This window comes from Canis lupus, chromosome 21 (genome assembly GCF_011100685.1).
Source record: "Canis lupus familiaris isolate Mischka breed German Shepherd chromosome 21, alternate assembly UU_Cfam_GSD_1.0, whole genome shotgun sequence".
NCBI lineage: Eukaryota > Metazoa > Chordata > Mammalia > Carnivora > Canidae > Canis > Canis lupus.
The window spans coordinates 28,853,586-28,997,764 of NC_049242.1; the positions used below are offsets into that span (position 1 = coordinate 28,853,586).

At 41.3% G+C, this 144,179-nt stretch overlaps 14 protein-coding genes and 1 pseudogene across 15 annotated transcripts; 13 read left to right on the forward strand and 2 right to left on the reverse strand.

Moving 5' to 3' along the window:
• Positions 1-965: 965 nt before the first annotated feature.
• Positions 966-1,922, forward strand: LOC119864888 (olfactory receptor 52H1). Its single transcript, XM_038568170.1, has one exon. The coding sequence runs from the start codon at positions 966-968 to the stop codon at positions 1,920-1,922; it is 957 nt and encodes a 318-aa protein (XP_038424098.1).
• A 12,247-nt stretch (positions 1,923-14,169) lies between these two features.
• Positions 14,170-15,111, forward strand: LOC119864889 (olfactory receptor 52H1-like). The gene has a single exon (XM_038568171.1). It carries the CDS (start codon positions 14,170-14,172, stop codon positions 15,109-15,111), a length of 942 nt encoding a protein of 313 aa, XP_038424099.1.
• A 12,729-nt stretch (positions 15,112-27,840) lies between these two features.
• OR52H1 (olfactory receptor family 52 subfamily H member 1) lies at positions 27,841-28,797 on the forward strand. The gene is given in 1 exon segment (NM_001388704.1): positions 27,841-28,797. A coding segment is annotated over 1 exon segment (957 nt).
• A 5,297-nt stretch (positions 28,798-34,094) lies between these two features.
• OR52H1B (olfactory receptor family 52 subfamily H member 1B) lies at positions 34,095-35,051 on the forward strand. Its single transcript, NM_001388981.1, is given in 1 exon segment — positions 34,095-35,051. A coding segment is annotated over 1 exon segment (957 nt).
• Positions 35,052-39,013: 3,962 nt separating this feature from the next.
• Positions 39,014-42,476, forward strand: COR52H8 (cOR52H8 olfactory receptor family 52 subfamily H-like). The gene is given in 6 exon segments (XM_038568850.1): positions 39,014-39,220; positions 39,319-39,343; positions 39,346-39,455; positions 39,458-39,579; positions 39,747-40,305; positions 40,618-42,476. Coding segments are annotated over 6 exon segments (2,304 nt in total). The 3' UTR covers positions 41,899-42,476.
• A 6,653-nt stretch (positions 42,477-49,129) lies between these two features.
• OR52V2 (olfactory receptor family 52 subfamily V member 2) lies at positions 49,130-50,149 on the forward strand. Its single transcript, XM_038569361.1, has one exon. It carries the CDS (start codon positions 49,130-49,132, stop codon positions 50,147-50,149), a length of 1,020 nt encoding a protein of 339 aa, XP_038425289.1.
• A 2,394-nt stretch (positions 50,150-52,543) lies between these two features.
• LOC119864860 (olfactomedin-4-like) lies at positions 52,544-58,303 on the forward strand. Its single transcript, XM_038568111.1, has 7 exons — positions 52,544-52,612; positions 53,439-53,501; positions 53,754-53,906; positions 54,832-54,954; positions 55,144-55,297; positions 55,682-55,841; positions 57,592-58,303. Exons 1-7 carry the CDS (start codon positions 52,544-52,546, stop codon positions 58,301-58,303), a joined length of 1,434 nt encoding a protein of 477 aa, XP_038424039.1.
• Positions 58,304-60,228: 1,925 nt separating this feature from the next.
• On the forward strand, positions 60,229-62,558 carry UBQLNL (ubiquilin like). Its single transcript, XM_038568852.1, has one exon. It carries the CDS (start codon positions 60,512-60,514, stop codon positions 62,354-62,356), a length of 1,845 nt encoding a protein of 614 aa, XP_038424780.1. The 5' UTR covers positions 60,229-60,511; the 3' UTR covers positions 62,357-62,558.
• A 3,657-nt stretch (positions 62,559-66,215) lies between these two features.
• Positions 66,216-68,992, forward strand: UBQLN3 (ubiquilin 3). The gene is made up of 2 exons (XM_038568851.1): positions 66,216-66,370; positions 66,698-68,992. The coding sequence occupies exon 2, from the start codon at positions 66,735-66,737 to the stop codon at positions 68,700-68,702; it is 1,968 nt and encodes a 655-aa protein (XP_038424779.1). The 5' UTR covers positions 66,216-66,370; positions 66,698-66,734; the 3' UTR covers positions 68,703-68,992.
• Positions 68,993-77,129: 8,137 nt separating this feature from the next.
• Positions 77,130-79,068, forward strand: LOC102152113 (ubiquilin-2-like). Of its 2 annotated transcripts, XM_038568173.1 has the most exons (2): positions 77,130-78,592; positions 78,755-78,993. In XM_038568173.1, the coding sequence occupies exons 1-2, from the start codon at positions 77,335-77,337 to the stop codon at positions 78,976-78,978; spliced, it is 1,482 nt and encodes a 493-aa protein (XP_038424101.1). In that variant the 5' UTR covers positions 77,130-77,334; the 3' UTR covers positions 78,979-78,993. The 2 variants fall into 2 exon arrangements, with proteins under 2 accessions (XP_038424101.1, XP_038424100.1); XM_038568172.1 differs by having other exon boundaries at positions 77,130-79,068.
• A 3,584-nt stretch (positions 79,069-82,652) lies between these two features.
• Positions 82,653-84,471, reverse strand: LOC485275 (olfactory receptor 52D1). Its single transcript, XM_038568854.1, has one exon. The coding sequence runs from the start codon at positions 84,469-84,471 to the stop codon at positions 83,515-83,517; it is 957 nt and encodes a 318-aa protein (XP_038424782.1). The 3' UTR covers positions 82,653-83,514.
• An 11,350-nt stretch (positions 84,472-95,821) lies between these two features.
• LOC476827 (olfactory receptor 52D1) lies at positions 95,822-97,995 on the reverse strand. Its single transcript, XM_038568853.1, has 2 exons — positions 97,006-97,995; positions 95,822-96,003 (listed from the first exon to the last, which is right to left on the reverse strand). The coding sequence occupies exon 1, from the start codon at positions 97,993-97,995 to the stop codon at positions 97,039-97,041; it is 957 nt and encodes a 318-aa protein (XP_038424781.1). The 3' UTR covers positions 95,822-96,003; positions 97,006-97,038.
• Positions 97,996-110,172: 12,177 nt separating this feature from the next.
• Positions 110,173-111,120, forward strand: OR51A24 (olfactory receptor family 51 subfamily A member 24). Its single transcript, NM_001388705.1, has one exon. It carries the CDS (start codon positions 110,173-110,175, stop codon positions 111,118-111,120), a length of 948 nt encoding a protein of 315 aa, NP_001375634.1.
• On the forward strand, positions 121,456-122,402 carry OR51A42P (olfactory receptor family 51 subfamily A member 42, pseudogene; annotated as a pseudogene).
• On the forward strand, positions 132,578-133,522 carry OR51A10 (olfactory receptor family 51 subfamily A member 10). The gene is given in 1 exon segment (NM_001388956.1): positions 132,578-133,522. A coding segment is annotated over 1 exon segment (945 nt).
• Positions 133,523-144,179: the final 10,657 nt, after the last annotated feature.

Consider the following 144,179-nt stretch of genomic DNA (forward strand, 5'->3'; position numbering starts at 1 on the left):
TTGGTGAATCTATTGTGGTAAAATGCATATTAGATTGTAAACACAGATCAGAGAATGTTTGAGATTGTGTGTCTGAGAGAATAACTGTTGTAACATCTGTGCATCTATCCAATAGAATATGGATTTGCAAGGAAACAATCCTTTTGGAAAGAAATTTTGACTAAATGTGTTACTAAGTCAACATAATAGAATGTTATGCAGCTGTTTAGTGTAGAGGGTCTTGAAAATTATTTTTTGGGCGGGAGGGTGTGTAGAGCAGACACTCATCTGCTCTCTCATGAACCTCATCTATATGGAACTTTTCTAAATTTTATTTAAGTTCTACATGTTGTTCAGCATAGGCAAAGAACCTACTGGTTCGGCCTCTGTTTGTTCAATTGACTAAATTTTTGGATTTTTACCTCCTCCAAAAGAATGGTTAGCACACAAATGTAAGAGCCATAGCCATCCAGCAGCATTAAAAGAGCAAGTATTTATGGTGAGGCAAATTTTGGTATTCCAAATGACAGGATAAGCAAATCTCGTCAAGATCTTGTCAAGACTAAACATCCAAAAGTGTCTATAAAGACACAGAAATTATTACCACCATAAAAAAGTAGATACTATAATTTTTAACTGTTATCAGAGGTATGTCATAGCATAAGAGAGGAATTGCAGCCAGTCTGGAAGGCTGCCTGGGAGAGTCGTGTAAAGTAGCCGAGATTGCTAGAAGAAGGAACATCTTCTCTTGAGGTAGAATGACTATAAGTCTCAATATATCTGAGGCAATGCTAGTTTATGCAAACTACCTGCTGTTGTATCAACACAAAACTTTATTTATTTCAAAAGTATTCTTCTTAACTGATATGGTCTTGTTGTGTTTAGGAGTCAAAAATGATGAATGGTTGGAAATGAGAGTGACTCAAGTGACCCTAACTCTCCTCTACTGCCCTCTGTCTGTCCCCAGGACCTGTATTTAGGTCATCATGTCTGCCATGATCATTTTCAACCTGAGCAATTACAACCCAGGACCCTTCATTCTGGTGGGAATCCCCGGCCTGGAGCATTGCCATGTGTGGATTGGGATTCCCTTCTGTATCATCTATGTTGTGGCCCTCGTGGGAAACTGTACCCTTCTCTACCTCATCACAGTGGAACGTAGCCTTCATGAACCCATGTTTTTCTTTCTCTCCATGCTGGCCATGACTGATCTCATCCTGTCCACAGCTGGTGTTCCCAAAACACTCAGTATCTTTTGGCTTGGGGCTCGAGAAATCACATTCCCAGGGTGTCTTACACAAATGTTCTTCCTCCACTATAGCTTTGTCCTAGATTCAGCCATCTTGATGGCCATGGCATTTGATCGCTATGTGGCCATCTGCTCCCCCCTGAGATATACCACTATTCTGACCCCCAGGACCATCACCAAGATTGCAGTAGGCATCTCCTCTCGAAGCTTCTGCATCATTCTGCCAGTTATATTCTTGCTTACACGTTTGCCTTTCTGCAGGACACACATCATACCACACACATACTGTGAGCACATAGGTGTGGCCCGGCTCGCCTGTGCTGACATCTCCATCAACATCTGGTATGGCTTTTGTGTTCCCATCATGACAGTCATCTCAGATGTGATTCTCATTGCCGTTTCTTATACCCTCATCCTCTGTGCGGTCTTCCGCCTGCCCTCCCGAGATGCCCGCCAGAAGGCCCTTGGCACCTGTGGTTCCCATGTCTGTGTCATCCTCATGTTTTATACACCTGCTTTTTTCTCCATCCTTGCTCATCGTTTTGGACACAATGTCTCCCGCACTTTCCACATCATGTTTGCCAATCTCTACATTGTTATTCCTCCTGCACTCAACCCCATTGTCTATGGAGTGAAGACCAAGCAGATCAGAGATAAGGTCATCCTTTTGTTTTCTACCAAGGGTTCAGAATGATGTTTAAATATGCTATGCAAAGCTAATATCCTTTTTTAGTGGATATTACTGTAGCAAGAAGGAAAAAGTAAGCTAAAAATATTCAAAGTGAGAACTACATACAGGTGCTTTTACATACCTGGGAAATGGTGTGATCTTAATGAAGGAAATTATTCTATGTATAAAAAATTCCCTGATGATCTGTTTACCTGTGGAATATGAGTTGCACTGAATATGAAAAGGAAGAAAGGTCAAAACAGAGAACTGACTTACTTTAAAAGGACAACACATAAATTCGGAAATAGAGATTTGCAACTATAGTTGAAGACTGTGTTAAGTAAGGCAGAAACATGAAGAGAGAGACTAAAAGTGAAAATATCAACAAAAAATTATTATTAAGGGGATCTTTAGAGGGACAGAGAGCATTTACAATAATATCCAATAGTTATTATTATTGATGAGATGCATTAGCAGATCCCATTCAGTGCTCATGCCCACCCTCCGCCCAACACATGAAATCTTTCGATACAAGTGCTATGAGCAGGGTGGTCTACCAGAAGGGTTGCAATGAGGAGGAGAGAGGATATACTCTTCACACCAGCATTGTTAGCCCCAGTGCTAGCAGACGATGGTAGCTTCTAGGCTCCAGGACACATTGAGGAAGGGAACTGCAGAGATCGTTTCAAACCATTTCACTGGGACAGTAAAGTAGACCTGGAGCCTGTGAGGCCCTTATGTACAGAGTGTGTTTCCTGGAAGGTGAGAGAGAATCAAATCTCAGACACATAAGTGTGGTACAGGAGGAATAAACAGAGGAACTCTACAGGGAAGTAGCGCATGCATGAGAAGATGCATCTAATTGCACAAGGATCACATGGCACACAACACCATGTGTCATATTCGAAGAATGATCTAGAGTTCTTATGATAAATCTTTCATTTTTTGAAAATTATCCACTGCTTTAGAATTATCTGCTGAGTACTCACTGTATTGCAATGAGCTTCAAAGCATTCGCATTATAAAGGTTAGTAATACAAAGAGACTCTGCCCTGCTCTATGGAGCTTATATTCTCAGGAGAGAGATTCACAAGAAACACGAAAACAAATAAATTCCCTACTTTCAAAGAGTAATGTAACTGAGAGAAAAATGAAGTGAATGCAGTGATGCACTACAAGTGGGCAAGGAGGACAGTGGCAGAGAGGACAGCACAGGCAAAGGTCCTGGGACTGGAAACAGTGTGACATGACTGTGGACAGAGGAGAGGTAAGTGTGGCCGGAGCACAGTGAGGTGAGGGGAGGGGGACCAGAGGAAGGAGGAGGAGGAGCATGGTCAGGTCCTGTGGGACTGGAATCATCCAAACTTCGTTCTAGGAGGAGGAAACTGAAGCCTGCAGAGTGAACATGACTTCTCTAAGGCACACGGCAAGACACTTATAAATGCAGAGCCTTGAATAGCATGTGTCAAACCCCCAGTACAGAGATTTTTCCACTCCACATAACCTCACTCCTGAGAAAATAATGCCAGAGGGATTAAAAAATAAGTAGAGATATCAGAGCCCATTTTTCTAATTTGGTGAAGTCTAATTGTCTTAAATTAAGCCCCATCGTACTACCTGAGGATTCTGCTCTATGTATTAGCTCGCTAAATCTGCTCACAAATGTCAGAAGAGATGGCCTCTTATTTTCTGAGAATATGGATTAGCTAAGGGCTGATATTTTTAAAAGTTTAATGAGGAAATCAAAATAAACACATTCTAGGAGGCCTGGGCTGCTCAGTGGTTGGGCATCTGCCTTAGGCTCAGGGCGTGACCCTGGAGTCCTGGGATCGAGTCCCACATTGGGCTCCCTGCATGGTGCCTCCTTCTCCCTCTGCCTCTGTCTGCCTCTCGCTGCGTCTCTCATGAATAAATAAATAAATAAAATCTTTGAAAAACAAAAACCAAACAGATTCTGAGCTAATTTAAAAGTATGTTCTCGTTTCATCCTGTTAGGAATTCAAAGCCATGGTTGTTCACCAACACACAGGAATGGCTCCCATGAAAGATAATGCCCTAAAAAAGCAATACAGCAAGGGAATGTCCTCTGCACTGTGTCCATTACCTTCTCCCACCCTCTATCTTTGGACCAGTTATCCGTTATTGTATTTCTACCATCGCTCTATAAAGGGGTTCATTTATTTCTGTGACTTATAGCCCCTGTGCCGGTAACTCTATATCCTAGTGTTCATATATGAGATTCCTAATAAATCCTAGTGTCTGCTTTCCTACCTAAGAGGGCCAGTGTTAGGATGAAACAAGTAATGTGGATCATGTGCTTTGCAGATTGTAAAATATTGATCTAACGCTGGCTGTTATGTTAGTATTCTACTACTTACCACTGCCATTCTCATCTGGAAAGAGAATCTCGTCACCATGTTTTACTCTGAGGTCATCCTTGTTATTTAAAATGCTCCCTCCACTTTACTATTTATGGAAATAGAAAACAGGTTAAGCCTGGTGTTTCTCTTCCCTCAGGTCAAATCTACTGCTTCAGCTGCCAATGGCTTTTTGTGGTAAGACTGGCTGCAAACATTGTGTTCCAGTGTCAGGCCATGAATGACATTACATGTTCTGGTTGGATTTAATAAAGAATACTTATACAAATATCAGCAGGTAACTTTCTCACACATGAATTGTCTTATCCTATACCTTTTTCATTTTGCAAATTCCTTATATCCCTAATATTAGATACGAGATATTAAAACCAAACCATTAGGGGAAATGAAGTGTTTTACTTTTCCATCCTCAGAATTTAGAGCTGTTTCCTACAAAAAGTAGGGATCCATGGATGTGTTTCTACGCCATGTCTTCCAGAGTTACCACATGTCAGCATTCTTTAGATGTTTGTGTTTCTATTTTTGTTGGCTCTCATATTTTAGTCCTATTCAGTCCACTGTCCATTTGCCTACACCTTAGTCAGACATTTACTATATGTCTAGATGTGTTTTACTTTATAAGCCAATGACAGCTAGATGTAGCCATTGTGTTCAGGAGAATAATGTAGGACTTATGAAAATGAGTAATGGAATAGAGTTGCAATGTCTCTCTTAGAAGAAAGGAGGCAATTGGAAATTTTATGCTTTGCCTGCCAATTTGAACCTATATTATTAAAACAAATATGCAATGATTTTTCTGTCATATTTCATTTCAGTAACATTCACAATATACATGTTGTAGGAAACAAAATGCATAGAAATTGGCAGTACTGATATGTAACAAGTACTACCATGCTGCTTATGATTGGAAAACTTCTAAATTGGCAAAAGGAGTACATCACATATATGGATACTTTGCTCAGCTAATCTTATGTGTTGCAATGAGTGGCATAGGATGTTAGGGAAACATCAAGAAAGCACATGCAACCATTCCTCAGAGGCAAGGAAAGCTTCCTAGCAAGGTTTATTTCTCTGATGGCGTAGAAGAATACAAGTTGAGCCTCATGAATAAGGGGAACAGGACATGCCAGTCAGAGGGAACTGCCTGAGCCTAGGTAAGAAACCCTGTGTTTCAAAAATCAACAAGTCTTAGGTTGTTGCAGGAATCAACCATAGTGACAATGGCATTGCTCAGGGGAGCTGTAGGTTTTGGATGTGAAATATAGGGGAAATAGTCTTCAGTAGACGTAGGAAGCTAGTTGGATATCAGTAGATGAGATTTGTAAACCTACATCCCATAGGTTGATTCTATTGTTGGCACTTGAAAGTTAAGGTTGTCACATATTCTTTATTTCCTTTTGCAAAGTAATTGAGGATAAGCATACAGGTCAGACAAGTTGATATACAAATATGAGTTTTACTTCTGGTAGTGCTAAATTCAAGAATTGGATAGGGATGTCTATTCAGTTGGTTTCTTACCTCCATGCGTAATGTTGGAAGGACATATCCAAGAGAGAGTTCAGATCCATAAAACAATCATTCTTCAGCTGAAAAAATACATTGAATCACCAACGTAGATATACTTGTAGGTGGACAAAATAAAGAGGCTTCTAGGAAAGCTCTTCAAACTGTCAATGTGGAAGAACCGTTTTTTTTTTTTTAATTTCCAACAACTGTAGATTAAGGTTTTTGTAATAAAATAAATAAAATACTGATGAATTGCTGTATGAGTTCTAGCAATCTTGGGGTGGAGTCTTTTGGGTTTTCTATGTACAGTATCATGTCATCTGCAAAGAGGGAGAGTTTGACTTCTTTGCCAATTTGCAGTGTGGCAGGATATAAAATAAATGCCCAGAAATCAGTGGCATTTCTATACACTAACAATGAGACTGAAGAAAGAGAAATTAAAGAGTCAATCCCTAGTTATTCCTAGGAATAAACCTAACCAAAGAGGTAAAGGATCTATATCCTAAAAACTACAGAACACTTCTGAAAGAAATTGAGGAAGACACAAAGAGATGGAAAAATATTCCATGCTCATGGATTGGAAGAATTAATATTGTGAAAATGTCAATGATACCCAGGGCAATCTACACGTTCAATACAATCCCTATCAAAATACCATGGAAAAATAAATTGAATCACCAAGTAGATATACTTGTATATGGACAAATGTAAAGAGGCTTCTAGAAAAGCTCTTTTCAAACTGTCAATGTGGAAGGACCGTTTTTTTTTTAAATTCCCAACAACTGTAGATTAAGTCTTTTGTAATAAAATAAATAAAATAAAAATAAAATAGAACACATAAGTCTCATTTCTAGTCTTGTATTGAAAGCATAAAATATATTACAGTAAGTATTACTAATGTAAACACAGCACACAAATGAAATACTTGCAGAAATGTATGCACTTTTTCTTGAAAGTGTGCAAATCGGTGTTTATTTTTTTTCTTTTTTTTTTAAAATCGGTGTTTAATATAGACAAATTATATTACTTTGTGAGATTTTAGCATTCTTTAATTGCAGTTACACAAGAAGTCAGCATGGAATAGTGAAAGCCTCATAGTAAAGATCTAAATATAACTTTAGAAGCAATGCCATGCTCTTGTGTATCATATTTATAAAATTTAATGTATCAAAGGAGCTTGCATCTTTCTTGTTAATTTATCTAACATATGCTGGCTTGAGATCAATGCTACTTGTAAGCAATAATTTATGTTTATTTTTTGTGTGTGTCGGGTAACATTTTGTCATGCTAGAAACAAGGAAACCTGCCTCTAAAATTTCTATTATCAAGAATAGAAGAAATGATTTCGAAGAAATTTGATCATTTTGAGAACATTTATTTGAACTTTTTATTCAAAATTAGCTAAGCATTGCTATATTCTCATTATTCCAACAATTTATCTTCTGTGTTTACACTAAATTCAACTGATCTTTCAATGAAAGAAATAGTCTGGATCCTTGATTTTCTATCTGTGGATTTTGCGTGATGGAAGATGAAATTCAACACATTCTATTCAACGTGCATGGTGTTTAGTGATGAATTTTTATTTTTACAAATGCCTAATATAGAGTTCATCACTTATTTATTTTTTTATAAATTTATTTTTTATTGGTGTTCAATATGCCAACATATAGAAAAACACCCAGTGCTCATCCCGTCAAATGCCCACCTCAGTGCCCGTCACCCAGTCACCCCCACCCCCTGCCCACCTCCCCTTCCTTTTTTTATTGATAATTATTGGTACTTTGTGGAATATGACATAACATTCTGGAGAAATTCTGATCTTTCAAACTTCTAACTTGCATATCTACCTCTCAAACTCATCCACCAGTGATAAATACATTGCATGAAAGTAGCAAGCATATTAAGAATACCAAAGATGACAAAAAAGAAAATCTGGATGCTCCATTCATATCCTTAAGAGGTAGGAACAAAAATGTTTGTTCTTTTGCACAAACACTAAAGGTTTAGTCCATAGTTCAAACATCTCAGTGGAAGTTTTCCCCACAATAGCTATCAGTGCACATCAGAGAGTTCCTCTTGATTGTTTTTGTCAGCTTCTGGGTCATCACACAATAAACAGGGTAATCTGGAATTTAACCCATTAAACTTTATTATTCCCCGTTCTGACTACAGCACCAATCTCATTATTCAGTTTAGCTGACTTGTTTTTCCTAACAAGACTTCTGATATAAGCCCCATAATCATCTCCATTGCTGCAGTGTTGCTAGCATCATGACACAATTGTATAGGAAACTGAAAATTTAAACTATGAGGTGCCTGTGTGGTTCAGTTGGTTAAGTGTCTGACTCTGGATTTAGGCTCAGGCCATGATCTTAGGGTCCTGGGCAGATCCAGCCCCAACATTGGGCCCCATGCTCAGCTGGGAGTTTGTTTGGGAATTCTCTCCTGCCCTGCTCGCTCGCTCTCTCTCAAATAGGTGTCAGTTGGGTTTGTTATTTGAGCAGCATGAAGCAGGTCTCCATCTGAGTCTACTGTGCCCCACCCAAGGGCTCTGCAGAGACCTCCCTGCTTGGCCTCTTCCTTTCCAGGGCTGAATGTATCAGGCATGGAAACCTAGGAGAACCAGGAGATTCAGCAGAGATGACTGCAGACTGCTGCAGATCCCTCATTAACAGTGCACAACTGAGACTCACAGGTTCTCAATCCCAATAGGAATGCAGCGTCCATGGCCCCCTGATGCCCTGAGAAGAGACCCATAAATTCTTTCTGCCCACTCCTGCTCTCCCCCAGGCTTGCCTGAGAGTACCTTTGGAGTCCCCAGATCACTGATGCCCTGACTACTGAATGGACAGGGTGGAGCAACAGGGACTGGAGCATCACTGGATAGATGGAGGCTGAATGTTCTTCCTCATCTCTAATCCCACCTCCCTAGCAGAGAGGTGAGAGCTCCTGACTGATGAGCAACAGGAATTCCTCAGCCAGGCTCAGTCACAGGATCTGAGGGTTCTTGAAAACATCTTCTTTTCCCAATGCTCTACCTGGATTTATCCCATAGTGATCCAAGCACTGAAGGTCCTGCCACCATGCCAGTCATTGGATGACCTAGGAAGCTACTTTGTTCTGATGGGAATGAGTTGTTCAGATTCTTTTTCAGAGAACAACATTGGGGTGCCAAGGAGAGTGTAGGTGGAGACCAGTGTGGCTGTTTGAAAAGTGGGGTCGGGTGTCACCAGTCCCTTGTCACTGTTCCTGGAACAGTAAAACATGGAAGGTGCAGTTGGGGCCTGGGAGCAGGGATTAAAGGACAATACCACCACATTCTCTATTTTCCTTGGAAGCAATCTTATATTCAATCTGCTTCTCTTGGCTCTGTTGTCAAAGGAATTTCCTTTCTTTTTTTAAAATTTTATTATTTATTCATGAGAGTTAGAGAGAGTGTTTGTGCGTGTGTTTGAGAGAGAGAGAGAGAGAGAAAGAGGCAGAGACATAGGCAGAGGGAGAAGCAGGCTCCCTGCAAGAAGCAGCCCAATGTGGGATTCCATCCCGGACCCCAGGATCATGCCCTGAGACAAAGGCAGATGCTCAACCGCTGAGCCACCCAGGTGTCCCAAAGGAATTTCATTCTTTGGTCTGATTACTTAAAATCTTAGAGTTTAAGCTAGCCTCTTAACCACTGCTTTATCCATACTCAGGACCCTTCTGATTTCAAATATCCTTTGTTCAGTCCCCACCTGATATATTTTTGTTTTGTTTTGTTTTGTTTTGTTTAAGATATAGGATGGTTGGTCAGATTACAAAATTGAGAGCTAAGAGTGCACTGGAAAGGACTCAACAGAAATGGGCTCAACAAATTTTATGACTGCTGGAAAGATTGTCAATTCTATCTAATAGTGTTGCGTATTCACTTTCACTGTGTTTTAGGCAGAATTGCTTTTCATGAGATTTTATTTATATTTACATGATTCCTGTAGAGCAGGTGCATTTATTCTTTCCTCAGTTTAGGGAAAAGAAATAAAGGAAATAAAGACATAGAGAGGTTGAGTATCTTGTGAAAAGTCCCACAGCTGGTAGGTGGCAGAACTAGGGTCTGAACCATTTACTGTGGCCACGGAGCCCGCTCCAGATCTTAACCACTGTGCTAGAGGAGGAGTACATGGCAACAAGAAAAGTGGATCATTGTACCTGGCTTCCCTCTCACTCCTACCTCCACAGAGAGCATGAGGATCATGAATTCTGATTAAACCAACGGCCAAAGTGCTTAATCCGTTCACTCCAAATCATATGACAAAGCTGGGACTGAACACATGCTGCCAGAGTTCAGTTCCCGAACTCTTCCCCTCTGCCTTCTTTCTGTGTGACTGCTTCCAGCAGCATTTAATACATTCCTTGTTCTGCTCCTCCCTGGACGGAACACTTGTGCCCCCAGCCCCTTGGGCAGGACACAGTCTGTGAGCCACTCTGAGGAGAAGCAGGCAGCGTGAGAAGGATCATCAGCACAGGAAGAGGGAGGACACGGGCTCTGGCTTGGAACCCACGGGGGCGAGGCCACAGATGGATCAAGGTGAGTCTGAGTCTGTGTCTGGTTCATGCAGGTGTGTGTGTCCCAGTGCCCCCAGTGACTCATGCCAGCAAGACAGCATGCCTGTGTGAATGGAGTCAGAACAAGGACCCCCTCAGAGTGGGGGGATCCCAGGTCAGATGAGCTGCTGAATCTGTGTGAGTGGCAGAGTAGCTTCTCCTGCCAAGAGGAAAAGTGCTGTCTGCTGGGAACAAGGCAAAGACTTCCCAGGCAGGAAAGGGTCCTGGAATAGTGCCTGGAGACCTTATTCCTCGTCCCAGCTGTATGTGACCCGGGCCTCACTGTGCATTGGTTTCCTGATCACAGAAAGGGGCATGACCGGTGATGGCTGCGTGCATCGGCAGGTAGGAGCAGCTCCAGGGCTCCAGGCTGTGGCTCAGAGACACAGTCTCCTGCCCAGGAGTCAGGGGGAATGGCAATCCCACTGCCACCTCCATCAGCATGTCCCTTGTGAACCCCTGACCCTGAGAGGACACTGAGGTGTGGATGCCTGGAGATGAGTGAGAGACCTGGCAGAGAGCAGAGCAGGCAGGGGAAGATGAGAAGCTCTAGCTGTGCACCTCTATTGAGTTCATGATACAATGTTCTCACTGAAGTGAAAGTGAATATTGTCAAATGCTGCTGAGAAGTCCAGCAAGGACTCACACCCGAGTGGGACATGGACTTCACTGGTGATGTTAGCAAAAGCTACTTTGGTGGAAAGATGAGGATAGATCTTGGAAACTAGCCCTTTATCTGATACGTCATTTGTAAATATCTTCTCCCATTCCGTAGGTTGTCTTTTAGTTTTGTTGACTGTATCCTTTGCTGTGCAAAAGCTTCTTATCTTGATGAAGTCCCAATAGTTCATTTTTGCTTTTGTTTCTTTTGCCTTCGTGGATGTATCTTGCAAGAAGTTACTGTGGCCGAGCTCAAAATTAATAGAAATGATATTAGCATGAGTTAAAAAGGTAAGTAGGACATGAAAAGCGTGTATGTGGTATAGATAACTACACATCTAGCTATGATGAGAGAATTTAATTACTTTTTGTAATTTCTACTAGAAAATATTTGAGCCCATTTTAATTGTTTCTTTTTATTTTATTATTTTATTTTTTTACTGGAGTTCAATTTGCAAACATATAGCATAACACCCAGTGCTCATCCCATCAAGTCGCCCTTCAGTGCCCGCCACCCAGTCACCCTCACACCCCGCCCACCTCCCCTTTCACCACTCCTTGTTCATTTCCCAGAGTTAGGGGTCTCTCATGTTCTGTCTCCCTTTCTGATATTTCCCACTCATTTTTCCTCCCCTCCCCTTTATTCCCTTTCACTATCTTTCATATTCCCCAAATGAATGAGACCATATAATGTTTGTCCTTCTCCGATTGTCTTATTTCACTCAGCATAATACCCTCCAGTTCCATCCACGTCGAAGCAAATGGTGGGTATGTGTCGTTTCTAATGGCTGAGTAATATGCCATTTTAATTCTTTAAATGTTGAAAGAGTAGAAATTTTAAACGCGTTTGTTGAAGGCAAAGGCAAGAAGAGAATGAATGATTATGAAGATTGGAAAGATTTGAGAGAGAACGGGTTGGCTTTTTGGGACCAGATATGAAAGGGAGTTGTACGATTGTAACAGGAAATAAAATGTAGAGGATATGTATGTGCGTGTGTATGTGTATATACATACATATGTGATGTGATTGCTGTCTTACGTGATTGCATATCTAATGAGTTTAAATCTGTATGAAGTGAAATAAAAAAAACTGTCTGTTGAGAAGGAGATAGCTGGAGTTGGTGGATGTGCTTGGAAAAAATTAGGAAAAACTCACAGGGAGATGATGCTGAGCTAGATCATGTTGATAGTCATCAGGCAGTGTTGACAGTGAGCTTTAGTTTGATGATCATGAGATTATGGAAATAAAAACATACTTGGCTAAGGGACTTTCCGTCTTGATCTGAAGGTGTTATTAGGTTTTTGAATCTAGGAGTTGAGTTTTGCATACATACGTGATGGGAGGTCGGTGGAACAAGGGCAAGCAAAATACGTGTAAGAAAGCGGTTGATGTGATGAATCAGAATTTAACTTAGATCACCTAGGTTAAATTTAGTATCTTCTTCCATACGAATATCATATATATGCCATTTGCCATACACTCTATAGAGAATTATCTTTCTCACATGAGAGTCTAAGAAAAGACTCGCTGGTTTTATTTGTAGCTCTAACATTTGCTTACCTTGTGGCCTTTGGCAGATAAATTACCTTCTCTGTGCTCCATTTCTGCATCCTGAAAATGTAGGCAACATTATTACCTATCTCATAGAGTTTTTAAGAGCATTATAGAAGTGATTTCATGTAAAGTTGTAACTTGTGTAGTACTGTGAAAGTTTCCAAAATATTATTTTTTATGTTATGGAATTTCCTTGTTTGCTTTTATCTTAACCTGGGATTTAAATGTGTCAATTGTATATTTCCTCCACTAGAGGTCCTCTCTGTATTTACCAAGAGCAAACTTTTTTTTTTTTTTTTTTTTTTTTTTTATGTGGTTGGAACTAGAGGGTATTATGCTGAGTGAACTAAGTCAATCAAAGAAGGACAAACATTATATGGTCTCATTCATTTGGGGAATATAAAAATTAGTGAAAGGGAATAAATGGAAAGGAGAGAAAGTGAGTGAAAATATCAGGGAGGGTGACAAAACATGAGAGACACCTAACTCTGGGAAATGAACAAGGGGTGGTGAAAGGGGAGGTGGGTGAGGGGTTGGGGTGACAGGGTAATGGGCCCTGAGGGGAGCACTTGACGGGATGAGCACTGGCTGTTATGCTATATGTTAGCAAATTGAACTCCAATTAAAAACAAAAACAAAAACAAACACAAACAAACAAAAAACAAGGGCACACTTTTAAAGATTCCCCTTTCAGTGCTGAGAAGGGGCTGGAGGCTGAACTGTGTATATCCATTTCCATATCATTCTCCATGATGAGGCACCAAACCTCAGTCTCAGAGAACATTCTGGTCTGCAAATCCCAGGTGGTAGAGTGTAAGGGAAATCAGGAGAGTAATTGCAATTGGCGTAGGGTTAGTGTGCTGGACACACTGCAGATTGAGTGTTAGGTTTTCCACCACTGACTTCCCTGCATCCCAGGCCTCTTCTCAGCGCCTGGCATCTAAGAGTGTGTCACCTGAGCAATCACCTGGTTGGCACCACAGCTGTGGTGGAGTTTTAGCTGTGAACTGTACTGACCTTGGCTCTGCCAGTTATCCAAAATGAGATCTTAGGTAAAATTTTCTCTCAGAGTGTTGGATTCTAGAGCAAAACAATAAAAAACAAATGAGGAGAATGCAAATACTTACTCAGAAGATTATTCTAAATGAGATGAACTGTGTAAAGCCTGACGTCTAGTAGGAGTCTGTCATTGTTAATTATCCTGTTATTTTCCCATTGTATCCCCACTTTTCTTAGTTTCTTTCTCTGTATGTACTTAGATTGTAGTTCTCTCTGGTCAAATCAACATATCAAATAATTGCATTATTATTAATATAATTTTTATACAATAGTATACAGTGTTCGGTATTCAAATGGGAATAGCAGTTTGAAGAGATTCCAGATGCCCAAGGGTAGGACGACTACAGGGTATCAAGTCTAGGGAATCTTTCTTAAAGAGATGAGCACTGGGAGTATCTTTCTTGGCAGATAGGAAAGAGGAGAACTAACCGGAAGGAGAGAGTGCAGGAAGAATTACCATACAATATTCTCAGGTTCACTATACACATTTTGTTTTTCAGACTCAAGATCGATTCATGAGACCACCCTGGCCATGTACAACCTGAGTAGCTACAACACAGGTGACTTCACCCTCCTGGGCATCCCTGGCCTTGAGCAGTACCACGTCTGGATCAGCATCCCCTTCTGCTTTATCTATCTCGTGGCCATTGTGGGCAACAGTATCCTCCTCTACCTCATTGCCGTGGAGCGGAGTCTTCACGCACCCATGTTCTTTTTCCTTTCCATGCTAGCCATTACAGATGTGATCTTGTCTACCACATGTGTCCCCAAATCCCTTACCGTCTTCTGGCTTGGTCCCCAGAAAATCAGTTTTCCTGGTTGCCTCACCCAGTTATTCTTTCTGCATTATAGCTTTGTCCTGGACTCAGCTATACTCCTGGCCATGGCATTTGATCGCTATGTGGCCATCTGCTTCCCCTTGAGATATACTGCTATTCTGACCTCCAGGACCACTCTCAAAATTGTTGTGGGAATTTCCTTCAGAAGTTTCTGCATTTTTGCTCCATGTGTTTTTCTTGTAAATCGTCTACCTTTCTGCAGGACACGCATCATACCACACACATACTGTGAGCACATAGGTGTGGCCCGGCTCGCCTGTGCTGACATCTCCATCAACATCTGGTATGGCTTTTGTGTTCCCATCATGACAGTCATCTCAGATGTGATTCTCATTGCCGTTTCTTACACCCTCATCCTCTGTGCGGTCTTCCGCCTGCCCTCCCGAGATGCCCGCCAGAAGGCCCTTGGCACCTGTGGTTCCCATGTCTGTGTCATCCTCATGTTCTATATACCAGCATTCTTCTCCATCCTTGCCCATCGCTTTGGCCATAATGTCCCCCGGACTTTTCACATCCTCTTTGCCAACCTCTATGTAGTTATGCCACCTGCACTCAATCCTATTGTCTACGGAGTAAAGACCAAGAGTATCTGGGACAAAGTCGTTCTCTTGCTCTTCCCTCGTGGGACTCAATGATGTAGGCCTGAAATCTGGGTGGGCAGGGTAAGTTCTTAGTGTATATTAGCTTAGAAACCTAATCTGTAGCCCTAGGTCCAGAGAAGGGACACAGATGAAAAAATTATTTGGTAATCAGAGCTGTGGTTTTGCCTGTAATTTTATTTTTTTTAATTTTTTTAATTTTATTTTTTTTGCCTGTAATTCTGGTCAGATTTTTACTTACTCATTCAGTTTACAAAAAAGTGTAATCTGTGTCTGGGCAACTGTGTATATATATTTTGCAATTTCTTCTTATTGCTATGAGGTAATTACAAAACTCTTAATGAAAATAATAAAATTGCATCTCCTTTTCATGACAAATATTTTTCTACAGAATCTGAATAATCTTTATCCAGCTCCATAGATCTTAGCTGTTTACACATCACTGAAGATCAAGAAACTTCTATTGTGATGACGCTGAGGTTTGGGACTTTTACTTTGGTTACTCCAATCCATTTCTAGACAGCTTCAAGCACAGGTTGTGGCACGTAATAGGTGCATAGGGAATGTTTATCATACAAATGAGTGGCAAATAATCATGAAATCAAAGTTAAGACTGCAGGCATTTATTGTGGACAAAGGAAGAAGGCAATCGGGAACCTAAAGCTCATTTTTCACTCAATCTTGGAAAAGTCGAATGAGATATGAGTGGTCAGAGGCCCCTAAGAATAAACGTAAAGGTGATGCTAACTTCCTATGGCCAATTAGAAGGAAAAGTACATACAGTATAAGATGTGGGTTTGAAACCCAGGCAGTTGGAAGAACCGGTGGCCCAAGTCTCTTCTTCCTTTTCATACCTCAAAGAGATGTCGTCCAATGCTAAACATGTCTCTTTATTTGTATGATTCTCTTTTCAAATCCAGCATGTCTATAATTGGGTCAGAGGGAGTCACTCAGTCTATGTTAAAGAATAGCTATTTTTGGTGTTTGCCAGGTGTCAAGGGTAGTTGATGTCTGCTTTTCTCCCAGATCCAAGGTGTCCTCAATGCCTGTTGCTTCTTTCTATACAATCTCTTCAAGTCCCCAGGGAGTGTGAGGACCTCCTCTCTCCCCATAGTGATCCCCACACTTGTCACTTTCCTCTGCAATGGAAATGCCAGAGTTCTACATGGTTTCTCTACTTCTACTGCTTTCCCATCCTTTTCACATGGGATTAGATTCATCATTCTACAGTAACTCTCAACATATAATTGTAATAAGTAAGACTGCTTTTGTGGACACAGACACTATAGTTTGAGTGTATGTTCTTTTCCTATGTGACAACAGTCACATATTTTCCTCCAGAATTATTGGGTATATTTTGAACACCATACATAGAGATGCTATGAAGTAAGTACAGGAGGTAGTGGAGGCAGAGAAAAAAAAAAGCAGTGATGAAGATTTTTTTTTAATAAGAAAAGGATTAATATACTTTCCCTCTACCAAGTGTTCCTATGCTTTTATTACATGAGGGTAAAGAATTAAGCTGTAGTCTACGTGAGAGATAATCATGATTCAGTTTCATAATCCGTAGTGAATATAAACTAGAAGACAGTGAGATGTTCAGAGAAGAGCGACCTCTCCTGCTATGAGAACAGAAGGGAGTATCATCAGAGAGCTCGTAGAGAGAAGGCCCCGGTAATTATTCATACTCTTGCAGAATATAGTTTCAAGCAACTCTTTCGTCTCTCATCCCAGTATAGAGCTGTTAGAACATCCTAAATTTCTAATCAGTAAAAGCAAAAAAAAAAAAAAAAAAAAAGATATTTTTCCTAACAAAGTTGGGAATCATAAGAAGAAGCCAGTCAAATTGGGTTGGGAAGAGTGCATGGTTCAGGAAGAGGACCTGATGTGGCTACAAAGGCAGAAGGAAATGTAGACAAAATAAAATATCCTTATAACCTGCAGCCCGTTGACAAATACTTGAGGCAGGCTGAGTATGCTGATTCCCAGGAAGCTCCCAAGAGTCTGAATGTTACTGCCTTTCTAGAGGGAGAAACATCCTTAGTTTTACAGTAGCAAAGCCTCCAGAATGCTCTGGAGTCTTCCTTAGCAAATGAAAGTCCTTTTGGAACTTCCCTCATTTTTACTCCTCTCCCCTCCCCCTTTACGATCCTGGGGCAACAGTTCTTTCCGCACAGGACTGCTGTCCCTGTGCTTTATAATAGCACCTTGGCATTGAAGGTGTTTCAAGAATTCTTTTTTGGCCATCTGCTCTGGACCCCAAACATTACTATTCAAGTCACATCAAAATCACATCAACCACCTTACGTGTCCTCGACCCGTGGTGCAAACTTGTTGAGTACTTTCCTCTCCAGGGGTTTTTCAGGGGTATGATCTTAATGGAACACTTTCATGTGGATTGCTTGGGCTGCAATCTTCCAGGCTGGGGCTACTCTATGGGGAGGAGAAAGCTTGGCTTGGCTGGAAGTTATAGTACAATAGCCAGAATGATAACGATGAGGTAGCAGAAGGCATGCTGAGGACGAAGCACAAGCTGATACCCTGCAACCCTCCCCAACCAGGTGGGGTATGTGTGCCGTTCCTAGGCACTCCTGGCTGCCCTAAAGTTAAAGGAAGGAACAACGAATACATAATAGAGATGACAGCCCAGCCAGACACGAATCTTCCTCAGTTTACAGATGTCTTAGTGATTTGCAAGGAAAAATATATTACCAATAACCTCACTTTCAGAAGGAAACTCTCAACTTGTCTTCATGTTAATGATTTGTTAGAGGGAAAAACAACCTTAACTTGACAATGGTAAGATCATGTAGGATCTTGTAGGTCCTCTTTAGGATGTACAAGTTCTTTTGAACTTATCCCCTTTTTCCTTATCTCCAACTCCCAAGTCCTGGGAGTTATTGTAATCTCCAACTGATGATATAAATCAGTCACCCCTCACAACCCTGGTGCAGCAGCTCTTTCTGCCCACAGGTCCTGTCCCTGTACTTTAGTAAAACCATCATTTTGTACAAAAGATATCTCAAGATTTCTTTCTTGGCCATGGGCTCCAGAACTCACCTCACCTACATTCTGAAACTACATCAGTAATAAGACCCAGAAACTTGATGCCCTCTCTTTATTCCTGTCTTTATACAAAGTTGCCTGTCTTGGGCACAGGACAGCCTCCTAAGTGACTAACATGGCTGCCAATCTTCAGAGTCCTGTGTGGGGTTTCCTCCTCATTGGGCTAATGTGATCCCCTCCCCATCCCTGTTCTAGCTGCTTCTGGCAGAGAGACCTCCCCTAGAAACCGGCCTAAACAGTACCTGATTGAATTAAAACCCAACCAGGGACTATTTCCTAGGGAAGTTGGCTGAAAAGACTTCATATGTTGGAATGTTGCTTAGAGCCATGATGGATTTAAATCTTTACTGTTTTCTGTCAATATCCTCCACTAACTACTTAAGTTACACAACTGGGTGATTTCTTTGATCTTGTAAAACTTTTCTAGTGTTTCCATGGGTTTAGAACGTGCGGTTCAACATGGCCTTCATGGCAGGGCCTTTGCAGCAAGGCATCCTCGGTCCATATGCTGGCATACATCACAGTCTAGAATGCAAAGGGGAAGCAGGAGAGGGCAAGCCTCCCTCCTCCAAGGCCTTCAGGGCAGGCGATGATCAGAGCAATCTTGTTGAGGGATGGCTCCGGTCACTTTGACATCAAGAACCTCTAACATATCCTGCAGGCGGGAGACCACACAGGTAATGGGAGTTGGAGGGGCAGATTTTCTTGGTAATAGACTTCTCTCTTCAGTCCCTAAAGACTCTGCCTTGGGATGCTCTTTAACCCACTGGAAACAATTCAGATTGCAGGATTTATGAAAAAAAAATGGTGACTGGTCATCTCTGAGGTTGAAGCAGGAGAGCTAGGTTCTTATCTCACCTAGTAGAAGAATGAATCTTGCGGGCAAAAGAGAGCGAATAAAGTGATAGAAGTTTATTAAGCAAAGATACAGAGAAAGCTCTCAGGGGTGAGAGGGGGTCCTGACTGTTGCCAATGTGGGTCTCTTCTGATAGTCTTTGATTTAGAACTGACCAGAGAGCTTATGGCCTTAGCATTCTGTGACGTCTTGGTTCGAGTAAGGACTGGTGATACCATCTTTAATGGCTTCTCTTTTGGGGGGTCTGGTTATTCTTTGTTGTCACAGATGACTATCAAAAAAAGACCTAGGGCAGAGTGGTCTGGTTTGTTCCCTTATCTCTGGTTTCCTTACATCTCAGCATTTTGGGGATTTCTGTGAGCCTGATCCCATAGCCCCCTACCTATTTCTCCCTTCCTAGCTCCACCTGTCCCTTACTCCAGGTGATGAAGTTTTGAACCGGGAACCCTTTTTCTCTGTCTTCTGGCAGCACCTCACCTTTTCTGCCTTCTTTTCCTCTTGTGTCTGTATCACCATGGGTGTGGCCTTCATAATTGGCTTCTAAATCATCCTTGGTGCCTCTCCCACCAGTGGCTTCTCCTCCTCCTCCCCTTGCTCTCCTGGAAGAAAGAACACTCCTGGACTTATCACCTCCCATGTCCCCACCAGTGCCCCAGGTAAAAACTGGCAGTGGGGAACATACTGATTGATTTTTTAAATGTTTTATTTTATTTAAATTCAATTTCCCAACATAGTATAACACCCAGTGCTCTTCTCATCACGTGTCCTCTTTAATGCCCATCACCCTGTTACCCCATCCTCCCACCCACCTCCCACTCTGCAACCCTTTGTTTGTTTCCCAGAGTTAAGAGTCTCTCATGGGTTGTTTTCCTCTCTAATTTTTCCCCTCTCAGTTTCCCCCTTCCCAATTGATTTTTCAGTGGACCCAGGTGGAACATAATTCAGTATTTAAACTAATTGAAACTTTTTATTCTATAAGCTTTACTAAAGGTCAAATAGCTGGTGTTATCTCTGTTGCAAGTTGTTAGCAAAAGGATGATTTACAATGATAATCTTCAGTCTCAACATTTCCATGGGTAATTGTTAAGATAGCTTTGCAAAGTCTTTGGTCATCTGAAACTGTATAAAAAGTTTTGCTTGGGTGATAAATTTGGATTGAATTAATTGGATATCTAGGTCTTTCCCAAAGAGAATGGAATACTAAAGCAATGATTACCGAAGTAGGTTTGAAGTTTTGACTTATTGCAGAGAAGTAAGGATATTTGAGTCTGTTGGAAAACATGTTTTGTGCTGAAATGGTTGATAAATTTGCCATCTAAGGAATTCTGGTGTAAGAGTTCACACTTGGTTACTACTTAGTTTTCACTGGACACTAAGGTTTCTAAGAGTTAAAATTCTGCTAAATGTAATTAAGACTGATGGAAATAAGGGAAACAACTCTGAACAAAAAAGTTGTAAAATGCTTATGAAGGGAAATCGTTAGAAAGGAATTTTATATGTGACCAGGACTTAGGTTGACATGAATGGATTTTAAAAGTACTTTGGGGAAAGATTGAAATTCTACTTTTCTCAGTTCAAAGGAAAAAGTTTTCTTAAATCGTTTGCACTTGATAAGAAAAGGTAAACAGAGATTTTTTCCTTCTCTTTTATCTGCCCAGAAAACCAGGTTCTAGGTTTTATCTTTATCAGTTCTCTGTTTTCTTGGTTAAAACGTCTCAATATTAAAGGAGCTCAGTTTTGCTAACAACTATATAGCTATACATTGCCTTTGAAATGTCTTATTGCCACCTTGGTTAAATAAATAAGTTCAATTTTGCAATGATCTGTAACCCTATTTATTTACTCATGTGCTTTCAAAACGTTCTGAGGTTTTTGAACAAACTTCCCCAAGATTTGAATTGTAAAGAAAGTCACATTGACTCATAAGGTCTTTTTATTTGGTATGTCAAGTTGCTCTGGAAGCACTTATTGTTGCTTAATAAGTCTTAGATTATGCTTGGGTAAATGCCATTTTAGAGGTGATATGCAATTTATAAAGTTTTAATATGTTCTAGTATAAGGCCATTATTTGATCTTCTTTTTTTTTTCATTACTTGATGTTCTAATTATTGAAGTGTTATGTGTCACAGAAATAATGATTTCCTTGCCAGCTATATTGTAACCTCTCATCAGATATTTAACCATGTCCATTTTTGAGTCTTTTTGTCATTTGTAGTTATAGTTCTTATTCTCTTGCAACACAGGTTTCATCTTAGGAGATTCATCAAAAGGGCTTTTGACAAATGCAGGCTTTTGATACCTTTAAAGTCCTAAAGCTAAAATTGGTATTTCCACAACTTCCTAAAAAGCTGCATTCAGACTAAATACGAATTAGTAACATGGAACTAAATGAGCTTAAAAAGATGAGTATAGTTTGTGACTCTTGTTTGAATCTCATTACAGGACACGATTGGAAACACTAGTTATTTTACCCAGGCTTTGACTGGAATGTTATATTTGAGAGAAATGCATAGACTCAGATACAGCTAAACAGCTCTAAGGAGCTAAAGTTGACTTTATGAAGCATGAAGACAATAGAGCCTTTTGGAAAGGTTGGCCAGATGCCTTCTTAAGAGCTGCCAGCACCTTACCAGGTGAGTAAAGAATGTCACTTCCTGGCAAGTGCAAGAACCTTAGGATACTTTGGGGACCTCTTGAAGAAGAATTTGCCCAAATCTATAGGTATTGCAGGAATGTGAGATGGCAAGTACTTGGCATGGCTTCTGGCATGGAGAGACTACCAAAAGGTCAATCTGATTCCTTATAAAAAATATCAGCAAAACAGAGTCTAAAAGACCTATATGACTAGTCACTATTCTTACCAAGTTTATATAAATCATTAGGCCAAGTTTGTTAGAATTAGACTTGCTTTACAAATGAATTAGTACTGATTTGGTTATCTCTGATTTAAATGGAGGGTTATTATAGACAGAAAATGTGTCAATAACACATCTTTCTGGATACTATATTCTAAGCACTGAGACTCAAGAAAACTGGATTACTACTCTTTTACTATTAGGGCTTCTCAGAAGTGAGATTGCCTCCAAACCACCAATATGATTCTGTCCCTTTGAATTACTCTATGAAAAGCCCTTTCTCACTGTAGACCTGTCAATATATGGAGATTATAATGGTCTGTTAAATTATTCCCTTGAGGCCAGGTGAATTCATAAATCTCTAAATGCACACACAAAACATATCCTCCCTAAAACTAATCTGATGGTCACTAGCAACCACCATAAATGACTGGAAGTCTAATACAGCAGGGGTTTTAACTTTAAAATGGAAGGGCCCCTACTGGGTCATAATATGTACTCTCACTGCAAAAGAGTTAGAGGGACACTCTTCATGGGCTCATATATAGAGAATGAAACCTTATCTCCTTCACATGAAACCAATGAGCAAACTAATGTGCCTTCTTATTCCTGTGAACCTGTGGAAGACCTCAAATTTCTCTTCAAACAACAATAAAGGACTGGAGGACAATTTTAGTCAACTATCAGGTCTTTTTATTCAGACTTCTATTTCTTACTATAATACTAAACCTTCTTTTGTTGTCTTTTCTGGTGCCTTCCTGCCTGGTGCCAAACTTCTAGCTACAGATGATCTTTTCTACTCAAGGAGGTTCATATATGATGTCTACCTTGCATTGGCTGTCACTGCCTTTGGGAACTCCTATATGAATCGCCCATTTGATCAGTGTTGACCCATAGGTAGGGATATCTCTATGCCTCTATTAAGTAGGAAGAACTTATGGAGAATAAGACCTTCCACCCTCATCAACCTTAAAGATTTAAGGTTGTCAAAATTGTTCATAGGGGATTGATATATGAGAAACACAGGCAGAAGGAAATGTAGGGAAATTAAATGTCTTTATAACCTCAGCCCATGGAAAAATACTTGAGGCAGGCAGAGTATAATGTTCCTCCAGGAAATTCCCAACCGTCTTAATGTTAATGCCTTGTGAAAGGGAAAAACAACCTTAGTTTGAGAACAGCAAGACATATGGTATTCTGCGAGTCTGTGTTAGAGCATGAAAATCCTTTTGGAACTTCCCTGTCATTACTACCCCCCACCCCGACCAACACCCACTCTCCCGAGAACTATATAATCAGTAACTCCTCACCATCCCAGGGCAGCAGCTCTTTTTGCCCACAGGTTCTGTCCCTATGCTTTAAGAAAACCACATTTCTGCACAGAAGACATCTCAAGATCTCCTTCTTTCTTCACCCTCAGCTCCGGAACTCAACACCACTTCAAACCACATCAAGGTGGCTGCTAAGCAGGAGGATAAGAGCTTCTTAGGTACAAACTGAGACCTGTCCTCCAAGCTCCTAACATTGTCAGTGGGCACATTTAACAGACCTCCCGCAGGAAGATACTTTATTATTCATATTTGTTTTATCAGTAAAAGTGGTATTAGTGTTTCATTTGGGTTGAGTCCATTAAGGAAAACATGAAAAAGTTGCCAATGAAGATTAGTTAAGCTACCAAAAGGCAGCAGGAGCCAGGACTCAGAGATGAGAACAAAATGGGATATAGCATTCTGGGTGTGACCAGATATACATGGTAGGAAGAGCAGTGTGTAGAGGGGACACTGTGGGGGAGGGGCACAAGAGAAATAAGCTGATCCTTTAGGAAGCCATAGAGTGATGTAGATAAGAAGTGATGTAGGTAGGAGCCATGTGTGATGTAGTTAAGACATGAAGGTAGCTAGACAATGAGAGAATTTGAGGAGATATTCAGAGGGAACAGCAATACATTTTTATAAAAAGACCCTGAATTCCTCCTGAGTAGTGAGGTGACATTTGCTGAGCCTAGGAACATTGAGAATGGGCACAGGGGTGGGTAGTGGATGCATTTTGGAGACTGACGGATTTCAAGTAAAAAAAGGAGGCTCAGACAAAGCTATTACAGAATGGTAACCACTGGATTTTCCAATGAGAACATACTGACTAAGGCATCAAAGGAAAGAGCGTCCAGGGTCTGCTTCACTCCTACCCAATTATAGAGATGGTGACAATCAACTATCCTGTTTTCTAGTATTAATGCTCACAGCCACATACCTACCACTCTCCCAGGACAGGGAGGCAGGGAGGTATGAATATCCATTGCAGAGCCTACGAAGGCCCCACTTTGAAGAGCAATAGAACATCTTGACATGGGCCATGTGATCATTCTAAGAAACGTCTGGTGAGTCTCTATTGTGTTAGACATTTTCAATAGCACTCGTCAACCTAGTTTGTCAACCCTTCTATAATCGCAAGAGGTAGGTACTATATTATCACCTTCTTACAGATACTAGTGCTTTGTCTGAGCCCTTTATCCAAGGAGTGGGGTCAGGGGGCAAGAGCTTGAAGCTAGATGATGTGACAAGTGGACAACTGCAGGGCCATATTCCCACAGGCTTGCGGGCTCATGTGCAATGCAAAATAATAAATATCCAGAGGCAGTATCAACTCCCAGGCTTGGGCATGGTTAACATAACTTCTTCACACTTTCCCCTTGAGAGTAAGAGGATGCCAGGGTCCCTCAGGCCCTATCTATTTACTTCTTCCCCAAATTGAATATTGGCCAGAAATAATAAATGAGCAGGGAATCCATCTTTCGACCATCCCTTGCTTTCTCCTTCACTTATTTCTTTGCTTGCTGCCTGCCCTTCTTGCAGAGTTTCTAGCTGGCTGTCGGCACTACTTTTCTTCTTCCCGTGTGGCCCAAATCTCACGATTTAGGTGAGTGTTAGCTGTTTGAGGGGTGTGGCCTGAACCAGGTATTGGACAGAAAAAAAAAGGTGGGTGAGCACTTAGGGCTCAGTTTCCAGGAGCCATGCACTGAGACAGTCTCTTCCTTTCTGGGGTGATTCCCACATAGAATCCCAGGTCATGGTTACCAGAATTGCACAGATGCTCCGTCAAATGGATGACAAAGATCCAGACAGATCGACAGCTATACACCTGATTTGAGCATGGCCAAGCTAACTCTTGTCTCCAAAATTCTGGGTCAGACGTGTGACAAAGACCCACCACTCTGACCTAAAGGATGGGACTAAGTCTGCAGTTGTGTGTGTGTGTGTGTGTGTGCGTGTGTATATGCACATACATGCATGCATCAGAGGCTTCTGTAGGTTTGGATGCATCTATCTGCTCTGTTCTCTTCTTCACCGAGTGATCTGACAGTGAAGGATGATACAGATGATAGCAAATGCGGTCTATAGAGAGACGTACAACAGTCCGTGCTTGCTATGGGCTAGACACTGCACTAGGGAGTGGTTTGGGGGCATGCCTTTTATGTCCTAATAATAACTAAGAATTAGAGCTATTAGACCCTTTTCAAAAATGTGGGAACCAAGGAATTATACAGTTCAAATAATCTCACCTATGTTCACACATTTCGTAAATCGAGGAGCTGGAATTTAAATGCTCAGCAAACTAATCTGGCTCCACAGCATACCCATGTGCCAATATTTCCTTGTGTTACTATGTGCATCTGTGTCGTGTGTGTGTTTCACCATAATATCCACATAAATATTCACGCATTTAATAAAGTGAATACTAATAATTTATATCATCCAATACCTATTCATATTTAAATTCCCACAATTATGCATTATCTCGCATTCCTTGTTATTTTTGTAAGCAATTCGATAAAGAATTGCTTTGTTGGTTCATTCTCTTAAATTTCTTTAGTCTAGAGGAGTATTTTTCTCATCTAAGCACCTTCCACTCTGTTAATAGCATTGACTTATTGAGCAGACCAGACTGTTTCATAGATTGCCCTGACTTCTAGATTTGCCTGGCATAAACGACAAACCTCAGAGATGACACAGACTGTGTGTGCCCATGTGTGTGTCGTAAAGGCTTTGGGTGACTGTGAACATCTATTGTGTCTGAGTGCATGACACATAAAAAGTAGACAAGACCCCTCCTCACATGGGTATGAATGAAGGATGCCTGCAGACAAGCTGAAGAGCTGGGACTGACAGCACTGGGTTTAGGGTCCTGATGCTGGGTGCTGTTTCAGGCTGTGAGCAGCACATAGATGGGTGGGTTTTCACATGAAAGCTGAACAACCAAATCATATCTCTACTATTGGCGAAGGGTGAGTCTTAGGCCCCCCTGAATGCATAAGAAGGAGATGAAGGTCACTCAGCCAGAGAACAGGCATACTGAGCAGATGGGGGTTGGACTGTGGCCACTGTGTGAACTTGGGGTGTGCTCCCGAGTCTAGAACCTAAAATAACAGAGACACTTTAGAAGAGGGTTTCTGAGGCTTCCAGAAAAGTGTTTTTCTGTATAGATAAGGGACAATCAGAGAGGAAAGAAGAGATCATTCTACTTCTGTTTTACCAAAAACAGATGGGTGGAGACCAGAAGTGTTGGTTTGACAGATGCTGGTCTGGTGAGCTGGGCCTAAGAATGAATGAAAATGGGGGCTTGGCAGGAGGCTGAATGTGAGCTTTGTCCATCAGGACTCAGAGGTGGAGGAACAGCACGAGCTTCCTGGCACTGCTGCTCCTGGTTGAGTGGCAGGATGTATGGTGGGTTATGTGTAGAATATAAATAATGTTTCATGCAAGACATTGCTGGAGATGAAAGGAGGTACAGGAAGCTAGTATTTAAAAGACCAATTCTCCAACTAAACGTTCTGGGAATTCACTCAAGAAATAGCGGTTCCAAAATCCAATTGTGAAATAGGTTGTTTGTATTTTCATTGGTATGTGTGCATGTTTGTATGATGCGTGCAATGTGTGTAGGGTGAACATGTGCAGGTATGGTGTGTGTGTGTGGTGCAAACATGCGTGTAAGATGTATCTGTGATACATAAAGGGTGCTGGGGGGTGTGTTTTGCAGGAGTATGGGTTGGTGAATCTACTGTGGTAAATTGCATAATAGATTGTAAATATAGACCAGAGAATGTTTGAGATTGTGTGTCTGAGAGAATAACTGTTGTAACATCTGTGCATCTATCCAATAGAATATGGATTTGCAAGGAAACAATCCTTCTTTTGGAAAGAAACATTGACAAAGTGTATTACTAAGTCAACATAATAGAATGTTATGCAGCTGTTTAGTGTAGAGGGTCTTGAAAATTATTTTTTGGGTGGGGGGGGTAGAGCAGAGACTCATGAACCTCATCTCTATGGAACTTTTCTAAATTTTATTTAAGTTCTACATGTGGTTCAGCATAGGCTAAGAACTCGGCCTCTGTTTTTTGAATTAACTAAATTTTTGGATTTTTACCTCATCCAAAAGAATGTTGATCACACATATGTAAGAGCCATAGCCATCCAGCAGATTTAAAAGAGCAAATATTTATGGTGAGGCAAATTTTGGTATTCCACATGACGGGACAAGCAAATCATGTCAAGATCTTGTCAAGACTAACCATCCAATAGTGTCTACAAAAGACACAGAAATTATTTCCACCATAAAAAAGTATACACTATAATTTTTAACTTTTATCAGAGGTATGTTATATCATGAGAGAGGAATTGCAGCCAGTCTGGAAGGCTGCCTGGAAGAGTCGTGTAAAGTAGCCGAGATGGCTAGAAGAAGGAACATCTTCTCTTGAGGTAGAAGGACTGTAAGTCTCAGTATATCTTAGGCAATGCTAGTTTATGCAAACTACCTGCTGTTGTTTCAACACAAAACTTTATTTATTTCAAAAGTATTCTACTTAACTGATATGGTCTTGTCGTATTTAGGGTCAAAAATGATGAATGGTTGGAAATGAGAGTGACTCAAGTGACCCTAACTCTCCTCTACTGCCCTCTGTCTGTCCCCAGGACCTGTATTTAGGTCATCATGTCTGCCATGATCATTTTCAACCTGAGCAATTACAACCCAGGACCCTTCATTCTGGTGGGAATCCCCGGCCTGGAGCATTGCCATGTGTGGATTGGGATTCCCTTCTGTATCATCTATGTTGTGGCCCTCGTGGGAAACTGTACCCTTCTCTACCTCATCACAGTGGAACGTAGCCTTCATGAACCCATGTTTTTCTTTCTCTCCATGCTGGCCATGACTGATCTCATCCTGTCCACAGCTGGTGTTCCCAAATCACTCAGTATCTTTTGGCTTGGGGCTCGAGAAATCACATTCCCAGGGTGTCTTACACAAATGTTCTTCCACCACTGTAGCTTTGTCCTAGATTCAGCCATCTTGATGGCCATGGCATTTGATCGCTATGTGGCCATCTGCTCCCCCCTGAGATATGCCACTATTCTGACCCCCAGGACCATCACCAAGATTGCAGTGGGCATCTCCTGTCGAAGCTTCTGCATCATTCTGCCAGTTGTATTTTTGCTTACACGTTTGCCTTTCTGCAGGACACGCATCATACCACACACATACTGTGAGCACATAGGTGTGGCCCGGCTCGCCTGTGCTGACATCTCCATCAACATCTGGTATGGCTTTTGTGTTCCCATCATGACAGTCATCTCAGATGTGATTCTCATTGCCGTTTCTTACACCCTCATCCTCTGTGCGGTCTTCCGCCTGCCCTCCCGAGATGCCCGCCAGAAGGCCCTTGGCACCTGTGGTTCCCATGTCTGTGTCATCCTCATGTTCTATATACCAGCATTCTTCTCCATCCTTGCCCATCGTTTTGGGCATAATGTCCCTCGTACATTTCACATCCTCTTTGCCAACCTCTATGTAGTTATCCCACCTGCACTCAACCCCATTGTCTATGGAGTGAAAACCAAGCAAATAAGAGAAAGGGTCATCCTTTTATTTTCTACCAAGAGTTCAGAATGATGTTTAAATATGCTATGGGAAAGCTAAACCTTTTATAGAGGATATTAATGTAAGAAGAAAGAAAAAGTAAGCTAATAATATTCAAAGTGAGAACTATATACAGGTGCTTTTACATACCTGGGAAATGGTGTGATTTTTATGAAGGAGATTATTCTATGTATAAAAAATTCCCTGATGATCTGTTTACTTGTGGAATATGAGTTCACTGAATATGAATAGGAAGAAGAGGTCAAAACAGAGAACTGACTTACTTTAAAAGGAAAACACGAAAATTCTGAAATAGAGATTTGCAACTATAGAGAGAAAAATGTGTTAAGTAAGGCAGAAACATGAAGAGAGAGACTAAAAGTGAAAATATCAAAAAATAAATAACACTGAAAATATCACTCACTCTCCCGAGAACTATATAATCAGTAACTCCTCACCATCCCAGGGCTGCAACTCTTTTTGCCCACAGGTTCTGTCCCTATGCTTTAAGAAAACCACATTTCTGCACAGAAGACATCTCAAGATCTCCTTCTTTCTTCGCCCTCAGCTCCGGAACTCAACACCACTTCAAACCACATCAAGGTGGCTGCTAAGCGGGAGGATAAGAGCTTCTTAGGTACAAACTGAGACCTGTCCTCCAAGCTCCTAACATTGTCAGTGGGCAAATCTAACAGACCTCCCGCAGGAAGATACTTTATTATTCATATTTGTTTTATCAGTAAAAGTGGTATTAGTGTTTCATTTGGGTTGAATCCATTAAGGAAAACATGAAAGAGATGCCGATGAAGATTAGTCAAGCTACCAAAAAGCAGCAAGAGCCAGGACTCAGAGATGAGAACAAAATGGGATATAGCAAATGGTGGGTGTGACCAGATATACATGGTAGGAAGAGCAGTGTGTAGAGGGGACACTGTGGGGGAGGGGCACAAGAGAAATAAGCTGATCCTTTAGGAAGCCATAGAGTGATGTAGATAAGAAGTGATGTAGGTAGGAGCCATGTGTGATGAAGTTAAGACATGAAGGTAGCTAGACAATGAGAGAATTTGAGGAGATATTCAGAGGGAACAGCAATACATTTTTATAAAAAGACCCTGAATTCCTCCTGAGTAGTGAGGTGACATTTGCTGAGCCTAGGAACATTGAGAACGGGCACAGGGGTGGGTAGTGGATGCATTTTGGAGATTGATGGGTTTCAAGTAAAAAAGGGAGGCTCAGAAAAAGATATTACAGAATGGTAACCACTGGATTTACCAATGAGAACATACTGACTTAGGCCATGAAAGGAAAGAGCGTCCAGGATCTGCTTCACTCCTGCCCAATTATAGAGATGGTGACACCCAACTATCCTGTTTTCTAGTATTAATGCTCACAGCCACATACCTACTACTCTCCCAGGACAGGGAGGCAGGGAGGTACGAATATCCATTGTAGAGCCATGAAGGCCCCACTCTGAAAAGCAATAGAACATCTTGACATGGGCCATGTGATCATTCTAAGAAATGTCTGGTGAGTCTCCGCTGTGTTAGACATTTTCACAGCCACTCGTCTACCTAGTTTGTCAACCCTTTTATAATTGCAAGAGGTAGGTACTATATTATCACCTTCTTACAGATACTAAGTGTTTTGTCTGAGCCTTTATCCAAGGAATGGGGTCAGGGGGCAAGAGTTTGAAGCTAGATGATGTGACAAGTGGACAACTGCAGGGCCATATTCCCACAGGCATGCAGGCTCATGTGCAATGCAAAATAATAAATATCCAGAGGCAGTATCAACTCCCAGGCTTGGGCATGGTTAACATAACTTCTTCACACTTTCCTCTTGAGAGTAAGAGGATGCCAGGATCCCTCAGGCCCTATCTATTTACTTCTTCCCCAAATTGAATATTGGCCAGAAATAATAAATGAGCAGGGAATCCATCTTTCAACCATCCCTTGCTTTCTCCTTCACTTATTTCTTTGTTTGCTTCTTTCTCTTCTTGCAGAGTTTCTAGCTGGCTGTTGATACAACTTTTCTTCTTGTTGTGTGGCCCAAAACTCACCATTTAAGTGAGTGTTAGTTGTTTGAGGGGTGTGGCCTGAAGTAGGAATTGAACAGAACGCAGAGGTGGGTGGGCACTTAGGGCTCAGTTTTCAGGAGCTATGCACTGAGACTGTCATTTCCTTTGTGGGGTGCTTCCCACATAGAATCGCTAGTCATGGTTACCAGAATTGCACAGATGCTCCATCAAATGAATGACAAAGATCCAGACAGATCCACAACTATACACCTAGTTTGAGCATGGCCAAGCTAATGTTGTCTGCAAAATTCTGGGTCAGACGTGTGAGGAGGACCCACCACTCTGATCTAAAGAATGGGGTTAAGTCTGCAGGTGTGTGTGTTTGTGTGTGTGTATATGTATATGTATATGTATATGCACGTATGCCTGAGAAGCTTCCTTTGGTTTGGATGCATGTATGCTCTGTTCTCTTCTTCACCGAGTGGTCTGACAGTGAAGGATGGTACAGATTATATCAAATGCGGTCTATAGGGAGACATACAACAGTCCATGCTTGCTATGGGCTAGACTGCAGCAGGGAGTGGTTTGGGGGCATGTCTTTTCTGTCCTAATAATAACTAAGAATTAGAGCTTTTAGACCCTTTTAAACACGTGGGAACCAATGAATTATACAGTTCAAATAATCTCATCTATGCTCATTTACATTTGGTAAATCGTGGAGCTGGAATTTAAGTGCTCAGTGAACTGATTGGCTCCACAGCATACCCATGTGCCAATATTTCCTTGAGTTACTATGAGCTTCTGTGTCATGTGTGTGTGTTTCACCATAATACCATAGACACATTTAATAAAATGAATACTAACACTTTATATCATCCAATACCTATTCATATTTAAATTCCCACAATTACGCATCAGCTCCCAATCCTTTTTATTTTTGTAAACAATTCATAAGAATTGCTTTGGTGGTTCATTCTCTTAAAGTTCTTTAGTCTAGAAAAGTATTTTCCCCATCTAATCACCTTCCACTCTGTTAATAGCATTGACTTATTGGGAAGACCAGGCTGTTTCATAGATTTCCCTGACTTCTAGATTTGTCTGGCACAAACGACAAGCCTCAGAGATGACATTGACCATGTGTGCCCATGTGTGTGTGTTGTAAAGGCTTTGGGTGATTGTGTGAACATCTGTTGTGTCTGAGTATATGACACATAAAAAGTAGACAAGACCCCCCCTCACATTTTTATGAATCAAGGATGCCTGCAGACAAGCTGAAGAGCTGGGATTGACAGCGCTGGGTTTAGGGTCCTGATGCTGGGTGCTGTTTCAGGCTGTGAGCAGCACACAGATGGGTGGGTTTTCACATGAAAGCTGAACAACCAAATCATATCTCTACTATTGGCGAAGGGAGAGTCTTAGGCCCCCCTGAATACATAAGAAGGAGATGAAGGTCACTCAGCCAGAGAGCAGGCATACGGAGCAGATGGGGGTTGGACTGTGGCCACTGTGTGAACTTGGGGTGTGCTCCTGAGTCTAGAACCTAAAATAACAGACACTTTAGAAGAGGGTTTCTGAGGCTTCCAGGAAAGCGTTTTTCTGTATAGATAAGGGAAGGTCAGAGAGGAAAGAAGAGATCATCCTGCTTCTGTTTTACCAAAAGCAGACTGGTGGAGACCGGAAGTGTTGGTCTGGCAGATGTTGGTCTGGTAAGCTGGGCCTAAGAATGAATGAAATGTGGGGCTTGGCAGGAGGCTGAATGTGAGCTTTTTCTGTCAGGACTCAGAGGTGCATGAATAGCAGAAGCTTCCTGGCATTGCTGCTCCTGGTAGTGAGTGGCTGGCTGTATGGTGGGTTATGTGTAGAACATGAATAATGTTTCATGCAAACACATTGCTGGAGATGAAAGGAGGTATAGGAACCTAGTCTTTAAAAAAGCAATTCTCCAAGTAAAAGTTCTGGGAATTTACCCAAGAAATAGCAGTTTCAAAATCCAATTGTGAAATAGGATTTTTATATTTTCAGGTATGTATGCATGTGTTTGTATGATGTGTGCAATGTGTGTAGGGTGTACATGTACATGTATGGCATGTGTGTGGTGTGTATGTGTGTGTGGTGCACACATGTATAAGATGTATCTGTGATACATACAGGGTGCTGGGGGTGTGTTTTGCAGGAGTATGGGTTGGTGAATCTATTGTGGTAAAATGCATATTAGATTGTAAAGATAGATCAGAGAATGTTTGAGATTGTCTGAGAGAATAACTGTTGTAACATCTGTGTATTTATCCAATAGAATATGGATTTGCAAGGAAACAATCCTTCTTTTGGAAATAAACTTTGACAAAGTGTGTTACTAAGTCAACATAATAGAATGTTATGCAGCTGTTTAGTGTAGAGGGTCTTGAAAATTATTTTTAGGCAGGGGGGTAGAGCAAAGACTCAAGAACCTCATCTCTATGGAACTTTTCTAAATTTTATTTAAGTTCTACATATTGTTCAGCATAGGCTAAGAACTCGGCCACTGTTGTTGAGTTGACTAAATTTTTGGATTTTTACCTCCTCCAAAAGAATGGTTAGCACACATATGTAAGAGCCTTAGCCATCCAGGAGCATTAAAAAGCAAGTATTTATGGTGAGGCAAATTTTGATATTCCACATGACAGGACAAGCAAATCTTGTCAAGATCATGTCTAGACTAAGCAACCAATAATGTCTATAAAGACCTAGAAATTATTTTCAGGGACTCCTGGGTGGCTCAGCAGTTGGGCGCCTGCCTTTGGCTCAGGTTGTGATCCCTGGATCCGGGATCGAGTCCCGCATCGGGCTCCCTAGGAGGAGCCTGCTTCTCCCTCTGCCTATGTCTCTGCCTCTCCTCTCAATCTGTGTCTCTCATTAATAAATAAATAAATCTTAAAAAAAGAAATCATTTCCACCATAAAAAAAACTACACACTATAATTTTTAACTTACATCAGAGGTATATTATATCATGAGAGAGGAATTGCAGCCAGTCTGGAAGGCTGCCTGGAAGAGTCGTGTAAAGTAGCCGAGATGGCTAGAAGAAGGAACATCTTCTCTTGAGGTAGAATGACTATAGGTCTCAACATATCTGAGACAATCCTAGTTTATGCAAACTACCTGCTGTTGTTTCAACACAAAACTTTATTTATTTCAAAAGTATTCTACTTAACTGATATGGTCTTGTCGTATTTAGGGTCAAAAATGATGAATGGTTGGAAATGAGAGTGACTCAAGTGACCCTAACTCTCCTCTACTGCCCTCTGTCTGTCCCCAGGACCTGTATTTAGGTCATCATGTCTGCCATGATCATTTTCAACCTGAGCAATTACAACCCAGGACCCTTCATTCTGGTGGGAATCCCCGGCCTGGAGCATTGCCATGTGTGGATTGGGATTCCCTTCTGTATCATCTATGTTGTGGCCCTCGTGGGAAACTGTACCCTTCTCTACCTCATCACAGTGGAACGTAGCCTTCATGAACCCATGTTTTTCTTTCTCTCCATGCTGGCCATGACTGATCTCATCCTGTCCACAGCTGGTGTTCCCAAAACACTCAGTATCTTTTGGCTTGGGGCTCGAGAAATCACATTCCCAGGGTGTCTTACACAAATGTTCTTCCTCCACTGTAGCTTTGTCCTAGATTCAGCCATCTTGATGGCCATGGCATTTGATCGCTATGTGGCCATCTGCTCCCCCCTGAGATATACCACTATTCTGACCCCCAGGACCATCACCAAGATTGCAGTGGGCATCTCCTTTCGAAGCTTCTGCATCATCCTGCCTGATGTATTCTTGCTTACACGTTTGCCTTTCTGCAGGACACGCATCATACCACACACATACTGTGAGCACATAGGTGTGGCCCGGCTCGCCTGTGCTGACATCTCCATCAACATCTGGTATGGCTTTTGTGTTCCCATCATGACAGTCATCTCAGATGTGATTCTCATTGCCGTTTCTTACACCCTCATCCTCTGTGCGGTCTTCCGCCTGCCCTCCCAAGATGCCCGCCAGAAGGCCCTTGGCACCTGTGGTTCCCATGTCTGTGTCATCCTCATGTTCTATATACCAGCATTCTTCTCCATCCTTGCCCATCGTTTTGGCCATAATGTCCCTTGTACTTTTCACATCATGTTTGCCAACCTCTATATTGTTATTCCACCTGCACTCAACCCCATTGTCTATGGAGTAAAGACCACACAGATCCGACATAAGGTCATCCTTTTGTTTTCTACCAAGGGTTCAGAATGATGTGTAAATATGCTTTGAAAAGGTAATATGTTTTTATAGGGGATATTCATGTAGCACAAATAAGAAAAAGTTAATCTATTTAAAGTGAATTGTTTGTAACTGCTTTTGTGTACCAGGAAAATGGCATGTTATATACGAAGGAAGTTGGTCTATGTATAAACATTTCCTTGATGATCTGTTTGCTTGTGGAATATGAAATTGTATAGGATATAAGTAGGAAGAAGAGGTAAAAACAGAGAGCTGACTTACTAAAAGGACAATGCAATACAACTGTGCAAATTGATATTTTCAGCTGTGGAAAGAGAAAAATGTTAATTATGCCAGAGATGATGAAGAAGTAAGACAAAAAGTGAAAATATCAATGAATAATTCTTTATTTAGGGGATCTGTAGGTGGATTGAGAATATTTACAATAATATTCAATACTCATTATTATTCATGATGTGCATTGGCAGTTCTCTTTCAGTGCCCCCAACACATGAAATATTTCAGTACAAGCACTGTGAGCAGAATAATCTACCAGCAGTGATGCAATGAAGAGGAGAGAGCATATACTTTTCAACACCAATGTTTATCACCCCAGTGCTGGCAGAGGACAGTAGCTTCTAGGTTCCAAGACACATTGAGGAAGGGAACTGCAGAGATTGGGTCAGGAGATCTCATGCCAGTTCGCTGGGACAGTAAAGTAGATATTTAAACCCACTGCCCTGGAGCCTGTGGAGCCCTTGTTTACAGAGCGTGTTTCCTGGAAGGTGAGAGAGAATCAAATATCAGACACATAAGTGTGGTACAGAAGAGATAAACAGAGGAACTCTACAGGGAAGTAGCGCATGCATGAGAAGGTGCATCTAATTACACAAGGATCACATGGCACACAACACCATGTGTCATACTCGAAGAATGATCTAGAGTTCTTATGATAAATCTTTCATTTTTTAAAAATTATCCACTGCTTTAGAATTATCTGTTGAGTACTCACTGTATTGCAATGAGCCTCTAAGCAGTCGCGATATAAAGGTTAGTAATACAAAGAGACTCTTCCCTGCTCTATGGAGCTCATATTATTAGGAGAGAGATTCACAAGAAACATGAAAACAAATAAATTCCCTACCTTCAAAGAGTAATGTAACTGAGAGAAAAATGAAGTGAATGCAGTGATGCACTACAAGTGGGCAAGGAGGACAGTGGCAAAGAAGACAGCGCATGAAAAGGTCCTGGAACTGGAAACAGTGTGACATGACTGTGGACAGAGGAGAGGCATGTGTGGCTGGAGCACAGTGAGGTGGGGGGGGGGGGGTGTCCAGAGGAAGGGGGAAGAGGAACATGGTCAGGTCCTGTGGGACTGGAATCATCCAAACTTCGTTCTAGGAGGAGGAAACTGAAGCCTGCAGAGTGAACATGACTTCTCTAAGGCACACAGCAAGGCACTTATAAATGCAGAGCTTGAATAGGGTGTCAACTGGGTGTCAAACCCCCAGTTCAGAGATTTTCCCACTGCACATAACCTCACTCCTGAGAAAACAATGCCAGAGGGAAGAAAAAATAAGTAGGGATATCAAAGCCCATTTCTCTAATTTTGGTGAAGTCTAAGTGTTTTTAATATGCCCCATCCTACTAACTGAGGATTCTGCTCTAAGTACTAGCTTGCTAAATGTGCTCACAAATATCAGGAGATGACCTCTAATTCTCTAAGAACATGGATTAGCTAAGAGCTGATATTTTTTAAAGTTTACTGAGGAAATCTAAATAAACAGATCCTGAGCTAATTTAAACATACATACCTATTTCATCCTGTTAGTAACTCAAAGCCATGGTTGTTCACCAACACACAGGAATGGCTCCCATGAATGCTTAATGACCCAGACAAAAGCAGCACAGCAAGGGTCTCCTGCACTGTGTTCCTTACCTTCTCCCACCCTCTGTCTTTGGACCAGTTATCTGTTATTATATTTCTACCCCTCTTCCCTGGAGGATTCGTTCATTTATTTTCATGACATATTATCTCTGTGTTGGTAAGTCTATATCCTAGTGTTCATATATGATCTTCTTGATAAATCTGTGTCTTTTTCCCATCTAATAGGGCCAGTATTAGCTTTAAACAAATAATGTGGATCATGTGGCTTGCAGATTGTAAAATATTAATCTAATGTTAGCTGTTAGGTTAGTATTCTACTACTTACAACTGCCTTTGTCTTTGTCATCTGGAAAGAGAATTTCATCATCATGTTTTGCTCTGAAGTCATCCTTATCATTTAAAAACCTCCTTCCACTTTACTATTTACAGGAGTAGAAAACAGGTTAAGCCTGGTGTTTCTCTTCCCTCAAGGTCAAATCTACTGCCCCATGTGCCAATGGCTTTTTGTGGTGAGACTGGCAGCAAACATTCTGTTGCAGTGTCAGGCCATGAATGACATTACATGTTCTGCTTGGATTTAATAAAGAATACTTATACAAATATCAGCAGGTAACTTTCTCACACACAAATTGACTTATCCTATATCTTTTTTCTTTTTCCAAATTCCTTATCCTTATGTTAGATATGAAATTAAAACCATACCATTTGGAGAATTGGAAGGTTTTACCTTCCCATTTTCAGAATTTAGAGCTGTGTCCTACAAATATTAGGGGTCCATGGATGTGTCTCTAAATCATCTCTTCCGGAGTTACCAGATGTCAGCATTCTTTAGATGTCTGTGTTTACATTTTTGGCACCTCTTAAATCTGAGCCCTACTCATTCCACCATTCCATTGGCCAACACCTTAGCCAGACAGTTACGTAGTGTACCTAGACCAGAGAGTGCACATATAGTTTAAATTATAAGGCAATGACGTCAAAATGTAGTTATTGTGCTTAGAAGAATAATGTAGGGGGGCACTTGGGTGACTCAACCTGTTAAACATCTGACACTGGCTCAGGCCATGGTATCTGGGTCCTGGGATCCAGCCTAGCATCAGACTCCATGCTCAGTGGGGAGTCTTCTTTTCCATCTCCTTCTCCGTGTCCCTCTGCTTCTCCCCCACTCATTCTCTCTAATATCTCTCTCAAATACATAGCTGAAATCTTTTTTAAAGATTTTATTTATGCATTTGAGAGATAGAGTATGAGTGAAATAGAAAGCATGAGCAGGGGTGTGGTAGGAGAGGAGGAGCAGAGGGAGAGGGAGAGGCCAACTTCCTGCTGAGCAGGGAGCCTGACATGGGGCTCCATCCCAAGACCTTGTAATCATAACCATAACCTAGGTCAAACACTTAACCAGGGATCCCTGGGTGGCGCAGCGGTTTGGCGCCTGCCTTTGGCCCAGGGCGTGATCCTGGAGACCCGGGATCGAATCCCATGTCGGGCTCCAGGTGCATGGAGCTTGCTTCTCCCTCTGCCTATGTCTCTGCCTCTCTCTCTCTCTCTCTCACTGTGTGCCTATCATAAAAACAAACAAACAAAAACACTTAACCATCTAAGCCACCCAGGTGCCCCTAAATAAATAAGATATATATTTTTTAAAACACAAAAAGTATGTAGGGCTTATTACAAATGAGTAATGGAATGGATTTACAAGGTCTCAGAAGTAAGGAGGAAGTTCAAAGTTTTTATGCTGTCCATCTGCCATTTTGAAACTTTTTTAAAATAAATACACAATGATTTATCTAATTTCAGTCCGGTGACATTCATGAAGTATCTGCTATAGGAAATAAATGCATACAGACTGGCAGTAAATAGAGATAGTAAGTACTACCCACATTGCTTACAATCAGAAAGCTTATGGGTTGGTAAAAAGAACGTATCACCTGTATAGATACTTTGCTCAGCTAATCTTATGCATTGCAATGAATGGCAGATGATGTTAAGGGAGCATAAAGGAGCATACTCAACCATTCCTCAGAGGCAAAGAAAGCTTTCCCGCAAAGTTCATTTCTGTGACTGCTTAGAAGAGCACAAAGCGCCCGGCGCGCCGGCCTGGGCGACGATGCCGGACTTCTGCGCTGCCCCCACCTGCACGAGGAAGAGCTCGCAGTCGGGCCTGGCCTTCTTCAGGTTCCCGCGGGATCCGGCCAGATGCCAGAAGTGGGTGGAGAATTGTAGGAGAGCATATTTAGAAGATAAAACACCTGATGGACTAAATAAACATTATCGATTATGTGCCAAACACTTTGAGACCTCTATGATCTGTAGAGCTATACATTTTGCAGAGGCATCAGAAAACTAAAGAAGGATTGGGTTATTTTATTTCTCAAAATTAACTGAAGCAGATACTTGTGAAGTCATTGGGAGAGTCCTTATAGGACAGTTCTTCGTGATATGCAATACCAACAATATTTGATCTTACCAGTCATTTGAGCAATCCACACAGGAGACACAGAAAACGAATAAAAGAATTGAGTGAAGATGAAATCCGGACACTGAAACAGAAAAAAAAATTGATGAAACTTCTGAACAGGAACCCAAACATAAAGAAATAAACAACAGCAATGCTCAGAACCCCAGTGCAGAAGAAGGGGGTGAAGAACAGGATGAAGACATTTTACCTTTGACTCTTTTTTTTTTTCTTTTTTCTTTTTATTTATTTTTTTTGCATTGTTTTCTTTTTTTTTTAATTTATTTTTTATTGGTGTTCAATTTACTAACATACAGAATAACACCCAGTGCCCGTCACCCATTCACTCCCACCCCCCGCCCTCCTCCCCTTCTACCACCCCTAGACTCTTGAACAGAAAGAAAACAAAGTACCTAAAATCTTTCTTTGAAATTTTGATTCTTATGGGAAAACAAAACATACCTCTGGATGGGCATGAAACTGATGAAATCTCAGAGGGTCTCTTTACTCCTGATAACTTTCAAGCACTGCTGGAGTGCCGGATAAATTCTGGTGAAGAGGTTCTAAGAGAGCGTTTGGAGACAACAGCAGTTAACACATTGTTCTGCTCAAAAACACAGCAGAAACAGATGCTAGAAATCTGTGAGAGCTGCATCCGGGAGGAAACCCTCAGGGAAGTGAGAGACTCTCACTTCTTTTCCATCATCACTGATGATATAGTGGACATAGTAGGGGAAGAACACTTGCCTGTGTTGGTGAGGTTTGTTGATGAATCTCATAACCTGAGAGAGGAATTTTTGGGCTTCTTGCCTTACGAAGCCGATGTGGAAATTTTGGCTGTGAAATTTCACACTACAATAACTGAGAAGTGGGGGTTAAATATGGAATATTATCGTGGTCAAGCTTACATTGTATCTAGTGGATTTTCTTCCAAGATGAAAATTGTTTTTTTAATAAATTTATTTTTTATTGGTGTTCAATTTGTCAACATATAGAATAACACCCAGCGCTCATCCCATCAAGCACCCACCTCAGTGCCTGTCACCCAGTCACCCCCACCCCCCACCCACCGCCCCTTCCACCACCCCTAGTTCGTTTCCCAGAGTTAGGAGTCTTTCATGTTCTGGCTCCCTTTCTGATATTTCCCACTTATTTTTTCTCCTTTCCCCTTTATTCCCTTTCACTATTTTTTATATTCCCCAAATGAATGAGACCATATAATTTTTGTCCTTCCCCGATTGACTTATTTCACTCAGCATAATACCAAAATGAAAATTGTTGCTTCTAGACTTTTAGAAAAATATCCCCAAGCTGTTTACACACTTTGTTCTTCCTGTGCCTTAAACATGTGGTTGGCAAAATCAGTGCCTGTTGTGGGAGTATCTGTTGCATTAAGAACAATTGAGGAAGTTTGTTCGTTCTTCCATCCATCTCCACAACTGCTTTTGGAGCTTAACAATGTAATTTCTGTCCTCTTTCAGAATATTGAGCAAAAGGGTAAAGAACTGAAGTAAATATGCCATTCTCAGTGGACAGGCAGGCATGATGCTTTTGAAATTTTAGTGGATCTTCTACAAGCACTTGTTCTATGTTTAGATGGTATAAATAGTGATACAAATATTAGATGGAATAATTATATAGCTGGTTGAGCTTTTGTACTCTGTAGTGCAGTAACAGATTTTGATTTCATCCTTACCATTGTTGCTCTTAAGAATGTTCTATCTTTTACAAGAGCCTTTGGGAAAAATCTCCAGGGGCAAACCTCTGATGTCTTCTTTGCAGCCAGTAGCTTGACTGCGGTGCTGCATTTTCTAAATGAAGTGATGGAAAATATTGAACTTTATCATGAATTTTGGTTCGAAGAAGCCACAAATTTGGCAACTAAACTTGATATTCAGATGAAACTCCCTAGAAAATTCCGCAGAGCACAGCAAGATAACCTGGAATCTCAGCTCACCTCTGAAAGTCACTATAAAGAAACTCTAAGTGTTCCAACAGTGGAACACATTATTCAGGAACTGAAAGATATATTCTCAGAACAGCACATCAAAGCTCTTAAATGCTTATCTCTTGTGCCCTCTGTCATGGGACAGCTCAAATTTAATACATCGGAGGAGCACCATGCTGACATGTACAGAAGTGACCTGCCCAATCCTGACACACTCTCAGCTGAGCTGCATTGCTGGAGAATCAAGTGGAAACACAGAGGGAAAGATATAGAGCTTCCATCCACCATTTATGAAGCCCTACATCTACCAGACATCAAGTTTTTTCTTAATGTTTATGCATTGCTCAAAGTCCTATGTATTCTTCCTGTGATGAAGGTTGGGAATGAACGCTATGAAAATGGGTGAAAGTGTCTCAAAGCATACCTGAGGAACACTTTGGCAGACCAAAGGTCAAGTAACTTGGCTCTGCTTAACATAAATTTTGATATAAAACATGATATGGATTTAATGCTAGACACATATATCAAACTCTATACAACTAAGTCAGAGCTTCCTACAGATAACTCAGAAACCATCGAAAATACCTAAGAGACTTTTAAAGTAGGCTTTCTCTTATGTTTGATATTTGGAAAACTCTGTAAGAAATTTGAAACATCTTACAGAAAGAAAAGCTGTCGGGTGTATGTAGGCCACTTAATCACCGAATATCTTGACTTATTGACCTCTCATTAAGTACATTAGCCATTGATAATCTGCCTATTTAAAACGGCCCCTGATTGAACTCCTGTGCTTTGGAGACATAACTGTTCTTCCAGAAGATAGCGTTGAAAGTGCCACATTACACTTCTACGGGATCTCTGCTACTAGCACTTGGGAATTGTTTTAGTTAAGTCATTTTAGACATAACATTTATTATCACTGGATCCAATTGTCGGGTATTGAGCTATCAGTTCTTAGGAGAAAATAGATTTTGAAGAGGTGTGGGCAGAAGGAGTACATTTTGTAAAATGTTACAAGGAAGCTCACGAGTGACCTTTGAATAGTAGGGGTGTTAGTATGTTAAAAATTTATAATGGAGTTAAGGGAGTTACCAGACAGAGAGAAAAGTGAGCTTGCCAAGCAAAGATTGCAGTGTTTGATAAAGATTTTGTCTTTATCAAACGAACTTAAAGGAACAAGTTATACTTAAAGTTTGAATGAGAGAACCTGCCATTGTTCCACATTGGGTTGTTGCTGTTTACATTCCTTTGTTGAGCCTACATCCTCATGAGCTGTTTAACAAGTATATGTTGAACACCTATGTCTTCGTAAGCTTTTTAGCAGGTGTATGTTGAACACCTCTGTTCATGGTCAAGACAGGATCAGAGGCCATGGATACTGACAACTGATTTGTCTGTTTTCCTCTGTCTTTTCCCATGACTATTATCTACTGCCTCATCTTGATTTATAACCAAAACCTGAAAAAATAAAAATAAAAAAATAAAAATAAACAAAACCTGGAAAACCTACAAAGATAAGTGTTTTGTGGTTATCTAGGAATAATACAGAAAATATTGCTGTTATTTTTGGTGAAGAAAATCAATTTTGTATAGTTTATTTCAACCTAAATAAAATGTGAATTTTGTTTAAAAAAAAGAAAGAGCACAAAACAGTTGAGCCACAAGAATAAGGCGAACAGGACCTGCCAGCCAGAGGGGATCACCTGAACCTAAGGTGAGAAACCATGTGTATCAAAAATCTGTTTGTCTAGGTTGCTGAAGAAAGCATCCATAGTGATGATGGCATTGCTCAGGGGAGTTGTAGGAGTTCAGCAGTGAGAAATAGGGGAACTCATAAACTAATCTTCAGTGAATCTAGGAAGCTGATTGGAATATCAGTAGATGAGATTTGTAAACTATCCCATAGCTTGATACTCTTTGACATTTGAACGTTAATAACTGTTCACACATTCTTTGCTTTCTCTTTTAAACTAATTAAGAGATAGTTATAGAAGTCAAACAAATGGATATATGAATATGTGCCTTATTTCTGTTAGTGTCATATTTGTGGATGAGCACTGGGTGTTATTCTGTATGTTGGCAAATTGAAGACCAATAAAAAATAAATTTATTATTAAAAAAATAAAAATAAAATTGTGAATGTGATATGAGTGTGTATTCAGGTTAACTTCCTACTATTTTATTTCCAAGTATAAACTTGGGGAGACACAACCTAGAGTAAGTCAAGATCTACTGATCTACCCTAGCTCATTCCTCTGCTGAAGAAAACGACTGAATCATGAAGGTGGATATACTTCCATGGGAACATATAGAGAGAGGCCTCTAGAAAAATTCTTCTCAAAATATCAATGAGGAAGGACCACTTTTTTTTAATGTCCCAAAACTGTAGATTAAGGTTTTTGTAAAATAAATTTCTAGAAAAATACATTTTTAAATAATCATAGAATACACAATCTCATTTCTATTATTGTATCCAAAGGCATAATATGTAAGTATTATTAGAATAAACAGAGGAAACAAAAGAAAGATTTGCAGAAATGTACATACTGTTTCTTGAAAGTGTGTATTGTGGTATTTACCGAAAATTTGTATTACATTGTGTAATTTTGTCATTCTGCAATTATAGTTAAACAAAAAGCTATGAGTGGAAGAGTGAAAGCCTCACAGTAAAATCCATTATATCCTTTAAAGCCATGTCATGCCATGCATATCATATTTAAAGTTTTAATGCATCAAATGAACTTTTATCTTTCTTCTTAATTTACCTAACATAACTTGGCTTGATGTCAATGCTACTTGTAAGCAATAATTTATGACTAAACCATTTTTTGGCGTATTGTTTGCTTAGGTTCTGCATTTCTACCCTTAGCAGTAGGCAAATGTGTCTCTAAAAGGTCTATTTTTTTAAGATTTTATTTATTTATTCATGAGAGACACAGAGAGAGGCAGAGACATAGGCAGAGGGAGAAATAGGTTCCCTACAAGGAGCCTGATGTGGGACTGGGATCATCCCCTGAGCCAAAGGCAGACGCTCAACCACTGAGCCACTCAGGCTTCCCCAATATCTGTGCATTCTTCAAGAGCAAATGAAATATACTTTTCCAGCTTTATTTGTTTTGTGAGTTGGCTTCTGTATCACTAACAAGTCCCTAAACATGTGATGTTATGTGGTCATTGTAAAATGGGCAGCCTGCTTAGGCACATACTCTGACAAACCACAGTACAGGATGGATTCCTCACTTGGAACTCCTAGGAATCAATTGTCATGTTTGCAAAGTGGACTTGCTGTTTCTGTCTCTGGACCATATCTCAGCCACTGCTCTCACATGCTCCTGCCCAGTGTATCCACACACTCTCTGCAAGGGAAAGGCCAGTCATGAGAAGAGTTTATTGGACTGTTCTAGAATATTGAAACACATGATTACTATAGTAATAAGGATGTTTTTGTTGTTTTTTGGAAACCAGTAGGTTTGTTCTGTGACAGTGTAAATACGGAACAAGTCATTCAAACTAGGTCTAAAAACAAATATAAACTGTGGGGGACATATTTTGAAATATCTGGTGTTATCACATCCTCTTCTGCCCTGATAAATGGAAGGCAGGGCATTTTTGAGAGAGGGAAGATTTGTGAAATACTGTCTACTATGAGGGTCCAGTAGCTACCCCATGTGGGTCCCGCAGGCATCTCAGATAGCCAGAGTTTGTCCTTAAGCTGACACTGTAAGCCACACACTGTAAGCTGACACTGTAAGCTGAGTAATGTGTCAGCTCTCCCAGGCTCAAACACCCTGCTGGTGCTCCGGTTTGCTGCTCTACTCTTCACACCACCTCTTGGGGAAGGTCCATGAATTGTCATTGTATAAAAGAAAAAAAAATAGCTCAAAGAATAAGACACTTGCTCTAGTCTGTTTAACAGTGGAATCTATCCCATGTTTGCCTGATTCAACAGCCCAGGCTCTTCCCCCACACTGCTTTGTCTGTATATCGGGCTAGGGGGCAGAAACAGTGCTAAGTAATGAGGACTGTCCATGTCTAGGTGGCAGCTGGGGTTGTTATTGTGCAGCAGGAAGCATGTCTCCATCTGAGTCTGCTGTGCCCCACCCAGGGCTCTACAGAGACCTCCCTGCTTGGTCTCTTCCTTTCCAGGGCTCTGAGTCCATGAGGCATGGAAACCTGGGGGGACTAAGAGAGTCAGCAGAGATGACTGCAGACTGTTGCAGATCCCTCATTAATAGTGCACAGCTGAGACTCACAGGTTCTCAATCCCACCAGGGACACAAGGTCCATGCCCCACCTGATGCCCTGAGAAGAGACCCATAAATTCTTCCTGCCCACACCTGCTCTCCCCAAGGCTTGCCTGAGAGTACCTTCAGAGTCCTCAGATCACTGATGCCCTAACTACTGAATGGACAGGCTGGAGCAGCAGGGACTGGAGCAGCACTGCATAGATGGAGGCTGGACGTCTCTTCATCATTAATCCCATCTCCCCAGCAGAGAGGTGAGAACTCCTGACCCATCAGCAGTAGGAATTCCTCAGCCAAGATCAGTGTCATGTACACAGGGTCTGAGGGCTCTTGAAAAGCTCATCTTCCTTGCCCTACCTGGATTCATCTCATAGTGAGCCAAGTACTGAAAGTCCTGATAGCAGTGCCAGCCCTCCTGTGAATCCTTCAGAAATACTTTGTCCTGATAGAAATGTGGTGTTTAGACTCATTTTCAGAGAACAGCTCTGGGGTGCCAGGGAGAGCATGGGTGGAGGCCAGTTGTGGCTGTTAAGTTTGAAAACTGGAGTGAAGTGTCATACTTGCTTGTCACTGTTTCTGGGTCAGAAATATGTGGAAGGTACAGGTTGGGAACCAAGGAAGAGAGATTAAAAGATATTCTCTATTTTATTTGGGAATTTTGTATTTAATCTACTTTTCTTGGCTCCATGATTCCTGTAAAGCAGGTGCATTTATTCTTACCTCAATATATGTAAAGGAAATAAAGGCATAGAGAGGTTGAATATCTTGTGCAAAGTCCCACAGCTGGTAGGTGGCAGACTAGGGTCTGAACCATATACTGTGGCCATGGAGCTCACTCCAAATCTTAACCACTATGCTAAAGGGGGAGTACATGGCAACAAGTGGATCGTTGTGCCTGGCTTCCCTCTCACTCCTACCTCCACAGAGAGCATGAGGATCATGAATTCTGATTAAACCAACGGCCAAAGTGCTTAATCCGTTCACTCCAAATCATATGACAAAGCTGGGACTGAACACATGCTGCCAGAGTTCAGTTCCCGAACTCTTCCCCTCTGCCTTCTTTCTGTGTGACTGCTTCCAGCTGCATTTAATACATTCCTTGTTCTGCTCCTCCCTGGACGGAACACTTGTGCCCCCAGCCCCTTAGGCAGGACACAGTCTGTGAGCCACTCTGAGGAGAAGCAGGCAGCGTGAGAAGGATCATCAGCACAGGAAGAGGGAGGACACAGGCTCTGGCTTGGAACCCACGGGGGCGAGGCCACAGATGGATCAAGGTGAGTCTGAGTCTGTGTCTGGTTCATGCAGGTGTGTGTGTCCCAGTGCCCCCAGTGACTCATGCCAGCAAGACAGCATGCCTGTGTGAATGGAGTCAGAACAAGGACCCCCTCAGAGTGGGGGGATCCCAGGTCAGATGAGCTGCTGAATCTGTGTGAGTGGCAGAGTAGCTTCTCCTGCCAAGAGGAAAAGTGCTGTCTGCTGGGAACAAGGCAAAGACTTCCCAGGCAGGAAAGGGTCCTGGACTAGGATCCAGGAGACCTTATTCCTTGTCCCAGCTGTGTGTGACCCAAGCCTCACTGTGCATTGGTTTCCTGATCACAGAAAGGGGCATGGACGGTGATGGCTGCGTGCATCGGCAGGTAGGAGCAGCTCCAGGGCTCCAGGCTGTGGCTCAGAGACACAGTCTCCTGCCCAGGAGTCAGGGGGAATGGCAATCCCACTGCCACCTCCGTCAGCATGTCCCTTGTGAACCCCTGACCCTGAGAGGACACTGAGGTGTGGAGGCCTGGAGATGAGGTGAGAGACCTGGCAGAGAGCAGAGCGGGCAGGGGAAGATGAGAAGCCGCTCCTCTGTCTACAGCCAGACACAGCAGAGCTTGAAGCTTGAGGTTGGGAGGAAGGTTCTCAGCCTCGTCCTCTTCCCCTTCACTTAGACTATGAGAGGAAGTAGAAGGAGCAGAGGTGTGAACTGTGGACATGGGCCATATGGAGCAATTTCCCTGGAATTTTGCTATTCTGAAGTATGCTGGCAGGGCCCACACCTGAGTACAGGACTTTCTTATGGGGCCCCTGCCTTCTATAGGTTATATTTGCTCTGTGGTCTTGGGAGTGACGTTCTCAGGCCTAAGGGAGTTTTCATCTTTCTTTCCTTGGAAAGGCTGGGCCTATCTTGTTAATCCTGAAAGGGTGTTCTCAGTGTTCAGAGGAGCCCAGAGGGCCTGGCCCTATTGTAAGAGAGGCAATACCAGAACCCAATAGTTGGCATAGCCTTATTCTTCAGAAGGAAGATCTGGTTTCTAAACCAATCAGATTTTTATTTGGGAAAGTCTATCCTCATTTATTACTGATTCTTCTCTGCAGGAGTCAAAACATGGGGGTGTGAGAGAAGGCCCAGGAGGAAGTGCTGCAGAGAAGCCTGGAGCAGACACAGACTGTGGGATGATTGATAGCTTTCCCTGGTGCCACCCTATTCTCTGCTCACCTGCCCTGGGTTCCTCACTCTCTGGAATAGCTCAAAATACTAAATACAATATGTCATGAGTTCGTGGACATAGCTGTGGTCTTCAGGTAGACTGTGGAAAGCACAGTATAGCTTAAACCTTTTTCTGTAGGCTGTTCCTTATTCACCTAAAGCTGAGAAGTAAAGCTATCCAAGTCCATGATTTTTACCTGCACTGCCATAGTGGCATCTGATCCCATTCCCTTCCATTGCAGCCCAGCCTCCATGCTCTGCCTTGTTCTCTGGGTAATCAGAGCTCTTCCAGACTGAATTCTTCAGAACCCAATGGGTCTGTCAATGGACAAAGAACAGAAGGAAAAAGAGCAACAAAGCTGAGTCAGGGGATGAGCGTTTACACTGGTCAAAGAAGGAATGAATGAATTTTCATGACCCAGTTACTTTGAAGTATGATGAATAGAGCTGGAGGGAGGAATGTCAAAGCCATGGGCAGCTGGGACAAGATACCAGATAAATTGGAAGGAAAAGACTGTTTGGGAGAGTAGATGAGCTAATAAAGTGGATTCTGGAGAAGGACTTTGGAAGACAAGTTTTGTCTGAGCATCTGTCAGTGAATGAAAGGAAAAATAGCCCTTCCACATCTCCAACCTTCCTACTTACAGCTTCATTGGGGTGGATGAAACATGGAGAATATTGGTGAGATTAGGCTTGGGTGACATGAGTAACTTCCTGCACAGGCTATCAGGAAAAGCATATTCCAATGCTCCTCTGTGCCTGGGCTGATTAGGAGACATTCCACCCAGAGAAGACTGTCAGAAGACTGTAGTTTTTTAGTCAGATGAGTTTTGATTCAAATCCTAGTTTTATTTACTAAATGTGTGACCTGTAGTAAGCCTGTTGACCTGTAAGAAACCAAATTCCTTCATTCATTTTATGGGAACATTAGCAAATCCACAGGTAGCTAGGGAATCCACGGGTCAGCATATGGCTCTCAGCAAATGCTGTAGCACCCAAAGTCCTGACCCTCATCACCACCTACCTAAAATCTCTGGGGAACTGGTGATTGCTTCTCACAGGCCTCATTCATACCCTGCAGGGACAGAACCAGGGTGAACGAGGAGATGGAACTGGATCCTGCACTGCCTGTTCTCAACCAGACTGTGCTCACCTCTGGGCCTGGGCCTTTTGTCCTGTTGGGGGTGCCAGGACTGCAGACCTTGCATGCCTGGCTTTCAGTGCCTGTGTGTCTGCTGTACATGGCTGCTTTGGCAGGGAATGCCCTTCTCTTGGGGCTGGTAGCCACTGACAAGACACTTCAGACACCCATGTACCAGCTGCTGGGGCTTCTGGCAGCCGCGGACTTGGTTCTGGCCACATCCACAGTGCCCAAAGCTCTGGCTGTGCTCTGGGGCCTGTCAGGGGAGATCTCCTTCGCAGCCTGCCTAGCCCAGCTCTTTGTAACCCATGTGACCTTCATTGCTGAGTCTTCAGTGCTCCTGGCCATGGCCATAGACCGCTATGTGGCCATCTGTCAGCCTCTGCGCTATGGGGCACTGCTTACCCAGCGTGTGGTGGGCATAGTGGCAGTAGCCGCAGTGACCCGTGGTGCCTGTGTCATGGCACCTCCAGTGGCCTTGCTCCAGAGACTGCCTTACTGTGGGCAGCGGGAGCTCCCCCACACCTACTGCGAACACATGGGTGTGGCTCGGCTGGCATGTGGCGACACACGCCCCAACGTTTGGTATGGCTTGGCCACCACATTGCTGTCTCCAGCCCTGGACTTAGGGCTCATTGCTGCTTCCTATGCCCTCATTCTCCGTGCTGTATGTCGCCTGCCATCCCATGGTGCCCGCTGCAAAGCCTTGGGTACCTGTGGGGCGCATGCCAGCGTCATCACTCTTTTCTACACCCCTGCCCTCTTCTCTTTCCTGGCTCACCGTTTTGGCCGCCACACAGTGCCCAGTCATATCCACATCCTCCTGGCTAACCTCTATGTGGTGGTGCCACCTGCCCTTAATCCTGTGGTCTATGGAGTACGTACCCAGCAGATTGCTCAGAGGCTCCGGTACTTGCTTCGGCTCTGGTGGGCAAGGGCAGTAAGGGATGTGGGCCCCGAGAGGGCCTCCCGTGGCAGTGAATGAGCACCTGTTTGCTGCAGGATGTGCCCTCAGATGGCTAAATGGTGCTGTGAGGCTCCTCTGCCCAGAATGCTAAAGAAGGTATCTTCATTATCTGCCAATAGGTGGCGCTCTGGTCACCCCAACCTTGTTTCATTGAATGAACAGAAGGCATACTGAACTCACCTCTTCTGGCCTGTGCCTAGTGTGGCTAGAGTTTTTCTGGTTTTTCTAACTATGTATTCATCCCCACAGTTACGTATCACACACATAGAACATGTTGGACCTGGACTGTGGCAAACAGGGAGGCCCAGGACACAACCTGGAGATCAAAATCTCATCTTTCTCCATCACTCTGCCCAGCCAGCACCAAATTAAGTGAAAGATGGCTTTGTGTAGGGCCTTCGGTGTGTGTGTGTGTGTGTGTGTGTGTGTGTGTGTGTGAGAGAGAGAGAGAGAGAGAGAGAGAGAAAGAGAGATACTAAGCAGGAACTCCATGTTTGCTGAAGGGGTGAAAACAGAAGGGGCTGAGGAAATGGTACAATATGAATAAAAGAGAACATAGCTCTGGAAACTTGACACAACTTTTTTTTGTATTTTTTTCTTTTTTTATTATTTAAAAAAATTTATTGGAGTTCAATTTGCCAACATATAGTATAACACCCAGTGCTCATCCTGCCAAGTGCCCCCCTCAGTGACCATCACCCAGTCACCCCACCCCCCCGCCCACCCACTTCCCCTTCCACTACCCCTTGTTCATTTCCCAGAGTTATGTTGACACAGCTTCTGACCTGGCTGATTCATACCTCAATCTTGGAAAAGCTGCTGGCTCTGGGAGGGAAGACAGTGGACTGCCCCATGCTACCTGCCTGAACTATTTCCCCTCTCTGCTCACAAGCCTAGCTTTTCTATGCTTTCCCAACTAGTTCCAATCACCAGGTTGAGTTGGCAAAACAGGAAGATGACCCTAGCACCAGTTGTCATGCTTCATGCTCTGTGTTCTTGCATGCTTTCTCCTCTCCATCCTTCCTTCCATAAAGTTCTAGTAACACCCACCTGTGGACAGTGATTCTGGAGATGCTTCTTGCTCCATGCAGCTTAGGGTGCCCAACTCTCATACCTCCCTAACCTCTGTGGCTCCCCTGGACCCATGGCTATGGCAAGGCTAGGCCAGAGGAGTTGATGGAGAGTGGATACCAGGCCTCAAGCAAGGAGTCAGAAGGTGAAAATCTGTAAAACAAGATGAGGGTATAATCTTTCATCAAAGATTGCCCAATGGAACTCAAGGTGTGTCTTCCTGGAGTCATATGTTCATTTAAGCTCTCCAACCCCTTCCCTAAAAGGAGAAGTAGAGACTTCATATGCTTCTCTCTACTGGGTATCATGTGTTGGGCAAAGGGCTCTAAAGGAGGGGATGCATTAGCAAATGGCCTTTATGCTAAATGCCTATGATATCTGAACTGGGGGAGCAATGACAAGTAGGAAATACCAAAGGATACAAATTGCTCAATGGAAAAATGGGGAAAATGCAGTCTTCATAGGAAATCTGACATGTCCTTAGGTATTTGGAGGGTTTAAAACTCACTGCTGCCTGGGAAGTACTCAAGAGACATAGTGGAAGAAGAAAGAACAGTTTTGAGTGTCTGGCACTAGGAACACTGAGCTATGACCCAGGAACCAGCTCTTCCTTTTCTTTGGGGTACCCTAGGCAAGAGCCCAGAGGACCAGAGGCTTAACAAGAAGATACTGGCCAGGGGGGCCTTCTTGAAGGACAGGCAGTGGAGGCTGTTGGCATCAGGAGCTGGGATTAGGAGAAACATTTGAATAGTGGGATGAGATGGAAACCTTTGGAGTGCTTAGAACAGTGAAAAAGACAGACTTCTAGGTGTGGGGAGGGCATGCGGCAGAACAAGCCAGCACAGGGCCGCACAGTCCCTCCAGGTATACAGCTTGGTCTTCCTCCAAGGGCCCTTGGTTACCAAAATGGCTTTTGTCCTAGAGATGGATCAGATGGAGTTACTAAATATCAGAGGAGTACTCTAGAGTATTCATGTTGAGAGAAAGACCGTAAACCCTCCTGAAAGGGACCCATCCCAAGGCCCCCACAGCCTGTCTCAGGTTTGCCTTATTCTGTTTGGACAGGAGAACCCAGCAGGATGAGGATATATCTCAGCTTGAGGACAGATGAGAGAGATCCTGTTCATGTAAAAAAGTCACTTCCACCTCATTTCTGGAAGCACAAGAGTGTCACAGCCTCTTCTCCCACGCCCCACCCCGTCCCCTCCCCACCCCTCTCATGCGCTCAGTCCTTTCAGGTGTTGAAATCTGTATCCCTCCTACTGAGACCATTCACTTGGACTGGAGATAAAAGGCTAGGAGGACTCAAAGGTCTTGTTCCCCTTCTATAGCAGAAACAAGATGCAGCCTGCCCTGGCCCTCACAGTACCCTTACTGCTGCTGCTCCTGGTGCTCCCAGGACAGCCTCAGGTACAGACTGGGGGTGGGGAGATCTCAATCAGGTGGGGAGGTGGTTCTGGGTTTTGGACTGGCTTCCCTCACCATTCTGATCTGTATCAAGAAGCCCCAGGTTCTGAGAGAGAGTGAAGGTGGAGAGGCCTAGGGATGTCTGGAACAAGGATGGGATACCCAGTCAACTCTGACTGTTGCTGGGCTTGGGTAAGCATTGAGTGAGAGAGGGAAAACAAGGATGAAGGTTAGAGAGGAGGATTTCTGGGCTGTCCACCCTGCTCTTCTATGAGGCCTCACTTTCTGCAGAAATCTGCCACCCTTTTCCTGTGTGAAGGATGCTGGAGCTGAGGGAGGCCAGCCTGGGCTATTATAGGCATGTGCCCTCTGCTTCATCATCCCCAGAAACTAAACCACTGGGCTGGGGTTGCAGACTGAAGACATAGCCAAATTAATTCCCAGGACCAGAGAAGCTACATGTGGGACTATTCAGAGAAGGACAGGAGTCACATATCTTGATTCTTGAAGAATCTGTAAGAACCCCAGCTGATTCTTTTTTTAAACTCTCAGTACCTCTAGTTTTTCACCTAAAAAAAAAAAAAAAAGAAGAAGAAGAAGAATTGAAGTCATATGTTGTCACATTCTTGTGAATGCTAAATATCAGTCTGGTGCCTCATGGTGCTACTAACATCCATCTCCTTTCTTTGACAATTTGGAACTCTGTTCTTGCTGTTTCGAGACAAAGTGAACTTGTGGTAATATACTATTCTCCAGAGTAGAAGTACTGTAGCCCCTAAACTGGTTCCCTAGGGACTTCTTTTCAGAGCAGCTTTCTTCTTCTCCACAGAGCCTTGAGGAAGAGTTTACTCCCAGCTCTGTGAACTGCGGCCAGAGCCAGCCAGAATATAAGGTAGAGTGAGGGAGGCCCTACTGCTAGGAGCTGGAAGGGGGCTCTGCTTCGGTTCTGGGAAGTCAAGGGAAGAGTCGCTCAAACTCATGGCAGAAAGGAACCCAGACAGTCATGAACAATCTCCTGTGCAAAGAGAGCTCTTCTCTGACACTCCAAAGGAGGGTCAGCTCTTCTGCTTCATGTTCCTAAACAGTACATTGTTGCCCCAGCATGTTTGATTATGCTTAATGTATGATGGTCTTGCTTTTGCAGCTGGTGAAAAGTGTGCCAGGTTCTGAGGATGAAGATGGCCTGTGCCACTGTATAGTTCACCTGTCCAACAATCTCATTCCACTGAAGCAGCTGGAGCAGCTACAGAGTATAGCCCAGGAACTCATGGACAAGTACAATCAGGGGCTATCCAGGGTGAGCACTGGAGCTGTGGGCCAGGGCCAGCAGTTATACAGGCACATTCTCTCCTGGATGCAGCATGAGGATGAGCCAAGGTGGAAGAGAAATTGCTGAGTGAAGCATAGCCCTCATCTTTGAGATGAATCCTGAGTATGAAGGAAAAATTAGGTACTATTCTTGGGATTCTCAGTGGCAGTCACAGTACAGAGAAGCTTGTGTAGGATGTGCTTCCTCCACTAAGAGGCCAATTCATGGGTATAGGTGCAGTGGGAGATGGGAATACGTCATAGGAAAAGAAGAAGGAAGTGGGATGACCAGTATAAGGGAGACAGAAAAGATCTGGAGTTGAGTTAAAATAGGGGCAATATCTGGAGAGACTTGTGGGTCAAGCTGGTGAGCTGTGCTTACACTGTAAGGTTGAGTGAATGGAAATATGACATTCAGCATGTGATGTGAGCAGTTGCTTTTTGGAATGGCCACTCGTGGAGCCCTGGGGAAGGTTGATGGGAGAGGGCCTGGAAACTAGGAGTCTGTCCATTCATTCACTCACCAAGACACCCCTGAGGTGTGGCTGTAACCAGGAAGGGGGAGACAGAGTCTAGGCATACCCGGGAAACAGTTATTTTCCCTGCAGTGAACAGAGGGACATGAATGTCCTCATTTGTGAGATGGAGATAACACTAATACTTACTTGAGGTTATTAATGGAATAAAAGAATGTATGGATCTGAGAGTATTTTGTTGGCTGTGTGGAACTGGAACTGGGAGACTGTGAATAGAAGAAAAGAGCTATAGGTCTTGAAGTTTGAGGGAACTGCCTGTCCATGCCCCGCACCCGGGTTGGCGAGTAGGCACACACCATTGAAGGTTAGGATAACCAGGTCCGGGAAATAAACCGTGCCCTGAAGGCCGGGAATCCCATTGCCTTTGCTTCCTCCTAGGAGACCCCAAACTACAGCCTGCTACGCCTCGAACTGGAGGGAGCACGGAAGTTGGTGGACCAACTTATGGCCAAAGGAGAAGTCTGTGAGGCTGAGAACCTCCTCTCTCAACTCCAGAGCCAAGTACGTGGATAGATTAGAGAATCCCTCTTCCCTTCATGGCATCCTCTCTTATTTAATCTCATAAATTTGATGATTTCCAAAATCACTTACTTCTGGAGAAAAGCGACACTGAGCTGAGTAATATGGGAGCCTCACTTCAGGTCTTAAGAACAGTTTGTGACTTATATCCTTGACATCTCGTTTCCATAGGTGGCTAATGCCAGCCTCACACTCAAGCTTCTGGCTGACTCTGACCAACGTAGCCTCTGTGCTTTCCGCCAGAAGGTGGATGTCCTTGAGGGCCGGCTAAGTGAGTGTGAGAGGACGAAGAGGCAAGAGGACTCTGGTCCACCCCTGCCACCTGGTGAGGCATCACTGAATTCTTAAGATCTCACCTCCCCAAAGACAGAGTTTGGGAATGTAGGATTGGCTATGGTATGCAGGGTTGGACAGTAAAGGTCTTGGTATAGAATGAATCTTTTGTTTCCTTGCATGGTACATCACTAAGGGATGCAGACTCTCACATACAGACATGCTAGTATACACAGATAGATAGAAACACACTTATAATCAGACATGTGCACTGTCCTGTATTCGCACAAAGTCACGCCTGCTTATATACCTGTACATGCCCTCAGGTAGATGGACACATGCTGAAATGCACGCATGGATATCACACTTTCATTATCCTCTCCCTGGAGGTTGTGTGTTTCACTCCGGTTTCTACCTTGGCTGCTCTCTTCTCTAGGTTCTTGTGCCCACAGAGGCCTGCAGAAAGTCAGCAGACCCTTTGTGGTGCAACTCAACTGGAGAGGCTCCTCCCACAAGGCAGGTGTCTGGGGTCGAGACTCAGGACCCAATCCAGACTCTTCCCTCTACTGGGTGGCCCCTCTGAGTTCAGATGATAGGTGAGTTCAAGATGGTTTCCATTTTGCAACCAGTTTCATTCCAAATGTTCTCCACATTACCCTAACAGGGTTCTTTATGGCCCCAGCCGAGCTTCCTCTCTCCATTTTAGGTATGCCCCTGGATAACCTTGGCCTAGGCCAGACAGGTCACTTCCTAGACCTCCTTTCAGGATTAAGGATGGCCCAGATGGCCCTGAGCTACCTCAAAAACCCACTGTCTGAAATTTCTAATCCCATCATAAACGAAACTGGTTCTATCTGTAGCCTGATCTAATCTCAAGAGCAAATTCTTCCCCGCCTGGCTTCAGAATCCTACCTTCTTCCTAAAAGATGTTTACAGGATGAGCTTGACCATACTTGAGAGATGGACTCAAACGGAGCTGAGTTTAAATCTCAGCACTTAAGCTAAATGAGTCTGGAGAAATGCATTCATGTCTCAGAACCACTCTAGCCATCTAGAAAGTAAGGATAGTTAAATTGCAAGAATATCATGTGAGATTCCATAGCAAAGTGTGAACAGCATAGTAGGTGCTGATAGATGTTTTTTAGATGAAAGAATTGCTAACTAAATCCATGAGTAGACAAATGAGCCCTTCAATAAACTGGCAGCCTGTCTAGGTAGCTAGGCTCAGTGCACAGGCAGGGTTTTTAAAGTCAGGACATGTAGGAGTATGAGAAAAATCCAGCTGAGCAGGAGATCATGGGAGGGAAGGATGAACATGGCTTGAACCTGAAGAGTCTCAGTGGAAGCTCATCTCAGACAGATTAGTGTTACTTATAATATTGATCCCAATTCCTACAGGTACTTTGTATCATATGAAGCACATTTACATGACTTTGCTTTTTAAATCCTTTCAAAATATCTCTTTATAAGGCAGGACTTGTTGTCCAATGTTAAGCTGTGACAATACTCATAATTCAGGGATAATTTAAAGTACTTTCCAAAGTGGCCTCATGAGTATAGATGTCCCCAACTTCAGCTCTCGAACTATGTTTGGTCACAGGACACTGGTGTCTCAAGAGCAGGAGGAAAGCAGTGGAGTCAAGGGTACAGAAAGTCTCCATAAAGGAGAAAAGAATAATAACTATTCCTTGATTGCTTACTTTGAGATGAATATTCTACTAATTGTTTTATTCACATTATTTTGGTCAGTCCTAACAATCAATGAGATAGATTCTTTTGGTATTCTTTTTTTTTTAAAGATTTTATTTATTTATTCATGAGAGACAGACAGAGAGAGAGAGAGATTGAGGCAGAGACACAGGCAGAGGGAGAAGCAGGCTCCATGCAGGGACTCGATCCCAGGTCTCCAGAACCAAGCCCTGGGCCGAAGGTGGCGCTAAACCGTTGAGCCACCCAGGCTGCCCTCTTTTGGTATTCTTTTTATGGATTTTAATTATGAGGTGAGAGACTTTCAACAAATTATTTAGCAAATTATTTAGGTCTCTTTTTGAGACCCGGTCTCCTAATCTGTGGGAATACAAACTACCTTCTGGTGTTTTCACTATAATTAAATGAGATAATGCATGCACAGTGTCCATGAGGCATTATTGAGTTTGATGTCACTGTTATTACTGTTACTGATTTTCTTACAGTTATTTTTTGTCACAGTATGTTGTAAGTAAAAGAAGAAAGATTACAAATCAGTTCTGTCTGATTCCAAAGCTCCCACTATTAATTAGAACACTAGTCTGTTCATTTTTATTGGCATTGTGTACCCTGATGATTCTGGTGTGGTGCTTGGCCTAGGTACTTTGACTCCTACCGGCTGTACAAGTCCTATGATGACCTGGTACTGATGAAGAACTATAAGGAGTGGACAATGGGCTATGGTGATGGCAGTGGTAATACTGTGTATGAAAACTTCATGTACTTTAATTACTATGGCACACATGACATTGCCAAGGTGAATCTTTCCTCCAACACCCTGGTGCTACAACGCCCATTGCCCAGCGCCACCCACAACAACCGCTTCTCCTATGCTGGTGTGTCCTGGAAAGACATAGATTTTGCTGGTGATGAGAAGGGGCTGTGGGTCCTTTACGCCACTGAGGAAAGCAAAGGCAACCTGGTTGTGAGTCGTCTCAATACCAGCAACTTAGAAGTGGAGAAAACCTGGCACACCAGCCAGTTTAAGCCAGCTTTGTCAGGAGCCTTCATGGCCTGTGGAGTGCTCTATGCCATACGCCCACTGAGCACCCGCCAAGAGGAGATCTTCTATGCTTTCGATACCACCACAGGGCGGGAGCACCATCTCAGCATCCTGCTGGATAAGATGCTGGAAACTCTGCATGGCATCAATTACTCTCCCTTGGATCATAAGCTTTATGTCTATAATGATGGTTACCTGGTCTATTATGACCTCAGCTTCCGGACACTGAAGCACAGGCCAGCTAGAAAGGTCTCTTGGCTTTCTACTGAACCAAATCCTGTCATTCCCAACAAAACTTCCAGGCCCTGAGACCCGGGGTGGGGGGGCAGAGTATTGGGAGAAGCATGTCTTCCTCACCCTTCAGATGAATCACCCTCCAAAAAGGCCATCAGTATACTGATTGGAAAATGTCGATTATATCTTTATAGTTGATAATTCTGTAGAATTAATAACTCAATCATCACATTAAAGTTCTTTTTAATAAAGGCCTCAGTAAATTAGATTGGGATTTCATTGGGAAACAAACACTAAAACTAACAAACACCTCTTTACTAGAATCCCAGAATTGTAGGAGCTACACTCTAATTTTTAAAACAAATCTATTCTGTGTTTTGAAAACTGTGAATCCAGCTCTGACAACTATAAAATTCCATTAACAAGGCTTAGCATAGTAAGTCTTAAGTTGAGAGCCTCTGGTCTCAGTGCAGAGACCTAGGGCAACTGGTCATTAGAATGGTCATTATCCTCAGCTTCCTGTAGGGTACCTGGGAAGACAGAGGCCAGTGTCTTGGTATGAAAATCAATGATTCACTGTCCTGAATCATCTCACTTTGAGTGAAATTCAGTGAGGGACTTAGGTCTGAGTCCCATTCTAGGAAGTGAGCAGCTATATGGCTGAGGATGAGGAGGGTCTGACATGGACTGAGCTGGTGGTCTAGATATTCTCAATAGAGAATCCTTTGGTGTGACACAGGAAGTCCCCTGGCAAGCCGTCTGTAATTTCTTTGCTCATCTTCAACACACTGAGAACATAGAGACCCAAACATTCCACATCTGTTACTTACCTATCTGTGTGATTCAACTCCCTTCCATGAAGTTGGATGGAATGTTCAAAATTTCAGACCCCAAAGTCTTCAGTCACCCAGAGGGTACCAGATTACTTCATACACATTGTCTTATGTTTACACTTCTGCATATACAAACATTCACAAATATACATCCAATCAGACATATGGGTTCTTATTCATATGTATGATATTTCCATCTACATAGACATAAGTACACATTTTAACACATCGACTAACAGAAAATTCATCTACTATGCAAATAAGATCAAGCACTATCCTCCAAATCTGCATGGAACTAAGAATCTGGTTTAGTTGCCTAAACCTGTCCTGTTAGGTATTTCACTATGAATCTCTTCCACCGTCACCTCTTGATTTATAGACCTCTCTCTTTCTAATGCTTTGACACAAAGGTGGGCACTAAAGACTGGGCTAAGACATTGAAACAAATTTTTCTAAAAGTTCTGCTAAAATGATGTGTAGAAAAGACCAAGTGATAAGTGAATAAAAAATACTTTGCCAGTAAGGGCTCACTCACCTTTAATTTGAAATGCTCCTCAGAAAGCCTCCCCAGCTAGCCTTGCTCCTGCTTTTAGGATAGAGGAAATCTTTCTCCACATGAGAGCACTCTCACTTAAGTCCAGAATCACTAAACCTAGAGTCAGAGAGGACCATGACCTCCTCTTCCACTTGTGAACTTTGTTCTTGTTCCCTTTTCCTTTGTAAGGCCTTACTTTTTTGAGATCTCTAACAAAAGTAGTAAGATCCCTCTTACAGGAGAGATTCCATTCTTCCAGGTATGCAGTTTTATCTATGGCTTCAACAAACTATATATATATAGTTATATAATGATATATATATATCATTATAACAAGCCTGCCGTCTCAACAGGGACCCACACAGCACCACAGAGAAGCACACATCTCACATAAGCAATCTGGTCTTTTTTTTTTTTTTTTTTTTTTTTTAATAGTTTCATCCTGAGAACCTGACCTCCATTTTCTGGAAAATGACCTTGTTTTATTTTATTATGAAGATCTGGTGACGCCACCCCCACACATACACAAATATGACTCCCTGACAGAGACTGTGAGACTAGAGTTGACTTCACAATATCCCTTTTTTGAAGAAGTTATGGTTTTGGTGGGTGGGGCAGAAGGGAGGGGCAGCCCTGGGTGGAGTCATCTTTACTTAGCCCACCTAGTACCAACTATGAATCAGTAGCCACGACAGGCCTCAGCTAGGCCACATCTGGAGAACTGGGGTGGGGGGTATAACATCATAAAATACCTGGCCCCAGCCTGGTCACTCATCCCTTTCTCAGCAACAAGGAAACTAGCCTTTGGCTTGAGAACACAACAACTGAGACGGGGGCCAGCAGAAACACTCCTCTGCCCTCACCCCTTCTGCCCCGGTTTCCACCTGCTCACCATCTGCCTTCCCACTGAGGTCCATGCCGCATGTCATCTCTCGAACACCCAAGATGGCCCAGAGTGGGCATTCTTCAGGTATGCCTGCAGACAAGAACATTTCTTCGAGTGTCACCCGAGTGATAGTGAAGACAGCAGGCAAGCAGGAAGATTTTATGATAGCTGATGACACCTCGGTGAGGCAGTTCAAGGAGAAGCTATCCACCCACTTTAAGTGCCAAATGGACCAATTAGTGTTGGTCTTCATGGGCCGCCTTCTCAAAGACCATGACACACTGAGCCAGAGGGGCATCCTAGATGGCCACACCATTCACTTGGTCATCAAGTCCAAACGCAGCTCCAGATCCCTAGCACATTCCTCCCGGAACCTGTCGACCAAAGAGCCCTGCCACCAGGTCAGAAACACTGAAGGAAACACCAATGGGGTATACCAACCTGCGGGTGTGAGTCACACCCCATTGGAATCAGCCCTCCTTGTGGAGCCTGATGCTCCCAAAGTGCATTCCCAGGATCTGGAAGTGAGTGGTCCAGAGTACATAGCACAGATGCTACAGAATCCTAGTATCCAGCAGCTTCTATCTAACACAGACCTCGTGAGACAGTTCATCTCAGAACACCCAGACATGCAACAACTGATGCAGCAGAGCCCAGAAGTCTCCTACATCCTTGACAATTCTGACATTCTATGGCAGACTCTGGAGCTGGCCAGAAACCTTGCCATGATTCAAGAGATAATGCAGATCCAGCAACCTGAGCAGATTCTTGAGCATCCACTGAACCCACAGTCACACCTGGGCTTAGAGACATTGCCAGGTGGGGATAATGCCTTGGGTCAGAGTTATGTTGATTGCAATGACCAAATGCTCAACAGTTCACAAGATCTTTTTGGGGGCAACCCTTTCCCAGCTCTCCTGGAAGGACAAGTTTTGCAACAACTTCAGTCCTCGCCTCCATCTCCACCACCACCCCAGGAACGGCAGGACCAGCTTCCACAGCTCCCTACAACCCGAGTCATCTATACTAGTTCTCATGGTTTATCCTCCGTCACCTCGGCCAGTGTTACCCCCAACAAGGTGAACCATACTCCCAGTACCCATACCACCACTATCTCCACCAAGGGCCCGAGTCCTACCTGTCCCATTCAGCAGCCGGCTAGGGTACCAGCCTTACCCAGCATAGAGCTCACTCAGCAGCCCCAGACAGAGGACATAGATGCCACCATCTCTCTAGATAGCTCTGACCAGAAATTAGAGGATGACCTCCAGCCTTCAGATGAGCAGACCAAATCCCAAATCACCGGAAGTATGATGCAGTTGCTTTTGAACAACCCGTACTTGGCAGCCCAGATGATGTTGTTCATAAGTATGCCCCAGCTGAGTGAACAGTATAGGCAGCAGCTGCCCACATTCCTACAGCAGACACAGCTTTCCGACATGCTTATAGCCCTAGCCAACCCTAAAGCATCACAAGCAATATTACAGATCGAACAAGGTCTGCAACTCTTAGCCACAGAAGCTCCTGTTCTTCTACCCTGGGTTGCACCCTACCTTTGGGGCCTGGGTTGGCTTCCTGCACCCAGCTGTAGCCACCCTGATACAGTGCCCTGGGCCTGGGATGTGCCAGATATTGCTGAACCCAAAGGTCCTGAATGCTGCCACAAATCTGGAACAGGCCTGCAGAGTCTACAGTCCTTAGCTGGAGACCCTTCTCATCTTCTGCAAGCCCCTGAGATTCGTTTCAGCCAGCAAATGGAATCTCTTCAGGCCATGGGATTTGGGAACCACCATGCCAATCTGCAAGCACTCATTGCTACTGAGGGGGACACCAGCGCTGCTATTCGCAAGCTCAAGAGATCCCATGGATTCTAACCACCATGCCTACTTTTTTGCTTGTTACCTGCCTGATGATCCATTTGACCACATCATCTCTCTCTTCTACCTCTTCTGCTGCTTCCAACCAGGAAAGGCCCTGGAACAGGAGAAACCAAACAATGCTTTCTTCACTGAAGAATAGACCATTGGCCATGGGTAGAAGATCTGTCAATAAAATGGCTACTCCCACATACCCCCATCTGAGGTTTGGCTTTGTTTCTTTTGCAAAAAAAAAAAAAAAAAAGGAACTATCTGTGTGTACGATTTCCCTGTCTCACCTACGGTACATACATGAGCACATACACATACCACATGCATATGTCAATTTAGAGATAGAGAATCATAGTTGCACGCATAGAACCATAAGCTCAGATACCATGCTCACATATCCAAAAACATGTATACATAGCCTCAAACAGTGTTGCACACATACACAACGTCATACAGTCAAAGATTCACATTGATAGACACAGATATTCAGCACACTGCACACACAGCTATGGACATGCATAGAAGCATACAGATGCCTAAAGATGCATAAACAGACTCATCCATGTGTAGAGGAAGATAGTCATACATACCCATACAGAAAGGGAAAATTGCTATAGATAGACACAGGTATGTAGTCATAAAGACTTCCTCAACTTTCCAAGTCCAAATTGTTCAAGTTTAAAAGTGGAAGAATGGCCTGGTGGACCAGAGTAGGAAAAGTCCACATTTCAGTTAGGTCAAGGTAAGTATTTGTCCTCTTTAGGAATCTCTTACTAACTGCCATCGTCACAATCATAGGACTTTCCTGGACTGTTACTATTCACTCTTGAGCCCAGAAAGATGGAGCTGCCGACCCTGACTGCATATTCCTGTCGCCAAAACTCAGACATCCGGGGCATGGCAGATTCCAAGAATATACATCCTTCAGCATAATTAATATCCGTAGCTTGTGTTCTCTGTAGTTAGCCAAGGCCCCATCTCTTCCTCTTCCTGCCTCCAGAGGAGTATCCCAGCCAGTTGGTGTGTAAACAATTACATAAGCTAAATATTATTTTAGGCGTTGAAGAAATAACAGTGACCAAATAAATTTCCTTTATTTATGGAGTTTACTTTCGTGGGGATAAGACTGTATTCTACCTAACTTACAAATAAGTGTTATTAGGGAAAATGAAGCAGGATAAGCTCTTCTACAAGCAGGGGTAATCCAGGAGATCTCTCTGTAAGGCAATAGTTGAGCAGAAATCAAAAGGAAATGGGAGAACTGAACATGCACTCCCTTGGGAGAAATCTATTCCAGGCATAGGAGGCTACCTAGGGGTAAAAGCATAAGGAAGGAATGAATATTCTTGAGGTATTTGAAGAATAACAAGGAGATGCTGTAGCTGGAGTGGAGTGTGAACTAAACAATGGGAGGAAAAACAGAACATCAGATAAATCAGGAAGAGCTTTGTAGGTCTGATGAGGACACTGAATTTTACTAGGAATGTAGTAGAAAATCCATGCTTAATTTCAAGCGAACAATGCAGGAGTTTCGGTGGGTGGGTCTGGCTGCAAAGTGGGGAAAGACTGTAGTAGAGGTAGAACTATAAGTGGGTGCACTAGTGAGGCAGCTTTTGCAATGGAGCAGGTGGGAGATGGTGGTGTCTGGTGCAGTGGAGGTGGTGACTGGTATTCAGATTCTGGTCTGCAAAGGGTACCCACAGAAATTTGTGTACTTCTCACAGACCACCCCTCTTCCAGCCCTGACACTGCAATCAGCAAGATTGAAGGAGAACCCACAAAACTCATATAGATCTATTGCCAGACTCCCACTCCACCCCCTCAAACTAGTAAAAAGATATGTCTCAAGAAAGAATTACATCTAAAATGGATTTTCCACCTTCCCATTAAGATGTTTCTATCCAATCAATCTTTTAAAAAAAATTTATGTATATATGTATGTATGTATGTATAGAGCTCGAGTGGGAGGGAAGAGCTGGAGGGAGATAGAATCCCAAGAAGACTCCACACCAGGCATGGAGCCTATTGTGTGGCTTAACTACCTGCTTGAAATCGGAGTCGACCTCAAAACCCTAAGACCATAAGCTGAGCCAAAACCAAGAGTTGGAGGCTTAACTGAGTAAGCCACTCAGGCTATCCAATCAATTAATATGATTGAACTTTATACCCTGTTTACCACAGTTTACATGAAAGCCCAAGCTCTTTGCATCATTTTTCTGATTCTTACCCCAATATGCTCTGAAAATCCCTCATCTGACCCAATTTTTCCATTGGTCATCAATTCTCCAAACCTTTCCACCCACCATCTAGAACTCATAATTTAGCAACAGCAAAACCTACTCTATCTAACTTTTCCTCTAAATGATCCCCACCTTTGTGCCATAACTGAAATCTGACTGTCCACTGACAGTCTGTATGCTCTGTCCTCCATCCTCTTATCATGAGTAAATTTCTTTGGACCTAAATCAAGCTCTCCACTAGGGCACAGATCTCAGTCTCTCCAATTCATCTACACAACAGTTTACTTTTGCAATTATTTTCTCTTCTTTCTGCATCATTTGTCCTTCCTCTATGTTGTTCCCATCAGAATAAAAGCATGATATAATATTGTCCGTCTAAGAAAAACATCTCTATCCCCATGTTTCTACACAGACATCGTACCCTTTCTCTTATGTATAATACTCTTATTTAATCCACTTCATTTCCAACTCACTTGCTTTTTAAAAAGATTTATTTATTCATCACACACACACACACACAGAGGCAGAGACACAGGCCAAAGGAGAAGCAGGCTCCCCACAAGGAGCCTGATGCAGGACTTGATCTCAGATCCAGGATCACGCCCTGAGCCGAAGGCAGAGGCCCAACTGCTGAGCCACCCAGGCAACCCCTCACTTGCTTTTAAATCTACTTCAGCCAGATCTCTGCCCCCTCCACTCTTCCAAACTCAGGCTCATCATTGTCCTCCATTCTCTTGCCAAATCTAATAGTTTTCAGCCTCTATCTTCCTAACCCACCAGCATCATCCAATACCATAGGTTACTCTCTTCTTTCTGAGACTCTTCATTTGCTTTTTTCCCCTTTCTCTCTTTTCTGACTATATATTTTATTTCTTCTCAATTTCCTTTGTGGAACACATCTTATATTCCAGACTTGTAAATATGTAGTTGCTCATGCCTTCGTCTTTTTACCTCTATCATGTTACTGCTACTCACGAATCTTATGATTTTAAATACCCTGCCACGGCTGATGAACTGTAGACTCACAATAGTGAACTCCCTCCCTTCATGTCCATTTGGGTATAAAATAAACTTCTCAAATGTACATAGCTTTGAATTCTGGGTTTTCTGTTTAACAACTTTATTCCTCGGTCTTTTTTTTTTTTTTTTTTGTCAAATCTCAGTAAATAGCCAATCCATTCTTTGCATTCTTTTGGGGAATAACAACAATCTTTTTAAAAAGTAAAATAAAAACTTTATGTCATTTTTGGCTCCTCTTTCATGCTCTAGATCTTGCCTATCAGTAAGTTAATGCTCTGAAAATATATTAAAAATTTATAGCTAATGTTGAATCAAAGAGAAGGCAGAAACCTAGAATGCCAGGAAGAGGAGCAATTCAAGGTGCAGCTGAATTTGGGTCTTTACAGGGACAAGGGAGGATGAGCCTTTCCTAATTGGGCAATCTGAGGTGAGTCTCCACATACCACATACAGATGTGTGGAAGTAGGACTCTTGGCCTGAAACGGAAGGGTCAGCCCGGACCGCTCACTGTGAAGAAGGCATCAAGATAAAGGTAATAAAAGAGGTAAAGGTGGGGGGGGGAAGGGTAGTTCCTGAGGATACAGAGCACCTTGGAGGAATCTCAAGAATCCATTGTGTGAGGCTGTGATGTCAGTGCTGAGGTCACAGAGGTCACCTGATGGAGTGGGTTCCGGCCCAGAAGGCTTCAGGGGTGGCTGTTAGCAAGATGAGGGCGGTTTGGAGCCCGGTATAAGAGGGAGGACGGGGCCACAGCTGATTGGTATGTATGCCCTGACCCAAACCCTTCTTCTTACCTTTGCCCTTCACTCATCAACTGTAGACCTCTTTCTCAGGGCATCCAGTGTCCCTCTTTTGACCCTGACACCTCTCAGATCCATAATCCTCCACAAGCATCCAATCCTAGGACCTCAGTTTACTTCCGTGGGGATAAGACTGTATTCTACCTAACTTACAAATAAGTGTTATGAGGGAAAATGCAGACTCCCTGTGCCCTTACCCTGAGACTCCAGGCCCTCTTCCCGCTCACCTTTCCTTCTTTCGCCACTGCCCAAAAGGATGATTCAGTACCCCCATCCCAATCCCCCAGCTGTGTCCCCACAGACCTGGGCCTCCTGCTGCCCACCATGGCCAAAAGCGGAGAGGCCCTGCCACAGGGCAACCCAGCGCCGATCCAGGACCCCCGCCTCATCAAGGTGACAGTGAAGACGCCCAAGGACAAGGAGGATTTCTCAGTTACAGACACTTGCACCATCCAGCAGCTGAAGGAAGAGATATCCCAGCGCTTTAAGGCCCACCCTGATCAGCTGATCCTAATCTTTGCTGGCAAAATCCTCAAGGACCCTGACTCACTGGCACAGTGTGGAGTCCGAGATGGCCTCACTGTCCACCTGGTCATCAAGATGCAACGCCGCACCATGGGCACTGAGTGTCCAGCTGCTTCAGTCCCTGCCCCAGCCTCCAGCCCTGGATCGTTCCCTCAATCGAGCTCCATTTACCCAGCTGATATGCCACCCACCTTTAGCTTAGGTGTTCTCACAGGCCTCAATGGGCTAGGCCTGACCTCCAGTAGCTTCCCTGACCAGCCAAGCTCACTGATGTGGCAGCATGTGTCTATGCCTGAGTTTGTGGCTCAGATCATCGATGACCCTTTCATCCAGGGTCTGCTGTCCAACACAGGCCTGATGCGCCAGCTAGTTCTCGACAACCCCCATATGCAGCAGCTGATCCAGCACAACCCCGAGATTGGGCATATTCTCAACAACCCTGAAATCATGCGGCAGACACTGGAGTTCCTGCGCAACCCGGCCATGATGCAAGAGATGATGCGTAGCCAGGACCGGGCGCTCAGTAACCTGGAGAGCATCCCTGGTGGCTACAATGTGCTTCGTACCATGTACACAGATATTATGGATCCAATGCTGAATGCAGTACAGGAGCAGTTTGGTGGCAATCCCTTTGCTACTGCCACTACTGTTAATGCCACCAGCAGCAGCAACCAACCTTCGAGGACAGAGAATTGTGACCCTCTCCCCAACCCCTGGGCTTCCACATATGGAAGCTCAGGGGGCAGGCGAGGCAGGCATCCTGGAGACCAGGATGCACCCGAAACTAGAAACAGGGTTCCCAACATTCTGGGTAATATAGGGCTCTATGACTATCTTCAGCAATTACATGAGACCCCCCAGTCCCTGGGAACCTATCTGCAAGGGATTGCATCCACCCTCAATCCCAGCCAAGAACCACCACCACCAGGAAATCGTATCCCCCCAACTTCCTCCTCCTCCCAAGAACGTGAGTCAGGCCAGCCTCTCCCCAAAGAGTCAGCAACCATCAAGGGAAAGTCTTCTTGCCCATCATTCCTAAGATACCCCCCAGAGAGCAATACTGGCCAAGATGGAAGCCAAAGTGGTGCAGGGAATGGCTCCACTAGCCACAGCACCAACATGCCTGATCTTGTCTTAGGGCTTGGGCATTCTGCTAACAGGGCACCATTTGTTCCTTCACCACTTTCCTCTGTGGCGGCTCCCCTCGGCAGCCCCGAGCATGCCTGGCTGCCACCACCAGCTTTTCCAAGATCTCTGAGGCCTACCAGCATGAGCCAGGTCCCACAGTTGCAGGATGAGATGCGCCGGCAGCTGCCACTGCTGCTGCACCTTCAGGCAGCCATGGCTAACCCTCGTGCCATGCATGCCCTGCTACAGATTGAGCAGGGTCTGCAGGTCCTGGCTACTGAAGCCCCGCGCCTCCTCCTCTGGTTCATGCCTTGCCTAGCAGGGCTGGGAAATATGGCAGGCAGTACAGAGCCTAGGGAGGGTGCCCTTATGCCTGAGGATCCCCCTCTCGCCCCAGCTCCTGAGGTTCCCCCAGCACAGGGCTCTGTGGAGCTAGGTCTCCATTCTACCCCCTTCCTCCAGATGTTGCAAGCTCTTGTTGGTGCCAATCCGCAGCAGCTGCAGCCCGAGATTCACTTCCGGGTGCAGCTAGAGCAACTGCGGGCAATGGGCTTTCTGAATCCCGAAGCCAACCTCCAGGCCCTCATAGCCACTGGGGGTGATGTGGATGCTGCTGTGGAGAAGCTGAGGCAGGCATAGGAGCCCTAGGTGGTCAGACCATATCTTTTCCTCTGTGCCTTTCCCCTGTACCCCACTACCCTAACTCCCCCGTTCTTGAATGCAGCTGCACTATGAACCAAATCCACTATGATGCCCTTTACTGTGGAGACAATGTTGTTCCAGAGTCATTGAGGAAGAATGAGAGCCAGAAACAGGGTGGGGGTGCTGGGAGTGACCCAACCACCCCTGCCACTGTACCATCTTGGGACCCCAGTCTGAGCTCTGCTTATGCCTATCTTGAGATGCAATTACATCCAATCTCCAGTGTCTGCTGCTGCCTGAGTCTGTTTTTTTGTGGGCTGGTGGGGAAGGGGACATATGGGAGAAAAGCTGGCAATAAGAGCTGTGTTTGCATGCATGGGAGGACTTGGAGGATAAGCTCAGAGGTTTGAGGTTCAAAGATTCATGGAGAACAAAGGAGGAGGAACGGAGGCCTTCAGCTCCCCTGGGGTCCTTCCAGAGGACTCCCAGATCTTGTGTCCTGGAGGAGCTGCCTCCATGTACTCTGTTCCTTGGCACGTTCCTACCACCAGCCTGCCTGCAAAGCGGGCACTGTTTCTAATTTCTAGCACCCCTGAAGACCATCCCATAGGTGGCTCTCACTTTCTGGATTTGAGGCTGATTCCTGGGTAGATAGGGAGCCCCAAGAATTCAGGCTGAGTTCTAAGATTCCCTAATCTCACCAAGGTTACAAAGTACTCTTTCTGGCAACTGCCAGCACAGAAATGGAATACTCACCCTGTGCTCAGTATTTTGTCAGCGATTAGAGAGTCAAATGAGTCAGAGACACCTTCAGAAGGTGATGGTCTGGGGGCACAGAGCATTCAAACTGTATTTGAAGACTACTCATTATACAGAATACAAACTGTGATAGGTGCTGTAAAGAGCGGGAGCTATGTGGGTAGCACATGGGCCTGAGCTTGCCTGGGGAGACGGGGAGGGCTTCCTGAGTGCCAGCTCCAAGCTGAAATCTTAAAAAGTGGTAACAATGAAGTAGCCAAAAATGGGACAGGAGAAGGGAAAGCATCCCAACCAAGACAGTGTCGTGGGGCAGATCTATTTTTAACTCTTTGAGGAACCTCCACACAGTTTTCCAGAGTGGCTACACCAGTTCACATTCCCACCAACAGTGCAAGAGGGTTCCCCTTTCTCCACATCCACTGCTGGGGATTTACCCCAAAGATAGATGCAGTGAAACGCCGGGACACCTGCACCCCGATGTTTCTAGCAGCAATGGCCACGATAGCCAAACTGTGGAAGGAGCCTCGGTGTCCATCAAAAGATGAATGGATACAGAAGATGTGGTTTATGTATACAATGGAATATTCCTCGGCCATTAGAAACGACAAATACCCACCATTTGCTTCGACGTGGATGGAACTGGAGGGTATTATGCTGAGTGAAATGAGTCAATCGGAGAAGGACAAACATTATATGGTCTCATTCATTTGGGGAATATAAATAATAGTGAAAGGGAATATAAGGGAAGGGAGAAGAAATGGGTAGGAAATATCAGAAAGGGAGACAGAACATAAAGACTCCTAACTCTGGGAAAGGAACTAGGGGTGGTGGAAGGGGAGGAGGGCGGGGGGTGGGGGTGAATGGGTGACGGGCACTGAGGGGGGCACTTGACGGGATGAGCACTGGGTGTTATTCTGTATGTTGGCAAATTGAACACCAATAAAAAATAAATTTATAAAAAAAAACCCTACAATGAACTGGAATATTCTCTGATCTGTATCTTACATATGTTTATATATGTGTATTTATGGTGTTTTTTTTTTAATTTAATTTACTACTGCCACACTTCAGTTGTTTTAACTTTGAAATAGTGACAAAATGTTCAATGGTTGACTCATTATTCATTTGCAAAATACCATTGTCTAATTTTTTCTATTTTTCTGCATACACTTATGTACATGTCAAATTTCAGAAAAGGCCAAATGACATCTTGATTGGCTTTCTACTACATTTATAAATTAGAGAGAATTGAGAATTTTAGTTTTTTAATTTTTTTAAAGATTTTTATTTTTTTGAGATTAAGTGAGTGAGAGAGAGAGCATGAGTGGGGGAAGAAGCAGAGGGAGAGGAAGGAGCAGGCTCTCCACAGAGCAAGGTGCTTGACGTGGGGCTGGATCCCAGGACCCTGGGATCATGGCCAGAGCCAAAGGCAGATACTTAGCCCACTGAGCCACCCAGGCTCTCCCAAAATTGAGAACTTTACAAATGACAATTTTTCCTTTTAGAATAAGGAATGTTTTCATTCATATTTCCTGTTTCTCTATAAAGAAGCGTAGCTTCTCCCAATTGCTGGTGAATAGAAGAGGTGGGGTTGGGAGTAGATGAAATAGATGAGGGGGATTAACAGGTGTAAACTTCCAGTCATAGAATAGCTAAATCATGGGGATGTCATATACAGCATAGGGAATATAGTTGGTCATGTTGTAATAACGTTTGGTGACATAATGTATAAAATATCAAAGCACTACAATGCACAACTGAAACTAACAGGGTATTGTATGTTGATTATACAACAACAACAACAAAAGGACTGCAGTTTCTTTATATTAGTCCTACACATGTGGGTTTATTTAAATGTTACATTTTTCTGGTTCTTTTGAGATTTTTTTTCCATTATATTTTCAGGATGGATATCGTTGTGATGAAACTGTGCTATGACCAAATACATTATAAATTCTTATTTTAGGGGTGTCCGGGTGGCTCAGTTGATTAAGTGTCTGCCTTTGGCTCAGCTCATGATCCCAGGGCCTTGGGATGGAGCTGAATCAGGTTCCCTGCTGAGCGGGGAGCCTGCCTCTCTCCCTCTGCGGCTCCTCCTGCTTGTGCTCTGTCTCTCATTTTCTGTGTCTCTGTCTCTGTCTCTGTGTCTGTCTCTGTCTCTCTGTCAAATAAAATCTTTAAAATAAAATTCTTTCGATGAACACCGAGGCTCCTCCACAGTTTGGCTATTGTGGACATTGCTGCTAGAAACATTGGGGTGCAGGTGTCCCGGCGTTTCACTGCATCTGTATCTTTGGGGTAAATCAGTGGAATTGCTGGGTCGTAGGGCAGGTCTATTTTTAACTCTTTGAGGAACCTCCACACAGTTTTCCAGAGTGGCTGCACCAGTTCACATTCCCACCAACAGTGCAAGAGGGTTCCCCTTTCTCCACATCCTCTCCAACATTTATTGTTTCCTGTTTTGTTAATTTTCCCCATTCTCCCTGGTGTGAGTTGGTATCTCATGTGGTTTTGATTTGTATTTCCCTGATGTTAAGTGATGCAAAGCATTTTCTCATGTGCGTGTTGGCCATGTCTTTGTCTTCCTCTGAGATTTCTGTTCATGTCTTTTGCCCATTACATGATTGGATTGTTGGTTTCTTTGCTGTTGAGTTTAATAAGTTCTTTATAGATCTTGGAAACTAGCCCTTTATCTGATAGGTCATTTGCAAATATCTTCTCCCATTCTGTAGGTTGTCTTTAGTTTTGTTGACTGTTTCTTTTGCTGTGAAGAAGCTTCTTATCTTGATGAAGTCCCAATAGTTCATTTTTGCTTTTGTTTCTTTTGCCTTCGTGGATGTATCTTGCAAGAAGTTACTATGGCCGAGTTCAAAAAGGGTGTTGCCTGTGTTCTCCTCTAGGATTTTGATGGACTCTTGTCTCACGTTTAGATCTTTCATCCATTTTGAGTTTATCTTTGTGTATGGTGAAAGAGAGTGGTCTAGTTTCATTCTTCTGCATGTGGATGTCCAATTTTCCCAGCACCATTTATTGAAGAGACTGTCTTTTTTCCAGTGGATGGTCTTTCCTGCTTTGTCAAATATTAGTTGACCATGAAGTTGAGGGTTCACTTCTGGATTCTTTCTCTATTCTATTCCATTGATCTATGTGTCTGTTTTTGTGCCAGTATCACACTGTCTGGATGACCACAGCTTTCTGGTACAACCTGGAATCTGGCATTGTGATGCCCCCAGCTATGGTTTTCTTTTTTTAAAATTCCCCTGGCTATTCAGGGTCTTTTCTGATTCCACACAAATCTTAGGATGATTTGTTCCAACCCTCTGAAGAAAGTCCATGGCATTTTGATAGGGATTGCATTAAATGTGTAAATTGCCCTGGGTAGCATTGACATTTTCACAATATTAATTCTGCCAATTCATGAGCATGGAATATTTTTCCATCTCTTTGTGTCTTCCTCAATTTCTTTCAGAAGTATTCTGTAGTTTTTAGAGTATAGATCCTTTACCTCTTATTTAGGTGAGCAAAACATCACAAATTGCTATGTTGGTAAATCACTGTCTGTATCTGCATGTAATTCAATCTCCCTTTCTCCTTCCTTACCAGCCTCCCTCCTACCGTTACTTTCTTTCTTCCTTCCTTTTTTTTTTTTAAGATTTTATTTATTTATTCACGAAAGACAGAGAGAGAGAGAGGCAGAGATACAGGCAGAGGGAGAAGCAGGCTCCATGCAAGGAGCCCGACATGGGTCTGGATCCCAGGTCTCCAGGATCAGGCCCTGAGCGGAAGGCAGCGCTAAACCGCTGAGCCACCCGGGCTGCCCCCTTTCTTCCTTCCTATATGTATTTTATTTAGTATTTGCTGGCAATGGGGTTACAGAGGCAAATAAGATAAAGTCCCGGTTCTCGGGATCCCTGGGTGGCTCAGCGGTTTGGCGCCTGCCTTTGGCCCAGGGGGCGATCCTGGAGACCCGGGATCGAGTCCCACGTCGGGCTCCCGGTGCATGGAGCCTGCTTCTCCCTCTGCCTGTGTCTCTGCCTCTCTCTCTCTCTGTGTGTGACTACCATAAATAAATAAAAATTTAAAAAAAAAACATTAAAAAAAAAAAAGTCCCGGTTCTCATGGAGCTTAATTCTAGTGAAGGGAGATGGAAATATAAATGAATAGAAAAGAGGAAATGATGACATAATGCATTTTATACAAATAATTAAAATCTACTGATAAGATTTGGAATGGTTGGGAAAGGCTTGGTGAAGAGATGATTTGAAAGGTAAGAAGGACAAGCCTTGTAAAAATTAAGTGGATAAGCATTAAAGCTTTAGGGATTAGCAATTACAGTGGCTCTAAGTATGGGAAGGCACTTGGCTTGTTTCAGATATAAAAGGGAGGCAAATGTGGCCAAGTTTTATAGAAAAGGAGGAAATCATCATCAGGTAGTTGAGATGAGCAGGAGTCCATGCAGGAGAGGCTTTGTGGCTAGACAAGGAGTTTGGATTTTATTGCCAAAGTAATATGGAGGTAGTCTTTGCTACTTCCATTAGAGGATCTTTTTAGGTTTAATTCAACAAATTTATAAGATTATCATAAACCAGACTTGGCTCAAACCTACTCAGTGGGTTACAGGAAGCTCACTAGTAGGACAGAATGAGGCATTTCTCTTTTAATGGGACTACTTAGAGCACTTCATGTTCAGTTAGCCTGGCCACCAGGAGCCATCTTCTCCCAGGTGATAGTTTTGGTTAAAAAGAATTAAACTCTCATTAGATATTTCTGAAACAAATTACTGACAAGGAACACTAAAACTGCATAAAATACTGAGCTTTTATGGCCACCTAGGTGGCTCAGTAAGTCAAGAGTCTGCCTTCAGTCATAATTTTAGGGTCCGGAGATTGAGTCCCATGTCTGGCTCAATACTCCATGGAGAGTCTCCTTCTCCCTCTCATTCTATCTCTGCTGCTCTGCCTTTTGTACACACACACTCTCTCTCTCTGTCAAATAAATAAATATTAAAAAATACTGAGATTTTTATATAGTTTGATCTAATAAAACTCTTAGCAGAATAGGATAACCTTAGCCAATCTCTGTGAAGAATATGGGAATGAAATATGTTTTCTGGAAATTACATCTTAATATAATAAACCTTAAATCAGGTGCATAAAGTCAGCATTTCAGTCCAGGATTAGAGTCCTGGGTCTAACAGAAGATACCACACTTTCCTCACCAGTCAGTCTGCTTGGAGCTGTCTTCACCATCTGCAGCTGAACATATCTCTGGGCATTTGGTCAGCCCTGACAGGTAGATCTGTTCTCCCTGTCTCGAATCTAGTTAACGGATGTGACCACAGGATATGCTGAAGATCGATAGTGACTGTAGTATTGACTTCATACTCAGTATTTGACAAGTATCTGCTCTGTGTCAGATACTTTGGATTGTACTTTATGTGAATTATCTCCTCAAATCTTCAAAACAAATCTGTGAAAAAATACCATTTTATAGATTATGAAAGCCAGGCTTTAAAAGAGTGAATGACTTGTTGAAGATTATTAAGTGGTAGGAGTGGGATTTAAACCAGGGTTATTTTCCTCTAGAGAGTTCTATGTTCAATTTAAGTTTTAAATTGATTAAATAAAAAGTTGATACTTTAATTTTCTAATTATAAAAGAAATATAGTTACAATATAAGATATCCCAATAATGTCAGCTTCTCAGGAAGGATGAAGGGCGATTCCTGTGTTGAAGAACTCAGTGGACAGTGTGGGCAAGGCTCCCTCACTGAGACAGAGTGTGTAAATGGACTGTCAGGGCCATCAGTGGGTGCTTGGGAAGGAGACATTCTGGGTCCTGATAATAGGGCCTGAAAGAGAGGAGAGAAGGGATGCTTCACCCCACAGGCCATGCATAGAAAAGAGGAAATCCCTGGGAGCATGAAATATGAGAAAGCAATTCTAGACAATGTCATCCAGAATGTTCAACACCTGTTACATATTATTAGCTAATGAAAATCCAGGAATGTTAGTTTGAAGATCCAGTTATGCTAGGTGAAATCCAAAAAAATTCTGCAAAGGAATTGATTTTGCTAATAATATTTGTGTGGTAGGAGTTGTTCTGAGGTCTGGGCATTCCCAAGAAAAGTACTTGCTTGATGCCAGACTGCTCAGTCTGCTTGCTGCCAGCCAGCCACAAGGCTTGCTTTATGAGGTTGCCTCAGACTGAGAAGGTCTTTTAAACTCAGGAATTACAACTTGTTAGAGTCTTGATATTGGTGGGATACAGGAGATACTCATTCAAACTAGTTCTAGTTTAAGAACATCTATCGATATCCCATAAACATCGTAGTTGTAGACGGTTCTAGATGTTCATGTTTACCAAATCCAGCAGAACCTTTTGAAGGTGGTATTATAGGCAGCCAAGTGCTCATGTTTTAGTCCTTGGAAATTCCAGAATCGGAAAAAGGGTCAATTATATAATAGCAAGGCCTAGCAGCCTATTGTATCCATCTTCACAGTAAAAAACACAATTGTTGCAGATTTGACAGACTTTACCTGGGGTCCCACCTGCTTGGAGTAATCAAAACAATCAAAACGATCCCTGGGTGGCTCAGCAGTTTAGCGCCTGCCTTTGGCCCAGGGCGCGGTCCGGGAGACCCAGGATCAAATCCCACATCGGGCTCCCTGCATGGAGCCTGCTTCTCCCTCTGCCTGTGTCTCTGCTTCTCTCTCTCTGTCTCTCTCTCTCTCTCTCTCTTTCTCTTAAATAAACAAATAAAATCTTAAAAAAAATAGCTCAGAGGATCATCATTTTCTCCTTTTGCAGCTGAAATATGTCAGCTCCCAAGTAACAATTTTCCTCTTCAAATTGTATTAAATCTAATCATTGTTGGGACGCCTGGGTGGCTTAGTCAGTTAAGTATCTGCCTTAGGTTCAGGTCATGAGTCCTAGGATCCAGTCCCACATCAGGCTCCCTGCTCAGTGGGCTCTCTCTCTGCAGCGCTCCCTCTGCAGCTCCCCCTGCTTGTGTTCGTGCTCTCTCTCTGCCTCTCTCTGTCAAATAAATAAGATCTTTTAAAAATTAATCATTGTTAAGTCATAAAGACCTAGAGTAAACTTATTACTTTCTTATCATTTCTTTTGTCTCAGCTCTAACCCTGGAGGGTTGAGATGATGGTTTATGTCTGAGTACAACTGAGTTCACAAGTTCTTGGGGAACATGATGCTATTTTTCTTAGAACCATGTCAATAAGTTAGTCAGCCTGGTGGGCCTCAGAGATGCAAGCTGCCCTCAAGCCCTGCTGAGGGTGAATGGACTAATTATATGTATCTTCATTCTGTTCATGTAGAAACAAGGGAACTTGTGGCCTTGACTGGGCCATGATCCATATACAGTAATTAAGTGAAAAATAGGTGACTAGAATCAGCACTTCCTAAGCCAGTTCTTACCTTTTCTTAGCTATATTTGCTTGCCAATCTCAGGTGGTATGATTTTCAACAGTGAAATAGCCTGATGCAAAACAGGCTTTCTAGACAGAAACATTTAATTTTTTTTTTCTATTGCTATTTAAGTCAAATTGTAAAGAGAGCCAACCTCAGACAGGTAGAAGAGACCTCTGCCCTTCCCCCATTCAAGTCTCCTTCTCAACTGTGACCTCATCACTGACATCACTGACATAACCCCTAAGGCTGGCCCTGGTGAAGGATAGCTGACACCCCTATGGGAGCCAGGTGACCTCAAGGCTACATTAGGAAGAGGTGTCCAGAGGCCGTGGGTGAGTGGACATCCCTAAACACCTACTGGTCCCTGCACCCAGGTGTGCTTAGTGCCATACCTGGGCTTCTACAGGTCTTCAGGGGCTCCTGCATCCTGCTCTTGAGATAATATGGCTCGGGCTAGGGAAGAAGCAAGGGACAGCCAGCTGGTGTCTGGTAGGGAGCCGACATCACGCATCATCAGAGTGTCAGTCAAGACCCCACAGGACTGCCAAGAATTTATGCTGGCAGAAAATAGCAGTGTCCACCACTTTAAGAAACAGATCTCCAAACGCCTTCACTATGACACTGACCGATTGGTGCTCATCTTCACTGGAAAGATCCTCCGAGACCAAGACATACTGAGCCAGCGCGGCATCTTTGATGGCACTACGGTCAACTTAGTGGTGAGAACCCGTCTGAAAGGAACTCTGCCTGGTCCTGGAACTCTTCCAGGCCCTACTGACCACTGCACGCATCACTCTGAACCCTCTACCTCGGAGAGCGCTGGGATGCTGGCCAGGCTGGGCCGGCTGGCCCAGAGCTCACCTGAGCTGACTGACTTTCTTGGCCAGCTGGCTCAACTCCTAACGGCTGCACCCGAGTCAGTGGTGCAGTTCTTGGAAAACCCTGTGATTCAAGGCCTGGTCAATGAGAAACCAGCCAAGGCCAGACAAGCTCCTGAATCCTCAAGGCAGAATCCTCAGAAACCTGAGCCAACTCTTAAGGCTCTGGAAACCTTGCAGAACCCAGCCCGGCAACAAGAGCTCCTGCAGGCAAATAAACAGGATCTAGAGGCATTGACGGCAGTGCCAGGTGGTGACAATGCTATGCGTCCAGTCTGCTCTGATATCCAGCAGTTCATGCTCTTCACTCTGGCCCCCCTGGTTGCCTCCAAAGGCCAAAACCCAGCTTCAGAGCTTTGCAAAGAGGAGGCCAATGCTCACAGCAATACTGACACTACCATCACCATCCCCACAGCCTCAGCACCTGCCAGGCCATTGACCCAGAAGGTCAGGGCAGGACAAGCTACCCAGGCCAGGAGCGTGGCCTCAAATCAGACCCATTCAGGATGTGGGCTTAGAATGCCAGATATAAACTCAGGCCACAATCTTCTCTCCCAGGAGAGCCAGCAGCCCATAGGGAAAGCCACTTTAACCAGTCAGCTGAGACCCTCGCCCTCTGCCTTGTGTAAAGCCTTGCATGTCCTACAGCAGAATCCAGCTCTGCTACACCAGTTGGCAAGTGGAAGCCCCCTACAACACCATCTGCCACTACTTCCCATCCTGACCAACCCTCGAGCGCTGCAGGCCTTGATACAGATAGAAAAGGGCCTGCAGATACTGTCCAAGGAGGTGCCTGGGCTGGGACGTTGTTTGTGGGACCCAGGTAGGGAAACTAGAGAACCCTCTGAGACTAGGGATGGAGGGCAGGGTCAGAGAGCAGGCTCTGTGCAGCCCACCTGGGCTGTTCTTCAGCTTCTCTATGCACTAGCCAAAGCCTGTTCTCAGTCCACACAATCCTCACTATCCTCATTCTCCCTCCCTGAAGGCTGCTTCCAGCAAGAACTGGAGCATCTGAAGGCCATGGGTTTTGCTAACCATGATGCCAATCTACAGACCCTCATGGCAGCGGGAGGAGACATTCAGGTTGCCATTGAGAAGCTACTAGGGCTACCAGAGGCCCAGGTGCCACCAACTGATGCCTACAGTGTACCACCTCATGGAGAGGGAGGGAAAGGAAGGGAAAGGGGAAGGGGAGGGGAGGGGAAATAGCGTATTTTGAACTCCTCTTACTCAGATCATGTGCACACTTGAACAGCCCTCCTCACTCACTGCCCAAGCCTGTTCCTCATTAAAAAGATTGCTTGGATCTCACGTGTGATGTCCAATTTGGGGGTATGTGGGCAAAAAGAATGTTGTTTGGGGGAGATATTTATAATGTTATAGGGTCTTGGATCCAGGCTGCACCTATTCTCATACCCTTAATCTCAGTGTTTTCCAAATTTGAACATGAGTTTGGGGTAGTCCTGAGTGTTTTCAGCAACCTAGGTTCCCACCAACATTGCCCTTATCATCACAAGCCACCTCTGCTCCAACTTCAGAATTACTCTGAAGGAATTCTGGCTTTTTCCCCCAGGAAGCCACTCTCTCTTTCACCAAATGTCTCCATCTTCAGGTCCAGTCTCTCCATATTATGGAAAGCCTGTCCAACTTCCCTCTCATCTCAGGCTCTATCTCTCCTACCGGCCTGACAGGATATTGCTTTGTAAAGTGAACTCCGACCACTTCTGAAGCCCCATCCTCTCCTCCTGGGTAGACTTCTTGCCATTACATTGTAAAATGGTTGACTCTACTGTACCACCAGCCATCCAACTTCTCTCTCTTTTCTCCAAAGAGAAAAGAATTTTCTCTGAATTCCTCCAAAGTTGGCTACATCTCCCCATCCTCTGCAGTCACTCCAAGGATGGTATGGAAGTTTCTCAAAATTCTCTCATTACTCATCTTCCCATTTTTTTCTTTTGTACAGATGATCTACTGACCCGTCTTTCTATAAGCTGCTTTATTGAATCTATTTTCTCATCCATTTTTTATAGAGTGATATTTCCTGAGAGTGTGCTACATGGATTCTTTATTCATCTTTCAGAGAGTTTGATCATGTCCATGGCTGTGGGTCTTACTTCTGTGTTCATGGTTCCTTCATCTCTAAGTCTGTTTGTACTTTCCATAGCCTACCAGCCTTTTCTTGGGTGTCACAGAGGAAATTCTGGCTCAGCATCTTTCCTGGGCCCCATTCCTACTCTAAGTTCTGGAGTCCCTGTGTCTTCATGAAAGTCCCCAATACTTTCCTAATCCACCCATTCTCTTCTGTAAACTCTCCTATCATAGAGGTGATTCACAGTGTAGGCACATGAAGTGTGACCCAGAGCACCAGGGGCTGTATGAAACCATGCAACAGGATACCACCTGATGAAAGAGAGGCACAGACCATATTGGAAGTGTTATTTTGGGGGAAATCAAGGAGTGCAGATTCAGAGCCAGATCCAGGGGTCAACTGACCCTAGCTTGAAAAACAAATAAATCTCATGCTTCTGGTGGCTGGGGAGGATAACATCTCTGAGCTATACACCGTGACTCAGTTGTTTTGTGACACTGCATGAACCTAGAAATGAAGGTTATGGCAGTCAGGGACTATGGATAAAATATCTTTGGGACTACATGTCCCAACAATGATCCTGATACACAGTTTACTCTTCATTTCCCCATGGTACCAGGATTTTGGTCTGAATTTCTGAGATCAGTGATGCACATTGGGTCCCAGGGAAGAATGAGAGTCTGGGGGTGAAGTGGGCATGACGGGCAGAGCAGTATCCCAGGCTCCTAGAAGTATGCTTCCTCTATCATGTGGGCTCCAGTAGCCAGACACCTGAGTGAGGTGGGAAATCTTGGCAATAATGTTAATAGTCTTCCTGGGGACTGAACCTTGCTACCTCCAGTCTTCTAGAAGCCTTACTGACTTCTACAAATCACCCTCTCCTTCTAGGAACTATTGCATTTTAGTGTCAGGATGATAAAAAGAGCCAAAACCAGAACTTTAGGGAGTGGAGCTTGCTGCCAGAGATGCAGAATCCTTCATCTGTTATCTATGGTATGTGAAACTTGGATTTGGTCAGTAAAGGGAAGCCATGGGGTGGAACCACCCTGTGCTGTATCCACAGAGTATCAATCCAGAGCATAGGTGGCAGCAAGACTCCTGCACCAAGGTGTTAGCAGCTGTGCGATCCTGCACCCCTCCTCCTCTTCTAGTCTCCAATCTACCCCCTTTGACCTTTCTCCTCAGAGCTCTTCTCAGGCCACACATATATCTAGAAGAGAAGGATAGCCCAAGAGTTATTTTTTAAAGATTTTATTTATTTATTCATGAGAGACACACACACAGAGGCAGAGACATAGGCAGAGGGAGAGCCAGGCTCCATGCACGGAGCCCAATGTGGGACTCTGGGATCATGCCCTGACCCAACGGCAAATACTTAACTGCTGAGCCACCCAGGGGCCTTAGCCCAAGAGTTATGATGGATGATTGATGACTTTGTGCCTGAGATGAGGGAGCACTAGGCTGCAAACCACTGGACTTGTGGCCTAATATCGGGTACATCATTTGCCCACTCATGCACCTGAATTTCCTTACCAGTACATCAAATCCCTTAGCACTGTATGGTCCTGCAAATCTAGTCCACAGCTGGGTGCATTATTTTTTATTTTTTTTAAAGATTTTATTTATTTACTTGAGAGAGACAGAGAGAGAGTGGGTGGGCACGCATGAACAGGAGGAGGGGCAGAGGGAGAAGCAGACTCCCCACAGAGCAGGGAGCCTGACGTGGGGCTCAGTTCAGGAGCCTAGAATCATGACATGGGCAGAAACAAGCCACCCAACCAACTGAGCCACCCAGGTGCCCCTGGGTGCATTTTAAATATTACCGTGGGAGTCCAGAGTCCTAAATCCTGGCCCTGCCCTTGATACCTACTTCCTAGGTTACTGACCCACACTTTATTTCAGGAAAGATGTGAGGTTCATGGCAGGTAATTAGTAGTGTGAATGGTAAGCAGTTGTCCTGTGAGGGGGACCTTTTGATCAAATTCAACCAGCATCTTAGGGGAGTAAGCATAAGGCCCACAAAGAATTTTGCTGCATTTCAGGAGCAGAACAGCAGTTCCCTTACCCATTCTCACCCTCAGCTCTTTTTATATATTTTTCTATGTTCCTGAAATCATTACACTACTGAGTCTCTTTACCATTTATGACCTCAACAGACAAAGGGACTTCACTTTTGTTGCTGTTTGTTTGTGCAGGTTGGGCATCCTCACACATATCTCATACTGGATAATTCATGAGATATGTTCTATATAGTTGCATAACCTTAAGACTATTAGTCTATCTGAGTTACAGGCTCTTAATTTAAAATAGAGATTATAGCTACATTTTGAATCATTGGGAGCAGCAACTGGGGACTTATTTGTGTATTTTAGAGCTGAGGTTACAAGGGGAAAGGAGGATTATTTAAAAATGCATTTGGATTTTGAACAGGCCTCCCTGAATCCTTAATGAGGGGTAATTTTATGGCTAAAAGGAAAGGGATTTCAAAATTGAAGACCAGAGGAGAAAGAGGAGAAAACATAGTTTCAACAAGCACCATTCATATCCCAAGCACTATCTAAATATTTTAGAGATGCCATATTATATAGTTTTCATAACAACCCTGTGAAATGATACCAGGAAAAACAGTTCTAAAAGTTATGAGTTGGATAATAATTTTCAGAGTTTATATAACATTTTCATTTTCATATTTTTGTTTTTTTAAGATTTTATTTATTTATTTGACAAAAAGAGCACAAGTACAAGCAGGGGGAGTGACAGAGGAGAGGGAGAGGGAGAAGCATGCTCCCCTCAGAGCAGCAAGCCTGATGTGGAACCCGATCCCAGGACTCTGGGATCATGACCTGAGCCGAAGGTTGACGTTTAACAAACTGAGCCATCCAGGCACCTGACATTCTCATATTTGTTGATCATTTTGCATGTTAGCTACTACCTTAAGTTCTCTACATTCATTAACTTATTTATTCATTGCCACAGTATTAAGAATTAGATATTTAAAGAGAGAGAAAGAGACAGAGAGACACAGAGAGAGAGAGAGAGATTAATATTATCCATTTGATAATTAGACAAACCAAGACATAGGAAGATTGAGTACCATGATCAAGGCTATAAAACTAACAAGCAGAGGAACCAGCATTCAAACCCAGGTACTCTAACTTTAGACTTTGTGTTCTTCATCACTATCCAAAGAATTGGAAATTAGATTAAATTTACCTATTTTTTTTTAACTTGGACTAGCAGAGAATATTCTCACTATGAAGCCCAGACTCATTTCATATGTGGAATTGACTTGATCTTTAGTAAGTCATAGAAATATTTGCAATGAAAGAAAAAAACATTAAGCGCATTCTACACTGGCACTATCATACCTACTCAGATTTTCTCCAACACCTGCTTACTCCTAATGGCAAAATATTCCCAAGAGTAAAAATATTATCATCTCTCTGGGCTCTTCAGAGTTACTCCAGGAGCCTCAGGAATATGGTATGTTCAGTGTGATTTTTGATACCTCTGATTCATCTGATCTTCACTTTCCTTCAAGTGCTTCCTTGCCTGTAAACACATTTCTGTAATATCAGAGGTCTCCATTCCTGTCAATGCATCATGACAGCGACCATACCCATTCATTTTCCTTATTATCAATCTATGCTCAAGTTTCACATTAAAATTTTCCCCAAGTGAAGGAATCTCAGCAGTCGACTCTGAATCTCCTTGGTCCTAGCTCCATAGATGATTGGATTGAGCACAGGAGGCACCAGCACATAGAGGTTCGCCAGAAAGATGTGCACATTCTTGGGAACTCGGTGCTGGCCAAAACGATGGGTGAGGAAGGAGAAGAAGGCAGGAATGTAGAAGACCAGGATGACCCCGAGGTGGGAGCCACAGGTACTCAGAGCCTTGTGCCTGGCATCTTGAGATGGAAGGCGGAAGACAGCGTGGAGGATAAAGCCATAGGAAATGGCAATGAGGATGGAATCCAGACCCATGGCCAGCAGGGCCACAGTCAGCCCATAGACAATATTGACAGTGATGTTGCCACAGGCCAGGCGAGCGATGCCCATGTGCTCACAGTATGTATGTGCCATGACATGGTGATCACAGTAAGGCAGTCGCCTCAGCAGGAAGATAAATGGGGAGACAATGGCCACGCTGCGGAGGAGGCCAACAAGGCCAATTTTGCCTATTACAGTATGGTTAAGAATGGTTGTGTATCTCAGTGGGTTGCAGATAGCTACATAGCGATCAAAGGCCATGGCCAGAAGAACTGAGGACTCCAGAGCATAGATAGAATGGACACAAAACATCTGGGCCAGGCATCCACCAAAGGAAATTTCTCCAGCATGGAGCCACAAAATGGCTAGCATTTTGGGCACGGTGGTTGAGCTGAGAGCCAGGTCAGTGAATGAGAGAAGACACAGGAAGAGGTACATGGGTGCATGAAGAGCACTGTCTGTCACAATGACCAGGATGAGGGCAGCATTCCCAGCCAGTGCTACCAGATACATGGCACAGAAGGGGATGGCAATCCAGGCATGAGCCCACTCCAGCCCTGGGATTCCTGTCAGGAACATGATGGCTGGAAGACTGTCATCACTGAGGTTGGAGGTTGACATTCTGCTTGGTAAGTAAAAGGTTCTATCCAAGAGGTGATGGAATCATAGTATGACTGCCCTGTAACATCAGGTCCTTGGTTCATTAATATAAAATGACCTTTCTGTGAAACAATTTTTTTTAAACCAAGAAAAACATTTGTCACTAACTTGCTCAAGAATCTTAAAAACTCTCTCAATATAGTCTGCTCCTTTTTTTTTTTTCATTCTGCTCATTCATGTACTCATCAATCATGTTTTGAGTTCTATATTCTGAGCACCAAACTAACCATTGAAGCATCTTTCCAATCTGATCCTTCATAACTTACCAGCTATACATCCTGCCCAACATTTAGTCAACTCACTCGGAGGGGTGTTCCTTGCCTCTTTCCATGCCTAGGGTGTCTTCTGGCTTTATTTTCCCCTTCTCTGTTTTCAAAGCTTCAGTGAATGTTTTCCTTTCTCCCAGAAGCTTCCCCTTTTTTCTGGTCCATAATGGTCTTTTATTTTTTTCATTGTTCTACTACTTTACACAATCCCATTATCTGAGACTATGCCTTTATGCAATTGCAACTTCCACACCAACCATGCCTTTGGCTGGACCTAGACATTTTGATCAATGTTCACTTAAGACTCAATGTTTACTAGTCAATGGAATGTAACATTCACTTTTGGACTTTATAATATAATAATGCAATCACTTTATTTTCTGTGTTTCTAATGCATCTTCATATATATATATACACTACATAACTTCATTTTGTACCTCAACTGGAATGCCTAGAAAGTAGTTAAGTCATCTCAATATGCTCACATAGCACATGAGTGAGTATCCACAGTTATTTGAGTTCTCATCAGGGTACAATAGAAGAAAGAAAAAGATATATCATTCTATTGAGAGACAGCAATCTCTACTCTGGCAAAGCCAGCTAGTGGTGCTGCATGTCCATCAGTGTGATGGCTGGATATTGAGGCTAGATGAGAATGCCAGGTGCTGACCGAGACAGCTCAAGGGAAGAAACAGAGTGTCCTGGGGTTGCTTACTGTAAAGATATTCTGGAAAGAGAATCTGTTTTTGCTCTGGAAGGCTAGCTAGTACTTAAAAACATTTCCCTTTAGTAAACACATTTTCTACTTAAAAGAAACCTGTGTGGGATTCTGAGAAACTCGAAATTAGTCCTGATTCTCTAACAAAATTGATGTGTGACTTTGAACAAATCTTCCATTTCTTTGGCCTGTCTTAATTTGGAAAAATCAATGACTCTATATTCATTCTCTCTTTTCCATCTGTTCCTTATGTGGCATTGGAATAATCCCATAACCTCTTTGGGCCTTTTTTTTTTTTCATCTCCAAATTGGAAATGGCATCACATGGTTTATCACTTTCTAAAGCTTATGGTTGAGAAAAAAATAATATTCATGAAAAAAAGTTCCGATATCCCAAATAATTGCTCCCTTTTTTCAAGCTCTTTATCGCCAACAACTTTCCAGAGAAAATAGAGTGTGATACCTACCATTTGCTTCAACGTGGATGGACCTGGAGGGTATTATGCTGAGTGAAGTAAGTCAATCGGAGAAGGACAAACATTATATGGTCTCATTCATTTGGGGAATATAAATAATAGTGAAAGGGAGTAAAGGGGAAAGGAGGGAAAATGAGTGGGAAAAACCAGAGAGGGTGACAGAACATGAAAGACTCCTAACTCTGGGAAATGAACAAGGGGGGGTGGAAAGGGAGGTGGGCGAGGGGATGGAGTAACTGCGTGATGGGCACTGAGGGGAGCACTTGACGGGATGAACACTGGGTGTTATGCTATATGTTGGCAAATCGAACTACAATAAAAAAAATATACAGGGCAGCCTGGGTGGTTCGGCGGTTTAGCTCCTGCCTTTGGCTCAGGGCGTGATTTTGGAGACCTGGGATCGAGTTCCACATCGGGCTCCCTGAGTGGAGCCTGCTTCTCCCTCGGCCTGTGTCTCTGCCTCTCTCTCTCTCTGTGTGTCTCATGAATAAATAAACAAAATCTTAAAAAAATATATATATACAAAAAAAATTTTAAAAATAGGGTGTGATAGGGTGTGATAGTGGAGCTTGCTTCTCCCTCTGCCTGTGTCTCTGCCTCTCTCTCTCTGTGTCTCATGAATAAATAAACAACATCTTAATATATATATATATATATAAAATTTTTTTTAAATAGGGTGTGATAATCATTTGCACCCCTAATCAGTGGGAAGACAGTGTCCAGAGAAGTGAACTGATGTCATCCAGATAACAAAGCATGTTCATTGCAGAGTTTAAATTAAGGGGCCTGATTCAAGTTTCAAGTTTTACCACACCCAAACATCCATGATATTACCAATATCTAATTCCTATCTCTTTCAAGCAAGGCATTTTGTCTAATATCAATTCATAAGGTTCCTTTATTTGTTATCTGAATTCTAAATGTGAAGAAAATTAGGGAGTCCCTCATATTTACATAGAGACTTTCACTGATGACATCAATTGGTCTTAAGCTTGGTCTTGATGCATGCCTTGACACCTGGGGAGAGAAGCTTGGATGGTGGATGGCAGAGAGCTGATATCACTACCATCTTCCCTTCCCTTCTCTTATCAGCCTATTCTTGACCTTTAAGGGTGATTTCAAGTTGAATTATAAAATAGTAGTACTCTGTGACCTTCTGGGATGTGAGAAGCAGAAAATCTAATGTAAAAGCAGAGTTGGATTTTCCCCCCTCAGGAAACGATGGGATATGGATATTGAGGAAATGCCACTCTGGTCCACAATGGGGGCATGCTTTCCAAATTGTTTCAGGGTCTTGTCATTGAGGTCCCCCTCTCTGACCTAGACTTCAATGATTTAACTCTGTGCTATTTCATTTAACCCAGTTGTTGGGTAGCCTGATAAGAAGAACATACCTGTATGGTAGACATGAACTTGCAAGTGGAGTCCACTGAGGCTGGAGCTCTGTGAGTGGGTATACTGAGTGTGAGGCTGTGTAGGCACACAGGGTGATGGAGAGAAAGCTTGTGCAGGAGATGGGTATCTGATTACTCAGTGTTATTTAAGGAGGTTAAACCTGCGTTTCAGTGCAGGTTCATGTGGGTGTGGTAGGAAGAAGCAGAGGGGTCTGAATGTGTAATCTGGGTTGAAATGTCTGATCTTTTCTTTGTTCTCTGTTTCCTGGGCTCAGCGAATGTCTTTAACTCGGCTCTGTGTCCCAGCCTCCTCTGGTCAATGAGCTTGATAAGCAAGTTTATTTATTGACTCTGCCTATGATGCTCAGGAGTATAAATCAAATTGGCCTCCTCCAGGGATTTGGCCTGTGATGCACATTTGAGAGAATGAGGAGGATTGATAACATGAGGAAGAATTAGGAGAATCTTCCTTGACTTATCCAGAAAAAGTGGAAATGAAACATCTGGTATATTTTATGCTTTATTCTCCCTTCTCACCTCTTAATTTTTTTTCCTTCCTGTCTCCTCATTTTCTTTCCTTATTTTTATTCTATCTGTTTTTTTTGAACTCCATCTCTCTGTGAATCCACCAGAGTTCTGTGGTGATAGGCAGCAAACGATGATGGTGAGCATGTGCATTCATACATCATTATAACCTAGGCTTCACTTACAAAACACAAGTTCAAAGGTAAAACTACCAAGAATTTCATGATGATAACAGAATGCTAGGGAATGCACAAGGCCATTCTGAGAATGAGCACTATGCAAGTGTCCATTCATTTGCCATGAAGCTGGACTGGTATGAAGTGACATCCATACTCTAGGTAGATTCCCTCTGATTTTTAACTTCATCCACCAGGTCCCTGAGCTAGCACTTCAAGGATTAACTGATCATTCTTCAATGACTTTAGAGTACTCTTCTTTCTTCCCTTTTAACATACCTCTCTCCTCTCAAACTAATTCAATCTAGTGGTCTTCAAAAATCTTACTGGCGGGGATCCCTGGGTGGCACAGTGGTTTGATGCCTGCCTTTGGCCCAGGGTGTGATCCTGGAGACCCGGGATCGAGTCCCACATCGGGCTCCCGGTGCATGGAGCCTGCTTTTCCCTCTGCCTGTGTCTCTGCCTCTCTCTCTCTCTGTGACTATCATAAATAAATAAATTAAAAAAAAATCTTACTGGCTATTTCATAAAATAATTTTCAAAACACTATATTCCCCTTTACATTGACTCTGAGAATTGTCATTAGAAGTTTAAAGAGTAGAAAAAAATGTAATTTCCAGTACATTATAAATTTTGATATTTAAAAATAAAAGTCCTATATAACAATTTTTAATATATCCTTTGGAAACTCTGTGCCCTAGAATTTCTAACTCACCACTCCCCTTTTAAAAGTATATGAACGAGTTTTTCTTAACTATTAGAAATTTGAAATTATTGCTTTGTCTCTTTGAAGTTGGTCTATTTTCTCACATGTATATTTTTTGTTTGTATATCTCATTATGATAACTCTTACATGCCAGTAATAATACAAGAAATTATAACAATAACCTTCAAGTGTTACAATGTTTTATTAAAACAATTATAATCATACATTCACAAGAGCAATATGAAAATATTTAAGTTTTATAAATTATAAGTATAGGCCAAATTTGTTTTGGAAATATTATCCTTAGTGAGGTTGATAGAGCTTTTATCTTCTTCCAAACTACCCCATATATTAACAAGTCAATATTTATTCAATGAAGTGTGATTCATACTTAATTATTCTTAATTTTAGCTTTATAAAGGTAAGCTCTGAGAACCTTTGTTTATATAAGTACTTCAGTTGGGGGTGGATGGAGTTTTGTTTCTGCATTGTGGCAGTCAAGCCGTAATTGAGAGTAATTGCCTTAATCAGTAATGGTCCTAAGAGAGGAGGTTCTGGCAAAGGACAGTGGCCTCATAGTCTGGACTCAGATCTCTGAAGAGGGATTCCAGCCAAATGGTAGTGGCATATCTGAAGGACATGATGAGGTTGGTTCAAAATAAGGGGCAATATTAAAATGCCACTTGGAACCTACTGTCTCTATTAGAATCAACTGCTGTTGTCAATGAAAATAACAGATGCTTGGGTGACACAGAACAGAATGCGCATAGGATAAACAAATCCTCTGACCCTGTCCCAGGGTCTAATTGACCTCTACTGCCCTCTACTGGTTGAGTCTTAGGACCAGCCAGCAGGTGAAGGACAAATGTCCCATCCTAGGCATCCCCAAGCAAGAGATCAGAAAGGTTTGAAGCTGAGAGGCAATAGCATAGCAATTAACACAGTATCCTATAATTCATATGTGTGCATGCATGTGATATAACCTGTGTTATATCTGGGGACTGAGGAAATATAAATCATATGTAAAGATCAGGTATAATTCCATTCATTTTTTTATACCTTACAATAATTTTTAAATTAACATTAAGTGTAAGAAAAACGTACATCACTAAAACAACAGGAAACATTTCATAGGATTAAATAACTTTAAGATTGAATGTAACTCAAAAATATTTATATAATTTGATAAAAATAGTTTTAAATGAACAATACTTAACTTTTCTAACACACATCTTCTCTACAGCCACACATACACATGACATAATGTTTTCACCTTAAAAAATCATCTAGTGAATTTTGAAAAATATAGTTCATTAAGTATGTCAGTTATACTTATAATTACTAAATGCAATAATTCACCTATTTGGGGAGATTTTTCTTTCTAGTTAACAACATAATCTAATGATAGATATTTAATTACAGTTGCAAAAATTCCTTGAAGTTAAACATATGAAAAAAGCAATATTTACTGTTTGAATCTTTCTTTAATTTTCTTTCATGTAACTCTCTGCTAAGGGTTTCACTTTTTAAAATTTATTTTATTTTATTTTTTAAAAAGTTTTTATTTATTTATTCATGAGAGATAGAGAGAGAGGCAGAGACACAGGCAGAGGGAGAAGCAGGCCCCATGCAGGGAGCCCGACATGGGACTCGATCCCGGGACTCCAAGATCATGCCCTGGGCCAAAGGCAGACACTCAACTGCTGAGCCACCCAGGCATCCCACTTCTTTAACTTTAGATCAAGGATGAAAAAGACAAAACGACTCCTACTGTCCTGTTTTTTAATATCTTTATATTTAGAACATACAAACACTGCCAAACTACTCAGCTCAAAAGCCCTGCATTGCTCTTAAAATCAATATGCATAAGCAGTAAAAGCAAGCCTTAATCAAGTATATGGTGATTTAGTTACTCATTGAAGAAAATTTCTCTGATGTTCAACAACAGGTGAATGGGTAAGGAAGATGTGATATGTATACACACACACACACACACACATATACACACAGTGGAATATTATTCAGGCATCAAAAAGAATGAAATCTTGCCATTTGCAATGATACTGATGGAACTAGAGGGTATTATGATATGGATGGAACTAGAGGGTATTATGCTAAGTGAAACAAATCAGTCAGAGAAAGATAAGTCCCATATGATTTCACTCATATGTAGAATTTAAGAAACAAAACAGATGAAAATAGAGGAAAAGAAGGAAAGATAAAATAAAATGAAAACAGAGAGGGAGGCACCATAAGAGACTCTTAATTATAGGAAACAAACTGAGGGTTTCTGGAGGGGAGGTGGGTGGAGGGATGGGGTAACTGGGTGATGGGCATTAAGGAGGGCATTTAATGTAATGAGCCCTGGTGTTGTATTCAACTGATGAATCACTAAATTCCACCTCTGAAACTAAAAATACAGTATATGTTAATTAAATTTAATTTAAATTAAAAAATTAATTTAAAAAGACACTTGCTTGCAGAAAGCACTCTGCCTTCACTTTATCTTTTCTTCCCTCTGAGCATGAGCAGGGACAAAGTGATTCTCTGGTGCCTCTCCTAAAAGGACACTAATCCTATCAGACTAGAGCCATACTTTTATGACCTCATTTAACTTTAATCACCTTCTAAAAGTGCTATCTTCAAATACAGTTATATTAGGGGTTAGAGCTTCAACACATGAATTTGGGGGGATGGGATACAATTAATCCATAGCAAATACTATGGATAAAAATAAGGGGATCCCTGGGTGGCGCAGCGGTTTGGCGCCTGCCTTTGGCCCAGGGCGCGATCCTGGAGACCCGGGATCGAATCCCACGTCAGGCTCCCGGTGCATGGAGCCTGCTTCTCCCTCTGCCTGTGTCTCTGCCTCTCTCTCTCTCTCTCTGTGACTATCATAAATAAATAAAAAATAATAATAATAATAATAAATATCCACAGATTAACACAATATAAATTCCTGGCCTCAAACCTTAGCTTTATCCAGCAATCATTCTGCTTGATCTGGTGTTAATTTCCTCTATTTTCCTCACTAGATATTGTCTCAAACATCCATTGTACCTTTGGAGTTTGTTCAGGATGTAGAATATTCAGGATACAGAATATTTAGGATTCAGTGACTACTTAAATGAATGCAGGGAATTAAGGAGAAAAATATGTGCGCAATGGCATCTGTTTTTTTTGTTTTGTTTTGTTTTGTTTTGTTTAGTCAGTATGAGAGTTAATTTTATGTGTCTATTTGACTGGTTCCCAGGATGCCTGAATAGTTGACTAAACAGTATCTTTGTTGTGTTTGTAAGAGTATTCCTGGATATAAATAGCTTGGTGGACTCAGTAAAGCAATTTGCTATCCCAACATCTGTGACCATCATCCAATCCATGAAGGCTTGAAAAGCAAAAATTTGGAGGAAGAAAGACCTAGGCTCTTCCTGTCTGATTGCTTCAATTGAGACATCATCTTTTCCAGTCCTTGGTGCTCCTGATTCTCAAGTCTTCAGATCTATACTAGAACCTATACCATTAGCTGCTCTGGTTTGCAGGCCTTAAGATTTAGACAGCATTACACCACCAAATTCCCTAGGTTTCCATTTTGGAAATGACAAATCATGGGACTTTTCAATCTCCATAATTACATGAACATGTGTCACTTCCTTATAATAAATTCAACATCTATCTATCTATCTATCTATCTATCTATCTATCTATCTATCATCTATTACCTATCTATCTTATTGATTCTGTTTCTCCAGAGAAGCCTAAGTAATACTGACCATTTAAAAAACTTGTGTCATTTATTGAGAAATAGGAACTACCAAGAACAAGTTTACATTAGTATTTGGGATATGCTGTCTTCCAAATTCTATGCAGCAGCCAATGATAGATATCTAACTGTTATTTGTAAAGTAATTATAACTAAACATGTAGATTTTAAATCTGATTTTTTCCAAGATCATCCAGTAAGAATATATAGTTAAAATTGAATCAAACTTTAGAAAGAGCTGAGGAGAATACTAGTATTTAGGAGAGAAAACAGGAGAAACATTTGTAAAGGCAACTGAAGAAAGATGAATGTGGAGATAAGCAGAGGACCAGGGAAGTGTGGGATTTAGTAATTCAAGAAAAGAGAAACAGTCAAGAAATAAGGAACAGCCAGCTATACCAATATTTCAAGTAAGAATCCAGCATATTTAGTAATATTGAAGTCAGTGGTGACAGTAGAAGCACAGTTTTATGGTATGATACTACTAAAACATTGTCAATTAGTGAATGAGTAAGAAGAAAGAAGACATAAAGGAATCATATGGCAAATAAGCATGTCCTTGAGCAACTCATGGTATAGTGACTCACTCAAGGCTGTATCACACATTCTTCTACTTGTACTGCCCAAGAAATGGAAGAAGATTGAGTATTCCAGCCAAAAATCAATGGTTAAAAGTAGTAGAGATGAATTAAGACTAATTCCTAAGGATGATACATGCCTGAGTCATTTCCCAATTTTTAAACAAAGGGTAATGTGTATGTTTTGAAGAACTTATGCAAGAATATTTGGATTTTAGAATGATAAGCCTGTCAGCCAAGGGAAGAAATTTATGTATTCTGGCAGAGCTGGTGCAGGAAAAATCAGGAAGTTGCTTTGGTAATTCAGATGGTGAAAGTCTAAACTCAGGCAGACATGATATATATGAAGTGGCAGAAATGTTTGTAGAAAGAGAGGCTATGAAACTTGAAAATTAAATGGACATGGAAATGTGAGTAAATAATCAAAGAGCAGTGGAAGATTTTAAGCCAGGACTAAGAATGACAATGCCATAATAAGAAAAGTTACAGGAAGACATATGAGCATTTGCCTGTCCTTTCTCTGTGAAGTTAGTATTTCCCTCCTCAGTCCTAGCATTCTCCTCCACAACTGACTGGAGACGAGATTCTGATTTCTACCCTGTTTGTTCATTTTTTGTTCCAAAAGTGGAGTAGCTGATGGTGAAGGGAAATGACATTTGTTGCACTCTTGCCATCTTACAACCTAAGTAAATAATGAGGAGATTTAAGATAGTATCTCTTCATAAGGAAGAAGTAATTAAAGTTTAAATCATGGTTTAGGTTAACATCATCTAACTGATAAGTGACTTGCTTGATATTCATAACAAGTCTGATTCCAAAACCATTTTCTCAAATATAACAAACTTTTCCCCATTTTCCCAATGGATTTCTTGGTCCCCATGTCTGCCAGCAAAGAAATAATATGGAGTATGGTGGGGACAACTGTGAAAATGGCAGAGTAAGGACTTTGGAAACTTTCCTGTTCCATTGAGACAATGAAAATTCTGGCAAAAAAAAAATGGTTTGAATCAACTTTTTCAGAATTCTAGGCATTAAACAAAGCCTTGCATCTATCCATCCAGGGAGGCTGTCTTTAAGAAAAAATGGTTGAATTTTTGTAGGATAAGTGGCTATGTATCATTTTGATTTGCCCTAATGCCCTTCTCCCACTCTCCAGCCCTGCAGTAGCCTTAAAAAATAACAGCCAGAATTCACAGTAAAACCAGTGGATGTCAATGACATCCAGAGGGAGCAGATAGGCTGGAATTCTTTCAAAATCTCCTTCCCTGAAAATTGTCGTTATTTGGCCTGATAGTTCCCCTGAAGACCACTCTTGCAAGGCTGTCTCTATTTCATCTGATCCATAGCTCTCTTAGTGTAAGCATTCTTTTTCCCTATGGGTAATTTTCAACAACAATTACAGGCAATCAATTAACTTGGAAGCTGCCTATGATAGTGGATAACAGTTGGAGAAAATAAGAAACTAACCAAAAAGTAAAGACAAAATGTTTAAGAATGTGATATTTATAGGAACTTTGTATATTTTTGACACATCTCTGAGGATATAGAAGGCCATGTGCATATCCAGGTCTCTGCATTTGCTGATGACTGTAGATATAACCAGAAAAGACCTGAGAAACCCCTGTGGTCTTATCCTTGTCTCACCTTGAAGCTCTGCACAAGTAGGAAAGGAAAGGCTAACATAAAGTTTCACACTCAATGTCTGAGTATTAAAGTTTTGCTCCAACATGCATATAGAGAGCAGAGATAAAGACTTCCTGTTTCCAAGTATGTAAGGAAATCTCTTTCCAATTATTAACTAGCAGAGACTTTAGTGACTACAAATAAAAATGAATTTGTGTTACAGAATTAACTAAAAAAACACTAAATACCAGCAGCAAACAACAAAAACCAAAAGAGAATGAGGAAAGAGAATGATTCTCTGAGTTGCCACATTATGTTATTAAAAATGTTCAGTTTTCAGAGGCAACTGGGTGACTCAGTTAAGTATCTGCCTTCAACTCAGGTCATGATCTTAGGGTCCTGGGATCGAGCCCCACATTGGGCTCCCTGCTCAGTGGGTAGCTTGCTTCTCCCTTGCCACCCACTTCTGCTCCCTCCCCCACTTGTGGGTGTGCTTTCTCTCTCTCTCTCAAATAAATAAATAAAATATTTACAAATAAATAAATAAATAAAATGTTCAGTTTTCAACAGGTTATGGGATGTCAAAAGAAACAAAAAATTATGGCCCACACACAGGAAAAAAATTACCAAGAGGAACTGTCCTTGAGGAAGTCAAAACATTGGATTTGCTAAACCATGACTTTAAATCAACTATTTTAAATATGCTCAGAGAACTAAAGGAAACTGTGATAATGATAATATTAATTAAGAAATAGAAATTATTTTTAAAAAATTATATACAAATTAGGGGCTTAAAAAGTACAATAATTGAAATAAAAATTTACTGTAAGGTCTCAATAGTACATTTGACTATACAGAAGAGAGAAACAGCAAATGTGAAGATTGGTCAATGGAGATTATTCAGTATGAGTAACTAAAAGAAAAATAATGAGATTATTCAGTATGAGTAACTAAAAGAAAAAGAAATTGAACAGAGCCTCGGAGACTTGTGATACATCATCAGGAAGGCCAATATATATATGTATGAAAGTCTGAGAAGGAGCAGAGGGGAAGGAGAGAGAGGAAGAGAAAGAAGGAACACTTGAAGAATTAACATTCAAAACTCTCTGAATTTATTGTTCGTTGGTTGGTTAAGCATCAAAATCCTGGTTTTGGCGCAGGTCCTGATCTTTGGGTCATGAGATTGAGCCCTATGTAGGTCTCTGCACTCAGTGCAGTCTGCTTCAGATTCCTTCTCCCTCTGCCCCTCTCACTCATGTGCTCTCTCTCTTCTAAATAAATAAATAAATAAATAAATAAATAAATAAATAAATCTATCTCTGACTTTGATGAAAATATTAATTTACAGAAGCTCAACAATTTTAAAGTGCGATAAACTTAAAAGTACACTTAGTCACTGAAGTCAACAAGTGACTATTTAGAAAGGCAGTAGAACTCTGATCATTCTTCTATAAATCCTTAGTAAGGGATACATTTATGACAAAAGGAAATAAACCTCACAATCAGAGGAGTGGATAGGAATGGAGGAAAATATGGTTTTACTGAGTGCTAATCATATACCAAGCAAAGCCTAACTTTATGCAGCACTTATATAATAGAATAACAAAAATTATGTGAGATGAGATAATACAAAATTGCTCTTAGATGAGTTATGAACCTAAAATAATGTTTTGAGAGGTTATGTAACTTTTACATCTTACATTCATTTCTTGAGCATTTTATGCTTTAGACACTGTTCTAAATTTTCTACATACACTCAATAAGTTATTTTATACTCACCACAAACTCCAGAGTTAGATATTATTATTCTCATTTACACTTGACCAAAATAGGCATACAAAGATTTTGCTACATGCTTGAAAGATAAACCTAGTGAGTGGAGAAGCCAGTGTTCAAACCTAGGCAATCTGTTTATACCACTTCTGTTCTTGTGCTCTTAAACATGGCACAAAGCCTTGGAGTTCATTCAAATGCACTCCAAATGTTCTCTTTGTTTGTTTCATGTCCCAGTAGAATATTTCCAACATGAGATTCAATGTGAAATCCAGACAGGAATGCCTTTCTTCTTGGCTAAATATTGTACTTACTGAGATGACAGAAAAAAAATAATAATCTTTTTCCAAGCAACTTAGAATTATTCATGCAGCACATTCATCATCATATTCAACATAACCAATTTGCCTGGCCATTTCTCTTTCAGTGCTTCCTTTCCTGTCTACATTATAGGGTTACATCCATGTAAAAGCTTCTAGGCAATTATCTTGCTCATTTACCTTTCTTTATCATTTCCAAGTGCTACTTGGAACTCACACTGAGACCTTCCCCAAGTGAAGCAGTCTCAGAAGCCGACTCCGAATCTCCTTGGTCCTAGCCCCATAGATGATTGGATTGAGCACAGGAGGCACCAGCACATAGAGGTTCGCCAGAAAGATGTGCACATTCTTGGGAACTCGGTGCTGGCCAAAACGATGGGTGAGGAAGGAGAAGAAGGCAGGAATGTAGAAGACCAGGATGACCCCGAGGTGGGAGCCACAGGTACTCAGAGCCTTGTGCCTGGCATCTTGAGATGGAAGGCGGAAGACAGCGTGGAGGATAAAGCCATAGGAAATGGCAATGAGGATGGAATCCAGACCCACAGCTAGCAGGGCCACAGTCAGCCCATAGACAATATTGACAGTGATGTTGCCACAGGCCAGGCGAGCAATGCCCATGTGCTCACAATATGTATGTGCCATGACATGGTGACCACAGTAAGGCAGTCGCCTCAGCAAGAAAATGAACGGGGAGACAACAGCGATACTACGGAGTATGCCAGTAAGGCCAATTCTGCCTATGATGCTACGGTTGAGGATGATCATATATCTCAGTGGGTTGCAAATAGCCACATAGCGATCAAAGGCCATGGCCAGAAGAACTGAGGACTCCAGAGCATAGATAGAATGGACACAAAACATCTGGGCCAGGCATCCACCAAAGGAAATTTCTCCAGCATGGAGCCACAAAATTGCTAATGTCTTCGGCACGGTGGTGGAGCTGAGAGCCAAGTCAGTGAGTGAGAGAAGGCACAGGAAGAGGTACATGGGTGCATGAAGAGCACTGTCTGTCACAATGACCAGGATGAGGGCAGCATTCCCAGCCAGTGCTACCAGATACATGGCACAGAAGGGGATGGCAATCCAGGCATGAGCCCACTCCAGCCCTGGGATTCCCGTCAGGAACATGATGGCTGGAAGACTGTCATCACTGAGGTTAGAGGTTGACATTCTGCTTGGTGAGTAAAGGGTTCTATTCAAGAGGTGGTGGAGTCATGGTATGATTGCCCTGTAACATCAGGTCCTTGGTTCATTAATATAAAATGGCCTTTCTGTGAAACAATCTTTTTTTAGACGGAGAAAAACATACATTGTTTGTAACTTGTTCTCAATCTTAGAATACTGTATCATATATAATCCATTTTTCCATCTATTTTCTATTCTCAAAATTAATGTTTTGATTCCACATTCCAAGCCCCAAGCATACCTAACAGAATCCTTTGTAGGATACCTGGACTCCTAACTTTTAGTCCTAATCTGTCACAAAAATGTTGCAGATTCTTGAGAAAAATATTTTCCCTCCTGGGCAGTCTCCATTTATGAAGCACAATGAATCTGGAATCCAAGTCACAGCTTCTCAACCTATTCACTATATAGCATTAGATAAGTTCTACAATGTTTTTGAGACTCACTTTTCTCATTTATAAGTTGGAAATGACAGCACCCGGCCTCCTTCTCTCACACAATTTTTTGTGGGCAAAAAAAAAAAAAAAAAAAAAAAAAAAAAAAGAGTTAAGTATATGGGATTAAAATGTTTGGACACCAAAAATAACATCTTCCCCATTTGTGCAAGCTCTTTTTCCTGTATCCACATATTGGAATGATATAGAGTGTTATAATTATTCTACCTCTGTTTTACCAGGGGGAAGTCCAAGTTTAGAGAAATAAACTAATGCACTCCAGATCACTAAGTATGTTACTGTCAGATTTGAAATTACATCTTAAGTGTCCCGATTCAAAGTTTGGTGTTTTCACCTTACTTAGCCTCACTTATATGGCCAATACTTGAATTCCTATCTTTTCCTTGCCAGATATCCCAATATCAGTATCTAATGCAATCACTTTACTCATTATCTGGACTTCAAAGAGACAGATACTAGTGAAAGCTGCTCCTATTTTCCAGGGGACTTTCACTGATGGCCCCAGCCACTGGAGGAAAAAAAGGATGGGTGGTGGGGTAGAGAGCTGGAGTCACTATTACCTTCTTCTGTCCTCCCTTTCCAGCCTATTCTTGCCAGTAAAGGAAGATTACCAAAGATTACTGTAAGGAAGCTACTACTTTGTGAGATACTCTGCCACTCTGAAGATACCAGAAAGCCTAGGTACAAATAAGGTTGTTTTTCAGGGAAACAATAGGAAAATGACATTGAACTGGAGCAACACTCTGGGTGGAATGTGGGCATCCTTCCAAATTCATCCCACTCAGCCTTGGCTCTTGGTAACTATCATGCCTTGGAGACCTAGGCTTTAATAATTGAACTCTGAGTTCTTTCTTTTCACATATTTTTTTCTGTAATATTTCAAAAACATACCTGTTTCCAGTGACATGTGTTCACAGATTGAGCATGCTGAGGCTGGAGCTCTGTGATGGGTGTCACATGTGAATGTGGGGCTGTGCGGGAGAGTATGTGGTAGAGAAACAGTTGGTGCAGGTGATATATGCCTGAATGCAGTGGTTTTTCTTTTTGGGGATGTGAAAGCTGTATTCTTGTGCAGGGTGTATGGATGTGATTTGGGGGATGATGGGGGCTGAGTGTGGAATCTGAGTTCAAAAGTCCAATCTGCCCTCAGTTTTGTGAGCTCACTGAGTATCTTCAGCTTAGTTCTGAGTTCCAGCCTTTTCTGATCAAGGGATTTTGTAGGCGAGGTTACTTGTTGACTCTCTCTCTGATGCTTGATTATAAAAACCCAAGGCTATTTTCTCTAGAGATTTGATTCACGGTGCTCATTCTTAGGGAGATAATAAGGAGAGGTTGAAGGAAGAGAAAGAAATGACGAAAGAACATTTACCATAGGGAATTTTAAGGAAAGTTGAAATAAAATGTAGTAAGTTTTATGTTTCCCTTCTTACTTTCCCTTTCCTTCCCTTTTCTTCTTTTTCTCTGTTTTCACTCTTAATTGTGATACGTCTCTGAATTTCCATGTGTAGTGGTCCATGGTATTTTGTGTACACATGGCATCGTGAATGCCATATATATAAATATGGTGGTAAGAAATGGTGGTGGAGAGGCTTAGGCTCCATTGTCTCATTAGACTTCATAAGTTCAAAAATAAGTTAGTAAGAATTTTAGGAACATGGCAGCAGTATACTAAATCTAACACAGGACTCTTCTGAGCACAGGCATTATGCTACTCTGCAGATTTCACACCCACAGAGCTCATCTTAGGAGTGAAGCCATCAGTTCTCTAGCCAGATGCACTCAGATTCTATGACATTACCCATCTATCGAGACTTGACACCATGGTTTGCATCAAAGCCTTCTGAGTGCCGTACTCTTTTCCTTTATTCATGCTTGTCTTCTCTCTCTTTTTAAAGATGTATTTATTTGAGAGAAAAAAAGAAAGAGAGTGAGCACACACAAGACAGTCAGGGAAGGGCAGAGGGAGAGGGAGAATCTCAAGCAGACCCCATGCTGATCAAGGAGCCCCATATGGAGCTCAATCTCACCACCCCAAGATTATGTCCTGAACTGAAACCAAGAGGTAAGATCTCAATCTACAGAGCCACCTAGGCACACCTTCTCTCATGTAAATACAAACCAGTGGTCTTCAAACTTTTTTGCCTACGTACTTTCCAAAAATTTTTGAAATAGTATATACTTCTTCAAAAATGTTGACATCTAAAAATTGTCATTTAATATTTAAATATTAGAAAAAGATATAACATACAGTATAGTATGAATACTGATATTTTTAAGATAAAAATACATCAGCCTTTTAAGTGTATCCTATGGAATGTAAACAGACTTGAAATTTTCTGCCTCTCATTTATTATCCATTTAAAAATAAATGAACAAGGTTTCCATAGCTCTCATAATTTTTTGCTTTTTAGAGAGAGAGTAAGAGTGGGAGGAGGCAGTGGGGCAGAGGGAGAAACAGAGAATCCAAAGCAGACTCTGTGCTGAACATGGAGCCCATATGGGGCTCAGTCTCAGGACCATGAGATTGTGATCAAGAGTTGATCATAATCTGAGCTAAAATCAAGAGTTGAACGCTTGAACTTGGCCACAGCAACTTCTTGCAAGATACATCCATGAAGGCAAGAGAAACAAAAGTAAAATGAATTATTGGGACTTCATCAAGATAAGAAGCTTTTGCACAGCATAAGAAACAGTCAACAAAACTAAAAGACAACCTACAGATGGGAGAAGATATTTGCAAATGACCTGTCAGAGAAAGGGCTAGTATCCAAGATCTATAAAGAACTTATTAAACTCAACACCAAAGAAAAAAACAATCCAATCATGAAATGGGCAAAAGACATGAACAGAAACCTCACAGAGGAAGACATAGACATAGCCAACAAGCACATGAGAAAATGCTCTGCATCACTTAACATCAGGGAAATACAAATCAAAACCATAATGAGGTCCCTCACACCAGTAAGAATGGGGAAAATTAACAAGGCAGGAAGCAACAAATGTTGGAGAGGATGTGGATAAAGGGGAACGCTCTTGCACTGTTGGTGGGAATGTGAACTGGTGCAGCCACTCTGGAAAACTGTGTGGAGGTTCCTCAAAGAGTTAAAAATAGACCTGCCCTACGATCCAGCAATGCACTGCTGGGGATTTACCCCAAAGATACAGATGCAGTGAAACACCGGGACACCTACACCCCGATGTTTCTAGCAGCAATGTCCACAATAGCCAACCTGTGGAAGGAGCCTCAGTGTCCATCAAAAGATGAATGGATAAAGAAGATGTGGTTTATGTATACAATGGAATATTCCTCAGCCATTAGAAACGACAAATACCCATCATTTGCTTCAACATGGATAGAACTGGAGGGTATTATGCTGAGTGAAATAAGTCAATCGGAGAAGGACATACGTTATATTCCCCTCATTCATTAGGGGAATATAAAAAATAGTGAAAGGGAATAAAGGGGAAAGGAGTGAAAATCCGTGGGAAATATCAGAGAGGGTGACAGAACATGAGAAACTCTTAACTCTGGGAAACGAACAAGGGGTGGTGGAAAGGGAGGTGGGTGGGGGGTGGGGGTGACTGGGTGACGGGCACTGAGGGGGGCACTTGATGGGATGAGCCCTGGGTGTTATGCTATATGTTGGCAAATCGAACTCCAAAAAAAAAAAAGTCATAAATTTAACATTGTTGCTTTGTCTTCCTGAAGTTGGTCCATTCTCCTACATATTAATTTCTGCGCTTAAATATCTTGTGATGATCACTCTTCTTTCAGTGTTTGCAATGAAAATTTGTATGCAAATGAATTCTTTATTTTTTTTAATCATTAGGCTCTGAGTACTAAGATGTTCTACAATAACAATTATTTTAAGTACACATTAATACAAACAATATAAAAAACCTTTAATTTCATAAATTATTGAACATAAGCCTATTTTTAATATAAAGCTTTTAATAGAATTTATGTGGGTTTTCTTATTTTTCCTTCAGTGAATTTATATATTAAAAAATCAATATCGATGATATGAGACAAGGTTCACCCTTAGTTAATTTTTATAAAACTAAGTTCTGGGAACCTTTGTTTTTATACCAATAGCTATGAGTGGAAGGAGTTTGAATACCCTGGCACACTGCCTTCATAGAGATTCAGTAAGTGCTGGAATTAATTTCTGGTGTGAAAAAGGAGATTCTGGTTATAGAAGCTTAAAGGAGAGTGCCCACAGAGCTAGGGCCCAGACTTTCAAGAATGGACCACTGAGAGCTGGAGCTGGTAAATGTGAATTATATGACAAGACTATTTGGAGGTAAGTGTGGGAAAAGAAAAAAACAAAACAAACAGAGTGGAACCAGTTGCTTTTGTCAGAATCAACTGCTGTTGCTAAGGATAAGACAGTTGCTTGAGTGACAATGACAGGAGCAGAAAGCTAACAGGAAAAGTAAATTCCTTCTTCTGACCTCCTGTCTACATCTAATGGCTCCCATTGGCAGAGCTCAACAATATATTCAATTTTAGAACTTCCAGATACTGCCAAAATAATGCAATTTAAAGCCACATGTTATTCTTAAAATAAATATGTGTAACACAAGGAAAGAAAACTCTAGGTGTTATGTGGTGATGTAATTAATAAAGTGGTTTGCCCTGAATCAGTTATTGAAATTACCCCTCTAATTGTTGTTTATAGGAGGGGTAATGCACCAAAAAAGAACAGGAGAATGCATGAAATTGAATTAAATTTTTTTCTCACATGACTGAATTTTTATGGCTAAGTTTATAATCATAATACTAACATAGTTAAAATTAATATCATAAAAACTGATCTCTCTATTTCTCTTTTTTCAAATTTCTTTCTATCAGATATGGTTTTTATGGCAACTTAGGATTTGTTCTTCCATCATCAAGCTCCTTGGTGGTATCTGTCCTGAACCATTCTTGTCACCTAGCTTTTCTGATGTTAGCTCTAAGATGGCTTGATACTCTAGAGAAAAAAAATCACAAATATCCACAGGTTAATACAATGTAAATTTACAGCTTCATACTTTAGCTTTACCAAGCAATTATTTTATTTGACAAAGTTAATTTTCTATGTTATTCCTTTTAACTGCCATTTCAATAAAGTTAATTTTCTATGTCATTCCTCTTAACTGCCATTTCAAATACCTACTGCTCTCTTAGAGCTTGCTGCACTATTTGTACTAAACAGATGTTTAGAATTTAGTGACTTCTTAGATGCAAAGAATGCATGAGAGAAAGGATGATAGTGTGGAATGATAGTTAGGTTTCTGGCTTAGCTATCAAATTCATGTTATGCACTGAGAAGAGGAATCTATGGAGAAAAAAATTTATATTCATATTTTGGGCATTTTGATTTTAAAATTCCCATGACACAGTCAAATAAACATGCCAGGTAGTCATTTGGAAAAGAAATAAATTAGAGCAGAATATACAGATTATTTGATTAATGTGTTTCAAAGATAGCGAAAATCTGGTTGGTTTTCCATGGTCATTCAGAGAGAGTATATAGAGTCAAAACTGAAGCTAGCTTAGAAAAGAACGATGGGTAGTGTTAATAGGAGACAACAGAGGGAGAGCCATTTGTAAAGGAAACTGATATGAGGATCAAGATATGAGGAGGACCTAGAAAGAGTGCCATCATTGGTCCAAGAAAGGAGAAAAAAAAAATCAAGAAAGAAGTAAAGTCAATTGTATCTGTCTCTGGACTGAGAGTCTATTGTATTTAGTAGTGTTGAGGTCAGTGGTGACTTTCCAAGCATAGTTTTGCAGTGTGACATTAATAAAATATAGTCCATTATGTACTTAATGAAGAACAAGAATGAAGAGACAATGAGAAGAGGTGGTGGCCCCTGAGCATGTCCATTAGTAGGTCACAGTGTATCCACTTTCCCTAAACTGTAGAAGGTTGCACTTCCCCTTATAAGATTTGAGGACTAGAAGGAATTAGATGTTCCAGGTTAAAAGTTAATAGGTCATGAGAAGTAGATAGAATACCTAAAGAATTATACATACCTCTGTCATTATTTAGCTTTTAAAATAAGGGAGAACTGTCTGTTTTGAAGAAATTAAGCAGGAAGATTTGGTTTTTAAAAATCACTCTGTTGATAGAGGGACGGAATGACTGGGTGGTGGCAGATTTTTGTGCAGGGGCCAATAAGTAGTCTCTTAGTAATTCAGATGTTGAAGGTCTACTTTAAGGCAGATATGGTATTGATGATATGCCAAAACAATTTGAAGGAATGTTACAAGATGCGACAACTAATTGGACAACATAGTTTAGGTAAAATAATTAATGATGCCTAGAAATGTTCAGGCCACAGCTGATAATGTCAGTGCCCTTAATAAGGAAGCAGGACTAGAAAATAGTGGGCCTTTGCCTATCGTTCCTAGTGAAATCAGAAAACTCTTTTTGGTTCTTATTGTCCACGCCTGAGCTTTCTCCAAAATTCTGCTACTGACTGGAAACAGTACCTCAGATTCCCATGCTGTCTACTCTCTCTATTACAAATCTAGATTAATTGAGACAGGATGGTACTGATGTAAGGGGTAAACATATAGGATAATGGAAAAGAATTAACATTTCACAAGTAAACTCATATATATATGTAAACTCATATATATATTATATATGATCAGTGGATTTTTAACAGTGGTACTAAGACTGTTTAATGGGTAATAATAATATTTTCAACAAATGTTGTTAGGATAATTGGATATCCACATGAAAGAGGCAGAAGTTGGATCCTCCTCTCAACCTGTATACAAAAATTAACTCAAAATAGATTTAAAAATATAAAGGGTAAAGCGTAAAACTATAACACCATTAGAGGAAAACTATTAGTGTATTAGACACTGGTTGTTTTGGTATAATACCAAAAGCACAAGCAGCCAAAGAAAAATAGATAAATTGGACTTAATAAAACACAAACTTTCTGTGCTAAAGACAGTGTCATAAAACTGTAAAGACAACCCACAAAATGGAAGAAGATATTTGCAATCATATATCTGACAATATCTTCCTGTCCAAAATATATAAAGATCTCTTACAGCTCAACAACCAAAAGTCAAATGAACCAATTTAAAAATGGGAAAATGATTTGAATAGACATTTCTGCAGAAACAGACATACAAAGAGGCATTAAGCACATGAAAACACATTCAGCTTCATCAGTCATTTGGGAAATGCAAACCAAGACCACTATGAGATAACATTGCACACATATTAGGAAAACAAAACAAGATTTAAAAAAAAAAAAAAACAGAAAATAAGAAATGTTAGCAAAGATGTGGAGTAATCAGAATCCTCAAACATTGCTGGTGAAATGTAAATTGATGAAGCCACTTTGGAAAACCATTTGGCTTTTCTTCAAGCAGTTGAACATAAAGCTACCAGATGACTGGGTAATTTTACTTTTGGGTAGTAAATACTCTAAAGAACTGAGGACGTATTTTCACATAAAAGCTTATACAATTAACATTCAAAGAAGCATTATTTGTAGCCCCAAAATTAGAATAATCCAAATACCCATCAAATAACTAATAGACAAAATGTGGTCTGTGTATACAATGGAAAATTATATCAGAAATGAAGCACTGATACATAACGAACCTTGAAAACATGCTAAGTGAAAAAAGCCAAATGCAATCAGCAGCACATTTTATTACATTTAGTTGAAGTGTTCGAAATAGTTAAGCCCAAAACAACAGAAAGTGGACGAGCTGTTGCCAGGAGGCTAGGTTAAATGAGAAGGGGGAGTCACTGCTAGTAGTAATGAAACTTCTTTTTAGAGTGATGAAAATGTTCTGTGCTTAGATATTTGTGATGACTGCACAACTTTGCAAATACACTAAAGATCACTGACTTGTACACTTAAAAAATGAATTTTATGGAGTGTGAATTATATGGTAATGGCAAAATTGTAAAAAGGAAATTATAGAATCACATCATCTTTGAAACTTAAAAGTTCCACTGCCTGGGATGCAGCTGCTTTTGCAACACCATAGATGTGACACCATACATAAAGGAGATGTAAGCCCTGGGTTTGATTAGGGGTACTGAGGAAGGGGTCAGGTTTGTCTCCCAGATATTCATTGGTGGCCTTATGGGAAGGCCAGATGTTTACAGTCATAGGATGAGAGAGAACAGTTTTAATTTATTTTATCCTTTTTCTTCTTCTGTTTTCTCTAGTTATTTTTGAGGTAGATTGCACAGAGAAAGGCAAAGACAAGACAACCAAATATGAAAGAAAGGATAAGGGGCAGGGGGGAGATTAAAATGGTAGTGATTAACAGGTAGATGATGCATGTTCCAGGGTCATTGCTAGATGAAAAATTCTACTAAGTTTTCTGAAAATGTTAAGTTAATAAAGGAACAGTCTATGTTTGGATGCAGCCCTGCCACTCAGTGGTATTGTAAGTTTGGACCTAATTTATCTCGTTGGGCACTCATTTTTCTCATCTGTAAAATGGAAAGTGGACATTATTTCTTAAGATTTTATTTATTCTTTCATAAGAGTCACAAAGAGAGGCAGAGATATAGGCAAAGGGAGGAGCAGGTTCCTCATGGGGAGCCTTGATACAGGACTCAATCCCAGGACCCTGGGATCAAGGCAGCCTGAGCTGAAGGAAGATGCTCAACCAGTGAGCCACCCAGGTGCTCCTGGATATTTCTTTCTAAATGTGGCTATTAGAATAGAAATAGACAAATCTAATAAAGTTCTTGATGGAGTGTAAGGACCGTTGCAAACACCCAGTATCACTGATGATGATTATTGGATTTCTATCACCTATGACCCAAGCCAGCCATGCATTCTGGCTTCCAAAGTCCCCTAAGAAGAGAGCCCTGGAGTGGGGACTTGGTGTGGAAAAAAGAAATCTTGGGGCTGAAGATCAGGATGAATGAGCTATATTCTTAGCATACCATTTACTAACACTGGGCTCCCTGGCGCTCACACCCTTTATCTACTAGAGCTACCTTAGAATGCCCTTAAGAGGATCTCAGAAGCCATGAAGACACGGTGTCGGGGCAGGTAAGCCCTGCTCAGCTGGGAGGAGAGGAGCTATTCCCTTGGCTTTGGCAAGCAGATCTGAATCAACCATGGGAACAGACAGTAAGGAGTGTCCACCGGGATCCAACCATGAATAATCTATTCCCAGCAGGGCTTGGCGGGAGGATAATTAATGGCTTACCATAGCCACTTTACTGCTCAGAGCCTGACAGGCAGCTCCCATGAAATGTGGTATGTATAGGGTCTTTGGCAGCCTTGGCCTAGCTTGGGGAAAACACAGCCCATCCTTGTGGAGCATTTGGCATATGATGTTCTCAATATTCTCAAGAAGTGTTCTTGGCCTTATTTGTCTTCTTTCTTCCTCTCCATGTATAATGTTCTAATTACTATCTTCCTAAAGTTCATTCTCTGGTCTGGAATTCCCTTTCCCCTCCCTTGACTCTCCTATTTCCATAGTATTTCCTCTATATTCTTTATCTCCTTATCTCTATCTCTTTCCTGCTCTCTATCTCTTCCCTGCCTTTCCATTCTTCTCTCTTTGTCTCTTTATCATGTCTCTCTTCATCTTCTGGTCCACCTTCTGCTTTGCATGAACACAGAAAATAAGGAACAGAGTAGGACATTCAATTGAACTCTAACATCTCTAAGTAGGACAGGAAGGATATACTGAAACTGACCTTCTGCAGCACCAGGCTTTTACAATTAAGACAATTTTAGACTTCCTTAGAGTGGAACATGTGACGTGATGGAATGAAATCTAGTGGTGAGTTCTCAAGAAGAGACTGACTCATGTATCTCTAATCTGATTGTTCATTGATGTATTGCTGGCTTTATGGCAGAGAGAAAGAAAGTCCCCTTAGCCAAAGGGACATAAAATAATAAGTTACTCAGTGGTGAGTAATTCCATTCAAGTATTAGGAACTAGCCATGAGAAGTAGAGGGCCTCTAATGCCTAAATTCCAAAGCTAATAGGTATAGCCCCCTATCAGAGAGTATGCAAAGGGTTTTGGGCATTATGAAATATTCCTAAATGTAGCTCCCTCCCCAAATGGTTGATTCTGAAATTCCACAGCGCAAGGAATGGCAAATGCATAGATTACTCATTTATCACCCCTCCTCACAACCTCATCTGGGCTGGTGTAAGGCAGTTTTTCTAATTGTCTACTCCTATTGAACTTTAACACACTCTGAGTTGAAAAACAAGGGTCTGTTATGGAAATAAAAAATGTTATTCCTTAACAACACAAAGAAAAAAAATAAGGTAATGCATAGAATGTTTTCAGTGTTATAATTTTTCTCTCAATAATTCTCAAACTTTTGCAAGTTACTTCTGCTTGTCCATACCACAATCTATTCTGTGGTAACAAATGTTTAAAAATACATATTTAAGTTTATTATGAATATACTCAATAACTTTTGTGCTTTTGGAAAGCACAATATAATATTTATCTTCCATCTAAACATGCTTTTAAAATAATAACAATAATGTCAGTGCTTCTATAATGCTTACAGTGGGCAGGACCTGTTCCAAGTCCAAGTTCTCGCTGTCTTGTCCTCTCTTTGTTTCTCTCTTTCTATCTTACGTATGCATGTCTCCATACCCATAGAGCAGTTCTCTTTTATCCCTGTCTTAAAAGTAAAGAAACAGGGAATAGAGTTTAAGAAATTTATCTAAAAAAAAAAATGGACAAACATTATATGGTCTCATTCATTTGGGGAATATAAAAAATAGTGAAAGGGAATAAAGGGGAAAGGAGAAAAAATAAGTGGGAAATATCAGAAAAGGAGACAGAACATGAAAGACTCCTAACTCTGGGAAACGAACTAGGGGTGGTGGAAGGGGAGGTGGGCGGGGGGTGGAGGTGACAGGGTGACGAGCACTGAGGTGGGCACTTGACAGGATGAGCACTGAGTGTTATTCTATATGCTGGCAAATTGAACACCAATAAAAAAATAAATTTATTAAAAAAAAATCTTCAGCCCTCACAGACCTTGTAAGTCAGGGCTTCTTCAGCAGAGGAGACCCAGGCTTGTGCAGTGGGAAAGCATCAGAATTCAGAACTTGAATTTAACTCAGCTCTTTGTCTGATCCAGGGCAAATTGCTTAACTTCTGCTTTTCTGTAAAATGGGAAAAATTATACCACATACTACATAAGATTGTTGTGAAAATTAAGTGGGACAATTATGTAAAGAAATTTACTCAATGCCTGGCTCATAATATATAAATATGTTGTATCCTTAAAAAAATAAATAAAATAAAAATAAAAATAAATAAAAAATAAAAAAATAAAAAATAATAATAATAAAAAATAAATTTATCTAATGTCACTGGAGTTCAAACCCAGGATTTTCTGGTGCCATGCTCTTTACTAGTATTTTCCAATGCCTCCTGAGACATTTTGATTTTCCCGGGGTCCCGCATGGACTATCCCAGCTGAATTGTGGGCTGTAGACCATGTACAGACCTCAGGGTAGAAATTGGATTAGGGAAATCTAGTTCAAGCCACATAACTGCCTCCCAAGAAAACCTGGTCTAATTCTCATCCTCCCAGTGTATTTTAGCAAGAACATCCATGTGTAATAACAATTTATAAACTTTTGTGTTCCTTTTCCTCCCTAGGAACAACGGTAGTCTTAGACACAAGTTGTAATTTCTCCAAAAAAAGGGGCTGTCCCCAACTTCTCATGGGTGCCTTCGGAATCAATGCCTCTGATGCTCCCACCTTTATACTGACAGGCTTCCCAGGAATGGAGTCCATGGAATCCTGGCTATCCTTCCCTCTCTTTCTATTCTATGCTGTCTCCATTGTGGGAAACACTTTGATCCTCCTCATTGTTAAGGAGGAGCAGAGCTTGCACCAGCCCATGTATTACTTCTTGTCTCTCCTTTCAATCAATGACTTGGGAGTGTCCTTTTCCACATTGCCAACTGTGCTGGCTGCCCTTTGCTTCCATGCCCGGGTGATTTCCTTTAATGCCTGCTTAGCCCAAATGTTTTTCATCCATCTCTTCTCTTGGACAGAGTCTGGAATCCTTCTGGCTATGAGCTTCGATCGCTATGTGGCCATCTGCAACCCCCTGCGCTATGCTACAGTGCTCACTAATGCCTGCATTGTGGCAATGGGCCTGTGTATTGTCCTCCGAAGCTTTGCCCTCATCCTTGTCTTCCCACTGCTGCTGCACAGACTGCCCTTCTGTCACCCCCAGAATATCCTCTCCCATGCCTACTGCCTTCACGTGGATATGATTAAGCTGGCATGTACTGATGTCTCCCTCAATAGCCACTATGGACTTTCCATTGTGCTATTCACCTTTGGCCTGGACTCTGCACTCATATTCATCTCTTATGTACTAATCTTACGATCAGTGATTGCCATTGCTTCCCGAGAGGAGCTTATCAAGACACTGAACACATGTGTGTCCCACATCCTAGCTGTGCTCATCTTCTATGTACTCATGGTGTGTGTGTCCATTGTTCATCGCTTTGGTGCTGGTCTGCCTCATGCTGTCCATATCCTCATGTCAATTCTCTACCTCTTTGTGCCTCCCATGCTCAATCCTATTATCTATTCCATCAAGACAAAGGAGATACGTCGCAGGCTCTTCAAGATGCTCTTTAGGCTTAAGTCCTGAGTCTTGGGTAGAGCTAGAAGCCCTGGAAGATTTGGTGTTGGAGGTATAACCGTTCAGACACCAGAGGAGAAGAGAATTAATCCAGAGATAGCTAGCACCACACTTTAAGTTATAGAATCAATGATTAATCATTTAGTCTGATATATTGGGCCAACACCTGCCAGGACCACTTTGGATCTTATCTATTAATCAACTGTTTCTATGGCCTTGAGACACAGAAAAATGGTCTTTTTTCAAGAATAGCCCAAAGAATGTCAAATATCACTACAGGGTGAGATTATTTTCTGGAGGAGCAGGGAATGATCTTCCAGATATTGGGTGACATGATACTTGGACTTCTGGTTATGGGCCTGTACAATTCTGAAAAAGACAGGGGCAAAGAGGTATACGAGTTTAGCTCAGGTGATTAGTTTCTGATGTTGTCAAGAGCCAGAGCTCTCCCCATCATGCTGTATGAGAAGTCAAGTTTTAAAGTCTGGCAGCTGTGATAGTTAATATTACATATGAACTTGACCGGGCCACAAAGTGTCTAGATATCTGGTTAAACATTATTTCTGCATGTATCTGTGAGGATGTCTCTGGATGAGATTAGAATTCAAATTGGTAAACTGAGTAAGGTATATCACCTTTCTCAATGTAGGTGGGCCTCATCCAACCCATTGAATTCCTGAATAGAATAAAAGTCCAAGTATGAAAGAAAGAAATCTCTGATTGTCTCTAAGTAAGGTCATTAGTCTTCTTTTGCTTTTGGTCTTAGGCTTGGCCTGAAACTTATACCATTGGTTTTCCTGGTTCTCAGGTCTTTAAATCTGGGCTGAAACTATATCATCAGTTCCCTTGGGTCTGGAATTCTGGGTCTCCATAATTGTGAGAAGCAATTCCTTCTAATAAATATAATAAATCCCTTTATATATATATCCTATTGGTTCTGTTTCTCTGGAGATCCCTGACTAACCCAACAGCTACAATATTTAAGTAGTCAGTATTAGACTTTAGGATTCTTGGTATGTTCTTTGCATATGGGAGATCCTGAAATATGTAGGTTTTGTCAACCTCTGGTTTTGTCAACCTCTACTGAATTTTTTTATCTTTTTAAATTTTTTAAATTTATTTTTTATTTTTATTATTATTTTTTATTTTATTTTTTTTTTACCTGTACTGAATTTGACACCCCTGTGCTTATATCTCTCCTATGACCTTTCCCTCTTTCAGATCTATTTGCTTTCCCCTCATGGAATCTAAGCTCCTTAAAGCAGCAACTTTGTCAATGACTCTGTCCATCCACATCAGACAGACTATAGGCCCTCCATTCAGATAATGTCTGATGATAATAGAGCAACAGTTGAGGAATAAGTGAAAAATGGATAAATAAATAAGGACCAATGTAAAAGAGAAGAAAATCATAAGTGAATAAATTAATGAATGAACTTATAAACTAATAATACATTTTGTTTTTTGTTTTTCTTAAGTAGACTCTATGCCCATTGTGGAGCCTATTGAAGGTTTGAAATCACAACCCTGAGATCAGGATCTTAGCTGAAATCAAGAGTCAATGCTTAACCAACTGAGCCACTCAGGCACCCCTTAATACATTTTCTTAAATCAGAATCTCATGTCAGGAAACATTTCCTCTCCCTCTATACCACATAATTCCCCCTATAGAGAGAAGCATAAATTAGAGGTGATATCTTTTTCTTTATTTTTTTTTCATTCCTCCAGCTTTATTGAGATAATTGAAATTGACATACAATGTTGTATAAGTTCAAGTTCTATAATATGATGATTTGCTGCATGTACATATTGTGAAAACATCACCACAATAAGGTTACTTAACCCATCTAGAGAGGTGACTTCTTGAGTAAGTGAACTGAACCTCTCGGTCTTAATTTTCTTATCTGTAAACTGGGACACTGATCTCTGATTTATTAAGTCCTGAGTCTTGGGTAGAGCTAGAAGCCCTATGTTTGTTTTTAAGAGTGAATAAATTAAACTGCTCTAAAAATTATATAGTAATACACATAGTTTATTTACTCATATTATTTTTACTCAGCAAAAATAAATACAAAATTCAGTGTTTAGGTTCAAAGCATCATGAGTATAAACCAGAGCCTGAATAAATATTTTGTCTAAGACTTTTCTTGAACCCTAAGTAGCACTGTTCTATACTCACTTTATGTCTCCACTGTACTTGGAATGTACTTTAATATCCATTTGGTTGGGTAGTTTGTCTCCTCCACCAGATTCTAAACAACTCATGGCCAGGGACCATGTCTTATTCACGTTTATACTCTTTAATCTCTAACATAGGACCTGAAATATACCAGATATACCCCAAAGAAGTTAAGAAATGAGTTAATAAATGATTATATTTGTATATGTTTACATACTAATCATCTCTTTATGTTTCAATGAATTGTCATATCCTAAAATGTTTTACTCTAAAATAGATCATAATTTTATTAAAGAACAATTTTATACGAAGACTTTCATATTGTTCATAGTCTAAATACCACATGAATTATGGATGTTACCAGAATAAATAAAAAATAAATTATATCTGAAGTTTTCAAGCATGCCGGAAATGTACCTTGCATATTTATACTGCTCAGACCTTATATACTGTAGAGAAGGTATACCCATAGTAATTTCAATAGAATACTAGCACTGTGCCTGGCCTTTAACATGTGAGTAAAGAAGCATTTTTTGAAACAATGTTGCTATTTAATGATCTTGGCTCTATCACAAATATACCTTATAATGAGGTTATTGCCTTAATAAGTGGACAATATGCTTTCAGTAATAATACCTTTGCTTGCCTCTTTAAGTCTAAAGGAATTTGAAGCAACCATTTGGCTCATTTATGTATCTATGAAAAGCTGTCTAGGAACATCTGGGCTGTTTTCCACATTACATTCTATAAATGACAATACTCAGTATTCTTCTTTTGACCTTAGAAACCTTCTTGGTCTAAGGGCGCCTGGGTGGCTCAGTTGGTTAAGTGTCTGCCATTGGTTCAGGTCATGATCCAGGAGTCCTGGGATCAAGCCCAAAATAGGGTTCCTCACTCAGCGGGAAGCCTGCTTCTCCCTCTCCCTCTGCCTGCTGCTCCCTTTGCTTGTATACATTCTCTCTCTCTCTCTCTCAAATAAATAAATAAAATATTTTTTAAAAGAAATCTTCCTAGTTTAAAAGAAGCTCAGCAGATGTTTGCTGCTTGCATCTTCTTCTATTCAGTCCATTAAATAGAACATTTATCACTCTGTCTGGATCTGTAACTTGCAAATGTGGAGGTAAGTCTCAGATGGTGACCTAGTTTACTGATGAGGACTGTGATCACACCAACACTCTCACCATCACAGGGCTCTGGTTATCCAGGTCATCCTATACATTTCATCGGAGGTCTTGGCTTCTTTATTCTCTTCCTATGATGCAATTTCTACTGCTCAGGTAGTTACATGGCTTCTCGTCCCATTCTTTTATTTTTTAATTTTTTAAAGATTTATTTATTTATTTTAGAGAGAAAGAGTGAGAGCATGAGTGAGTCGGGGCAGAGGGAGAAAATCTCAATCAGACTCCCCACTGATCATGAAGCCCCACATAAGCTCCATCTCACGACCCATGAGATCATGACTTGAGCTGAAACCAATAGTCAGACGCTCAATTTAATGAGTAACTCAGGTCCCCCATCTTATTCCATTCTTTAGAACTATAACATGAATTGCATGTGGTCTCTTTAAGCAAAACTAGGGTCACCTGCTTGTCATGGACTGGAAGTAGGTCCAAGGGCCATCCAGTCTATGAGTATGCTTGAGTTGTTGGAAGCAAATGCCAGTATATTTATTGTGTGGAACAGAATGTGAAGGCATTCTCCACCTCGGTGCTGGTTCATGGAGAACCTCCAAGATGCACACCCTGAAGGAGTGTAGAGGATAGGAGGTATCACTGAATGAGATCTGGGTCCCAGGTGGGGTTATTTGACTTTCTGCCCCTCTATGTAATTGTGGAACCTCAGATGAGGTCCCACAATCCCTTCTGTGCCCAACTCCCTCAAGTTCTGCATAGCACACCTCAAACTGCTGTTTGAAGATATGTGGGGTGCTATATCTCCACCCCATAAGGTGCTTCCTGTGTCTGAAGTCCAAGGAATGGGTCGTGGGAATCCCAGTCTATAGCCAGTCAATTCGAAGCACAGGTAACAACCCTAGGTTGCTATTGACATCCGAAGGGAAGGGCAGTCTTGTGGGACTGAGCCTTTCATATTGGGATCTGTAGCTACCTCTAGGTAGATAGCGTCAGAAGAGGGTTAAATTGTAGGTCACTGAGCTAATGTCAGAGAATTGCTTGATTATGAAGGAAATCCCCCCTCCACCCCACATACATGCAGTGTAATTGCTACCAAACATTTAGGGTGCTTAGGGCAATGCATGGCACAGGAAAGTTTCTCTACAAACAGGAAAAGGAGAGAAAAACAGTATTGTATAGAAATGAAAAAAAAAGTGGTATGCAACTTAATAAAAATAGCGTCCTAAAATAAAGTGTGACAAGAAAGTCCTCCCCAGCAAACAAACATGGATGATGGAAAAAAAGTAAGATATGTGATCCAGGAAATGGAATTCCAACCCCAGGAGAAGAGTAGGACAGATTTCTTGCTGCCATCTCCATAAGAGACCTGAGAAGCAAGAGAACAGAGGGCTTCAGGGAGAAGTTACCAATATTTAAAAATATTTAAAATTAAATTCCACTTATGAGTGAAATCATGTGGTATTAACAGATGAACATAGGGGAAGGGAAGGAAAAATAAAATAAGACAAAAACAGAGAGGGAGGCAAATTATGAGACTCTTAACTCTAGGAAAGAAAGGGTTGCTGAGGGTTGCTGCAGGACAGGTGGGTGGGGGATGAGGTAACTGAGTGATGGGCATTAAGGAGGGCACATGATGGAATGATGTATGCAACTGATGAATTACTAAATTTTACTTCTGAAACTAATAATACAGTGTATGTTAATTAAATTGAATTTAAACAAAAAAATAATTTAAAAAAAACATTTAATAGAAGAGTGGTGTGATTAAGAGGGTGGACAGATTCGAGGCAATAATAAACTTAGTGGCTTCAGTGATTAGCCCAAACTGTAATAACACTCACTATTGGCCATAGATGTTTCCATGTTTCCTGTTTCATACTTTCTCTCTTAGCAAATTGCTGATATTACCCCAGGCTCACTCTAAGCTCATGATCTTACTTTCATTTCAGAAGAAGGTCGATGTGATTACACAGGAATTCTCAACTTCCTATCACTAAGTTTGCACTTACCTTCTGTTAAAAGATAAACTGAGGTAAATTAAAAATTTTAAGAGTTCATTTGAACAAAAACCAGCTCAAATCAGGCAATATCCAATCTTGCAAATAACAAGGAGCTCTGAGGAGCTTACAAAAGAAAGACTTCTATAAGCAGAAGGGAGCTGGAACAAGGAAGTTACACTAGGCAAAAAAGTGGGTTGGTGGGGCAGCCCAGGTAGCTCAGCAGTTTAGCACCGCCTTCAGCCCAGGGCCTGATCCTGGAGACCTGGGATCGAGTCCCACATCAGACTCCCTCCATGGAGCCTGCTTCTCCCTCTACCTGTGTCTCTGCCCCCCTCTCTCTCTCTCTCTCTCTCTGTCTCTCATGAATAAATAAATAAATAAAATCTTTTTAAAAAGTGGGTTGGTTATTGAAAGATTAATTTTCTTAAAATAAAACAAGATGAAAATAGAAAGGGGGACAAACCGTAAGATAATATTAACTCTAGGAAACAAAATAGTTGCTGGAGGGGAGGTGGATGCAGGGATAGGGTAACTGGGTGATGGGCATTAAGGAAGGCACTTGATGGAATGAGCACTGGGTGTTGAATGCAACTGATGAATCACTGAATTCTAGCTCTGAGACTAATACAGTATATGTAAACTAAATTTAATTTAAATAATTTAGAAAAACAAAAACAATAAAAGAAAGACTACTTTCCTTTAGGGCAAGACAAAAGTCCGTTAGACAGATTACTTCACTAGTGTTGATCAGAGGATTCCTGACTGACTGGTTTAAGATTCTCTTCCCGGAATAACAAATCTATAACTAAGTCTGTCTTTGGTGATGTGGAGCTTAACATAAGTGACTCAATGTTGGGCACGTTGTCTTGCTTTTAACATTTCTTTCTCCTGTGTATAGCAATGGCATCCTTCTTTTCCAAATTTCTTGGACACACAATTGAGACCATTTATCGTCTGGCTTTGATGGATTAATTTCTCACTATTTCCAACTTATTTTTTTAAGATTTTATTTATTTGACAGAGAGAGAGAGAGAGAGAGAGAAAACAGCACGCAGTGGGAGAGGGAAAGGGAGAGGGTGGAGCAGGCCCCCAACTGAGCAAGGAGCCCAATGTGGGGCTTGATCCCAGGACTCTGGGATCATGACCTGAGCTGGAGGTAGACTCTTAACCTACTGAGCCACCCAAGTGCCCCTCCAGCTTATTTTTTAAGCCTTCTAAACCCTTCCTTGTTATGTCTCCCATTCTCCTCTCCAGTGTTGCTTTTCAAGCCCTCATCTCTGTGTAGGGCTTGTTATATCCTCCAGAAACTATCCTTCTTTTATTCTTTCCCTGTCCTCTCCCTTCTGCCTGAGACTCACTGTATTTGTTTTATATTGCTTCTGTAAGAAATTGTCACAAATGTGGCAGCCTAAAACAATAAAAATTTATCTTGTAGTTTCTGTAGGTCAGAAATCCAGAAACCTTACATGTTGAGGGTCTTTCAAGGTGATCATAATGATGGTGGGGCTGAGTTCCATACTGAAAGCTTTGGGGATAAGCTGCTTTGAAACTCATTTAAGTTATTGCTTGAATTCATTTCCTTGTAAAAGTAGGACTGAAGTTTCAAGTTCCTTGCTGGCTATTACCTAGGGACTGGCATTTGCTCCTTTAGGCTGCCCGCACTACTCTCATGCTATTCATTCACCAGCCCCCTCAGGTCACTGTGGACCAAACACTTCTCCATTTTGAATCTGACTTCTGCCACATTTTTCTGATTCCAGTCGGAGAAAGTTCCCTACTTTTAAACACTCATGTAAACCAATTGGGTCTACATGAATCATCCAAAAGAAAAAAACCCTTAAGGTCTATAATCTTAATTATAACTTCAAAGTCTCTTTTGCCATGAAATGTACATATTCATAGGTACCAAACTTGGACATCTTTGTGGGGGGCATTCTGCATACCACAGTCACTTCACATAACTTTGTTATGTTAACAGTAACTCACATAATTTGAGAGTCAAGAGATGCACCTGGAAATCTTTTCTCACTGTCTTAGACTATTGCAAATTTCCCTCCTTTGTTCTGTCCTAAAATCTACCTTGGACCTTTATCATCAGTCACTGAAGTATTTATAAGTATTTCCTTAGGAGTCTCCCCAACTGGACTATGAATTGTTACGTTTATTTATCTACACATTCCCTAAGATTAAAATCATGTCTACTGTTGAACGAATGACTCGATGTATAGTTACTTTTATCCACATACACCTTATTCCACAGATCTCTAGGGTAAGAATTGTGACCTTGTTGTAAATGAAAAGAGTATTTTTTTTCACATGGAAAATTATAAAGAGGAAGACTCATGACAAAGGGTCAGTAGACATAAGATACTGATAAATCCACATATATTGATCAGGGCTTGGGTGATTGCCTGACCTTCCTCCATGACCATCAGTGTAACTGCAAGAAGGGATAGGAGGGTATTAGGTGATGCACTGCATCTTTTGGTCTGACTTATCTATGAGTGGAAGTTTTGAAAAGTTACTGCATTTTCAGCCTGGTTTGTCCCACACAAACATTAGGTATCTAAGGGCTTCTTTCTAAACCCAACTTCTTTTAATGTCTTCCCAGTAAAACCAATGTACATGTTCCATATTCCCAGCAGTCCGTGAGTACCTGAGCTGATATAAGCTCAAGGGACTTCCCAGATGCAACCTTATATTCTCAGGCCAGGGAGTTGGCAGAGGTAATGGGGTAGGGGTTTGGAGCAAGGCATGCAGAGCACCCACTACGGTTCTTCCTTTCTCTGCACCTTCCTTTTGTGGCGCTCTCTCAGGTAGGTAAGCTGGAGTGTCAGACACTCTGGTCTCAAGCTTTAAGGCACATTTACTACCTGTTGCTCTTATTCTCTCAAATCCTGCCATGCTTTCTGCTTCAGACTTGACTTTCTCAGCAGGGCGCCCCCATCAGGCTGTACTTGGGTATAGACACCTTGATGTGAACAAACACCCCCTCACTTTTTTCAGAATACTAGGTCTCAGGGGCATATATAAAAAGACATTGGCTGCTTTGGAAGTCACTTGGCAGGACCTTACTCGGTGGTAAAAGACCCTAAAATCAAGGACATCTGCATATTGTATGCAGAGACAAAAATGTGTAGGAAGAGTTTTCAAGTAGAGAAGACAAAGCAGTCCTAAGAATACGCAATAAAGGGGAAAACGCATCCTGCAAAGAAAGGTTAGAGGAGTCCTAAGTCAGATGGAGGTTTGACAAAGGCAGATGAGTGGCTGGATGTGAAGGCAGAGATCAGTCTCTAGAACTCAGGGTTTCAAAATCCTGAAAGTTTTCACAACTACCCACTTTTGGATCTTTACAACCCCATTAGCTCAGTTTGTTAGCATCTCCAGTTTACAAACAAAGAGACCAAAAACCCAGAAGGGATCAGTGACTCGGTGAGTACATCTTCTGTGTGAGACCTTGCGCTAACCACAGAAGGGACTCAACAACAAATGAAAATCAGGGCTGGGTTCTTGGAGCTGAGGAGTCAGGTGGATTCACAAAACTATAATGCAGGCCAGGCAGAGAAGTGGGCACAAGAAGAGATGCAAACCTATAGCTGTGGCAGGGAGCCATGTTACCTCTGCTGGTCATGACCAGCAAGTATTCACAGCAGAGGGCGTTGCTAGTCCTGGGTCCTGGAAGATGGATTGAATGGGGATGTTCTCATACTCAGGGAAGCCTTTGGGAGCTGAGGGGCTACAGTTCTTATTTGGATGACAGCAAAGAGATCAATCTGGGTATCTTGAGGTATAAGGAAGGCAATTTTGATTATTGAGACCAGATCTACTGATTTAGTACTGACTACAAAGGCCTTTAATTCTAGACTAGTGAGCCTGGATTAAATCCTTTGGTAATGAGGGAGCATTCAAGGTTTCCAACTGGAATAGTGCCATTTTCAGATCTGTCTTTTAAAAATATTAGTTTAGTTCTGCTACTCATTAAAATAGTCCTACTGCAGAATGAAACAGAGGGAGGCATAAGGTTTATTAGGAGGCTGTCATTTTGGTACAAGAATGTGATTCCTTGGGTCTGGAGGGGGGACTGTGGGTGGAAAGGAATGGAGAAAGGTCCTGACAGAGGCATTTTAGGGGTCAGTATCTTCCTTGGGTTTTACCTGGTTTAATGCAATAGATACAGGAAAGAAAATCAAAATGATATTTGGATTTTGAGTTTCAGTCTCAGGCATAATGGTGGTATTATTCAAAGAGATGGAGAACACAGACAAGAAGCAACTTCATGGTATAAATGAATGATTATTAATCCAGGGGCTTTCAGAAGTGAGGTTGTCATTTGGTTCTGAAAGACATTATTAAGAACTAACATTTAGTAATTAAATGATTCAGGGAGAAAACTGATTATATAAGTTAACTGGATAGAAGAATGCAAAGATGAGTGGGTATCTAGTGCTTCTTGTTGAATGCCTGGAAGGTTATCTTTGTGGATGGATATCTTTCTACCCATTTATCTTCTGTCAGGATGAATGGATAAAAGAACCAACAAATTATAGGAGTAGGAAGCTGGAGAGTCATGATAAGGTAGTAAATGTTCAGTACCATGAGAGAGTGGAAAGAGGAGAGTTTATGGTCTGATGAATAAGTGAAATGCTCAGAAAGAGGACAGAATACTCAAGAAGGTAGTGATCAGGGCAGTTTTGTCTTAAGTCTTGAACAAAACGATGCCCAGAGACTGATGAAAAGAGTTCATAGCTTTGAATGTGCGAAGGAGCATCGTGGCAATGGGCACAGGTGTAAAGGAAGCAAAGTGACCTGTTTAGCCAGCTGGATAAACAGAAAACTCAGACAACTGCAGAGATCTTAGTGACAATGAAGGACAAGGATAAGTGGTTTGGTGAGCAAGACTGGTTAATGCTATAAACTAAGGGGTTGGATGATACATGAGAGTCTTAAAATATTAGGTCTAGGCCATAAATTAAACTGTATGTTTGTCTTTTTTACAGGCTAGTGGTCCTAGAACCTAAGCAGTAGTGCCAACATGGGAGGTAAGCCCCACAACAGCTCAGACTTGCCTCCTTTCACCCTGTCAGGGTTCCCAGGGCTGGAGACATCCCAACATTGGATGTTTCTGCTCTTTGGTATCCTCTACATTGTCTCCATTGTGGGCAATGCCCTTATCCTTTTCATCATCAAGGAGGTACAGAGTTTGCATAAGCCTATGTACTACTTCCTATCCCTGCTGTCAGTTAATGACCTAGGTGTGTCCTTTTCCACACTGCCCACCGTGTTGGCCACATTTTGCTTCCACTTAAGAGAGATCGGCTTTGATTCTTGCATGGCTCAAATGTTTTTTATCCACCTCTTCTCCTTTATGGAGTCTGGAGTTCTCCTGGTTATGAGTTTTGACCGCTATGTGGCCATCTGTAACCCCTTGCGCTATGCCACAGTGCTCACTGATGCACCTGTGTGGTGCACCTGGGCATAGCTGTTGTCATCCGTGGTTTCTGTATGGTTTTCCCACTGCCCTTCCTTCTGAAGAGGTTGTCCTTCTGCAAGGCCAATGTACTCTCTCATCCTTACTGCCTGCATCCAGATCTGATCCGCTTGCCCTGTGGTGACATTACCATCAATAATATTTTTGGTCAATTCATTGTCATCTCTAACTTTGGTCTGGATTCTGCTCTCATTCTCCTCTCCTACATGCTCATCCTGCGCTCTGTACTTGCTATTGCCTCCCGGGAGGAAAGACTTAAGACCCTCAATACGTGTGTGTCACACATGTGTGCTGTGCTTATGTTCTTTGTGCCTATGGTCGGTGTGTCCATGGCCGCTCGCTATGGGAGGCATGCCCCACAGTATGTACATACACTCATGTCCCTCATCTACCTTTTTGTACCTCCTATGCTCAACCCAGTCATCTATTCCATCAAAACCAAAGAGATCCGTCAAAGGCTTTGCAAAATACTACTGGGAACAAGGTTTTAAGTAGGAGACATGTTAAAATTCCAAGATTCAGCGGATATCTATTGTTAGTCCACAAATTTGAGTTTTTAAAAACTGCTTTGACAAAGCTTTTAAAATATCTTTTTAGTCAGTAACCAAAATTAGGATTTCTGCCTAACAACAGTTAAGACTCAAGCCAACAAGTTTTGCCTGAGTAAACTGGGTCATAATTTAGCAAAAACAAACAAATAGAACAGAATTTGCTCATTTTCCCTCTTTCTTAATCCAACAATACACATCCTATAACAAATCTTTCATTTCAGCCCGATGTTTCTCTTACCTTTGCTGAAAGTGAATCAGCACAAAGGAAATTGCTTATTACCATGGAAACTCTGTTTTAATGGGTAAAGGAATTTGTTTCCTCAAGATTATGTCAAAGGTAGTTCTAGTTTTAATTTTTTGAGGAATCTCTATACTGTTTTCCATAGTGGATGCACTGTTTTACATTCTCATCAATAGTGTGCAAGGGTCCAAATTCTCTACATCCTTGTCAACATTTGTGGTTATATATATATATCAATCTGTGTTTCCCTTAATGATGAGTGATGTTGAGCCATTGTATGTCCTGTTGACCATGTATAATGTCTTCTTTGGAAAAATGCTTATGCTATTTCTTAGCACGTCTTAAAATCAGTTTATTATTTTTTATGCTATTAAATTGTAGAAGTTCATTGTATATTTTGAAGATTAACCCCTTAACAGATATATGGTCTACAAATATTTTCATGGTTGCTTTTATGCTTTCCTTTGCTTTGCAGAAGCTTTTTAGTTTGGTGTAGTCCCCAGTGGTTTTCTTTTGTTTTTGTTATCTTGCTTTTGCTGTCATAACCATATTATCCAGCAATCTCACTTCTGGGTATTTATCCAAAAGATTTGGAATCAGGACCTCAAAGAGATATTAGCACACCTGTGTTGCAGCATTACTTATAGCCAAGATATGGGAACAACCTAAATGTCCATCAACCAACAAATGAATAAAGAAAATGTGGCCTATACATAGAATGGAACACTGTTCAGCCTTAAGAAGGAAGCTCTGCAATATGGGACACTGTGGATTGAAGACATTAAGGACATTACACTAAGTGATATAAGCCAGTCACAGAAAGACAAGTATTACATGATTCCACTTACATGAACTACAGAAAATAGTCAAATTCATAGAATCAAAGAGTGGAATGGTGGTTGCCAGAGGCTAGGGGAGGGGGAAATAATCAGTTATTATGAAGGACAAAAGTTGTAGTTAAGCAAGATAAATGAACTATAGAGATCTGTTGTGCAACATTGTACCCATAGTTGACAATAATGTAGTGTGCACTTAAAAATTTGTCAAGAGGGTAGGTCTTCATATTGTGTGTAAATAAATTTTTTAAAAAAGATTATGCAAAAAAATTAGTTAAAATGATTATATATACATTAGCTATCACTATGCATGTCAGCATTTATTTCATACAGTACACACTACCTACCAGCTTTTAAGATGAAATAAATACAATTGCAATATAAATTGTACTAAGTGATTTAGGTTTCAATAAGAAAAGTCGGCAAGTGTATATTATAATATACATCATATATGTTCACATATAAGTAAGTTTACATATTTATATGAACAATAGAAAAACATATATTAATAAAGGAACAATGAAAGTGAAACAGTATATATAGCAAAACATGTGAAATCTACGTAATGATATATTCTGCTCAAATTCATAGTCTTGAAAAATCTTAGTGGTATTTTTTATGACAAAAAAAAAGAGAGGAAGTTAAATCAAGCATTCAATTTAAGACATTTTAAAAAATATATATATAAAAATAAAACAAAGTTTTTTCTGTATATTTTCTTAATGTGTTATATTGTATACTTTCTGTTTGAAGTTTTTAAAATGTTGCTATATATATATGTATATATATACACACTTTTTTTCCCTTGTCATCATTTACCATTTTTGGAGGAATCTTTAAGCAATGGAGTGAAACTTGAAATAGAAATGACTATTTTACCTTACCCTATTATCTGTAACTCAATACTAAATCCTGACAACTCTAGATTTTGATTTTTCCAATCTTTGTTTCTACCTCACCATTGTTACTACCTTATTTTGAGCCTTCATTGTCATCCCTCACTTCACTTGGCATTATCTTCCAAACTGATCTCATTGTTTACTGATCTTTTCTCTCATTTTCTCATACTGCAGCCAGAAAGATATTCCTAGAGACTATCTGATTGTTAAATTCCTTTCAATGGCTCTTAATATCTATGGATAAAGTCCAGAAGTCTTAACATGTCTCTTAATAATATCACCACTGGATACCTGGGTGGCTCAGCGGTTTGGCACCTGCCTTCGGCCCAGGGCATGATCCTGGAGTCCCAGGATCGAGTCCCGCATTGGGCTCCCTGCATGGAGCCTGCTTCTCCCTCTGCCTCTCCCTCTGCCTGTGTCTCTGCCTCTTGCTCTCTCTGTGTCTCTCATGAATAAATAAATAAAATATTTAAAAAATAATAATAAAACACAGGCAACACCTTTTTTGAACTTGGCCACAGTAACTTCTTGCAAGATACATCCATGAAGGCAAAAGAAACAAAAGCAAAAATGAACTATTGGGACTTCATCAAGATAAGAAGCTTTTGCACAGCAAAGGATACAGTCAACAAAACTCAAAGACAACCTACAGAATGGGAGAAGATATTTGCAAATGACGTATCAGATAAAGGACTAGTATCTAAGATCTCTAAAGGTTGTCTTTTAGTTTTGCTTCAATGTGGATGGAACTGGAGGGTATTATGCTGAGTGAAATAAGTCAATCGGAGAAGGACAAACATTATATGTTCTCATTCATTTGGGGAATATAAATAATAGTGAAAGGGAATAGGAGGGAAGGGAGAAGAAATGGGTACGAAATATCAGAAAGGGAGACAGAACATGAAGACTCCTAACTCTGAGAAACGAACTAGGAGTGGTGGAAGGGGAGGAGGGCAGAGGTTGGGGGTGAATGGGTGACAGGCACTGAGGGGGGCACTTGACGGGATGAGCACTGGGTGTTATTCTGTATGTTGGCAAATTGAACACCAATAAAAAATAAATTTATTATTTAAAAAAAAGAGACAACAGAGAAAAAAAGAAACTTTACTTAGAATATCTTGTCCATTTTTATATGCCTGAAACTGCATACCATTCTAATTATTCATCAGAAATATGTATTAGACAGATATCATGGGCCAGATAGTGGCTCAGCTTTTGAGTCATTTGCGCTGTGTAGCATTTTAAGGAATTCCTTTACCACCTGCCCTCTGTCTACTTGGTCCCTTCACCTCCAATAGCAGTAAAACAGATGTTCTATTATTTTTGTGCTTATTGTTATTATTTTAATTACAGATTTGTGTCAAATTACACCAAAGCAGCTAGATATCATTCTGTACTACTTCGCATATAGCTTCCTATTTGAACCATTAGCTTCTTAAAAGAATGAATTGTTTAATATTGGAAATGATGTGAATTTTGCACAAGGCAGATCATGGCCTTAGAAAAATCCCAACTTCTCTGAGCCTCAACTTATCCCTCTGTAAATTGCTACCAAAATAGCCAGATTACATTTTTACAAAGTTTAGGGATAGTGTTTGCAAGATGGTTGGCACATTGATTGGCATATAGTAAGTACTCAATAAGGAAAAATCTTATATTTATATTACATTTATAACCAGATTACTCTCAGAGCTTAACCTTGTACAAATTACACAGATTTCAATAAATATTTATTGATTGAACAAATGAATGAATGCAACCATATTATTATTTGTAAGCGAAGTCATTTGTAGATTAAGAAACACAAAAATCTAAAAAGAAAAATTACTAAAAATTGAGAACATTTTCCAAATATAACACAATAATACAAAATTGGCAATTTCAAAAAAAGCAAATATTTTAATTCAACTCTCAAGCTTAAAAATAATTTCTCTCTGTAATATTTTAATGATCTATGTTAGGGAACAAAACTGTATTATTTTATCAGTTTAAAATAGACTTGAGGGGTGTGGGTGATGGAGTTGCTAAGGGACTGACTCTTGATTTCCACTGAGTCATGATCTCAGGGTAGTGAGATGGAACCGGTGTTTGGGCTGGTGCTGGGGTTGGAGCCTCCTTCAGATTCTCTCTGTCTCTCTCTGCTGCTCCTTGCCCCCAATAAAATATATAAAATAAAATAAAATAATAAAAATAAACTTGGATAAATGGACACAAAAGCATGTGTCTAGGTGGAAAGGTTAAACAAATACTGAAGGTATCTTTTTTTCCCAATTCAATTTACTTAATTTTGAGTATTCTGGGGAATACAACAACATGGATTTAAAGCTAATTTAGAATTTTTACATAATGGAGATCATTTTCTGTAAAGTTTTTTAAAGTAGGAAAAGAGGGTAGGGGCGTCTGGGTGGCTCACTCCCTTATGTGTCTGCCTTGGGTTCAGCTCATGATCCTGAAATCCCAATATTAAGCCCTGCCTGCAAGTCCCTGCTCAGGCAGGTAGCCTGCTTCTCCTTCCCTCTCTCCTCTCCCCCTGCTTGTGCATGCTCTCTCACTCTGTCTCAATTAAATAAATCTTTTTTTTAAAAAAAAGTGGGAAATGGGACAGGAATATAGTAGACCTCTCAAATGTTAAAACATGAAGGAAAACAACATTAGAAAGATATACTACCTGAATCAGAAGCTATGGCTGCCACAACAGATTTCTAGCAGAGGACAGATTGGGAGAATGTATAAGCCACTGTAAAGTTGTATTTCAAATAAAACATCTTATCAAATAGAATTTATAGCATGCTGACACTTTTTTCTTAGTAAAAATGCTGACATAATATTGCTGTTAAACATTCATACATTTGCATAGAAAAAGTAGTTGGAAGGAACTACAAATTATAGTAGTAGTTGTCTCTGGCTAGTGAGAATCGGGAAGTCTTATTTTTCTAATTATCTGTATCTTCTATAATATTCTATAAAACATATATTTTTTAGTAAAATGAGGGAGAGTGGAGAGAAAGAGATGCAGGTGGGTGGAAATAACCTGAAGAGTCCCACGGATCTGAAACTCCTAGAGAGGTGCTGAGCCTCCCAGGGGCGGGGTCTGAGCCTGCTGCCCCTGCTGGCTCCCCACAGGGGTGCTTTCCAAATACTCTGCTTTATTCATCTCAAGGGATAAGCATTTTCTTTTCCTAGGGTAGCCATTCCCTTCCAGATGTAGCTACTGGCAGTGGAGGGCCCACATCACTACCTGCGGAGGCCTCACATGGGGCCTAGGGACTCATCCCACCTAGTGCCTATCTGGAGCACAGGGAGCTTCCACTCTCCATATCCCATCTCCCCCGAAGCCATGGCCAAAGGATCAGATGAGATCATTAATTTAAAATGAATGACAGAATATTTGGGTATAAAATTTACCAACACTTCCTCTCTTGTGCTTTGTGTTTATTTCAAGAAATAGATATTTATTCTCATTTTCTAGATCTCCATTGGAGCCATGTGTGGTTTTTATATATACAAATGCCTAAGCATTTAAATAAATGTATACATTTTAATATATAATATTAATGTAATGTTTATTGATTATTTAAAATATATGTAATGCTATAATTTTTAAGATTGATAGTGTTTAGTGTTTTCTTCACTGCTGTAATTTTTTTAAATGATTCTATTTATTTATTCATGAGAGACACACAGAGAGGCAGAGACATAGGCAGAGGGAAAAGCAGGCTCCCTGAAGGGAGCCAAATGCAGGACTCAATCCAGGACCCTGGGATCACCACCTGAGCAAAAGGCAGATGCTCAACTACTGAACCACCCAGGTGCCCCTTCACTGCTGTAATTTTGTATTAAGTTTAGTCTACTGAAAAATCCAGTACTGATTTTAGGCATAATAAAATGCATTCATTAGATTTTCTGTGATCATTAAATGAGTCACTCTATATCAAATAACCTATCATGGTCCCAGACACTTGGTGAAAGCTTATAACATACCAGTTACTTTTCTGTCCCTCTCCTAACTTGGTAATGAGAGACAGCATGGGCAGTGGGGATAGACTTTGGGCCTAGATCAGGAAAATTCAGTTCAAGTTCTGACTTTGTAACAATTTCTCTGTGCATGACAGCAAGACTCTTCTCCCTTAGAACCTCAATTTTTTCATTGCAGAAGTTTGACTGTGACACAAATGGAGAGCCAAAGACTCTCCTAGCTTAAGACCTTTGATTAGTATCTTAGGAATCAACCTGTCCTCACAGCCCTCAGAGCCTCCAAAGCCCACTGGTTATCCCATCTTTATTCAAATTCTTTCCTGGCAGAAGAAAAACTGACAAGTCATTACAATAGTTCTTGTCTCATAAGCACTTAGCATGTGATATTAAGTGTCATAGTCTACTAGAACTGCAGGAATTTTTACTGTAGTTTTACAAATGAGGAGTTAGGCAATTGAACCAATTAAATAATTTTTTTTTTTAAAGAACACTCAATTAAACAGGGAAGAAGTTAGTTTTGAATCTTGATTGGGATGTTGGGTGACAAACTGCATGAAGGGGTTCCCCATGCAGGATTTTTCTGTGCTAAAACCAGTATAGTTCCAGGCAAACCAAGATGGTTACTCTATTTGCTGATTATGGATCATTAGGTTTTTAGTGATTATGTTATTTTGCTTCTTTAAATCTATCTGGGTTGTGGAATAGTTAGTAAAAGGAACTGTAATTTGGAAATAAGTAAGAGTCAGGGGATTTGGGATAGAATCCAGCTGTTTGTTGGCTTACTAAATGGGATCCTTCTGAGCTTCAGTTCCTCTTCTCTAAAATAAAGAGCAACACAGTTCTAACTCTTAATTTCTTTGAAACCTCTAAGGGGAAGAGATTCTAGGACACAGAGAAGCCATCGCCTCAAGATTTTTTTGCATTGTCTGTTACCCCAGCCACCTCTGAGCTCCAGGACTAATTGGACCCTGGGGATTCTTAAGAATCAGCTTTATAGAGATCAGGGTGGGGAGACTGTATGCAATGTGCATAGTCCTTGATGTTTCTTCCCTGGTAAATACTTCATCCATCTCTCTCCTCCTTTCCTGTAGAGCCGCCCTGGGGAAGGTAAGTTGGGACTTCATCTCTTACACAGAGGTTTGTAGGAACCTCATTATAAGCTTCAAAATCCTAAGACAATTAGGGTACAGATATTTGAAGAAGAGGCTGTCTACGATCCAAATTTAGAGATTTTTTTTGTCTGCATTCCTCTTCCCCAAACCCATACTCCGCATCTGCAGCCCTGATGTCTGAAATCCCACTATCCTGGCCTCCTTCTTACAGATTTACTCTATAGTTCCTAGCACATATAGACCTACCAGATAGTTTCTAAGGCTTTTTTTCAGTGCAAATGCTTCAGTGTAATTAACTCATACCCCAATATTTTCATTGTGTGGTGGATAAAGGCTGAGACAAAAGGGGGTAGCCTTTGGTTGGAAACCCAAAAGTAGGAAGAAAATGTGGAAAGTGGGGGATCCCTGGGTGGCTCAGCAGTTTCGCACGTGCCTTTGGCCCAGCGCGCGATCCTGGAGTCCCGGGATCGAGTCCCGCGTCGGGACTGGAGCCTGCTTCTCTCTCTCTCTCTCTCTCTCTCTCTCTCTCTCTCTCTCTCTCTCATAAATAAATAAAAATAAATTTTTAAAAAATGTGGAAAGAAGACCAGAGGATCTCATCCCTTAAGTAACCCTTTTCATCGTCATTCTCTTGGTTGCCATTTATTCAGTACATAATTTGTACCAGGGTCCAGAATAGGAATTTTAAGTGTTGTACTGTTTTTTTTTCTATCCTATAGATGTAAAAAATAAGGCATGTAGATAAACTAAATGCACAGCTGATACATGGCAAAGCTGAGACAAAAACTCAGTTATTAGCTATTAGGTGAGTTATTAACTTTCAAATTCATTTAAAAACTTTTTAAAGGATTTTATTTATTTATTTGAGAGAGGGGAGAGAGAGACAGAGAGAGAGAGAGAGATCATGAGCTGGGGGGAAGGCTAGAGGAAGAAGCAGACTCTCTGCTGAGCAGGGAGCTTGATGTGGGTCTCTATCCCAGGACTCTTAGATCATGACCTGAGCCAAAGGCAGGCAGACATTTAACCAAAGGAGCCACTCGGGCACCCCTAAAATTCATGTTACACCTAAAAATGTGTAGCTTATGATACCTTCTTCCTCAGATAGTTTATCTACTTAATCAATACTTACTGATTAAAACTAGAAAAACTTTGACTCCTAGCCCAGGGCTCTATGCCCAGTGACTTGGATAAGCATTGAGAATAAGATAAGAAGTAAGAAGAGACAATTGTGTAAACTTACAATGTATTGGAGGAGAAATATACTAATCAAATATCCAAACAGATACACAATAATTCATCATGATTCTAAAGTGTGATGAGTCATGAAGAAAAATGGTATAAGATTATAAAACACTGACATACAACATGAGCATAAAAGTAATGAAAGATTCAAATAATTGGGAGATGACAACTTCCCAGGTGGTACTGATGCTACTTCACAGTGAGGATGATGAATTCTCATTTCAAAAGGTAAGGGAAGCCATTAGAAGATTTTCAGTGGGAGTATAACACCATTTCACTTATTTATATTATAAACAAATAATTTGGCTGCTTTATGGAGGATGAATTGGTAAGAGGCATGACATTCAGCTGGGTAATCACCAAGGAAGGCTCTACAGACACCCTGGTTGATGATGCTGAGGGGTGGATGACAGTTGGAAGTGAGATGGAGAGAAGCCAGTGTTAAGTATATTTTGGAAAGATGGTAATAGATTAATTAGATCTCGGAATGGGAGAGCGTGAGAGATGCCTCCTAGGTTGTTGTGGCTTGAGTGCATGGATAGATAGTGATGGGCTTCCATGAGATGGTAAATATTGGAGAGGATCAAGTATGGTGACTAACAAGAAGTTCAAATTCTTATATTATGTTTGAGATACAGAGGAGTTATTAAAATTGATAGTCCAATAGGGAGTTGACTTCTGGTGTCCCATAGCTAAAAGAAATCTGAGCTAGAGATATAAATTTGGGAGCATTGATGTACAGAGAAGAGATAAAGAAGGACATTATGAGTAGAAAATAATTTTGAAAATATTAGTTATGAAAGAGAACAGAGAGATGAATGGTTACTAAAAGATTATGTGGGGAAAAAAGATTATGTGTGGACCAAAAAGAGGGTTGTTATTGTTTGTTTATTCCTTATGATAGTAGATCATGAAATTGTTCCTCAATAAAAAAGAAGTTGGTGTGAGGTGGGACATATCTGAAGCTTACTGGAGTGATCTAAACCTCTGATTCTCAAACTTGGCTGCCTATCAAAGTCACCTGGAAATTTTTTTTAATCCTGATTCTTGAGTTCCACTGACAGATTCTGATTTAATTGATATGAATGAGGCCCAGACAAAGGAGTTTTGTAAACCTCTTCAAATGAATCTAATATACAGTTTGAGAATCCTTAATATAAACAGTGAAAAACAAAACATGTGAACATGCAGGAGAGGAAAATCTAAAGCAATCATATGTGCAGAAACATGAGATTCTGGACCCTTGGTGAATAAGTGGAAGGGCTCAAGCAACAAAGAGGTTGAGGATATGGAGTGATGGTTGAATGCCGACAAGAGAGGATACAGCTCAGAGTCTAGATGGAGATGTCATCTTGCACAGGAATGAATGCATCAATAAGCAGAGAGGGAAGAAGGACATATCATACCTCACTTCTTGAAGAAGATGGTAGCTAAGAACTGGTAGGGAGAAAGGCAAAGTCACTTTCTGCTACTGGAGAAAGATTGGAATCTTTCTGTAAAGAACACAGGGACAAGAAGAACAACAGATAATTTCTCCTCCTTCCCCTAAAAAAGAGTCAAAGGATATCTGTGGGGAAGAGTTTGGAGCCCAAGACACATCTGTGGATATGGTCAGACTGCAGAAAGTCTGAGATGTAACCAACAATCCCTAACCTGCTCCTTCTTGACCCTTTCATGATCTAGCGATCATAGAATTTAAGTATCATTGCCTCTTCCATCCTGACTAAGGACAGTGACCACTCCTGATCTTCCACTGTCTGACCTCACTTTACTCTGGTTCTATTTCCCCAAAAGCTACTCAAGGACCCTCATGGGAAGTTTTGGGACTAACATCTCTAGCACTACCAGCTTCTCACTAACAGGCTTCCCAGAGATGGAGGGTCTACAACACTCGTTAGCTGCCCTCCTCTTGCTGCTTTATGCTATTTCCATCCTGGGCAATATCCTAATCCTCGTCATTATAAAGGAGGAGCAGAGCTTGCACCAGCCTATGTACTACTTCTTGTCTCTGTTGTCTGTCAATGACCTGGGTGTGTCCTTTTCTACATTGCCCACTGTATTGGCTGCCTTGTGCTTTCATGCTCCAGAGATTGCCTTTGATGCCTGCCTGACCCAGATGTTCTTCATCCACTTTTTCTCCTGGACAGAATCTGGGATCCTGCTGGCCATGAGTTTTGATCGCTATGTGGCCATCTGTAACCCTCTGCGTTATTCTTCGGTGCTCACTGATATCCGTGTGGCTCACATGGGCATATCCATCATCATCCGCAGCTTCTGCATGGTTTTCCCATTGCCTTTCCTTCTGAAGAGGCTGCCTTTCTGTAAAGCCAATGTGTTAACACATTCCTACTGTTTGCACCCAGACTTGATCCGCCTGCCTTGTGGAGATACCACCATCAACAGCATGTATGGCCTGTTCATTGTTATCTCTGCCTTTGGTGTAGACTCAGTGCTCATTCTCCTCTCCTACGTGCTTATACTGCACTCTATATTGGCCATTGCCTCCCAGGAGGAGAGGCTTAAGACACTCAACACATGTGTGTCACACATATGTGCTGTGCTCATCTTCTATGTACCCATGGTTAGTGTGTCCATGGTTCATCGATTTGGAAAGCATGCCCCTGAGTACATGCACAAGTTCATGTCCCTGGTATATCTCTTTGTGCCTCCAATGCTCAACCCAATTATCTATTCCATTAAAACTAAAGAAATTCGTAAGAGGCTGTACAAAATGTTTTTGAAGCCTAATCTTTGACCAGGAAGAGATCTTCTGGTAATCCAAGTACCCTAGGAATTTGTTGTTATTGCTGATTTTCGGGTGTACTTGGCCATGGAGGGTTTTAATCTCTTTCTATAAAGGGACCTCTGATTCGGTACTTGCTATTAGTTGTATTCTAACCCATTGACTCAATACAACAGTCTGCCTTATGTTGTAATTAACTGTCTCACAGATTGTCAAAGATGACTTCTCTCAGAGCTAACAAGGAAGAGGGTCTTCAATTAGACTCTTTTATTTGTCCCAATAAACAGGTTCCACCTATGGTTTTAATTAAATCTCAAAACAGACAAAAACTTATGTAAACCATGCTATAACTGGAGAATATGTGACTTGAGATAAAAGGTATCGCCAAATATACTTTAAACAAATAATACTTCTGAGAATCTTTAAACTTGAAAAATTAAAGATACACAATAGTTGTGACCAACTTTTCACTTTTGAAATAAATAATATTCTTCAGTCTTCTAAAATGGAACCTATATGCTTGTCATTCTGACCAAGCAATATACATGATGTTAACACCTGAAATTCACAAGTTAAAACAAGGAGAAAAGTTTTGTGTACTAATCCCTTGGGCATGACTAGGAGGATGATTAACTTTCTTCTAGGGAGCTAGTAAGGACTCTACAGAAGCCTAACAGACACCAGTGATTAATGGGGGGTGTGTCTGCTTCAGCAGCAATGGCATATTGGCCCACAGTTTGCTAGAATATGGATCTTAATGGCCTGTGGTGAGCCCAAGCCCAGAGATTTCACATGCTGAAATAGAAAAGAGGTAGCTTAATAATATCAGGACATTAAGAGAACATAATCCCTGTAGAATAATAGCCACGAGGAGAGAAGAATCCTCTTCAAATTCAGGCAAACCACACATGGTGCAGCCCACATAGGCTATGTGGACACTTGGCAGAGGTAAATACAAACACAGTGGCTTTCACTGGAGAGTGAACAGGCTATTGCATAATTCAGCTCTGTTGGGTGATTGAGAAAAGCAGACACTGAGGCAGAAACATATCATTTTTTAAAGAAATATCCTTTTCCATGTTTTTTCTTTTCCACAAAGGATCTTGAAATAACTTTTCTAAAATAAAGCCATAAGGACTGAGTGACATGATATTGCCCTAAACATAGCAGCAATATAGATCTGAATCTCCTCTGAACACCTCCTGAATGCCAAATTAACCAACCATTACCAAAAAGAAAAGAAAAGAAAAAATAGAATAAAAACCTAGAGATAACGTCTTCAATAATATTCAATGACATAGAAATGACAAATGACAAATGTCCCTAGATCAAGGTACGGACAGCCTAAACACAAAGTTAGAAAGTACGTGGTAAGGAGCAGTGTAGTGAAGGGAAATAATCAAACTTAGTCCAACAGGAAATGACAAACTCCCCAAAAATCACAAATACTCACCCCCAGTAGGAGAAAATGGTAACCTAGGCAGAAATCTGGGCAGGTGGCCTTGAGATTGACTGGTGAAACTGGGAATAATCCATATAATATCCAAGTCCTCATGAACCTGAAAGGATCAAGCAATGCTGTGGTGCTCCTAAGCATTTGAAAATCTCTGAAATGTTCAGCAAATAAGCTGTCCTGGGAGGATTTGACCTCAGCCTGAAAGAAGTCACAAATAAAACAAATAAAAATCACTGAGCAAGAAAGAAGGTGCTGATGACAGATACAGGCATGGAGGAAGCAGATAGATGCAAGATAGCAGGGCCACCACACTAAAATTCTCAATGGAGCACAATTCTTGGAAGAAAGGCTTGTAGAGCTCTAGGGCTAGAACAGAGGGAGGGACTATTTCCTCTAGAAATAGTCTTAGCTCTGAGACACACAAGTGGCCTCTAAGAGAGGTATTCCTTGGAGCTGTTCACAGAACAGAAGGAGCTGCAGAGCCACAAAGCTGGAAAAGCTACCCAATCATCTCCACCCAGTCCAGAAAATTCTCCTCCCAGTTAAGTGGAAAACTATATATATATATCTCCAATAGCTGGATATGAGTTAACTCTGTACACAATTATGAGCAAAAATGAAAGGAAGAAAAAGGACAAAGAGTAATCCACAGCCCTTAAAGTCATGCTTATAACAGGAATCTTTCTTATTTTTAAAAAAATGTTATATCCTAATGCTTCAGTATCTACAACTAAGTATTAATCATATGGGTTCTAATGTATTATGCTGAGTAAAATAAGTCAATCAGAGGCGGACAAACATTATATGGTTTCATTCATTTGGGGAATATAAAAAATAGTGAAAGGGAATAAAGGGGAAAGGAGAAAAAATGAGTGGGAAATATCAGAGAGGGAGACAGAACATGAGAGACTCCTAACTCTGGGAAATGAACTAGGGGTGGTGGAAGGGGAGGTGGGCAGGGGGTGGGGGTGACTGGGTGACGGGCACTGAGGGGGGCACTTGATGGGATGAGCACTGGGTGTTATTCTATATGTTAGCAAATTGAACACCAATAAAAAATAAATTTATAAAATAAAAAAAACGAAATCATATGGGTGACTTCAGTATTTCTTAGGTTTCTTTTTTTTTTTTTTAACATATATCTGAATTCAACCACAGAATTGAGAAGTCACAGAATAAGGAGCAAAGTGAGTGCTAGGTGTAACACAAAGTATTTTGGCCACCATTTTGTGCAGTGATGCCTTATTTATTTCTTTAGCAAACTCACATGGAATGATGAACCTGTACTGTACTCAAATGGGGACATGGCTGAATTGAATCTGGCTCCTGATAACAAAGTGTATTACATTGGGAGATGTTTCCTTGTGTGTGTCTCACTGTTGAATACAGATATGCTGAGCTAAGCTCTGAGTAAAAAAGGGACAAAAAAAAACAAGAAAATGATAGAAATTCCTTTCAGTGTTCCAGAATTACCCTCCAGCTCTCAGTTGGATAAGGACCACTGGGATGTACACACATGCATATGCATATACACATATATATACACACACACAATAAATATAACCTATTTGTAATGACTATGGATTAAGAGAAAAATATTGAGGCAGAAAATTAAAGACTTAACTTTTTAATATAGAAAAATCCATTACATATATGCATACGTATATGTATGTTTAACTGCTGCTTAAAAAATATTAACCAAGTCCCTAATTAACAGTAGTTTAAAAAAGGCTTTTCTTTTTGACATAAATTGCATTTGTTCAAACTGGTAAGATTAGTATTCAATGTGATATCTAAATATACTGATATCTAAGTAAATCATAAATTTATAAACCAGTTTATAATATTTTGTGTGGTCTGAAGTCTAACACGGTTAAAAGATTATATTGAAAATGAATCAGAATCAGTTTAAAAATAGTGTCCAATTTATACCAGAGTTGTGCCTTCATTCTTTCCTGCCTGAAAACCATAAACTTATTTTTCTACATTATTTATAAAAATATTCTTGCACATATTTGTATACAAAATGTTGAATGGTATTTCCCATAATCATTCATTTCCATCCTTGCTGAATAAATGAAATGGGAACTATTTACATTCTAGTGTTTGCAACCCAGGCGTATAAAGTTTTGGATGTATGTGTTTCACAGACATTTCTTTGTCTGAGTTTCAGAACTATTTTACTTGCTTCTACATTATTAGAAATTTTAGTCAAAGACCTATTACGAAACTACTGACTGCTGGATTTTTGTGTTAAAATCCACAGAAGATTTAGTTTACACAATGTCATGACATGTCAACTGTTCAAATACAGGAAAAGCCACCTAGCACTCTACTACTTCTAAGCTGTTTAACATTCACAGAAGGCTTTGTCTCAGAGACAGTGCTGGATTGCCAAATCTAGTATTTAAAGTTGACTCTGGGTTTTCTATGTAGAGTATCATGTCATCGGCGAAGAGGGAGAGTTTGACTTCTTCTTTGCCAATTTGAATGCCTTTAATGTCTTTTTGTTGTCTGATTGCTGAGGCTAGGACTTCCAGTACTATGTTGAATAGCAGTGGTGAGAGTGGACATCCCTGTCTTGTTCCTGATCTTAGGGGAAAGGCTCCCAGTGCTTCCCCATTGAGAATGATATTTGCTGTGGGCTTTTCGTAGATGGCTTTTAAGATATTGAGGAATGTTCCCTCTATCCCTGCACTCTGAAGAGTTTTGATCAGGCATGGATGCTGTGTTTTGTCAAATGCTTTCTCTGCATCTAATGAGAGGATCATATGGTACTTGGTTTTTCTCTTGCTGATATAATGAATCACCTTGATTGTTTTACGAGTGTTGAACCAGCTTTGTGTCTCAGGGATAAATCCTAAAAACCAAAAAGCCTCCACCCCAAGATTGCTAGAACTCACACAGCAACTTGGTAGTGTGGCAGGATACAAAATCAATGCCCAGAAATCAATGGCATTTCTATACAATAACAATGAGACTGAAGAAAGAGAAATTAAGGAGTCAATCCCATTTACAATTGCACCCAAAAGCATAAGATACCTAGGAATAAACCTAACCAAAGAGGTAAAGGATCTATACCCTAAAAACTATAGAACACTTCTGAAAGAAATTGAGGAAGACACAAAGAGATGGAAAAATATTCCATGCTCATGGATTGACAGAATTAATATTGTGAAAATGTCAATGTTACCCAGGGCAATGTACACGTTTAATGCAATCCCTATCAAAATACCATGGGCTTTCTTCAGAGAGTTAGAACAAATTATTTTAAGATTTGTGTGGAATCAGAAAAGACCCCGAATAGCCAGGGGAATTTTAAAAAAGAAAACCATATCTGGGGGCATCACAATGCCAGATTTCAGGTTGTACTACAAAGCTGTGGTCATCAAGACAGTGTGGTACTGGCACAAAAACAGACACATAGATCAATGGAACAGAATAGAGAATCCAGAAGTGGACCCTCAACTTTATGGTCAACTACTATTCGATAAAGGAGGAAAGACTCTCCACTGGAAGAAAGTCAGTCTCTTCAATAAATGGTGCTGGGAAAATTGGACATCCACATGCAGAAGAATGAAACTAGACCACTCTCTTGCACCATACACAAAGATAAACTCAAAATGGATGAAATATCTAAATGTGAGACAAGATTCCATCAAAATCCTAGAGGAGAACAGAGGCAACACCCTTTTTGACCTTGGCCACAGTAACTTCTTGCAAGATACATCCACGAAGGCAAAAGAAACAAAAGCAAAAATGAACTGTTGGGACTTCATCAAGATAAGCAGCTTTTGCACAGCAAAGGATACAATCAACAAAACTAAAAGACAACCTACAGAATGGGAGAAGATATTTGCAAATGACGTATCAGATAAAGGGCTAGTTTCCAAGATCTATAAAGAACTTATTAAACTCAAAGCCAAAGAAACATACAATCCAATCATGAAATGGGCAAAAGACATGAAGAGAAATCTCACAAAGGAAGACATAGACATGGCCAACATGCACATGAGAAAATGCTCTGCATCACTGGCCATCAGGGAAATACAAATCAAAACCACAATGAGATCCCACCTCACACCAGTGAGAATGGGGAAAATTAACAAGGCAGGAAACCACAAACGTTGGAGAGGATGCGGAGAAAAGGGAACCCTCTTACACTGTTGGTGGGAATGTGAACTGGTGCAGCCACTCTGGAAAACTGTGTGGAGGTTCCTCAAAGAGTTAAAAATAGACCTGCCCTAGACCCAGCAATTGCACTGTTGGGGATTTACCCCAAAGATTCAGATGCAATTAAACGCCGGGACACCTGCACCCCGATGTTTATAGCAGCAATGGCCACGATAGCCACACTGTGGAAGGAGCCTCGGTGTCCATCAAAAGATGAATGGATACAGAAGATGTGGTTTATGTATACAATGGAATATTACTCAGCCATTATAAATGACAAATACCCACCATTTGCTTCAACGTGGATGGAACTGGAGGGTATTATGCTGAATGAAGTAAGTCAATCGGAGAAGGACAAACAGTGTATGTTCTCATTCTTTTAGGGAATATAAATAATAGTGAAAGGGAATATAACGGAAGGGAGAAGAACTGTGTGGGAAATATCAGAAAGGGAGACAGAACATAAAGACTCCTAACTCTGGGAAACGAACTAGGGGTGGTGGAAGGGGAGGAGGGCGGGGATTGGGGGTGAATGGGTGACGGCACTGAGGGGGGCACTTGACGGGATGAGCACTGGGTGTTATTCTGTATGTTGGTAAATTGAACACCAATAAAAAATAAATTCATTTAAAAAAATAAATAAATAAATAAAGTTGACTCTGAGCCATTGCTGCTTACAAGCTATATTCCATGGTAAAAATACAGATGGCCACTCAGGAACCTTCTTTCTCTTGCCTTGTTGTAATGTGCGATATTTGCCTTAAAAAAACAACCTGAGGCTCCCAGCCTTCATTCTGTCCTGCCACTGTCCATATGAACATGTACTACATCCTCACCAGTCACATTCTCCATCACACTGCAGCTGTTCAAAACCTGGTGTGAAAACAAAACAAAACAAAACAAAACAAAAAAAAAACCTGGTGTAGCTGTGCAAGGAGGAGGTCATTTAAAAGCAATGGTTAGTAAACACATCTCAAGAGACTTTGGCCTAGCCCTTCCAGCTCTGTTCAGATAGATTTCTCTCACAAACACTAACAACCAAATTCTGTAATCACAGAGCCCTCCAAGTGAATATAGTGCCACCCACATTGTAGGTCACAATACACACTGTTGAAGGAATAAATAAAGGAGTGAGCTGTTATGTTTCTTTTAAGCAAACAAACAATGAAGCTTGTAAGGAACATAGTATGTTGCCAGAATTATATCTAGTCCCCTAAAAAAACCAATACTTTTTTTTTGACTAAAAAAAAGTTGAATAAAAAAGAATGTCTAAATATCTCTGCTAGGGAAAAGGAGATTGAGAAACACTCGAGAAAGAAATTTTTCTGAGCACCTGTCAGTTAAAGATATAAAATCAAGATTGTCCAATAACCAGCTCTGTTTGTTGTATTTCTATTAGTTGAGATCTGTTTAGATCTAAACTGTTAGTAAAGCTTGCCACACATCCATGCTTTTGGTGAGTGATGCATGACTCCAGAAATGTTTGGCTGGGGTTTATACATTCTCTTTGAAGATTGTGGGGGCTTATGCAAATTTCAGTGAAATATCCAATGTTTAGATAGTGTCAGCTGACTCCTGAATGACACATGTACAAAACAAACTAAATTAAATAATCATTTAACAGAGGGGTTGCTGGGTGGCTCAGTAGGTTAAACATTTGCCTTTGCTCAGGTCATCATCCCAGGGTCCTGGGATCAAGCCAGGGATCAAGCCCTGCTTCCAGCCCTCTGTTCAGCAAGGACCCAATTCTCCTTCTCCCTCTGCCTGATGTTCTGCCTGCTTGTGCTCTCTCTCTCTCTCTGTGAAATAAAGAAATAAAGACTTAAAAAGAATAATGATTATCTAACAGGTAACATACCTCTTTCTGTTTATTTTCTTACATATATTTGATAAACAAGTTTTCCATGTGTAATAGAAGAAAAGAAAAAGAAATAAAAACACTTCAAAAAAAAAAAAACCACCTCATATTATAAATATGACTGCAAGCCACATACAGCTACACCTAATGTGAAAAATCCATTAAATAAAATGTTGGCTACTGGCATTGGTTTGAAAGATCTTCCGGGGCTTCCCAAGTGTCATTTGAAACTGGCCACCATATTCCAAAGACAAGAAGAGCCTGAAAGAAGAGGCAGGACACTCCCAATCAGTAGGTGGCAGATGTAACAAGCAAGGGAACTTACATACGAGGTTTGTCTTGGGTGGCCTAAGGCCAGTACATCTTTAACCTGATACCAGAATTTTAAAAGTTTAGAGGTCTTACTTGGGCTCAGTCATGTATAATTTACAGAAGGCCTCAGCAAGACATGAGTATCTCAGGGTCATGACCTTGGGGCCATTTCAAGAAAGGGCAAGACAAACTATGCACATTCCAAGGACAGGGTCAGAAATGAGGAGCCTCGATTTCTGGGCTCCAGTGCTTAGGTCGACTGGGGTCACGTGCTCTCCATGATCCTCCCAACAGACATTCATGTGGAGGCACTGCTTGATTAGCTGTCCTCCTCTTCCCTGCATAGGGTAATGCCTCAGCAGGGACTCAATTACTTGTCTGAGGCCAGGAAGATGGTAATTCACAGAGTGATGACTGAGTTCATAAATCTGTGTTTTGGCCCTCTTGAAACCTGAGCCCTCTTCAGGGCACACACTCCACTCAACTGTCCAGAGGGCATCTGGTTGTCGTTGCTCAATGCACAGGCCCCAGCACATGAATCCCCTCTTCTCTGAAAATGAAATAGAACAGCTCAGCGTCCTGAGTCCACCCCTGTGTCAACACAGTGAGACAGTGTGGCAGCTGATGAGGGAGTGGTGGGTATCTTCCTGATGAGGCAATGCCCTTGCTGTGGAGAACTGTAACTCAGAAGAAAGGCAGTGTGTGCCCCTGCTCCTGTTTATTCATTCATAGAACAGTATCCGGGGAGGGGAACTTGTCATCCCACTGAGTGGCACCTGCAGTGGCAAAGCTGTCTCGTCCTAGCAGAGCTGAGTAGGTCCGGGTTGGCTTCCTTGAGGTGGGGCTGCACCTCCCTGATACTGGTGTCAGCCATACCCAGGCACTGGTTCATAAACCTCTACTACCTCATTCTTGTTTCTAAAGGTTCTCCCACTTCCCAGCCTCATATAGAAATTAATTCCATAGAAGGCCCCGCCCCCCCCCAAATGGATGTATGTTTTTTCAATTCTTATACTCTCACTGCATTGATTTTATTATGAGTCTTATGATGTGGGAAGGGAGACAGGAATCCAACCCTATCCTTAGTCTTGTTCTAGTTTCTTCTCTCTGTTACTTGTGTTGACCTACCTGACACAGGCCCTGGAGGATGAGATTGGCACCCCTGACAAGACAATGCAAAAGCATGACCTCTATTACTTAGAGATTTTTTCCCCCAGAAACCTCATTATAACTCCCATCCAAGATTAGTTGATCCAATTCAATATATAGTCTTCTTAGGTGACCTAACTTTCTGAGGCAGAAGTAAGAGGCCTAAAACAAAAGAAGTATAAAGTCTTCTTTGCTCCTTTTTAGTTGGCCAAAATCCAGATATTTTTCTCTTTCAATAAGGAAAAATATTGACTTCAAAGGAAAGCTTGTTTAAAAAGAGAGAGAGAGAGAGAGAGAGGAAATAAGGTGGAGAAGACCCAGAGGTGTTTATAGGAGGCTCCTATTTCAGTGCTCCTTGTCCTTTCTCCTTTCCACCCATGGCTGTCAAAATTAGGCTGTGGTCAAAAGGTTGTCTTCTTCTTCTCCCTGGGGTAGGAATCAGAGAATGTTTTCCAAATTTTCATATATAGAAGTTTCCCCAAGTCTTGCCTTTGTATCTATATAATTATTTAACCCTACTCTCAAGCCATGATAAATTATTACTATTACTACTACTACTATTACTACTACTACTGCTATTAATCAAGGTGACAGTATAGAGCTTCTTGTGTGAATCAAAATAATCATTATTTGAACTGATTGAAACCCATAGTCTGACTCATTATTTTCCATTTGAAATCATGCTGCACTATGTTACCCAATCATGCCCTTAAAATAATTTATATAGTGAATGAAGCACTTACATTATGAGTCTCTTATTTCACTTATAAGCATATATGGAAATGTGGATCCCAAATACATCACTTCCATTCAAAAATAATTCCCTCCCTCTGGCACCTGATATTTTTTCTTCATATTCCCTCAAGAAAGCTTCACAGAGACAAAACTAGATAACTTTATGCTCAGCCGCTTTAGTCTCTGGCTCAGTATCACTGGTGGTAGGTCAGTCTCCACAGAGCACCTCCTTTAATTTAGATTAGATGTATGCTAAAAGCTCATCTGAAAGCTCTCCACTTCTGCCAAGGACTTTTTATTGTATTATACCTCCCCAGTATCAAGGAAAGAGTGTCCATGAAAACCAATTTAATAGAAGTTCCAAAATATTTACTTTGTAGTGTCTAAATCATAAATTCTCTATTACCTCTCCCAGGGATTTTTAGAAGTTCTAGAAAGACATGATTTTTGGCATCTGTTATCACATCATTTTATAGAAGAAAATTAAAGTCCCAAGAAAGGAAGAGAAAGAGAAATCATATACTTAGTATAATGGCAAAAAAACACAAAAGTTTATCGTTCATATATTGAACACGGTTTTCCCTGTGGAAGGATAGATTGGTGAGCAGATGAAGGAAGCAGAGAAGAATCTGGACTTTCTTCTAGATGTCAGTCTCTTTCAGTTTTCCAGGGTCATACGTTTTATATCACATTCTGACAGTACATCAAATTTCACTTTGTGAAGTTGAAACACTCATGAATGTGATGACAGTGAAGCCAAAGGGAAGGATAACATTTGGAATATTAGTGAGGCCAGTTCAGCACACAGATAGTATTTGTAGGTGTTATATACACATAATGGAGACAGACAAGTATTTTTCTTTAAGATTTATTTATTTTTGAGAAAGAGAGAATACATATGCACGCTGCTGGGCAGGGGGAAGGGCAAATAGAGAGAATCTTCAAACAGTATCCCCCAGCACAGAGCCTGATGTGGGGTTCCATCT

Coding starts and splice junctions, on each gene's coding strand:
- UBQLNL (XM_038568852.1), top strand. CDS start 60,512: ATGCCGCATGTCATCTCTCGAACACCCAAGATGGCCCAGAGTGGGCAT.
- LOC102152113 (XM_038568172.1), top strand. CDS start 77,335: ATGGCTCGGGCTAGGGAAGAAGCAAGGGACAGCCAGCTGGTGTCTGGT.
- LOC485275 (XM_038568854.1), bottom strand. CDS start 84,471: ATGTCAACCTCCAACCTCAGTGATGACAGTCTTCCAGCCATCATGTTC.
- LOC119864889 (XM_038568171.1), top strand. CDS start 14,170: ATGTACAACCTGAGTAGCTACAACACAGGTGACTTCACCCTCCTGGGC.
- OR52V2 (XM_038569361.1), top strand. CDS start 49,130: ATGGAACTGGATCCTGCACTGCCTGTTCTCAACCAGACTGTGCTCACC.
- LOC119864860 (XM_038568111.1), top strand. CDS start 52,544: ATGCAGCCTGCCCTGGCCCTCACAGTACCCTTACTGCTGCTGCTCCTG. Junction 52,613..53,438: donor TGCTCCCAGGACAGCCTCAG/GTACAGACTGGG, acceptor TCTTCTCCACAG/AGCCTTGAGGAAGAGTTTAC. Junction 53,907..54,831: donor ACAATCAGGGGCTATCCAGG/GTGAGCACTGGA, acceptor GCTTCCTCCTAG/GAGACCCCAAACTACAGCCT.
- LOC119864888 (XM_038568170.1), top strand. CDS start 966: ATGTCTGCCATGATCATTTTCAACCTGAGCAATTACAACCCAGGACCC.
- OR51A24 (NM_001388705.1), top strand. CDS start 110,173: ATGGGTGCCTTCGGAATCAATGCCTCTGATGCTCCCACCTTTATACTG.
- LOC476827 (XM_038568853.1), bottom strand. CDS start 97,995: ATGTCAACCTCTAACCTCAGTGATGACAGTCTTCCAGCCATCATGTTC.
- UBQLN3 (XM_038568851.1), top strand. CDS start 66,735: ATGGCCAAAAGCGGAGAGGCCCTGCCACAGGGCAACCCAGCGCCGATC.